The sequence below is a fragment of the Zonotrichia leucophrys genome, chromosome 4A, assembly GCF_028769735.1.
Source record: "Zonotrichia leucophrys gambelii isolate GWCS_2022_RI chromosome 4A, RI_Zleu_2.0, whole genome shotgun sequence".
In the NCBI taxonomy this organism is placed as follows: Eukaryota; Metazoa; Chordata; class Aves; order Passeriformes; family Passerellidae; genus Zonotrichia; species Zonotrichia leucophrys.
Window position 1 is genome coordinate 933,569 of NC_088174.1, and position 135,516 is coordinate 1,069,084.

The 135,516-nt window shown below is 53.1% G+C and overlaps 9 protein-coding genes across 19 annotated transcripts; 4 read left to right on the forward strand and 5 right to left on the reverse strand.

Annotated features, from left to right (window-relative positions):
• The first annotated feature begins 4,263 nt into the window (after window positions 1–4,263).
• On the forward strand, window positions 4,264–10,736 carry LOC135447790 (endothelin receptor type B-like). The gene is made up of 7 exons (XM_064712863.1): window positions 4,264–4,746; window positions 5,656–5,768; window positions 6,244–6,448; window positions 7,440–7,589; window positions 8,200–8,333; window positions 9,516–9,624; window positions 10,244–10,736. The coding sequence occupies exons 1-7, from the start codon at window positions 4,264–4,266 to the stop codon at window positions 10,391–10,393; spliced, it is 1,344 nt and encodes a 447-aa protein (XP_064568933.1). The 3' UTR covers window positions 10,394–10,736.
• Window positions 10,737–11,633: 897 nt separating this feature from the next.
• LOC135447847 (DNA-directed RNA polymerases I and III subunit RPAC2-like) lies at window positions 11,634–15,030 on the reverse strand. 2 transcript variants are annotated; one of them, XM_064712981.1, is made up of 5 exons: window positions 14,929–15,030; window positions 14,124–14,221; window positions 13,136–13,212; window positions 12,717–12,799; window positions 11,634–11,771 (listed from the first exon to the last, which is right to left on the reverse strand). In XM_064712981.1, the coding sequence occupies exons 1-5, from the start codon at window positions 14,962–14,964 to the stop codon at window positions 11,724–11,726; spliced, it is 342 nt and encodes a 113-aa protein (XP_064569051.1). In that variant the 5' UTR covers window positions 14,965–15,030; the 3' UTR covers window positions 11,634–11,723. The 2 variants fall into 2 exon arrangements, with proteins under 2 accessions (XP_064569051.1, XP_064569052.1); XM_064712982.1 differs by lacking the exon at window positions 14,929–15,030 and adding an exon at window positions 14,787–14,912.
• VAMP7 (vesicle associated membrane protein 7) lies at window positions 15,002–30,979 on the forward strand. Of its 3 annotated transcripts, none has more exons than XM_064712978.1 (8): window positions 15,002–15,063; window positions 19,518–19,675; window positions 21,577–21,634; window positions 22,682–22,819; window positions 26,198–26,288; window positions 26,566–26,633; window positions 28,032–28,124; window positions 28,947–30,979. In XM_064712978.1, the coding sequence occupies exons 2-8, from the start codon at window positions 19,530–19,532 to the stop codon at window positions 29,013–29,015; spliced, it is 663 nt and encodes a 220-aa protein (XP_064569048.1). In that variant the 5' UTR covers window positions 15,002–15,063; window positions 19,518–19,529; the 3' UTR covers window positions 29,016–30,979. The 3 variants fall into 3 exon arrangements, with proteins under 3 accessions (XP_064569048.1, XP_064569049.1, XP_064569050.1); XM_064712979.1 differs by having other exon boundaries at window positions 15,018–15,063; window positions 19,515–19,675; XM_064712980.1 differs by lacking the exon at window positions 15,002–15,063 and adding an exon at window positions 16,403–16,449.
• Window positions 30,980–31,972: 993 nt separating this feature from the next.
• LOC135447845 (SLAIN motif-containing protein-like) lies at window positions 31,973–54,832 on the reverse strand. Of its 2 annotated transcripts, XM_064712975.1 has the most exons (9): window positions 54,689–54,832; window positions 50,421–51,084; window positions 41,790–41,923; window positions 38,458–38,607; window positions 35,703–35,843; window positions 34,810–35,127; window positions 33,961–34,098; window positions 33,584–33,881; window positions 31,973–32,979 (listed from the first exon to the last, which is right to left on the reverse strand). In XM_064712975.1, the coding sequence occupies exons 2-9, from the start codon at window positions 51,062–51,064 to the stop codon at window positions 32,913–32,915; spliced, it is 1,890 nt and encodes a 629-aa protein (XP_064569045.1). In that variant the 5' UTR covers window positions 51,065–51,084; window positions 54,689–54,832; the 3' UTR covers window positions 31,973–32,912. The 2 variants fall into 2 exon arrangements, with proteins under 2 accessions (XP_064569045.1, XP_064569047.1); XM_064712977.1 differs by lacking the exon at window positions 38,458–38,607.
• A 1,405-nt stretch (window positions 54,833–56,237) lies between these two features.
• Window positions 56,238–88,451, reverse strand: ZNF185 (zinc finger protein 185 with LIM domain). Of its 5 annotated transcripts, none has more exons than XM_064712973.1 (31): window positions 88,278–88,451; window positions 81,341–81,415; window positions 80,956–81,091; window positions 79,704–79,763; window positions 78,788–78,826; window positions 78,527–78,601; window positions 78,290–78,358; window positions 77,757–77,837; window positions 76,322–76,405; window positions 75,498–75,533; window positions 74,367–74,450; window positions 73,932–74,006; window positions 73,177–73,257; window positions 72,045–72,113; window positions 71,494–71,577; window positions 71,251–71,295; window positions 70,828–70,908; window positions 69,682–69,765; window positions 69,206–69,289; window positions 68,365–68,472; window positions 67,464–67,556; window positions 66,982–67,062; window positions 66,067–66,219; window positions 65,067–65,177; window positions 64,725–64,820; window positions 63,663–63,740; window positions 62,365–62,433; window positions 60,248–60,322; window positions 59,122–59,224; window positions 58,469–58,567; window positions 56,238–57,726 (listed from the first exon to the last, which is right to left on the reverse strand). In XM_064712973.1, the coding sequence occupies exons 2-30, from the start codon at window positions 81,363–81,365 to the stop codon at window positions 58,469–58,471; spliced, it is 2,358 nt and encodes a 785-aa protein (XP_064569043.1). In that variant the 5' UTR covers window positions 81,366–81,415; window positions 88,278–88,451; the 3' UTR covers window positions 56,238–57,726. The 5 variants fall into 5 exon arrangements, with proteins under 5 accessions (XP_064569043.1, XP_064569042.1, XP_064569041.1 ...); XM_064712972.1 differs by having other exon boundaries at window positions 66,067–66,216; window positions 75,498–75,536; XM_064712971.1 differs by having other exon boundaries at window positions 65,067–65,174; window positions 75,498–75,536.
• A 6,123-nt stretch (window positions 88,452–94,574) lies between these two features.
• Window positions 94,575–105,253, reverse strand: NSDHL (NAD(P) dependent steroid dehydrogenase-like). 2 transcript variants are annotated; one of them, XM_064712983.1, is made up of 8 exons: window positions 105,127–105,253; window positions 104,518–104,568; window positions 102,202–102,363; window positions 100,980–101,126; window positions 99,839–99,967; window positions 97,731–97,873; window positions 97,150–97,252; window positions 94,575–96,170 (listed from the first exon to the last, which is right to left on the reverse strand). In XM_064712983.1, exons 2-8 carry the CDS (start codon window positions 104,536–104,538, stop codon window positions 95,835–95,837), a joined length of 1,041 nt encoding a protein of 346 aa, XP_064569053.1. In that variant the 5' UTR covers window positions 104,539–104,568; window positions 105,127–105,253; the 3' UTR covers window positions 94,575–95,834. The 2 variants fall into 2 exon arrangements, with proteins under 2 accessions (XP_064569053.1, XP_064569054.1); XM_064712984.1 differs by lacking the exon at window positions 105,127–105,253 and adding an exon at window positions 105,052–105,096.
• Window positions 105,254–105,451: 198 nt separating this feature from the next.
• Window positions 105,452–109,820, forward strand: CETN2 (centrin 2). Of its 2 annotated transcripts, XR_010440331.1 has the most exons (6): window positions 105,452–105,502; window positions 106,921–107,079; window positions 107,761–107,889; window positions 108,544–108,681; window positions 109,093–109,269; window positions 109,635–109,820. XR_010440331.1 is itself a non-coding variant. In XM_064712987.1 (5 exons), exons 1-5 carry the CDS (start codon window positions 105,455–105,457, stop codon window positions 109,180–109,182), a joined length of 564 nt encoding a protein of 187 aa, XP_064569057.1. In that variant the 5' UTR covers window positions 105,452–105,454; the 3' UTR covers window positions 109,183–109,820. The 2 variants fall into 2 exon arrangements, 1 of the variants encoding a protein (XP_064569057.1); XM_064712987.1 differs by having other exon boundaries at window positions 109,093–109,820.
• A 519-nt stretch (window positions 109,821–110,339) lies between these two features.
• On the reverse strand, window positions 110,340–116,078 carry LOC135447849 (putative glutamine amidotransferase-like class 1 domain-containing protein 3B, mitochondrial). Its single transcript, XM_064712986.1, has 4 exons — window positions 115,891–116,078; window positions 114,157–114,328; window positions 113,201–113,402; window positions 110,340–111,176 (listed from the first exon to the last, which is right to left on the reverse strand). The coding sequence occupies exons 1-4, from the start codon at window positions 115,996–115,998 to the stop codon at window positions 110,984–110,986; spliced, it is 675 nt and encodes a 224-aa protein (XP_064569056.1). The 5' UTR covers window positions 115,999–116,078; the 3' UTR covers window positions 110,340–110,983.
• A 2,981-nt stretch (window positions 116,079–119,059) lies between these two features.
• On the forward strand, window positions 119,060–127,442 carry LOC135447791 (uncharacterized). Its single transcript, XM_064712865.1, has 9 exons — window positions 119,060–119,120; window positions 119,999–120,112; window positions 121,179–122,864; window positions 123,466–123,565; window positions 124,164–124,312; window positions 124,480–124,592; window positions 125,090–125,179; window positions 126,199–126,321; window positions 126,837–127,442. Exons 1-9 carry the CDS (start codon window positions 119,060–119,062, stop codon window positions 127,017–127,019), a joined length of 2,619 nt encoding a protein of 872 aa, XP_064568935.1. The 3' UTR covers window positions 127,020–127,442.
• The last annotated feature ends 8,074 nt before the right edge of the window (window positions 127,443–135,516 follow it).

The window sequence follows — 135,516 nt, forward strand, 5'->3', positions numbered from 1 at the left end:
TTGGCGCAGGGGCTGAGCTGGGGGAGCCCTGGGATGTTCTATAAAACCACCCACGGCAGCAAGGAGCGTTTTCCACAGCTCCAGCCCCTCTCAAACGCCAAGCCCAGCATCCAGAGCAGTGCAGCTCCCCCAGGACATGCCCGGCAGGGGGAAGGAGCCCTGAGGAGCAGCTCCCACATTCCAGGGCAGCAGGAAGGTAATGACTCCCAGGAAAGCTTTGCTCTCCTGTGCATTAACCTGCAGACAAAATGATTCCTTGTGTCTGGGGGAGGTTTTGCAGCCCCCTCTGGGGAAGGTGCTGGAGGCACCACGGTGGCTGGACAAGGTGCAGGATGGGGCAGGAGAGGAGGAATCAGCACACCTGGGCGGGAGCTGCTCCTGCTGCCGGGGCAGGCTGGGCTCGGGGCAGGGAGCCCCGGGGGTGGGATGTGCTGCTGTCACCCCTCTCCCTCCTCTCCTCCACCCACAGAGGTTGTGCTGCAATATTTACCCACAGAAAAGCCGTGCTTGGTGTCTGCAGAGAGGAGTCTGGAGAGGTGGAACTGCTCTGAAGGGAGGGAGAGGAGGAAGAGGAGGATGGAGGGAGAGGCTGCTGGGTGTGAGGATGGAGGTGCTGGGCTCTCCTGGGCTCCCAGGGAAGAGGGATTCCAACCCCACTCATGACACCTTCCAGCCAGAATCAGCTCTGGAGGGTTGAGGTGACAGTTTTCGGTCTGAGTTTCTCTCTGGGAGTCTCCCCCTGATTCCCTGAATCCATGTCAGCATTCCAGTGGCTCCAGCTGCCATCTGGGCTCAGCACAGTTAAAATTCCCCCTGGGATGGGTGAAAGCAGTTCTGGATCTGGGGTTTAACCGTGCTGGTGTTGGTTTCCCATCTGAACAAGGTTCTTGATGCTCCTGTGCCTCAGTTTCCCTCAGCTGAGGAAGGGCTGTGCTTCCAAGCACTCCAAGATGGGATGAGCAAGGAGTAAATGGGCAGCTGGACAGGAGCAAACATTTTTTTTTTTGCCTGAATTTTGGGTTTAATAAGATTTGATGCAGTTTAGGGCGAGCTGGGGAGGAAGTGTTTTCCTCTCCAGTGCTTTGTGGTTGAGTCCTGGAGGGGCTGGGCAGGAGCTGTGTCCTGTGATCCTCCCTCACATGAGCTCCTCTCCAAGCCCCAGGGGTTTTGTGCTTCTGCATTTTTCTTTACCAGAGCTCTGAGTTAAACAGCTGTGGGGGCTGTGGGGGGCTCTGGGCACGTTCCCTGTTCCAGGGGTGCTCTGGCACTTTCTGCCAGTGCCACCTCTGTCCCCCAGACAATGGCTGTGCCATCCAGAGGCTGTCCCTGGGAGCTCTTGAGGACCCCAGGCTGGAATTCTGAGGGGGGTCTGCCTCTCCTGAGAGCTGCAATCCTGTGGGCACGGTGGGGAGCAGAGCTGGGCACACCCCCTGTGGGCACCGGTGCCAGGCATGGCTGGGGGGGACAGCGAGGCTGAAATCCCTGGAACAGCTCAGAGCAGGGATTGTGCCCAGGTTTGTGATCCTGTGGGGCATTTATCAATCTCTTCCTTCCTTTCTTCGCCCTTCCCAGCCCAGCCCAGGCATTCCCACAAATGCTGCCCCTGGGGAGGCACAGCTGTGCCCACAGGAGCTGTGGGCAGTGCTGGGGCTCCTGCCTGGCCTGGCCACTCCTCCAGGGTGGGAGCTGTGCTGGGCCCGGGATTGCCCTGGCCATGGGCAGGGAGAGCCCTGCTGCAGCTGGAGTGCCTTGGCTGTCACTCCCAGTTGTACAGAGCTGGGGTATGGAACAGTTACAGAACTGGGAGCAGCTCCCGGGGTGCAGCGGGTTTGGGATCAGACCCCAGCTCTGCCTGGGGGAGTCAGAGCAGAGCTTGAGCCCCTGCTCTGCTCCCAGTCAGGCTCCCTGGTCCCTGATCCCTGCCTCATTGTTCCCTGGAGCAGGGAAATCCCAGGGACTCTCACAAAGGCTCCAGCCCCCAGTCCAGCCACAGCAATTTCTTCTTCCTCCAGAGCTGGGAAATTTCACAGTTTGACAGAAGTGTTCCTTATTCACTCCAACCAGGAGTCCCTGGATTTATCCCTGTTTCAGGAACAGGCTGGAGTTTGCTCCTTCTCTGGGCTCGTTTCCCAGCCTGGCTCTCCCAGAGCCCCCTCCTCAATACCCCCTGGGATGGAGCCACCCCCAGCTCCTCCCGTGGTTGTGGGGCAGCCCCTGGGCTCCTCCTGCCTGCTCAGAGCTGAGCAGAGCAAAACCACCCTGGGGACATTCCAGGCATGGAGACCTTTCCCTGTGCCAGCAGCCAGGGCTGGAGGGAGCCCAGGGAGAGTCACAGCCCCGGGCAGGGCAGCAGGGGCTGGGGAGGAAGGGCAGGGAGGGGCTGGGCTGCTGCCACATGAGGGCCATGGGTCGGGAGACTCAGCAGTCAGGGTGGGAGCAGAGGGCGGGCTGCTGCACATCAGGCAGCCACATCAGTGGCATGCGCAAAGCCTGCAGCGTTTCCCCAGCAGGGCTGTGCTGAGCCCTCTCTCTGCAGGGGCAGCCCTGGGGCCAGCTGGGCAGGGGGATGTTGGTGAGGATTCAGTTCCCCCCTGGAACGAGCTGGAAATTTCTGCTGGGTTTCTGGAGCCCGAGGTGGGACTGCAGAGCTGCCCAGATGGGCAGGCATTGACAGAGGTGCCCCAAAACTGCAGCCTCAACCTGTCAGGAGCTAAATGGCCCAAAACGAAACCCTTCAGGTCCCTGAGGGGGCAGTCGGGCTCTGCTCCAGGGAACAGGGACAGGAGGAGAGGGAACAGCCCCAGGATGGGCCAGGGCAGGTCGGAGTGGGCACCAGGAGGAATTTCTCCATGGAAAGGGTGGTCAGGCCTTGGCAGGGGCTGCCCAGGGAGGTTTGGAGTGCCCATCCCTGGAGGTGTCCAAGGAACACCTGGACTCAGCTGGTGAGGAGGTGGGGATTGGGCACAGACTGGACTCCGTGATCCTGTGGGGCTTTTCCAATGTCAGTGATTCTGGGGTCTGAAAACCTTTCCTGGGGGCTTTTCCAATGTCAGTGATTCTGGGATTCTCAGTGAGGAGTGGGATGGGCACAGGAGGGATTGGGACTGCCCAAGAGCAGCAATGCAGGAGGTGCAGCCCCTGCTGCCACAGTCCCTGAGCACAGACAGGTGTCCCAGCCCCTGCAGGGCCACGTCACAGGCACAAGGGACAGTTTGTTCTCCTTCCACTTTGTTCTACTGCGCTGTTTAAATTTAGCAGCACAAACCCCACCCTCAGGGTCAGCAGCTCTGACCTGGTGGGATCCAATCTGGCATCGTTTGCTTGCTATGATGATGGAGCTCTCCAGCAACTCATAAATGGAATTGAATCATAAAATAGAATATCCCAGCTTGGAAGGGACCCCCAGGGATCACCCAGCCCAGCCCCTGGCCCTGCAGAGACCCCCAAGAACCCCACCCTGGGCATCCCTGGAGCGCTGTCCAAACCCTCCTGGAGCTCTGGCAGCCTCGGGGCTGTGCCCATTCTGTGGGGAGCCTGGGCAGTGCCAGCACCCTCTAGGGCAGAACCTTTCCTGATCTCCATCCTAACCCTCCCTGGCACAGCTCCAGCTGTTCCCTGGGTCTGTCCCTGCTCACAGAGAGCAGAGATTGGAGTTGCCCCTTGTGAGGAGCTTTCAGACCCCAGTGAGGTCTGACCTCAGCCTCCTCCTCTGCAGGCTGGACAACTTTCCTTCTCTCCAATATCCCATCTCTCTATCCATCCTCTGCGAAACAATTTCTCTCCCTGCACCCTTTCTCCCCTGGCAGATCCCACAGGACCCCCAGGACACCCCTCAAGCACCATGAGCACTCCTGCAGCCCCCAGCCTGGCTGTGCCCTCCTCAGCAGGACCCATCCTCTTCCCCACCGCCCTGGCCATTGTCCTGAGCTGCCTCTCCTTGTTCTTCACAAGAACAAGTGCACGAGGAACGGCGCCAACATGCTCATGGTCCCTGGGCAACCTGCTCTACATCCTCTACAAAGCACTGTAGAGGAAACACTTCCTCCCCAGCTCGCCTTAAACTGAATCAAATCTGTTGTTAAACCCAAATCTGTTGTTAAACACGAATCTTTTGTAAAACCAGTGAGGTCCGACCTCAGCCTCCTTCTCTGCAGGCTGGACAACTCTCCTCTCTCTCTCCATGTTCTGCTAAACAATTTCTCTCCCTGCTCCCTTTCTCCCCTGGCAGATCCCACAGGACCCCCAGGACACCCCTCAAGCACCATGAGCACTCCTGCAGCCCCCAGCCTGGCTGTGCCCTCCTCAGCAGGACCCATCCCCTTCCCTGCCACCCTGGCCATTGTGCTGAGCTGCCTGCTCTCGGGGGCGCACAGCCAGACCCCTGGACCCCTCCAGGAGAGCGCGGTGCCCCTGGGGGAGCTGGGCCGGGAGCAGCCCCAGGGCCTGGTGCATGTTGGGCTGCCAGGGGCCGTGCCCAACGCGTCGGGCGCCGCCGGGAGCCGTCCCTCGGAGGCGCCGCTGCTGCCCGTGTGCGCCCGGCCCGCCGACATCCGCCACGCCTTCAAGTACATCAACACCATCGTGTCCTGCACCATCTTCGTCGTGGGCATCATCGGCAACTCCACGCTGCTGCGCATCATCTACAAGAACAAGTGCATGAGGAACGGCCCCAACGTGCTCATCGCCAGCCTGGCCCTGGGCGACCTGCTCTACATCCTCATCGCGCTGCCCATCAACGTCTACAAGGTGGGCTCTGCCTGGCATGGCAGGCACGGGGCTGCTCTGCATCCCTGGGGGCTGGGAGGGGCTCCTGCACGGGCTGTGCCTGACCCTGCATCCTTGGAAATGTCCAAGGCCAGCCTGGATGGGGCTGGGAGCAACCTGGGGTGGTGGAGGTGTCCCTACCCATGGCAAGGGTGGGGTGGGGTGGGATGGGATGGGATCAATGGGATGGGATGGGATGGGATGGGATGGGATGGGATGGGATGGGATGGGATGGGATGGGATGGGTTTTGAGGTGCCCCAGAAACCCTTCTGGGGCTCCATGGTTTGTGTTGCTGCTGAGGCCCAAGGAGAGCTGGAATGGGTTCTGGTGTAGCCTCAGGAAGGGCTCCAGGGACAAAGGGGGACAGGAGGGTTGTGAACTCAGCCTCAGTCTCCTCTGGAATGAGTGGCCTGGATTTCTCCAGCTGTCAAGACACATCGTCCCCACCTCTGCTTGTCCTGGCTGAGCGTGGGGCCACAGAGCCCATCCTGTGTGCTCAGGGGTCAGAGTCTGCAAAAGGCTCAGGACACACAGCTCTGGAGCTGGCCAGGCTGGATTCTGGCTGTGTCAGAGCTTGACTTTGATTCTCACTTTGAAAACAATCCAAAGCAGCCTTGTGTGGAGTTTAGGACTCAGATCCGTTCAAAACCCCCCAGGCTCTGGAGCCAGGAACTGGTGTCTGGACCATCCTTCATCTCTGTGTCCAGTCAGGGAAATGAAAGTTTCCCAGTGCCAGCAAACCGTGGGAAAGTGCCCCCATTCCCAGTGGTGGGAAGCTCAGGGAGCTCTCCCTGCTCTCTGTGGGCTCCCCACAGCCCTGGGTGCACCCACAGCAAGGAAGCTGGGAGCACATTCCCAAGGCAGCCTGCTAACCTGTGGATCCTCCCCAGCTCCTGGCCAAGGACTGGCCCTTCGGCGTGCAGGTCTGCAAGCTGGTGCCCTTCATCCAGAAAGCCTCTGTGGGCATCACAGTGCTCAGCCTCTGTGCCCTCAGCATTGACAGGTGAGACACAGCAGCCACCCCTGCCTGCTCTGCCCTGCCCTGTCATTTGGTGGGAACCAGAGGCAGAACCAGGAGCTCATTCCCAGGCCAGTGCTCTCATGTGGAGCTGCAACCCAGCAGGAACTCTCTGGTGACAGAGCTGAAATCCTGCTGGGAAGGGCTGAGGGGAGGATCATGGTGTGGGTGGGGTGGTGAGGAAGGGTGGCCAAGGACAGCCCCCATCCCATCCCATCCCATCCCATCCCATCCCATCCCATCCCATCCCATCCCATCCCATCCCATCCCATCCCATCCCATCCCATCCCATCCCATCCCATCCATCCTCTGAGCCTCTGCTGCCCATTCCCACACCTGGGAAGGTTCAGAGGTGGAGGGAAAGGACCTTTGGGGACAATTCTAACCCGCACCTTCTGCTCCCCTCCCTGGCTGCTTTTCTCTCTCCCATCTGCTCCTGTGCCGTTCCCACCCTGGGCAGGTACCGAGCCGTGGCGTCCTGGAGCCGGATCCAGGGCATTGGGATCCCCATGTGGAAGGCTGTGGAGGTGCTGCTGATCTGGGCAGTGGCCATCGTGCTGGCCGTGCCCGAGGCCATCGCCTTCGACATGGTGGAGCTGAGCTACTGGGAGCAGCACCTGTGGGTGTGCATGCTGGCCTCGGAGCAGAAATCCCGCTTCATGAGGGTACCTGTGCATCCCAATCCCAACCCCAACCCCAATCCCGCTTCATGAGGGTACCTGTGCATCCCAATCCCAACCCCAATCCCAACCCCAATCCCGCTTCATGAGGGTACCTGTGCATCCTCATCCTAACCCCAATCCCAATCCTAATCTTGCTTCATGAGGGTACCTGTGCATCCCCATCCCAGTCCCAATCCCAATCCCAGTCCCAATCCCAGTCGAAATCCTGCTTCATGAGGGTACCTGTGCATCCCTATCCCAACCCCAATCCCAACCCCAATCCTGCTTCATGAGGGTACCTCTGCATCTCCATCCCAGTCCCAATCCCAACCCCAACCCCAATCCCAAACCCAGTCCCAATCCCAGTCCAAATCCTGCTTCATGAGGGTACCTGTGCATCCCTATCCCAACCCCAATCCCAATCCCAATACCAATCCCAACCCTGTGACTGTGTTCACAGGGGTCTGAGGATGAGGGAAGAGATGAGGATCTGACTCCATGTTTCAGAAGGCTGATTTATTATTTTATCATATATATTATATTAAAATGATACTAAAAGAATAGAAGAAATTATTTCATCAGAAGGCTAGCTAAGAATAGAAAAAGAAAGGAGTGATAACGAAAGCTTGTGTCTGACCAGAGTCCGAGCCAGCTGACTGTGATTGGCCATTAATTAGAAACAACCACATGAGACCAATCCCAGATGCACCTGTTGCATTCCACAGCAGCAGATAACCATTGTTTACATTTTGTTCCTGAGGCCTGTCAGCTTCTCAGGAGAAAAAATCCCAAGGAAAGGATTTTTCATAAAAGATGTCTGTCTGGCACAATCCCAATCCTGCTTCAAGAGAGTACCTGTGCATCCCCATCCCAACTCCAATCCCTACCCTAATCCTAATTCCAATCCCGCTCCAGGAGGGTACATGTGCACCTCCCAAGTTCCCCTTGCTGCCCTTGCCCCATTTCCAGCTGCCCTCTCTCCCTTTCCCCACAGTTCTACCGGGATGTGAAGGACTGGTGGCTTTTTGGCTTCTATTTCTGCCTACCCTTGGTGTGCACAGGCATCTTTTACACCCTCATGTCCTGTGAGATGCTGAGCAAGAGGAATGGGATGAGGATCGCTCTGAATGACCACATGAAACGGGTGAGAGAGCAGGGAGGAATGCTGGTATCCCAAAGAGGAGGGTGTGCTCTCAGAGGGGGGACACTTCCCATCCCTCTGAAGGACAGGATGAACTGGCAGAGCCTCACAGAGGATCTTGGTACATTGGTGCAGGGATTACACCAGCCTTAAGGATGACCCCAAACCCTTCTGGCTTCATTAGAGCTCTCCTGGTCATTTATCCCAGCCCACACCACACTGGACCAAAGGCTGGATGTGCCAAATCCCAGCCAGGGGGTGCAGGGAAGAGTTCACTGTCCCCTGCCATGCTTTGGGAATGATTCCCTGAGGAGCTCCAGCTGGTTGTCACCTTAGCAGTGTGCTGGGTGGATGGAGGAGGCCCCGTGTCCCAGGGAACACCATCCCAGCAGAGCCACCCAGCAGTGGTGGGGAGGGGTCTGTCCAGGTGGAGCTGTGCTCTCCTGCCCCTTTCTGCAGCCTGGACCCGATGCAGGCTCTAGGAGCAACCTGGGCTGGTGGGAAAAGTCCCTGCCCATGGTGAGACGAGTTTTAAGGTTCCTCCCAATCCAAACCATTCCACGATTTGGGATCTGCTCCCCCGTGCTCATCCTGCCCCTGCCCTGTCTGGCAGCGCCGGGAGGTGGCCAAGACCGTGTTCTGCCTGGTGGTGATCTTTGCTCTCTGCTGGCTGCCCCTGCACCTCAGCCGCATCCTCAAGAAAACCATCTACGACCAGACGGACCCCAACCGCTGCGAGCTGCTCAGGTACGGTGTGGGAACCCGAACATCCCTCTGCTGGCCAGGACAGCCAGGACCCAGCCAGGGGGCTCAGAGACCCTGGCACAGAGCCCAAAACACCTGTGGGTTTGATTATGACCTGTGGAGCAAATTACCAACCTTATATGAGGATCTGCAAGCCACAACAGTTTAGGTAGAATATTAGTGAAGTTATCACGGGGTGGAAAAGTAGATTTTGGGGTTTTTGGTATGGGGGTTCAGAAGGCAAGATGGAGGGAACTGGGTGTGTCCAGCCTTTCTCCTTCTTCTTGGCCTCCATCTTCTGCTGTGATGGTGGCACTCACAGATTGGTTTAGAGTAGAAGCTCACTGTCTAACATAGGTGATAGGTATTGGGAAGTAACTGTAAACATTGTACATGAAGTTTTTAGTATAAAGACATAACACCACCCTGGGGGCAGGTAAAGTGCCTGGAACTGTCCTGCTGGACGGACCTCAGCAGGGCAGGAGAAAGAATTTTATAGATAAGACACAATAAACAACCTTGAGACGGAGAAATGAAGAGCTCTGACTCCTTCTTCGAGCCCAGGCTGGGCAAAGAGACTTTCTAACTCTTCTCAGGGTCACTGTGAGCAGCAAGAGATCCCAACAGTAGAGCCCCAGCAGGGGACACCAGCCTGGGACCCCCCTGGCACCAGCACAGGCCCTGCTGGGTGGGACCAGGCTGGGGGAGCTGCCTTCCACCTCCTGCTTTCAGTAATTCCTTGTCCAGACTGCACCGCCCTCCTGATGGGCACAGAGTGGGCAGGGGGATGTGAGAAGGGTTAAATTACATTTTGGAATGTCTCTGTGAGGCTGAGGTCTCCTGGGCACAGGAACATTCCCAGCAGGGCTGAGGGCTTTGGTGTCTGTCTCCGTCCCTTTCCACCCACCAGCCAAAATCCAACCCAGGCCAGGGGCTGCTGCTGTGCTGGGGTTTGGGAACATCAGGAGCACCAGGAGAAATCACAGCTCCTGCTCTTGGCATCCTCAGGGAATGCTCCATGCAAGGAAAAGTGTTTTTTTCTCAGGGAAGGATGGATTTGTGCTCAGCTCTGCTATCAGTCACTGCTCCTCCACAGGAGCAGGATCCTGGACCAGGCAGTTTGAAAATTCCCTCTGTTCTCCATGAGCTTCTGACACATCTGTTCTCTCCCCTTTCCCATCTCAGCTTCCTCCTGGTGATGGATTATTTTGGGATCAACATGGCCTCCCTCAACTCCTGCATCAACCCCGTGGCTCTGTACTTTGTCAGCCGGAAATTCAAGAACTGCTTCCAGGTAGGAATGACCCAGGGGCACAAGCTGATCTTATTCCTTATCCCAAATTTTCCCTGTTAGATCCCTCTCTTCTCCAAGTACACCAGACCTCAGTGCCCTGCTGGGGGAGGCTTTTGCCAGAGCAGGATTTAGGACAAGCCAAAAATTCCCTGTCACTCTGGAACAGGAACATCCTAAAAAACCATCATGGGGCTGGGGCTGCTGCAGACTTTGAACCCAGGATTTTGGGAGATAATTGTCAGGAATAGTGAAGCCTGAGACAGAATGGGAAGGAGATTGGGATGGGATGGGATGGGATGGGATGGGATGGGATGGGATGGGATGGGATGGGATGGGATGGGAGTTGAGCCCACCTGTTGGGATGGAAGCTAAGCATCACCTGTAATTTCTATCCCCTAATGATAAGAACACACAAAAAATGCCCCAAATTTCAGTATCCTCATTTCCCACCCTCACCAGCTGTATCCTGTACCCACTCCCAGCAGAACTGCAGGACAGCAAGGCTCAGCAATTCCCAGCCTGGCTCTGTGCAGGGACACCTGCTGGCACATTCTGGGAACATTCCCTCCTCTTTCCCCATATCCCACACGTGTGACCTCTCCCCCTTGTGTCTCCCCAGTCCTGCCTGTGCTGCTGGTGCCAGAGGCCGGCCCTGAGCATCACCCCCACGGATGAGAAGGGCTCTGTTGGCAAGTGGAAAGCCACGGGGCAGGAGCTGGGGCTGGACCGGAGCAGCTCCCGCCTGAGCAACAAGTACAGCTCCTCCTAAAGCCGTGTCACTGTCCAGGACAAGGCACAGGGACAGCAGGGCCCCTCCGATCCTCCCCCGGGCTCTCCCTGGCTGGGCCTGGATCTGCTTTGCCGTCGTGTCCTCACCCAGCTGGAAGGAGCTGGAGCACTCCCCAGGACCTGCTCCAAGCCCTGACCCCAGAGGTCCCCTCAGGAGAGGGAAGGGCATTCACATCCTCACAGGATTTTTCATTTCCTCCCAGGAAAACCAAGGGACTTCTGGCCATTGCCTCTGGGTGGAACATGGGGTTGGGGGATGCACGTGGGAAGGGAAGGAACATTGGGGTGGTCACTCTGTGGGGTGAGGAGGAGAGGGAGAGTGACAATTCCCAGCTGTAAAAGCCAAGCAAAGCCTGGATAAATCCCTGTGAGGCACAGAGATGTCCTTGTGGTCATGTGGAGGTGGGAAAGGCAGTGGAGAAGGTCCAGTCTCAGCTGGAAGAGCCACTAGAGCCAAGTAAAATGTGGGAAAGGGCTCTCTTGAATTGATTATTGGCAATAATTCATCCCCCAGGTGATCTGCCAGCGATTCTCAAGGCCAGGTTGGGCGGGGCTTGGAGCACCCTGGGATAGGGGAAGGAGTCCCTGCCCATGGCAGGGGTGGGAGAAGAGGGAGTGGAGGTCCCTCCCAACACAAACCAGTCTGTGACTGCCATCCATGTGATTCCATGTGACTGAGAATCCATGTGATCCCTTTCCAACGTTCTTGCCAAAACATCCAGAAAAACTACATCAAAAAGTTATATTTATCAGGTTTTTGATGATTCTTTGCTGGTTTTCCCACATCTCTCTCTTTTCCTTCTTTGCCCCTCCTACCTTGTCATAGAAAAAAATGGAGAGAGGAAAAGGGGAGAAGAGACGAGACTTGCAATTAAAACATTCTCCAGGTGTTGGGGTGGGCTTTTAGCTTAACTTTCACTGAAATGTAAATGTTTTACAAATAAATCATAAAAGACAAATGGGTTTCAAGGAAAACAGAGACTGAGGAATATCAAGACCAGTCCATTTTCCCAATGGGCTGAAATGGAGCAGAAATTTTCCCAAATTTCCCAATGTCTGGGAAACTTTCCCAAATTTAGAAAATTTTCCCAAATTTCCCGATCTGTGGAGCAGTCTGTCTCCACGTTCTATGACTTTCCATCCCTGTGCTGAGCAGAACACATCATGAGCTCTACAGCATCTAAATGAATAAACTTTATTATTAAAGAAAATACATTTTGCAGCAAAGTAATAAAAAACACAACAACAAAAAAAACCTCGTTTGGACACAGGGAATTCAACAGAGATTACATCCATGCCATTCCCAAAGGCTACTGCATCTCCTCCTCCTTCTGTGCCCTGAACTCCTTCATGCTCCTCTGAAACAGAAGCAAAGCACAAATGTCACCAATGTGTCCCTGGGGTGGCACAGAGCCACCACCCTGCTGTGCTGGGACTGCTCTGGCCAGAGCTGGAAAAGCTGGGAAGCTCTGACAGAATTCCAGTGCTTTTGGAAGTGCCTGAGCTTTACAGTCACTCAAGGGAAAGGGAGCCAGGCCATGCCATGGATCAGGCAGAGCCTGGCCAAAAAATCTCCCAGGCTCTCCTGCCAAAGGTGTCTCCAACACAGGAGTCAGCCTCCCACGCTGGGATCAAGGGACAGAACTGACCCTGAGATCTCCAGGAACGGCCCAAGGGACAGAACTGACCTGGAATGGCCCAAGGGATGGAACTGACCCTGAGCTCCCCAGGAATGGCCCAAGGGACAGAACTGACCTGGAATGGCCCAAGGGACAGAACTGACCTGGAGCTCTCCAGGAATGGCCCAAGGGACAGAACTGACCTGGAATGGCCCAAGGGATGGAACTGACCCTGAGCTCCCCAGGAATGTCCTGAGGGATGGAACTGACCCTGAGCTCCCCAGGAATGGCCCAAGGGACAGAACTGACCCTGAGCTCCCCAGGAATGTCCCAAGGGATGGAACTGACCCTGAGCTCCCCAGGAATGTCCCAAGGGATGGAACTGATCTGGAGCTCCCCAGGAATGGCCCAAGGGACAGAACTGACCCTGAGCTCCCCAGGGATGTCCCGAGGGATGGAACTGACCTGGAGCTCCCCAGGAATGGCCCAAGGGACAGAACTGACCCTGAGCTCCCCAGGAATGGCCCAAGGGACAGAACTGACCCTGAGCTCCCCAGGAATGGCCCAAGGGACAGAACTGACCTGGAGCTCCCCAGGAATGACCCAAGGGACAGAACTGACCCTGAGCTCCCCAGGAATGGCCCAAGGGACAGAACAGACCTGAGCTCCCCAGGAATGTCTCACCTCAAAGGTGTTGAGCACGTGTTGGCAAACACCCATCAGGTCATTCAGCCCTTTCCGGAATGGCTCCACAGCAGGAAGGGCCCCTTTGGGAAAAGATGGGAAAAGATGGATTAGGGACATGGGAGGTGGCTGGGGGCAGTCCTTACCTCCCCAGGGGTGTGCCCCCTGCCCAGCCCCACAGCTTGGGGTGCCAGGGCTGCTCCCAGCCGGCCCAGGTGCCTGGAGCCAGGAATGCTGCTTCCCACTGCAGCTGGAGCAGAATTCTGGGAGCAGCCTCTGAGGCTCAGCACTGCAGTGCCTGGCAGAGGGCAGGGAGAAAGGGCTTTCCTTTATCTGACAGACTCCTGGGAAGCTGGCATGAGCAGGGAGAATTCAATGAGAACAGGGCCCCAGCAATAGAGGGACAGCTCCAGGCTCACCTCTGGTCTGGATCCTGAAGTTGATCTTGCTTTCTGAGGGGTGTGTGATGCAGTAGCCACAGAACTCCACGTCAGGGCTGCAGGAGGGCAGGCAGAGAGGGAGCAGTGAGACCCAGGCCAGTCCTCAGCAAATCCCAGGGGAGCCAGAGGCTCAGGGCATGCCAGGCCTGCTGGGGCTCTGGATATTTCCAGAATGACTTAGGGGAGGAATGTGCTGAGGGGAAACTCCCTGTGTGACCTTGTTCCCTCACACTCATCTCTCCCTGAGCTGAGCTGGAGCTCTGCAGGGCAAAGACAGGGCTGGCACCACAGCCAGAGCAGTGCCAGCTCTGCAGATCCAAACACAGGATCTTGGATGTCTGCAATTCTCTCTGTAACCAAACCTGCTGCTGCCCTGCTGCTGCCAGAGGCTGAGTGGTCCAGGGCACTGGAGGAGCTCCCAAAATGTTGCAGGGCCTCTCCCTCCAGCTGAGTTGAGTGCTGGAGCTTTGCCCCCAGCTTTGGCCAGCAGCTTCTTTTTGTGTTGTCACAGTGATTTATCAAAGGGATCTTAAAGGCCACCCATGGGCAGGGACACCTTCCACTGCCCCAGGGTGGTCCAAGCCCTGTCCAGCCTGGCCAGGGACAGTTCCAGGGATGGGAAATCCACAGTCTCTCTAGGCAGTTACTGCTCCAGCTGCTCAGGAGGGACTGAAAGCCCTGGGCTGGGCTTAACTTGTGTTCCTGGGCAGGGGAGGGTGTGGGGGCAGGCTCAGGAGAGGCTGGTCAGGCCATTTAAGGGCTGTTGGTGCTCTCAGAGTCCTGACACAGCCCAAGGAAAAGGAGGAGCAGCAGGTGGGAGCAGGGCTCTGTGTGTGACAGAAAGGCTGGAAGGGTGTGCACTGAGGGGATTTGGGATGGTTTGCCTCATCCCAGGGACAGCTGAGGTGTGGGTCAGGGAGGAGAAGGCCAGGGCAGGGCACGGGGGTCCCTCAGAGCCCCCACTCACTTCTTCATGACCATGTAGCGCAGGGAGTTGCCCAGGGTGTGATCCTCGTCGTGCAGCACGAACGTGACGCAGTTCCCGTCCGTCCCATCCGCCTGGATCTGTCACCAGAGGGAGAGGAGAGGAGCTGTTACCTCCCCGAGACCGGGGACACCTGAAGGGTGAGGGTCAGCTCTGTGCTCGGCTTCCCAGAGTAGCTGGAAGGGCTGTGGGTCTCGCTGGGCCACCTCTGGTCTGCTGTGGGGCCAAAACACTTTCAGAGAGGAGGGAAAGCTCCAAAATCCCACCTAGCTTTAAACCACGTTAGTCCTGCCCGCCAGCTGCTGCTGTTCACCACAGAAGGACAGGGTGTCCCTTGGAGCCACCCTGACATGATTTGTCCTGATGCTGAAGCCACCCCACCACACGAGAAGGTGCCCTACCACTAAGCCAGGGTTGGGAATGAAACAATCAGGGAATCAAGGAATCATTTGGGCTGAAAAAGCCCTGCAAGAGTACCAAGTCCAACCATCCCCCAGCACCGCCAAGGCCACACAATCCATGTCCCCAAGTGCCACATCCACACGGCTTTTAATCCCTCCAGGGATGGGCACTCTACCATCGCCCTGGGCAGCTGTGCCAGGCCGGACAGCCCTGTCCATGCAGGAATGTCCCCTCATATCAAACCTGACCCTCCCTGGCACAACGCGAGGCTGCTTTTCCTCGGGAGAGGGCCCGGCCCCCGCTCCACCTCAGGGAAGGGACCAAGCGGAGCCCCCCGATCCCGACCCCGGTCCCGATCCCAGCCCGGCTCCCGGTGCCCCCTCACGGTTTCCAGCACGGGCCCGCTGCCGCTGCCGGCCATGGTGGTTCCGGGCTCCCGGCGGCCCCGCGGCCGGAAACGCGTCGGGGCCGGGCCGGGCCGGGCGGGGCCGAGCGGGGCCGGCGGGGCCCGGGAGCGCCGGTGAGCGCGGGGGGCCGGGGCGGCCCGGAGCCGGGCCGGGCTGGGCCGGGCCGTGCCGTGCCGTGCTGGGCTGGGCCGGGCCGGGCCGGGCCGGGGGTTCGGGTGCGGGGGTTCCGGCCGAGCACAGCCCCGGCCCCGCGGGCCTCAGGCGCTGCCGGCGGGAGGAGGCCGCGCTCGGCACCGGGAGCGGGGCACGGGCACGGGGTCACGGCGGGTGACCGGGGAGTACCGGGGTGTGACTGGCGTGTCACGGGACAGCGGCGGGCCTGGTACTGATGTGCTATTGGTGTGGTACTGGGGTGTTACTGGCATGTTATTGGTGTGGTACAGGCCTCTTACCGGGGGCGTTACCGGCACGTTACTGGGATGTTATTGGTGTATTACTGGCCTGTTACTGGGGTGTTACATCGCTGTGTTACTGGTGGGTTATTGCCGTGTTACTGGGATGTTACTGGTGGGTTATTGCCGTGTTCTTGGGATATTATTAATGCTACTGATATGTTATTTGTGTATTAGTGGCCTGTTACTGGGGGTGTTACCGCCATCTTACTGGGGTGTTATATCTCACTGTTACTGGGGTATTACTGGGCTGTTAAATCTCTGTGTTACTGGGGTGTTACTGCCGTGTTACCAGCCTGTTACCGGGGCTGTTACCAGCACGTTGTTGGGATGTTATTGGTGTGTTACTGGCCTGTTACTGGGGTATTATTAGTGTGTTACTTGCTTGTTACTGCAGTGTTACCCGTGTATTACTGGCGTGTTATTGAGGTGTTACTGGTGTGTCTATCTGGGGGTGGACGGCGTTGCAGATGTAGCACTGCATGGGTTAATTAGTTAATTAATTAATTAACCAATCACAGGTGTGCTGGCAGGGGGTGCAGGGAGGCTGGAGGGAGTCGGGCCCTGCTCCCATGGAACAGCCACAGCATGACAGGATGTGGCTGTGCCAGGCAGGGTCAGGTGGGATACTGGGGACATTCTGGCCTGGACAGGGCTGTCCGGCCTGGCACAGCTGCCCGGGGCAGTGGTGGAGTGCCCGTCCCTGGAGGGATTTCAAAGCCGTGTGGATGTGGCACTTGGGGACAGGAGTTGGGGTGGCCTTGGCAGTGCTGGGGGATGGTTGGACTTGGTGCTCTTGCAGGGCTTTTCCAACCTCAACAATTCCGTAATTCCATGCTTTGGGCTGCATGTGTTCCCTTTTTAGAGAGCTGCTTACTCAATCACCGTGGTATTGTGTGTCCTTACTCCCCTGCAATGCTGCCTCCAGGAAAGGTGATGGGGCTGGAGGAGCACGGGGATTAAATTCCTTGATGATTTTTTTTCCCTAGTGATGCACTGAGGGCACCTGAAGTAAATTCTGTGTGCAGATAGGAGGCTGAACTTGGGGTAAGTTGGAGCACAAATGTTGCAATTCTCAGTTTCAAAATGAACAGGAGAGCCGCAGGACTTCACGGTGCAATATTCTGTAATGAAATAATGATTTTTCCAGCTGCCCAGCAGAGGTTAAAGGGAAGCTCGGGCTGCTTTCTGCTGAGCTCACCCTGCTCAAACGATCTCTTTATTGCAGCAGTTTGCAACTCGCTGGGTTGCAACACCTCCCCTTGTTCCCTTGTTCTGTGCTTGAACGGCGGCGTGGTGCCCTTTGCTTTCTGGTAAGAGGATTTCTGCAAGTGCAGGCAGGGACCTCCCACGGCTCACTGGCACTAAGCTGGGGCTGGCCAGAAGAGTGGCTGGAAAACAATAAATCGTCCTTACAGGAGTTCTAAACATCATGCTGGGACTGAGCCTGTGTTTCTGATGTTCCTTAAGAGGGTTTTCTGTGCCTTTTTTCTGTGCCCTTGTATTGGGAGGGAATTGTTCCCTGGGAGGGTGAGCAGGCCTGGCACAGGTGCCCAGAGCAGCTGTGGGTGCCCCTGGATCCCTGGCAGTGCCCAAGGCCAGGCTGGACAGGGCTTGGAGCAGCTTGGGACAGTGGGAGTTGTTCTTTGCCATGGCAGGGATCTTCCATGGCACCCTTTGAGGTCCCTTCCAACCCAAACCCTCCTGTGTTTCTAGGATCCCCCAGTTCAGTCCCCAGAGGCAGCAGCTTGTGCATCATTCAGGGTCTTTTTGGAAGGTTTGGTCTTGGCTGCTTCCAGCTGTGTAATGTTGTAAGTTTAGATAGGAAAAATCTCTGCAGAGGGGATGATTTGAAGGGATTTCATTCCTGACTGCTGTAACTGCTGAGGAAGGACCTTCTGTGGCAGTGTAACAGATTTGTGTCACTAACAGCAGTAACACACGGCTGGTACGGGCTGCTCAGGGAGGGAAATGCTCCTGGTTAATCTCTTCTGCTTCATGTAACCCCTTGTGCTCAGAGCTGGGGCTGGTGTTCCTGCCAGGCACAGAGCTCCTGTGCCCTGAGCACGATGAGGGCTGGGAATTCGGGGAGTCAGGGCTGTGAACTCGGGGGGATGAGGGTGTGAGCCCAGGGAGGGAGCGCCGGGAACTCAGGGAATTGAGGACTGTGGGTCCCACAGTGCCAGTGAGTGCCACCTCACTGCTGCTGCTGCTGAGGTGTCACCTCAGGTTCCACCAATATCCACTGTTAAAAGAGCAGGATTTGCAGGAATTGTCTAAACACTTCCCAATCCTCAGCTGGGGCTGCATTTGTTCTGCTGAGGGCACTGAGGGGTCTGTGTGGGCTCTGTACCCTGAGTGTCAGTGTCCTTGCAGGGTTTGGGGTGTGTTTTCTGCTACAGCTGCTCTTTCCTTTGGCTCCTGGGTGGCTGCAGGAGCCACAGTGGTTTCCTGGTGCTGGACACTCAGCTGATTGCTCAAGAGGTGTTTGTGATTCCAGGCTGTGCCCTGGTGTTGCTCCGTGGGCCTGGGGCAGCCCAAAGCCTCTGTGTCCAGTGGCTCTGCAGGGACAGGAGGCTGCAGTGAACTCCCTGGGCTGAGTTACCTCACAATCTTATTTAAGACAGGAGCATTTCGACCTGAAAATGAGCCAAAGTGGAGATCACTCAGAGCTGAAACATAAAGGAGTAAGCAATTCCTTGGAAGCTTCCTGCAGGAGCCAGCATCTCTGCCTGAAGAGCAGCCAAGGCAGAAACCTGACCCTGCAAGTTTATGAGGACGAAAGAAAACTAAACCTTGGATAAATCACATGAAATGCTGCTCACAGCAGAGGGAAGGGCAAATCCCACAGCCAGAGCAGCTGGGGCTGCTCCTGGATCCCTGGAGGTGCCCAAGGCCAGGCTGGATGAGGCCTGGAGCAGCCTGGGACAGTGGAGGTGTCCCTGCCATGGGGGTGATCATGAGGTCCCTTCCAGCCCCAGCCATTCCATGGTTCTGTTCCCCTTGGCAGCGCTCCCAGGTGGTTGTGTGGAGTCTGTCCTGTGAGTAAATCCATGCCTTTATCCTTTTCCCCTCCAGTGCTGGGCTCAGACTGTGGGAGAAGCTCTGGTTGGTGCTGGCCAAGCCTGGATCTGTGGGCTCAGCCTGCCCAGGTGAGCCCTGCTGGGTTGGATCTCCCTTCAGGGCCTTGTTAATCCAGAAGAGATCCCTGATTCTCACCAGGCATTTCCAGGGGGATGGGAAATGTGGCTCCAGAAGCTCAGGCAGCCCTGCTGCTCTGTGGCTGTTCCCAGAGAGCTCTCCTGGGCCTTAGGAGAGCTCTGTGATCGTGCACAGAACAGAGCAGGTCATAAGCAGCGCCTAAGTACAAAGTGAAAAATGAGATTTTTGGGTTTTGCAGGGTCCAAAGTCGTCCTAAGTCCTTGCTGAGCAGAAAAGAGGCTTATGGATGTGCAGGATGAGCAGGGCAGCTGTGCCAGCTGGGCTCTGCCATGTGCTCCATGTGTTAGATCTGGCTCTGGCCCTAGATTAATGTGCTGATACTTGAGCTGATTAAGAGTGTCCCTTTCTCTGGCAGCAGGGATGTTTTTCCAGCTCTGGAGACTCAGGGAATCCCACAATGGTGTGGGTTGGAATGGAGCTTGAAGGTCCTCCAGTTCCAACTCCCAGCACCTTCTGCTACCTCAGGTGGCTCCAAGCCCATGTCCAGCCTGGCCTTGGGCACTGCCAGGGATCCAGGGGCAGCCACAGCTGCTCTGGCTGTGGGATTTGCCCTTCCCTCTGCTGTGAGCAGCATTTCACGTGACTTTTCCAAAGTTTAGTTTGCTTTCATCCTCACAAACTTGTAGGGTCTGGTTTCTGCCTTGGTTTCTCTTCAGACAGCGTTGCTGGCTCCACAGCTTCTCTGGACAACCTCAGCTTTGGTACACTCACAGGGCACAGAGGTGATAAAAACCCCTTTTTCTAGAGGCATTTGTATCATTGGGAGCAGAGCTAAAAGGGGAAATGAGAGAACTTTGTGGTGTCATGGTTGGGTCCTGCCCATGCCCCGCTCCCTGTGCCAGGGGACACTGTGCAGGTGCCCCAGTGCTGATGTCCCTGTTTGTCCCCAGCAGGACAGAGCAGCCATGGCCATCCTGTTTGCAGTGGTGGCGAGGGGCACCACCATCCTGGCCAAGCACGCCTGGTGTGGGGGCAACTTCCTGGAGGTCACCGAGCAGATCCTGGCCAAAATCCCATCTGAGAACAACAAACTGACCTATTCCCATGGCAGGTGAGTGACCCCTCCTTGGCTCTGGGGATGCATGAGGGCCGGGACAAACTGGGTGTGTTTGGGGGTTTTTCTGTGATTCTGCATCCAAATTCCCGTTTGATGGAATGTGCCACCAGCTCAGTAGCTGTTCTGTCCCCCAGAACTCTGCAGCATAACCAGGATTTGAGTTCAGCTCCAGCAGCAGCACAAAGCAGTTGATACAAAATCAAATTTTCCATTGTTATACAATCCAAAGTGAGCTGGAGGGTGCCCTGCTTTGGAATCTTTGGAGTTTGGCTTCTGGAAGCTTCCCCTGGATTTTCTGAGGCTTGAACGTGGCTTTAGGTGAAACTGTCACCCTTCCTGGGATGCCTGTGGATCCTGTGCTCACAGGTCACATCTTGAGCTGCCCCCAATCCAGTCTGCAGGACAGAGGGGTCATTCCCAGGATTTTCCCAGCTCTCTGAACCCTTGGTCAGTGTTGGTAGGACAGGGAGGAGATGCTTCATCACCTGTGACTTCCTGCACGTGGGAAGTGGGTGAGTCAATAGGAACAAACTAGAACAACTGTGGAAAAAAACAGATTTAGAGGTGTTGGAGCCCATTCCAGCTCTTTTTTTTTGGAATTGGCAGCATGGCTGGATCCTCTCTGGTGCCCAAGCTGTGTCAGAGCTGTTCTGAGGATGCAGAACTGGGCTGGGCTTCCCACATGCTCAGGAGCACAGCCAGTGCCTGTGGGAGATGTTTTGGGGGCAGTGCCTGCTCTGGAGTCTGACACACCTTGGGTGCTGCAGCTCTTCTCTCATGCTGGAATTTTAAGGATAAATTTGAATATTTTAAGTTATTCCTTTAAAATAACTTTGCCTTGAGTGCTGTTCAGCCAAGTGGAAAGCTGAGTCTCAGGAGTGCTGTGGTGCATTTTGGGCAGAATGTGGGAGCTGTGAAGCTCAAAGAGCACTTGGAGCTGTTCCTCTGTCTGGAGCCTCCCAGGGATGCTCTGCATCCCAGCCTGTGGGCTGAAAAACTCCTTGGGTTCTGTTCAAGATATTCATCCTGCTCTGAAACAGGAAAAACTTGAGTTTCTTTGAACTTTGAACTCCTTAAATTCATTTCATGAATTCTTTTTTTTTTAAGGACTTTTGTGTCTTTTGTATAAATCTCCAAGGAAAAGCCGCCCTCTTGTGACCGTGTTCACAGGGGTTTTCGGACTGGGGAAGAGATGAGGATCTGACTCCAGGTTTCAGAAGGCTGATTTATTATTTTATGATATATATTACATTAAAACTATACTAAAAGAATAGAAGAAAAGCTTTCATCAGAAGGCTGGCTAAGAAAAGAATAGGAAAGAAGAATAACAAAGGTTTGTGGCTCAGGCTCTCTGTCCAAGCCAGCTGACTGTGATTGGCCATTAATTAGAAACAACCACATGAGACCAATCCCAGATGCACCTGTTGCATTCCACAGCAGCAGATAACCATTGTTTACATTTTGTTCCTGAGGCCTGTCAGCTTCTCAGGAGGAAAAATCCCAAGGAAAGGATTTTTCATGAAAGCTGTCTGTGACACCCTCTGGCATCAGGAGTTCTTGGGTTTCTCTCTCTCTGCTCTTGGCCTCTCTGAGGAGTCTACAGGGTGGTACCAGACAAGTTTCACCTCACTCTTTCCAGGAGAGTTGTGGATGTGCAAGGATTTTTGAACTTTTTTATAGGAGCAGACCTTCAGGGCAGAGACCTCTGCCCCAGCCTCATTTCCCTGGACATTTACCTTGGACATAATTATCTGTCCCAGCTCCATAGTATAACTGGGATTTTCTCTTGCCAGCCCTCAAAGGCCCCACAGGCAGCAGTGGCTTCTGGAAAATGAAATTCTGGAAATGTGGCAGCTTCCAGTGACATTTTGTTTGTTCCTTTCCATTCCCTGCAGTTACCTGTTCCATTACATCTGCCAGGACAGGATCATTTACCTGTGCATCACAGATGATGTGAGTACTGGGGGCTATAGGCCTGGGAAATTGGGGAATTTTGGTTTTGGTGTGGCAGTTATTAGTGAGGGCTGCTCTGAGGTGCCTTTTCTCCCACTGGAGGTGCTGTAGCCTCAGTTACAGCTTTGAGCTCAGCCCGGAGCTGGATCAGAGTTGTGGGATGGATTGGGTTGGGAGTGACCTTCAGAATCATCCATTCCATGGCAGGGAGCTTCCAGTCCTGTGGGTTGGGAGTTGTGGGGTGAAGTTCTTGGCTGTGCCCAGTTTGTCTCAGTGCAGTGGGTTGGTTGTTGCAGTGTGATGCCATTTCCTGCTTCACCTATGCCAACCCCCCAGGTGTGCCAACCTCTCCTTTGCCCTCCTGCTGAGGGCTGTCTGTCAAGCTTAACATTCCAGCAGGGGCGTCGTCTGGTTGGTGCAGTTCAAATGATGCCCCTCAGCTCTGGGGTCATTGGCCTAGCCAAGTGTCACTTGTCCCCTGAACCTTCCCCTCCTCCCACCTGGTTGGTGTCTCACCTATCCCTTCCCTCCTCCTCCCCCCGAGCTTAAAAAGACACTGAGACCATGTGGCCGGGATTCTGTGTGTAGCTGTTACAAGATCCAGAGGTCTGGCATCCTGGAATAAAACTCTGGATTAAACTCTATGACAGAATCCTCTCCTTTTCCTCTTCACCTAGCTTAAGGACTTTCACCAGAGGTAAACCTGAGTTCTTCTAGCCTGGACTTGTTCCAGTGCCTAGCTGCAACATCCAGCCAGCCACAGGTGCCTTTGTGGTGAAATACCACAGCTGCCACCTCTGGTCAGCAGCAAGGGTCAGACGAGCCCAGGCACGTTCCACCTGGGCTATGGGATATTATTCCATAGTTGGTGGTGCAAAGACCACTCCAGATGCCAGTGGAACTTGCCTGGTGCTCCTGTATTTCTGCAGGAAATGCTCCCACTGCGTGCAGGATGGAGCTGGCCCAGCCCTGGGGCTGCCAGAGCTGGAGTGCAGCCCCAGCCCTGCAGCTGCTGTTGCTGACTGTGTGTGTGCTCTCTGCTGGCAGGACTTTGAGCGCTCCCGAGCCTTCACGTTCCTGAACGAGATCAAGAAGCGCTTCCAGACCACGTACGGCTCGCGGGCACAGACCGCCCTGCCCTACGCCATGAACAGCGAGTTCTCCTCTGTGCTGGCTGCACAGCTGGTGAGGCCCTGAGCTCCTGCCAGCCCAGCCTCCCCACAGAGCCCCCTCGGCTGGGCTTGGGGGTGTCTTGGCTTGGAAAGCCAGGTGAATGCTAAGGAGGGCAGGAGCCTCCCCTGACATGGAAAATGTAAACCCCCCCACCCTCCAAATTGCTATAAATTTTAAATTAAGGAGCTCTCAGGCAAAAATATGGGAGCAGGAATAACACTTCTTTAATAGGGAAGAAAATAAAAGGATAAAATAAACAATGCAGTAGACTAAAACAATATTGGCAGAGTCAGAACACAATCTGATGTGATGGTGTTCACAGGGGTCTGAGGATGAGGGAAGAGATGAGGATCTGACTCCGTGTTTCAGAAGGCTGATTTATTATTTTATGATATACATTATATTAAAACTATACTAAAAGAATAGAAGAAAGGATTTCATCAGAAGGCTGGCTAAGAATAGAAAAAGAAAGAATGATAACAAAAGCTTGTGTCTGGGACAGAGAGTCTGAGCCAGCTGACTGTGATTGGCCATTAATTAGAAACAACCACATGAGACCAATCACAGATGCACCTGTTGCATTCCACAGCAGCAGATAACCATTGTTTGCATTTTGTTCTTGAAGTTTCTCAGGAGAAAAAATCTTAAAGAAAAGATTTTTCAAAAAATATCATAGCTACATTCTGACACCCTGTGGGTCAGGGTGTTGGCAGCAGTCCCATTGGAATTGTGGCTCAGCCCTCCTGCAGTGTCAGGGCTGGTTCTGCTGGAGCAGGATCCTGTAGAGAAGGATGGATTCTTCCTCTGAAGATCCAGGGGAAGGAGAGGCAGCTGCTGTTCCTCTGGGGAATCCAGTGGAGAAGCTGTGCTGGTGTTCCTTGATCTCAGATTATACCTGGGTAGGAATGCTTGGCTCCTCCCTCTGGGCTCACATCTCCCAGTGGGATGCTGTAGTTCTCATCAGCCATGCAGGGACATTCAATAGCTGTTGTCAGCAGGTGTCTCCCCAGCTGAGGAAGAGATAAGGAAAACTGCCCACTGAACAGAAGCCAACTTCCATGCAGATGGCAAATAGATACAATTTGCTTGGCAATCCAGGACAGGGGGGTTTGAGGTGTCCCTTGGATATAAGATGAGGTGTCTGGGAATGGTGGCTTTAGGGCTGTGGTCTGTGTCCCCAGGCCCTCAGAGCCCTGCTGGGGCTGTTCTCCAGGGAGGGCTTGGCTCTGTTGCTGTTTACCCCATGGCAGGGCCAGGTCTGGGGGTGCCACAGCTGCAGGATGAGGGGCCCTTGGTGGGCACAGCTGAACCCTCCCCAGTGCAGGAGTTGTGGAGCAGTCCCAGCTGTGCCAGTTGTGTGGTGGCTGCAGGGTGAGGCCAGGGCTCTGAGGGAGGATTTGCACCTGTGCTGCTCCTGCCTGAGCTTTGCACTGGGGTTTGGGGCTGTGCAGGTGGTTTGGAGCAGGGAGAGTCACAGGAGGCTCATTCCTTGCCTTCCACAGCAGGGGGAGAGCAAGGAATGGCAATGCCAGTGCATAATGAGCAGGATTAACTTCCTGTGCCTGAGGAGGGAGCTTTTCCTCCAGGCTTTGCTGTGTGGGGACTGAAACTACCCAAAGTGCTGACTCAGCACTTTATAAGCTCTTCAGGGCTGGAATAAGCTGGAATTGCCTTATCAGAAAAGCCAGGCTGTCTTTGGAGCCATGGGGCTGATATTCCTCTAAAATCCCAACCTTTCCATCCCCCTGAGCACAGGAGGAGCTCCTGCCTGAGCTTTTCCACATTGCTGGGACCCAGGATCAGCTGAGGGGAGCTCAGTGCTGGCAGAGCCCTTCCCTCCCTGATCCCATGGGGTGTGAGGGCTGACATTCCCTGCTGGGATGTTCTCCTGTGTGTTCCTGTGGGAGGCAGAGATCCAGCCCCAGCTCCGGTGCAGCACTCACATAATCCTGGAGAGGGAGGCCGTGCTTCCAGTATAACCAGTGCCATGCTTCCAGTATAACCAGTGCCCAGCTTTGACTGTGGCCAGCCTGAAACCTCCTGGGAATCTCCCCTGAGGAGGTGGAGGAGGAGGAGCTGCTGGATGTGGTGCTGTCACCACGAGTTGTGGCTGCCCAGGTGGGGGTGGCAGTGTCAGACTGGCTCCCTGTGCTGTCAGAAATGGAACTCCTAACCAGAAAAAAGTCAGGATTTCAGCAGCTACGTGGGTGATCATGGAGCAGAGCTCAGTTCTGTGAACAGTGACTGAAATCCCTGCAGGAATAGCAGAGCTCAGTTCTGTGAACAGTGACTGAAATCCCTGCAGGAATAGCAGAGCTCAGTTCTGTGAACAGTGACTGAAATCCCTGCAGGGATAGCAGAGCTCAGTTCCCTGATGCTGACTGGCCCTGACTGATCCTGCAGGCACTCAGGCTCCTTTAGCCTCGTGTTGGCTCGTGCTGCTCCCACCCACCCTGAGCTGTGCAGTCACCAGGGGACCCCTGGGATCCCCAGACTGGGGGGACAGGCTGAGAGAAGGGAATGGAGGGGGAGGGATGGCAGGAATGGTGCTCAGGACAAACACCAGAGGGGCTGGCAGCAGCAGGGCTGGCAGGGAGGGCTCAGCTGTACCCAGGAGGTGACAGGGGGATCCTCTGGGACATGGGAGGGCTCCTGGCTCTCCATTCCTTTGGGGAGAGCAGTCAGGCCGCTCAGACTGGCCACCTTCAACATCTGATGTGCTGTTCCCAAACTGTTGGCTTCTTGAGGCTCCTGTTTTCCTTGGCTCCTGGTTTTTGAGGCTCCTGTTTTCCCTGGCTCCTGTTTTCCCTGGCTCCTTGTTTTTGAGGCTCCTGTTTTCCCTGCCTGTTCTTGTAGGAATGTGCCCCCTGTTGACGGAGTGACCAAATTACTCTTTGTCTGCTTAAAAAGGCAAAAAGCCCAAAAGTTTCTCTCCTCAATTTAGTAAAAAGACATCTCATAAGATCTTTAAGACTTCACCTCAGAACTAGAGCTACCCAATTGGACAGAAGCCAAGAGGTCCTCCTCAGTAATTCACTAAAAAAAAAAGAAAACAAAAGAAATCATCGCTTTTATAGAGTGTTTTAGCAAGAGTACAAACCTCTTACCCCTAACTTTTTTCTCTATAAGAAAAACTTGTTTATTTTGCCTTTTGTTATTTTGCCTTTTGATATTTTGTTATTTTGCCTTTTATTACACTTCATTAAACTATTTATTATCTTTGTTATTTTGCCTTTCATTTAACCTTTTTCTGTTTCCAACACAACCTCAAAACCCATCCTTCTCATTTTATACCATTCCAAGTGGCAGAGCTATCTCAAGTGTAACAAATTCCTCTCAGAGCTCGTAAGACCTTGCTCAAGGAGTACAACTTGATGTTCTCTGTTGCAGAAATACCACTCAGAGAGCAAGGGCCCAGACCAGGTGGCAGAGACACAAGCCCAGATCGATGAACTCAAAGGGATCATGGTGCGGAACATAGGTACTGCTGCCCTGGGAAATGCTCTGCTCCTGCTCTCAGTTGGGGTTTGGCTGCTGCCAGCTCTGCCCACTCAAAACAGAGGGTGAGATGTGGAACTGAGCAGAATTCAGCCCCAAAGTGCAGCCTGTGTGATGTCAGGCTGTTCCCTAAGGCCCTGGGTATCCCAGGAGGGCTGGAAGCTGCAGCCAGGAGCTCTGGCTTGGGTTTGGCTGTTGGGAGCAGCTTTTTGCCCTGGGATTTCACCTTTAGAGCTGAATTTTTTGTCTCTTTTCTCCAGACCTTGTGGCACAAAGAGGAGAGAAGCTGGAGCTGCTGATTGATAAAACAGAGAATCTCGTGGATTCGGTGAGTCTGGGGAAGTGCTGGAAGGGGGGAAGCTGTGTCACTGCACCAGAGGGGTGGGGACAGCTCCTGGAGACACCTAAAGGACACAGAGGAATCGAGGCCTGCAGGGAATCCTTTCCCCTCCAAGCTGCTTCCCAGTTTGGGAAAGCTCCAGCTCCCCCTGCTCCCTGTGCCACGGCCAGCCAAGGGTGACACATCCCTGTCCTCATCCCTTGTGCCCAAGGTGGGGACAATCCTCTGGTTATCTGCAGTGATAGGAGAGATAAAATCACAATTTACACTTCCCTGGCAGCTGGCTGCAAATAAACTGGAAAATGAGCATCTGTGGAGCTGTTCTGGTACCAGCGGGGAAAGTGTGGCTGATTTAAAATTAAAAAAGCTGAGTTGTTGCATCTAAATAATCTTTAAAGACACTGGAGCTTCTTGGAGTGTTTCTGAGGAAATGAAGACTAAAAAAACCCCAAATTAATGTAATTATAAAGCACAGTTATCTAGCAAAGTGCTGTGCACTCTGGAAGCTTTTTGTGTTTCCTTTGGGAATCCCTGGCCCTGGCTCAGCATCCTCCTCTGCAGCTTCCTGGCTTGGTGCCCAGCTCTGGTGGCATCCAATCCTCAGGCTGGGAGAGTGCCAGGAGCTCCTGTGTGTGGCTGTGGGGATCCAAACATCCCTGAGCTGTCCCAGAGCCCTCCTGCTTTGGAGGGCAGCAGAGCAGGGAGCAGTCCTGGAGCTCCCAGGTGTTCAAAGCTCAGGTAAAGCTTTAGGGAAAGGGACTGGAATTCTTCAGCAGCTGGGCTGAGCTCATGGAGGAGCTGGCCCAAGGAGTGCAGGCTTTTGGAAAGCTCAGGGAGATGGAGGGGTGGAACATCCTTCAGTGGGAATGTCCCACAGCCCAGGAGGAGGCATCCCTGGAGATCCAGGGCTGGTGTTCCCCACCTTGGGAATGGGCTCCAAGGCAGAGCTGCAGCTCCCAGGATGGGGTTCCTGCCTGCTGCAGCCTCAGGAGGGTGGTTTGTGGGAAAAGCTGGCACTGCCCAGTGGGATGAGCTGCTGGAGTGGCTGCTCCCAGGGGCAGGTGCATCCTGAGCTGGGTGGGAATGGCTGCACTGACCCAGCCTGGGGACTTGGGGTCATTTGGTGCCCAAACCCTGTTTTGAATGTGTGGAATTGCAGGGTACAGAGAGGACACTTGGGATGGGACAAACTTTCCATGACAGGTGCCCAGAGCAGCTGTGGCTGCCCCTGGATCCCTGGCAGTGCCCCAGGCCAGGTTGGACACTGGGGCTGGAGCAGCCTGGGACAGTGGGAGGTGTCCCTGCCATGGCTGGGGTGGCACTGGATGAGCTTTAGATCCCTTCCAGCCCAATCCATGCTGGGATTTTCCTTGTTTTCCCTTGCAGTCAGTCACTTTCAAAACCACCAGCAGGAACTTGGCCCGAGCCATGTGTATGAAGAACCTCAAGCTCACCATCGTCATCATCATCGTGTCCATTGTGAGTGTGGGGCCTGGAGCTGCTGTGCCAGGCTGAGCCCCTGCAAATCCAAACCCCTGGCACTGTCCTGGCATCTGTGTGTGCCCAGCTCTGCCTGGGAGGGCAGAACCAGGGCAGGGCCTCCTGAATGAGGAGGGTGAAGGGCCTGGGCAGTCAGAACTGCAGGGAGTGCCTGGGGGGCTCAGCATGGAGGAGGCTCAGGGGGAACCTTCTGGCTCTATAAGCACCTGGAAGTGCTTGTGATGGGGTGGGATCGGCCTCTTCTCCCAGGCAAGTGGGGAAATGGGCTCAGGTTGGGGGGGGTTCAGGTTGGATATTAGGAAAAATTCCTTCCCTGCCAGCCCAGGGCAGTGCTGGGGCCACCATGGAGGGGTTCAGAACACGAGTGGATGTGGCACTTGGTGACATGTTTTAGTGGATGTGAGGGGATTTGATCAAAGGTTGGACTCGATGATTGTGGAGGTCTTTTCCCACCTTTGTGACCCTCTGAGAGGAGATGGGGGCACCTGTCCAGGAGCTGCCCCTGCTTGCCCCAGGAGCAGCTGAGGTGCCCTGCTTGAGCTGGGGGTGGGATCTTGTTCTGTGACTCTGCAGTGGCTTTTTTGGTGTGACAGTTCCCCTCCAGCTGTGAGGATTGTGGATGGAGCAGCTGCAGGGTCAGGGTGGGAAGCACTTTGTCACCTCCATGGGGACTTCTCAGCTGCAGGGGTGTGGAGGGACAGGAGGGTGTTAGACAGGTTCTTCAAGGCTTTGACCATCAGAGGTTTCCAGGTGATGCTGTGGCAGTCAGTGACTGCTGGGAATCCCTCATTCCCTCCCCAGGTGATCCTGTACATCATCCTGTCAGCTGTGTGTGGCGGGCTGGCCTGGCCCAGCTGTGTGCAGAAGTAACTGGAGCTGGAGCTGCTCACCAGGAGATGAGGCAGAGTGTGAAGAAGGAACCTCCGGAGTGACTCCTGCCTGTCACCACTGCCACCCTGCACCTCCCATCCCTCCAGGACTTCAGACTGTTTGCCTTATCACCCAGACAGACCCAGCTGGTCGCTGCTCTGCAGCTGTGACCTCAAGAGTGGGCTGGGTTAATTACTTGAAAGGATTTTTGTGTTCCTTTTGCTGTCCCAATGCCACCCCTGCCTGGGAGGGTCCTGTGCATGCTGGCCCCGTGTCCCTGTGGCTTGCCCTGGCTGGGGACAGGAGTGGCTGCAGCTCTGCCCCTGGGATGGAGCTGCCCCACAGAGGAGGTTCAGGGTGGGCTGAGCCAAACTAACGGGGACAGGAGGGTTTGGGGTCCCACAGAGCCTCTCCTGCACATCTGGCCACAGCTGGTGGCTCCCAGTGCTGCACCATGGGGAGGTCACGGTGTCACCCTGGCGGGAACCAAAGGGCTCTGGGCTTTGTGCACTCACAGGTGGAGGTGCTGCTGCTGGGGACACCTCCCTGTTCTGCAGTGATCCTGCAGGCAGGAGGGTGTGGGGTCACCTCAGGGTGTGCAATGGCTGCCTCTTCATCCTCACTTCTTCCTCATCTCCCCCTGGGCTGGAGGCTGAACAGACACAGCAACGGGGCTGGTTGTACACGGTTCAGGATCTGCTTCCTCACAGATGATTTCTCCTGCTCTTCTTTGGAGGCTGGACTGCAATGAGAATAATTCTGGCCCTGGCTACGGTGAATTTGGGGCCAAGGTGGTTTGCTGAGGTGCCAGGGAGCTGCTGCTTGTGCTTCTCCTGGAAGGTGTGCACTGAAACTGGAGGACAGATGAGTGGTGGAGTTGGTGGTTGGTGACTTTCCCCAAGGTCTGAGGGAGAAAGGCTCTGCCAGAGGATGAACGTTCTCCTGTGGGAGGATTTCAAACCAAACCCAAGGCTGGTAACCAAATGCAGGCTCAGGGCTGCTGTTTCTGTGCCAGCTGCACATCTCCATCCCAAGGCAGGCCTGGCTGAGGAGCTGGAGCTGCTGGGGCCTGGGAAAGGGCTGGGGGCACCTCTGTCCTGGAGCTGAGGGGCTCCTATCCCAGGGAAAAATGGAAACACTTCAGGGTGAAGGAATCTGCTTTTGGCCCAGGGAAGGCGAGGGATGGAAGGGGAGGCTTCTTGTGGTGCCTGAGCTGGAGCATGGAGTCGGTGCCATGGTGACACTGGCACGGTGGGGAGGTGGCTCTGCTGCTCCTTCCTTGTGGCACTGGCCATGGAGCTTCCCAGCAGGGCCCAGGTACAGTTACAGTCTCCAAGGAACGGTGCCTCCTTTGGATTTGTCTCTGCTAGGCTGAAGTTTCACCAGGGGTGGTTGGATCTTGATATCCACAAAGTGCCAGTGGCCACTGGCACCTGCTTCTTTCTGTTCTGAATGTGAAGTTGGAGCCCCCTCCCTGCAGCTCCTGCTCCTGCAGCCCCAGGTCCAGCTGTGCATGTTTTAGGGATTGTGTTGTACCATGTTCATTTGGATGATTTGTCTTCTGGACAAACAATTTTTAAAGAAAATCCTTCCTTTCCTTCTCGAGGATGCACTGAGGCATTAGTGTAAAAAACCATTACCTTGATTTCAATAAAATTCCTGTACAGAAAGCAGAGTTCCATGGTTCTGTGGAACACCTCCCTTAGGAATGCTCTGTGCTGATGCAGGGGGGTTTGGAAGCAGGATCATGCTTGGGGATGAGGGAGGTGGATTTCCTCTTGGACTTGCAGAAGTTGTTGGGAGTTGTTGATTGTTACCTCAGTTTGAGGCAAAGCTGCATTTTCATGGAATCAGCCAGGGCTTGGGATGATGGAGAATACTGGGAGCTGCACTGAGATCACTTGGTGTGGGAGCAGCTCAGAAAAATGAAAGGATAAAATTAAATTAACAGCTCCTGAGTGTGATGGTTCTGTCAGAGCTGTGTTTGTTCCCTCCTGAAGTGGGACAGCCTCCCCCAGGTGCCTGTCAGCAGCAGGTTTGTACTGGAAACACCTGGAAATCCAAACAAAATTCCAAACAAAATCCAACCTCAGCACCTTCCTGCTGCTCTGCTCTGCCTGGAACTGCATCCAGGTCTGCATCTCCACAGCAGCCAGGCTTTTCTGGAAAACATGGCAACAATCCCACCTGCCTGAGTGGCTTTAACTGGGATGCAGCCTTCAACCAGTTAATATCTGACTCAGGAAGTTTCTGCTCTTCACCTACTGTCACATGTCCATGGAAGAGCAGCAGGGCTTGACTCAGGCAGTGCCTGGAAAATCCCCTTTGGAACACGGGGCACAGAAAAGGCAACAGGAGAAGGGCCCAGTAACAGAAATCAGACAGATGTTGCTGCTCTTTTACCTTTCTGTGCCCTGGGAAGTCAGTGTGAGCAGGGTCCAGCTGTACCAGGTTTCAGAAAAGTGTTCTGGATGGGGGGAGAGCCTCAGCAGGGCAGTGCTGGCACCCCATGGAGCTTTATCAGGGTGGGAGGGACCCAGGGACAGAGCAGCAGCTCCAGCTGAGCCTCCCGGGCCCCCTCTCTGCCCTGTGAGTGCTGCTGTGCCAGGCCTGGCCTGGCAGGGGCTGGGTGGTGGCACAGGAACCCTCCTGGGCCCCTCACAGCACTGGGACACAACTGCCCCTTCCTCTTTTCCTGGATCACAAGAGATCCCTGCGGGGCAGAGCTTCCCCTGTGCTGCTTCCTGCCTGTGCTTCTGCCCAGGCCACGTGTGGAGGTTTCAGAAATGGCACACACTGAGGGCCTTGTCCTGATCTCTGAGGAATTAAAGGTAAATCTCACTCCTTGCACCCTACCAGGCTTTATTGGAGCCCTGTTTATCCTTGCAGAGCTCTTTTCTGTCAGGAGAGGCCTCGTTTGTGGCACAGAACTCACTGTTGGAATAAAGCAGATCTAGTTCAGCACCATAACATTTTATTAAACTACACTATCAAAGTCACATTGATGGCAGGGAGAACATTGCTATCAGTGCATATTTCCTGGACTAAGACTGTATTTGTAGCATCCAGCACTTGCTGAGGAAAAGGACACTGGAACAGAATCCTTAAGAGACAGTAGAAAACTTCTACAAAAGGGCAGTTGGGAACCAGCTGAGATCTCCAACACTTCAAGACAAAGTTGTGAGGGAAGGGGATTTTTAAAAATTTACTCTTAAGTGGTGTTGAGCTGACTCAGCTGAGGTAAGGTGCTGGTGCCCAGCAGTTTTTAACTGGCATCCCTGTCCCTGCCTGTTCACACCCCACACAAATATTGTGTACTGCTCCTCAGTGACCTGTGCTGACACCTGGATACAACAGCTCAGTGTTCTACAGTTATAAAAACCTGCTGCAGCTCTAGACCAAACAATAAAAAGTAGCAGAAATACATTCTATACAGGAGTAAAAAAAAAACCAACAAACCAAACCCAGTTGAATTCCAGACAAATATTAGAGTACATCAGGTTGGGTTTAAAAAGTCTCAAATCTAACACCTATGTCACTATTTCTACTCCCCACGAGCTCTGCCACAGCACCAGCTCAGAGCTGCTTCTGGCACTGAGGACACCCCAGCTGTGCAGCATCCCTGGGAGGGCATGGTGACACACCTTCCCCAGGGCTGCAGCTGGGCTGTGCATGAAATAAGGCTTTTCCAGTCTTCCTGGGAAGACTCAGGGTTGAGTGAAGGGTGGGAGCTGTGTGTCCCAGCCCCGGCTCCTGGCAGGGCAGAGGGAGGTGGGAGCTGTGGAGAGCACAGGATGAGGGATATGTACAGCAGTCTGCAGGGACAGGGGCTGAGGGCCTCTCCCAGTGAGGTCATGCCCAGCCAGCTGGGATCTGCTCCAGAGGTGTTCTGGGCTCTCAGTAGCACCCATCCTTCCAGGAGTCGTCCTCGGGGGCCTGGGGGGTCTGTGCTGCCTGGAGGAACCTGGGGGGACAAAGCAACACATCAGGGACAGCTCCAGGAAAAGCCCTGTAGGTTTGGGTTACCAACATCCCCCTGCCATGGGTGCAGTGCTGCTGGCACACCCTGAGCATCAGCAAACACCAACTTGAGGCACTTTAAGAAATTCAGTGGCTGTTACTGGATGCTTAAACACTGATATCTGCCACATTAACACTGTTGTGACTTCAGCCCATCACTGAGTCCAAGAGAAATATTTTTCCATGCAAATACAACTGAACACATGGAAAATAATCAGTATGTAGAGTGCTGATATAAATTAGGAGATTAAAATTCCCTTTTCCATGTTTTTAAAGATTTCAATGTAAGGAGCCACGGATTACTGCAAGGCTCTAATGGGACATTAAAGGTCAACAAGCACTGGTTGCTCATTAGTCTGGTATCAGTCATACCATAATAACTCTGAATCAATTTAATTTCCCTCAATAATGAATTGTAGCATAATAGCTCTTAAAAAACCAGCAACAAGAACAAAAACTCTAAGTGTTGTTACACCACTCCCCATGCTCTGCTTTCACCCATGAACTGCACGGCCTGGAGTTCCCAAAGAGCTCTGCACCCCTCTCACCTCCTGGCCGGGGGCGGTGCCTTTCCCTTGGGCACGGCCAGCCCTGCCACGCCCGGCCGCGCTTTCAGGGCAGAGCCTTTGGCCACAGTGACCACGCTGGAGCTTCTGGAAGTGCAACTGCTGCTGGGAGAGCCCGTGTGGAGCTGTGCCTTGCGCACTGGGGGGGCGGGAGCCGTGTAGCTGCAGGGCTTCCCCACCTGCCGGCCGGGCAGCAGGGAGCCGGCTGCCTTGGGCTGGCGCCCCGTGAGCGGGGACTGCGCGGCCCCCGAGGAATACCTGAGCTTGCTGGGAGTCAGACCTGCAGGGACACAAGAGCACCTCTGAGGGCTGGCCAAAGGCAGCAGGGAGAGCAGGGGTGTGGGAGGGGAGGCACTGACCTGCTGACCGCTGCTGAGTCCTGGGGATGCGGCTGCTGGGCACCTGCAGCTCGGACTCCAGGCTGCGGCTGCTGCGCACGGCCTCGAGCGCGCGCAGGCTGCTGCGGGCCAGGTTGGGCATGCTGTGCCTCAGCTCCTCTGAAACAAGCTCAGCCTCAGCCCCCTGCTGCTGCTGCTCTGAGGCTCTGCAGAAACCCATGCACCTCAAAGCACAGCAGTCTGTACCTAGCTCTTAGCCTCCAGTAAATAGCAGTGATTTTGAGACCACAGGATGAGGAGGAGACCTTCAAGATCATCCCATCAACCCAGCACCACCATGATCACCCCTAAGCCACATCCAGAGATGGTGACTCCACCACCTCCCAGGGCAACTCATTCCAAGGCCTGACCACTTCTGTAGGGTTTCTAACACCTAACCTGAACCTCCCCTGGTGCAACTTGAGGCATCTCCTCTTGTCCTTTCACTTGGGAAAGAGCAGAAGAGAACAACCCCAACCCAGCTGCACCATCCTGTCAGGAGCTGTAGAGAGCAGTGCTGTCTCCTCTGAGCCTGCTCCTCCCCAGCCTGCACAACTGCAGCTCCCTCAGCCACTCCTGGTGCTCCGGCCCCATTCCAGTCCCTCAATGTCCGTTTTGAAGTGAGGAGCTCAGAACTGCACACAGCACTCGAGGTACGCCCAGCAGAGGGGGCAATGCCTGCCCTGGTGCCGTGGCCATCCTGCTGTCGATCCAGCCCCTGTGTCCCTGTGCCCCTCACAGCCAGCACGGCCAGCTCCCTGCCCTGCCCGGAGCCCTGCAGGGGGACCCGTGTGTGCCAGAAGCCCCGTCCCCGGCTCCGCTCGCGCTCACCTTCGCTGTTGGCGTACTTGAGGCGCTCCTGCATGGGGCTCTGCACCGCCCTGCGCGGGGCGCGCAGCCGCGAGGCCGCGGCCCGGCCCAGCTCGGCGCCCGAGGAGGGCGATTGGCAGCGCGGGGAGCTCAGCGGGGACGGCGAGTAGCGGTGGGCGCTGCGCAGGGACAGCGAGCAGTCGCAGTCGTCCTCGTCCTCCAGGCTGTAGGTGTCGAATTCCTGGTCGCTGTAGGTGCCGCGGCGCAGCGAGTGCAGGGAGGCGCTGGAGCTGCGGCGGGACACGGAGGCGGAGCTGGAGGCGCAGTCCTGCCGCAGGCCTGGGGACACGGGGGACACTGGGGACACGGGCACCACCAACCCCAACAACACACCCCCAGCTCCAAAGCAATGCTTTGGTAGTGATTTGTTTCACTCTGGAAGGAGAGTCAGGTTAACACCTGTCCTACCGGGAATCCATCAGCAGGAACAGCATCACCTGCACCAGCACTGCTTAATTACAGCACTGCTTAATTCCAGCCCAGTTACCATTCAGGGGACCTGCAGTGCTCCCTAATCCCACCCGAGACTGGACATTGCCAAGATCCAGCAGGTTAAGTAGGTACAGGAGTCCAATCTACAGGAATGGGGGTCTCATTCAGAGGTTAAACCTTTTAGTTTAATTCATTCTGCACCCACCAACATTTCAAAGGTGGAAACAAAGATTTCAAGTCTGCCTCCCGTGAAAACACACCTGCCTGGGTGGCACCTGGGTTATTTACAGCTTCTCACCAGATTATGCCTTTATTGAAGTTTTCCTGCCTGACAATATAGAAGCAACTTAAAAACAAACACCAAACTCAAATAAAACCCTGCAAAAAAGCCCACCCACCCAAACCAACCAACCAAAGCTTACTCTCTTCCTGCAGCCGTGCCATGACCTGGACATCAGTGAGGTCCTGCAGTTTGTAGCCCATGGAGATGGAGTCGTCCGAGGTGCTGAGCTCGCTGTCCACCGAGGACTGGGAGCTCAGGGCCGAGTGCATGCTCAGGTACCCTGGGGAGAGGGACACAAACCCAGTCACACACTCCCAAAGCCACCAGCAGCAGCAGGATCTATCCCAGGAATGCAGCAGTGCAGCTGGGAGCTGCAGGTCCAGCTGTGAGAAACAAGAACTGATGAATTCCAACGCTCAGTTTTTAACCTGCAGTTTTCAGGTGCTTTTCAAAGCAGGAATGTGAGGCTGACTGGCAGGAAACAGCTTGGTCAGTGCTCGTGTAAGAAATTCATTTTACACCTGAGCTTCACACCTGTGTTTCCCATGTCAGCACTCAGTTCTCTTCCAAGCTGGTTGAAGAAATCATGTTGGGAACCTGCTGCTTTTCCTGCCTGCTGCATTTGAGCACAGCTGGAAAGGGCTGTTGGAGATTTTTTCAGGGATGGCCTAGAAGGCAGCTGTGAGGAGCAGGTTCTCACAGCCTGCTTCTGTGAACAGCAGAGGTTCTCAGGTTATTTTTAACTACAGGTAAAAGTGACAAACATGAAGGCCTTGAGAGCCTTGCACATCAGAGTTCTCAGGCAGCTTTCTCATAACAAGTGGATGTTCCATCTTTGGCTGTTTTGGGAAAGCGAGAATAATTTTGAGAACCCAAATCTTGGTATTGGAAACATAAGGAGGGGTTGGTGTGTTATCTCTGGCCTATTGTGAGCTCAGATTTTGCAATATGCATGAACTTGATTAACACTGTTATAAAAGGTGACTGATTGATCAATAAAGTGGAGTCGATGCTGACCAACGCAAGGTGGGTCGTCTCCCCTCCAACTTCAATAAAGGGCTGCTCAGCTTTGCTGGCAAATGCTTTATTTGCACATCAGGAGGTGCCCTGCCTTCAAATCTTCTCAGAACATGGCAGGAAAGCTGTGAGCTTCAGGATGCTGCAATAATACAGTGACACAAGCGTGGCTGTACCTTAAAGGTGCATCTGGGTGCGTGCTGCACAAATACACACTCCAGGTCAGGATATTACACTATAAAATCCCATTTCTTTCCTCTGGTGCCAGGAAAAGAGTTGAAATAAATCCATCCTGAGCTGGGCTTGCACCTGTAGGATGTGATGGAATGAACAAGCACAGGTTTCCTGCTGTAATTAACAGCACATTCAACACTGATTAAAAATCCAGCTGGACCTCGAGACCAGCTTTCTAAAAGGCAAAACTCCCAATCCAACTTTGTTTAGTTTGGCTGCTGCATTTCAGATTGAAGGTCTAGTTAAAAATAGCCAAGGAGGGGAAAAATCTGCTCCTTCTTCCATCAGTAAAGCTGAGCTGCTGATGGTTTTCAAACAGAAACCACATCTGGGCTTTGTCAAAGGGGCTGGTTTGGTTTTCAAGGGAAGTCAGTTAAACATTTTCCATTTGAAGGGTAGAAAAGCTGGTTTTTCTTGGAAATAAAATAAGATTTGGGTCAGTCAGGTTGACAGGAAACTTTAAACTCATCTTAGCACCTGCCCAAGGCACAGGGAAGAGGCACCTGAGATGAAGTGAACTCCTCATGCTCTGAAAGGACAGAGCCTGTCCTGGCCCAGCACATCTGCAGAAGCCACTTTGGTTTTACTCATCAGCAGCTGCTTCTGGTGAAAAGGTGCTCAGTGAACCTGGATTGCCCCCAGCCTCATATGAAAAACAAGAAATTGCCTTAGAGATGTTTCCCTGCAGAACACAGCTGGCAAAAATCCTCAGTCCTACCTGCATCCTTTTGTTTGCAAAACAGAGATAAGTGTTAATTTCTATTTATAGCAGAAAATCAGCCCTCAAAAATAAACCTGCACCTGTGAAAACAGCCACAGGCAACCCTTCTTCTTTTTTCAGAGGGAAAAAATGTTCATTTAACATCAAGTTTGGAGGCAGACACTGTTAAACATGCTGTGTGTTTTGAAACATGCAAAGTAGGGTTTAGCAATTTCCACACCAAACAACCAAATAAGGACGAGTCCTTTGATAGCAGAGCCAAGAGGCAAAGCCTCTGTGCAGGGAACAGCAGGAACTGCACCAAGGATGACAAATGGAGCTCCTGGAGGGTGTTCCTGCCTCCTCAGGCACAGGGGGGCTGCAGCCACAGCATTTTGGAGGAGCTGCATTATCAGGCTGCAACAGGAGTCAGGGCTGAGCTGCCTCTGAGGTCGGGAATCTTCTCCACACACAATTAAGGCTGAAGGAAAACTTGTGGTATTTTGTTTTAGCTTCCCACTCAGGCAATTGAAGGCTTTACCAGCTTTTTGTTCCCTGCATTAATCAATATTCCCAAGAGAAACCTTCCCCAGAAAACTGAATCCAAGTGACTCTATAAAGATCACATCTATACTCTACAACTTTATTCCAGAGCAATATATTTTTGCCCCAACAGCTGCTTTCTATTTTAAGCCACTTAAAATTAGTACAATTTATAAATATATATGTATATAGAGAGAAAGTAGAGAAACCCAAACCAAGAAATAACTACAGGACATTTAGAATGCAAGGAGGTTTTCTCCCACACAAATGAAACCTGGGTGAGGAAGGGAGCAAACAAAAAGGGGAAAACACCACGAGTGGCCACGAGAACTTTTCCCTGTGCCAATCCCTACCCCTCCTTGCATTTTAAAGAGCCCAGTGCTGCAGTGCCATGCCATACCTGAGCTGCCACAGGTTAGTAGTGCTTTGTTAGTCGATTTGAGGTGCCCAGGAGAGTTTAGTGCATTGCTACAGGAGCCTGCCTCGGAATTCAGGTTATGTGCGCTGGGAGATGCCAGGGGGCTGCAATACAGGTTTTTCCATCTACTGGCTAGAAGGAAAAATACAAAAAAGCCACAAAGGTTAGCAAATTATTTTGGAAACAGAGAGCAAGATCAAGAACAGGATTCAATTCTGCAGCAGAGGTATTTGCTGCTCCCTGCCATGCTGCAGGGAGCACAGCAGTGCCCAGTCCCCACTCGTGTCCTTTAACTGCCTTTGTCCCCTGTGAAGAACTCCCAGAGGAACTCCTGACAAACCTGCCTTTGAAAAATTCATACATTTCACAAAGTTCCAGTGCTGGATGGATGACTAGTTCCACCAATGTCTGCCACCTCTACACCCCCTTGTCACAGGGGGTCACAGACACATTTTATGAAAAATCCTTTCCTTGGGATTTTTCCTCCTGAGAAGCTGGGAGGCCTCAGGAACAAAATGCAAACAATGGTTATCTGCTGCTGTGGAATGCAACAGGTGCATCTGGGATTGGTCTCATGTGGTTGTTTCTAATTAATGGCCAATCACAGTCAGCTGGCTTGCACAGAGAGTCCGAGCCACAAACCTTTGTTATCATTCTTTATTTTGCTATTCTTAGCCAGCCTTCTGATGAAACCTTTTCTTCTATTCTTTCAGTATAGTTTTAATATAATATATATGATAAAATAATAAATCAGCCTTCTGAAACATGGAGTCAGATCCTCATCCCTTCCCTCACCCTCAGACCCCTGTGAGCACCATCACACCCCCTCATTTTAGGGAGCTCACTGAACTTCATGTTACAAGTGTGTTATTCTGAATTTCTGTGATGGAACCAAGACAGTGTTAAACCACAGAAATGATGCCAATCCAATAAAATAAAATAAATAAAACCCAACTCTTTGAATTAAACTCCTTCAGCTCACACACACTCACGTGTTCACAAATGAATCAAAATAAGGCAGGTGGCAAAGCCAAGTGCCCCCATCCTTACTGGAGGTGGAAATGAGCAGCTACAACACTGAGGAAATTACTCACACCATGATCTGGAGATACTCAAGGTGCTGCTCAACTGCACACAGAACTCAGTTCTCCCTACTGTGAGAGTATCAGCTAAGAATATAATGAAGATTCATCATATTAAGTTTTCTTTTTTTATTTCTCCCACAAATATTACCAGGTCAGACTAAGTACAACAGAAGCCTGATACATTTCAGAGAGAAGAGGTAATCAAAGAGATTTCATTCAAATTTCTAAGCACAGATGGTTTATGAAAGCAAATGAAGTTTGTTCTCAAAGCCTATTCAGTTATCTCCAATCAGGAATGCCAAGGTTAAACCCAAGAGCAGCCTGAGATCTCAAGCAGTGCCAAACACTGTTAGAATGAAAACTAAAATAACCCAAACCAACCCCCAAAGCAGCAACCTCAGACTCCAAAGCACAGGGCTGGAATTGTTGGTTAAAGTGAAATCAGAATTTCTGCATTCCCATGGAGACAAACCCTGAGACAGCAACGTGGGGACCCAGCTGGGGCTGGATTCCAGAGCTCAGGGACATCCCTGAGCTTCCAAACAGTGATTCTGTCAGAAGGGTCACTCTCCACACACAGCTTCTGTGTCTGAACGTTCCTGAGTGCAGCTGGACAGAGGAGAGTGCAGCCCATGCCTGCAATAATCCTGCACCCATGTCTGCCACAAACCTGCACCCATGCCTGCCATAAACCTGCACCCATGCCTGCCACAAACCTGCACCCATGTCTGCCATAAACCTGCACCCATGTCTGCCATAATCCTGCACCCATGTCTGCAACAAACCTGCACCCATGTCTGCAACAAACCTGCACCCATGCCTGCCATAATCCTGCACCCATGTCTGCAATAAACCTGCACCCATGTCTGCAATAATCCTGCACCCATGTCTGCAATAAACCTGCACCCATGTCTGCAACAAACCTGCACCCATGTCTGCAACAAACCTGCACCCATGTCTGCAACAAACCTGCACCCATGCCTGCAACAAACCTGCACCCATGCCTGCAACAAACCTGCACCCATGCCTGCAACAAACCTGCACCCGTGCCTGCAACAAACCTGCACCATGTCTGCCATAATCCTGCACCATGTCTGCCACAAACCTGCACCCATGTCTGCCATAAACCTGCACCCATGCCTGCAACAAACCTGCACCCATGCCTGCAACAAACCTGCACCCATGCCTGCAACAAACCTGCACCCATGCCTGCAATAAACCTGCACCCATGCCTGCAACAAACCTGCACCCATGCCTGCAATAATCCTGCACCCATGCCTGCAACAAACCTGCACCCATGTCTGCCATAATCCTGCACCCATGCCTGCAATAAACCTGCACCCATGTCTGCCATAAACCTGCACCCATGTCTGCAACAAACCTGCACCCATGCCTGCAACAAACCTGCACCCATGCCTGCAATAAGCCTGCAGCTGCAGCAGTCCTGGCCAGGGGAGCTGCATGAGAGGGAGTCCAGAGAAGGTAAAAGACAATTCCTGATTCCTGCCCAGCCCCTCAGGGTCCAGGCTGTCAGGAGCTCAGTGTCCAGCCCATTTTACACAAACCTGGGGCCATTTGGGCTGACACAGGCAGGACATGCCCCAGGTGCACTGCAGGTGATGCAGGACAGAGGTAGAGCAGAATAAATTCATTTTTGTCCTGTGAACTGCATCTGTTGTGGGAGCTGTCCCACCATTGAAAACCCAGAAAAGCAAAGCCCCAAAGCCAAGCCCCTGCCTGTGATCAGAGATGTCCCCACTGCACACAACATTCCAGGTTTTTATTTCAGGCAGATGAAATCAGGGATTTCCCCTCAGGATTAACACAGCCCACAGCTGGAAATGCTTTTAGGGGATGATAAACTGGAGGAAAAACTTGATTTCCAAGTGACACCATTTCTTCAAGTTTAATATTTCATTGTTGTAAGCTTTGAGCAGCAGCAATTTCTTCAGCCAGGTAAGAGCAGCAGGAATATCCAGTAGGATATCCAGAGGAGGAACCATCACCACCAGGAACACTCAGCACCAGAAAGAAGCTGCAAGAACAGTTTGCCATGGTTCCCACTCCCCAGCAGCACATTTGTTCCTCCACACATTTCTTACATTTAAAAATGTTTAAATATTAACAGAACTTAAAAATTCAAGAGCCTGCCAACACTAAGCTCAATTTTCCTGCTCAGAATGAGCTTTGCAAGGGAGCCCAGAGCAGCAGAGGCTGCAGCTGCCCTACCTTGGTCCAGCCTGTTGATGAGGGTTCTGCAGGCAGCCTCAATCTCGGGGCTGGGGTTATCCAGCACCTGCCGGCACCACTTCAGAGGAGAGGCTGTCTTCTCATCCATGGATTTCCTTGGAGACACATAGAGCCTTTGCAAGCATTCAAAGGAGAAGGAAGAAATGCTGGTTAATTCACAGCACACAGCTACCAAAGTGCCATTTGCTAGAGCGTAGCCATGAGGAACCAAATTACAAAATGTAGTTACCCGAATTTAAAAATCACCCAAATTTAAAAATTCCCCAAATTACCAATTACCAGTTACCCAAATTAAAAAATTCAGGTTTAAATAGCATATTATGACTCAGAAAGAAAATTTACTGCCACAAAAGTAAAATCAATGGCTTCACAGAGAAACCCACAGGTTCTGCAAGGCAGGGTACAATCCTAGGCTGTTGCAACAATTGTTGGAATGCTCACCTGTCTCTCCCTCCACTCCCCTCTTCCAAAACCCCTCTCAGAGGCAGTGAGGGTGTGAGGTGCTCCTAATTTGAGCTGCAGGGTGATCTCCTTCCAGGAGTTGTGGTTTTGGTTTAAAACCCTCTGGATGTGCCCTCCCAGCCAGCCCAGGTGCATTCCCAGATTCTCCTTCTCTGGAGGGTTCAGACATTCCCAGACAGGCAGAAGTGTGGCTGTGCTTTATCCTCCCTGCAATGTCAGATCAATTCTCCTCCACATCTCTGACACCTCCACTGCTCTGCATGGACACCCAGGATCAGCCTTATGGACAGACATTTATTCATCCTAAACTCCTGGATTATTTACAAGGGATTGGGTGGAAAGCAGCATCTTCACCAGATTTCCCAAGCAGAACATTCCTCTGAGGAATGGTCAAATCTGGAAGAGCCTTTGCTATAAAAGCAACTCAAGTATTTTATTTACACATCCCACATTTGTATTTTTAAAAGCAAAAAGCACTTCCCTGGTTTTTAAATGTTTTTGCTGTTCAGCAACACATTCAAAACTTGTAAGGGGAAAAAAATCAGAGCTCTGTACCTCCAAAAGGGAAGCTGTTTTTAATTCTTGCAGATCACTTGGAGAATATCTTTATGCAGAGGGCAGTGAGAGTTCAACACAGATCTGGAGCCTGATGGTCCTCAGGGTCCCAGGCAGCCCAAATCCTTCTGGGATTCTGTGATTTGTGCACATCAGGTTTGGCCCTCAGGTTCCCCCTGTCCTGAGGAGCTGCTGGCACAGCCTTCACCCCCAGCAGCAGCTCCAGGAGCTCTCCCATGCACACAATGCCACAGCTGCTGCTTTCCCAGCAGCACCTCCCTCTGCTGTGCTCCCTCAGCCCAGGAACTGCTCCCAGCTGACACAGAACACACCCAGAGCCACACCTGAGCATTTACGGTGTTCCCAAAGGTGGCATCACTGATGGATCCAGAGGATTTCACCTTCCTCAGGCCAAATTCCAGTCTTTAAGCACAAACAACCCTGGGGGTGGAGTTAAGATTTCACCAGGTGTCTGCCTGTGCTTCAGCTGCCTCCTCCTCTCTCTCCCAGCCTCTGCCACTCCTGCACCAAGGTGCACAGAGCATTTTGTCCCATTACTCACTCTCTCACAGCCAGCTCAGATCCAACCCATAGAACACTGATTTCCACAACAAAACTGCTGTAAATCAGCAGGAATGTCAGTCATTATCCCACTCCTTCCTGAAAACCTAGGATTAAAATAGGAGAAACACTGTGGGACTCTCAGCTGTCAGGTGTCCTGGCTGTAACACCAACACCTGGCCAAGATAGAACAGATATTTAAATGGAATATTTAAAATATTGTACAGGTCTGCCTGACCCACTGCCCTGGCTCTTGTCCTGACCCTGACCTAATCCTGATCCAGGCAGGGGTAACAGAAAATGCAGAAAGCAAACATGGCAGTTTTTGGGGTTATGAAATGGAGCACCACTGCATGCAACAGCTCTCAAACACTGTTTGTTCCCTGCAGAGGACATTATTCCCTATTTTTGACACACCACTCCTGCCTCTGGCCAGAGCCACCTTTTCCAGAGAATAAACTCAGCCCCTTCAGTCACAACTCACACTGAAGCTCTTCCCCACCAAGGTTTACACAAACCCAAATGCAAATAAAAAAATCCAAAGGCTAATTTGTTATTGATAAAATAAACACTGAGGAATGAATGCAAATATTGCTGAGTCTCCAAAGGTACCTCTCAGGGCAGATCCCCCCAGCCAACCCTGCTGCATTTGTGCATGGATAAATGAGCATTACAAGCACTCAAATCCAATCAAAGCCAGGAAGCAAAGTGCTCCCTCTCCCTGGATTTACTGCACAGCTCAGACCACAAAAGGAGCAGTAAAACCATCAGACAAAAAAGAGGCCAACAGCCTCCTCAGGGCAGGCCAGGCTGCTCTGCTCACACTCCAGGGTCAGGGAGAGAATCCTGCCCTGCTCCCAGCCCAGCTGGGCATGGCAACCCTGGTTTGCCTGGCAGAGCCTTTCCCACGTGGAGCAAAGCTCTGGAATCCTCTGGGCTCTGCCAGAGAACTCTGATTTTTCCTGCTGACAAATCCATTGGCAAGAGAAACTCTCACAATTTCCCCAAACCCAATTAAGTGAACACAGCTCAATTCTTCAGAGCACTGAGATTCAACTTAATTTAAACCAAAAGGAATTCTGGTTTGATTTCACAGCACCAGGGTTCCCACATTCCTTCTGCAGGAGCTTTGGGAAGGGCTCAGCACCCTGATTCCTCCAAAGGTGCTGGCACAGCACTAAGCTAAAACCACCAACCCCTCAAATATGTCAATGTGAGTATTTCTCTGGACATATTAAGAGCCAGAAGTCACCTTTTCCTATGCTCAGCAAAGTCCAGTAACCACTGTCATCCACCAGAGGCTGACCTAACCCAGCCTCACATCCAGCGAGCTAAAACCTTGGGAAAAGGGGGGTGTGAAAAGCTAAAAAACTCCTGGCTTTGTTTAAAAACACCCAGAATTTTTCTTTCTGGTACTTTCAGCCTCCAGGCTGTTGGATTTGCCAGGTGAACACTGAATCCCAGAAGCAGCCCAGAGGCAGAGCCCTGCTCAGGACCAAGGCCCAGCCTGCAGTCTGCTCCTCAGCTCAGCACTCTGGGTGTTCTCTCTAAACGTCTCTGAATGGTTTCTTTTGTCAAACTGCAAATGGAAATTGGTTATTTAGATACTTACAAGGCCTCATGCAAAATGCACAAAGTAAACATTTGGGCAAATATTCCCAGTTTGATGTATTGGGGGTTTGTTGTATAAATTATTAAGTACAAATGAGATTTTATTCAGCTTCTGAGAGGAAACCCTTCAATAATAAAGATTCTTTACTTTCTGCTTACTAATGTTTGTGTTTACCCTGGAAAACAGAGTATCTTGTGACAAACATCTCTGGTAAGGACCCAGTGCCACAAGGATTTTGCTTTCATTAAGTTGTAGCCATTCACAAATAAATTTGTGATACACTCTGCACTTTATTCTGACATAACCCAGAGCAGTAAAACCAAGGAATATTCCAGAAATATTACTTCCCTTATGGAATCAATGTCACAGAAGGATTTACAGGAGTTAATGGCCACTATTGCTGGATTTTGAAATTCCTGCAGTAAAAAAAACCCAAACCCCAAGAATGCAGGAAACACAACAATTTTCTCAACTTGCACAATGCATGGAGAAAAAGCATCCTCACACTGAAAAACTGACCAGAGCAGCTCTAAGAGTGAAATCCTGGGAATTTTAGCTCCTGCTCACACAGAGGATCTGCAGCAGAAATGTATCAATTGTAAGAGCAGAATTGAGGCTGCAGAAGGCTCTAGAAGCAGTGCATTAGGAAATGAAACTGAGCACGAAGCAAAGGCCTTTCTGAAGACACAGCCTGGGTTATTCTCCATCTTCCAAAGCACTTGGCACCAGTGGCTGCAGCAGCTCCAAAAACGGCAGTGACTGCACTGATCTGCAGACCTGAGAGTTACACACAACACTGCAAGGAGAAGGAGAACTCAAACAGCTGAAAGGGCTTAGAACAATCCAGGTGTATGAGATACAGCTCCTTCAAGTGCTGAAAGGCAGCTGAATTCCTCTCCAACCATGGATTTCAAACAGGCAATACATTCATTTTCCTTTCCTTTGCATATCAGACTTCAGAGAGTTGATTTTCAGATTTAGTACTCTGCTTATGCTGTGCTAATCTCAAATCTAAACACTCCTGCTGAACAGAAATCCTAACACAGACAAGACTGGAGTAGAAAGCCACAGTGAAACAATAATATCCAGGTTCTGAAATGACAGAAATGTAAAAGGAAAAAATGGGGAAAATCCTGTGGAGAACTCTCCGCACAAAAACATTCTGCTGTCAGCCCAAGGAGAGGATTGAGCTTTATTCCTAAGAAACTGCAGAGAGATGAAAAAATGACACTGCAAAGACACTTCCTCATGTCTATTTAGGGACTAATCCTGCTGAACAAAACACCAAAACATCAGTTCTCAAGTCAGAGCAGCTCCAAAGTTAAATTAATCTCCTGACCCAGCCAGCAGCCCACAGTGATGACAAGGCAGCTGGGGTGCAGCTGTGAATGAACACACAGAGACAGACGGACACACAGAGACAGACGGACACACAGAGACAGACGGACACACGGAGACAGACGGACACACGGAGACAGACGGACACACAGAGACAGACGGACACACACAGACAGACGGACACACAGACAGACGGACACACAGACAGACGGACACACAGACAGACGGACACACGGAGACAGACGGACACACAGACAGACGGACACACACAGACAGACGGACACACACAGACAGACGGACACACAGAGACCCCTCTGGCACTGAGGATCTCCCTGCCCAGCCCTCGTTTCACAGGGGTGTGAGGAGCAGGAGGCACAGCCTGGAGCACTCCCAGCCTCAGCCAGGCTCTGTCCCATCGCTCTGCAGGCTCTGCCCCCAGGGCCGGGCTGGGCCCGCTCCCACAGAGCTGCACTGTGGGCTCTGAGGCAGCTCCTGCACCCAGGGATGTCCCAGCAGGGCAGGTGCACCCAGCACAAGGAACACTCACCTCAAACAGGAAAGGTTTGGAGAAGTCACTTGTGCATTATTTAATGCAACAGGGATAAAACCACCTGATAAAATGATCAGTCTGAGAGAACAGGACCTTGCAAATCGCTGTTTCTAAGTTGTGTAGATCTTGTCAGCAGCAGCCTGTGGCCAGGAGAGATCCCAGGGAAGCTACAGCACAGCTGTGAAGGGTGTAAATGGATTATAGAGACACTCTGTAAGTAACCTTCTCCCCAGGCTGGAGGCACTGGGAGAATCCCTGGATTTTGTGCAGCATCACATCCTCACTTGGATATGAAACTTTCCCTCACTTCCCCAGAATTTCTCTCCCTATCTCTGCAATGATTTCCTCCAGTACACAGAATTAAAGACTCAAACATGAATGTAGAAGAAGGTGACTGGGCACAGAGCTAAGGCTGAGAGCTGCACACCCAGGCAAGTCCTGCAGTGGCATTTCTGAGAGCACAGCACACTCCTGCAAACACCAATGCAAGGGCCCCACTTGCTGTGCTGAGCACGGATCCAGGCAGAGACAGCTCAGCACTGAGGAGAAGACAGCATGACCCAGTTTCAGCTGAGAGAGAGACTTTGGGAATGAGAGCAGCAACTCAGGGATTCACCTGAGTGCCAGGGATTCCTTCCTGTCCTCAGCCCATGGAAAAACCCCAGCATGACAAACACTGGGGAACACAACCAGTGTCAGGCTATCAGCAGCAGATCTGTTTGTTCCCTGGGTAAGGGGCAACTTGGATAAAACCTTCCCAAAACAGCTCAGGAGCTGCTCAGTGCCAGAGCCCAGCTCCATGGCACTGCTCTCCAGCATATTTACAATTTTGAGCAGCTATTTGAGAAAGGCAGCTGAGGGAGCAGCCAAGGCCAGGCAGGCCAGGGCAGAGTTACAGCAGCTGGGAGTGGGCTCTGCCTCGGGTTTCACACAGCTCCAAACACACCCTCAGAGCTGCTGAACCAGGAGAGCTGCACACACACTGCTGACAATGCCAGCTGAAGAAAGAGAACAATTCCAAAACAGAGAAGGGACTGAGACTCCATCTGCACAGCAAGAAACCCTCTGACAGTCCATCCTCCTTCCAGGGAAGAAGGATGTACAGTATTTTAAAAAGGATTGCAAATACACAATCCTGCCTTGGGTTTCACACAGCTCCAAGACACAACCTCAGAGCTCACACACACTGCTGACACTTCCAGGTGAATAAAGAGAACAATTTCAAAATATAGAAGGGAACAAGACTCCACCTGCACCTGCAGAGAACAGCAAGAAGGATGTACAATATGTTAAAAAGGACAGCAAATACACAATCCTGCCTTGGGTTTCACAGAGCTCCAAAACACAACCTCAGAGCTGCTGAACCAGGGCAGCTGCACAGACACTTCTGACACTTCCAGGTGAATAAAGAGAAAAATTTCAAAACAGAGAATGGACTGAGACTCCACCTACACAGCAAGAAACCCTCTGACAGTCCATCCTCCTTCCAGGGAAGAAGGATGTACAATATTTTTAAGAGGATTGCAAATACACAATCCTGCCTTGGGTTTCACAGAGCTCCAAAACACAACCTCAGAGCTGCTGAACCAGGAGAGCTGCAAACACATTTCTGACACTTCCAGCTGAAGAAAGAGAACAATTTCAAAACAGAGAAGGGACTGAGACTCCACCTGCACAGCAAGAAACCCTCTGACAGTCCATCCTCCTTCCAGGGAAGAAGGATGGACAATATTTTAAAAAGGATTGCAAATACACAGTACACTCAGCTATTCCCTCTGGATTTGCTCAATCCAGGCAGCACTAAATTTCCCCATCAGCAAAACCACCTTGTTAGAGCTGATCCTAAATTCACAGAGAATTAAAGGAATTTGTTGGGTTTCCTTGTTTGCTTTAAGAAAACCCTCCCTCCCCTGCAAGCAGTTTACTGGTTCTTGCTGTGGGAAAGCACAAACACCTGCAGGGGCTGAGTGTGGGATGTGTTTATGGAGACAGTTTGGGATATGTGGCAGTGAGCACAGGCACTATTGATTGTACACAGGATTCATTCCCCACTTTCAGAACGAGCTCCAGAACAAGAAGCCACCACTAAAAGCAGCTTCCTGTTTCAGCAGGTTTGTTTGACAAGGGGAAAAGGGAACAGATGGAAGTGATGCAGCACAATCAAAGATAATTTATGGAAACAGCACTTGCACAAGTGCCCTGGATCACCACCCTTACCCAGCTCCTCAGGGGCCTCTTTGTCACAGGTTACCCTGTTCCAGCCAGATCTGGCATAAAACAGAGCTGACAAAGCACAAGGATCCTGCAAGGAGCAGAGTGAAGGGTACCTGGGGAAGAAGGGCCTCACAGAGCTCCTGAGCACAGAATCTCTCCTGATTCACTGGGCAGCATCCCCTGCCTGGGTAAATCTCAGCCTCTGAGACTCAACAGAATTTGAAGACTCTCCCCTGTCACAGGCTCTATAAATGTGAATATAAACCTGGCTGCTCCCATTAGCATGGAAATAATAAAGCCAGTCTTCCATATGTAACCTGTTAAATATATTCACTTATTTATTTATAAAAAATCTAGTCAAAATGCTATTTAGGTATATTGAAGAGTTCCAGTGATCAGGTTTTAAAAGTACACTTGCAAAGAAAAAAAAATCCTGTTTTAAATGTAACCTCAAATTCAGGCTGGAGCTGATGCCATGACCTCATTGAGCTCCACTCCATTAACAAAAACTTCACCTTCCCTTCTAACAGCTAATGAATGTTTGGAGCTGAAGGTTTGGTCTGTGTTCAGCAGCCCTGTCCTTGCTGCCAGATTAATCTGGCTACACAAATTTGAAACCCAATTTGCAGAGCCCTAAGGCTCTTCCTTCCTTGCAAATTAACAACTCTGGGTAAAACCTCAAGTCCCAGCTATTGCAGGAGCTGGAATCAGCCTTAAATTTTACATTCCCCTTGCCCTTCCAAAGGTTGTTAATGTACTGATTCATAAAACAAGTTCTAAACAAGGCTGGTGGTGGAGGGGAGAGTCCCAGAGAGTCGGGTCAGTTCAGGATTACATCATTGATCTGGTTCAGTTCATGTCTCTGAACAAAAGAGGTGCTTAACTGGCAAGAAACAGCCTCCAGGAGCTGGGAATGGTTTGTCTCCTCAGGTCCTAGCAAAAGCCACCAATTCCAGATGGTCTAAGGATTCTTATTGACAAAATTGTTATTAAAATATGGTATTTGACAGTTGTGTACAAGGTTTAAAAGCTGCATTATTCATTCATCTGCACGTGCTATATATAACTAAACTTACAGGGAAAGGAAGCTGCAGCAGTGGCTGGAAGGAAGGGGGAAAAACCAGCACCTACAGGTAAACTTATTTTCTAAAACATAATAGTCTGGCCCAATGGACATAAAAATAAGAACAGTCACTAATGAGAATTGCATTCTTGCTGCTACAAATCCAAGTCCTGTACAGGAATCAGTTTATAGCCTTAAAGGAACTGCTCACCTAACCACAGCACACCCCTCTCCCCCAGGCCTGGGGGTACCTACCAGCAATCCTCCTCTTCGGGGCCATTTTCCAGTTCTAACACTTTGACTTCATCCAGATCCGCGTGACTGGGGAGCCCCTCTAGGTCTGCACCCTTCTCAGTGGGGTTCTGTTGATGGATGGCAGCTGGGGGGTGGATCCCTGCCATGAGCAGGCTGCCCAGCAGCTCGGCGCTGTCACTCGCGTCCACAGGCGAGGGACACCGGCCATTGCTGTGGCTCTGCCCATTGGGAGACACCTCCTCGGGGGCACTGTTGTATTGCACTGGGGCATCCAGGGCTCTTCTGAACTTGTTCTCCCCTTCCTCCTGCCTCATCTTGCTCAGCTGGCTGTGCAGATCCGCCATCAGCTGCAGCTCCTGCTGCTCGGCCATGGCGTTGATGCTGTTGTTGATCTCCATCCCGTTGAGGCCGGGCTCGCGGTTCTCCACCCCGGGCACGTTTGTCCCCAGCAGGCTCCTGCTCCTGCCGTGCTGATTGTCCAGCTCCAGCCTGCGCACCAGCTCGCGCAGCTTGCGCACCTCGGGGCCCACCGGCTCCTCGGGGGGCTCCGGGCCCATGGCCGAGTGCTGGGGGGCGTCCCTGCCCAGGGCCGGCTCCAGCGCGGGCTCCTGCGGGATCAGCGGGGCGTTCCCGGGCACCACCATCCTCCAGGGCACCGTCTCCGCTGCAAGGCACCAAACACAGCACAGCCACCAGATTTAGGAAAGAGGAATTAAAATTCTGGCTTTTCTAATTACACTGAGCACCAAACACAGCACAGCCACGAGATTTAGGCAATGGAATTCACACTGAAAATTCTGGCGTTTCTAATTACACTGAGCACCAAACACAGCACAGCCACCAGAGATTTAGGCAAACTGAATTAGACACTGAAAATTCTGGCTTTTCTGATTACATTGGGGTGCACCAAACACAGCACAGAGCCACAAGAGATTTAGGCAATGGAATCAGACACCAAAAATTCTGGCTTTTCTAACTACGCTGAGGTGCACCAAACACAGCACAGCCATGAGAGATTTAGGCAAGTGGAATTCACACCGAAAATTCTGGCTTTTCTAATTACACTGGGATGCACCAAACAGCACAGCCACCAGAGATTTAGGCAATGGAATTCACACTGAAAATTCTGGCTTTTCTAATTACACTGAGGTGCACCAAACACAGCACAGCCATGAGAGATTTAGGCAAACTGAATTAGACACTGAAAATTCTGGCTTTTCTCATTACACTGGGATGCACCAAACACAGCACAGCCATGAGAGATTTAGGCAAATGGAATTCACACTGAAAATTCTGGTTTTTCTAATTACACTGGGGTGCACCAAACACAGCACAGCCACGAGAGATTTAGGAAAGAGGAATTAAAATTCTGGCTTTTCTAATTACACTGCAAGGCACCAAACACAGCACAGCCACGAGAGATTTAGGCAAATGGAATTCACACTGAAAATTCTGGCTTTTCTAATTACACTGGGGTGCACCAAACACAGCACAGCCACGAGAGATTTAGGCAATGGAATTAACATTGAAAATTCTGGCTTTTCTAATTCCACTGAGCACCAAACACAGCACAGCCACCAGAGATTTAGGCAATGGAATTAGACACCAAAAATTCTGGCTTTTCTAATTACACTGCAAGGCACCAAACACAGCACAGAGCCACGAGAGATTTAGGCAATGGAATTAACATTGAAAATTCTGGCTTTTCTAATTACTCTGGGGTGCACCAAACACAGCACAGCCACCAGAGATTTAGGAAAGAGGAATTAAAATTCTGGCTTTTCTAATTACACTGGGATGCACCAAACACAGCACAGCCACGAGAGATTTAGGCAATGGAATTCACACTGAAAATTCTGGCTTTTCTAACTACACTGGGGTGGAAAGTGTCTGAATTTCATCCAAACCCAACAAGAATGACTGAAATTAGGGTGGAACGTTGCAAAGCCCACAAATTCCTCTTTCTGAACTGCACCTGTTCTGCTACCAATGAGTTTAATAGAAGGAAGCTGATTTAATCCCCCACAATAGTTTAGTTTCCATGTGTTTACCAACAAAACACTTGATGGAGCAAAGTCAGGAAACATCATTAACAAGGTGCTGACGTCAGACAACAACAGTGTCAAGAAAATGGTGAAAACATCCTTTGTTCATTACCAGGCTTATCCTGGAAAAGCAGAAAAAACTTGGAAAAAATTCTGTATCACCTTATGCCAAAGTAACAACAGGAACTGCAGTTACTGTGGTATATGAAAATAAGCTTAAATAATGATTTTACTGCTGTATTTTCCTGTTAAAATTGAAAAGAGAGTGGTGTAAACAAGGAAAAAGAAAAAAATCCTCCAACTTAAGATTACACATTCCACTAAGCCAAAAAACCATAAAGTGCATTTCACACTGGTTTTACAACATGGGCAAACACTGCTTTTCCCCTCCACTTGATTTACGTGAGTTCTCAGTTTCACTGGGCACATTCATTTCCAATCTGACTGTTCACTGAAAACCCCCAATACTGAAAATCCCTTAAGTAACGGTCCACAGAGCAGTAAAACAAAAAAAAAGGTTAAAAAAAGGTTAAAAGTAGAAAAAAAAAGGTTCAAAGTCAGATATCCTCTCTGTTTTGCAGAAGGAGGGCAAACTGACTGAGAGAAGAGGGAATGAGTCAACACAGCCAATTCAAAGTTGAAAAATTGATGCACTTGTTACAACTGCAATCAAACCCTGACTTTTTGTGGCTGTGGATGTTCTTCCTCCTCTCTCTGCTGCCTGAAAATGTCATCTGTTTTTAAGTGACAGCAGGAAAAGGAAACCACAAAAACTCAGTGTCACACAAAGCAAGGTTACAAACAGACACCTCATAGGTACCTCAGCATCTCTCTATTATTTAGGCACTTGTAACAGCAACAGCTGGGTACATTTCTTTTAAAATACATTTTGTTTTGTTGGGGTTTTTATACTTGATTTTTATTATTATTTTGGTCCTCTATCTGCAAGATGTAAATTTTCAACTTCCACTCCATTTAATAAAAAAATACAAACAGCCCTTAGAAAGAGCTGGGAGTGAACACAGAACACTTTCCACCCATATTCCAAACCTGTGCCTGCAAGCAGCACTGCTGAAGGCATTTTGGCTTAGGGAAATTTACTGTGGAGTTACCAAGCAATCCCATTCCCACCCATGTGCCAGCTTCAAAAAGCTCCTCACGTGGATTCCCACTCCTCCAAAGCCACAGGATCCCCTCGGGTGTGATTTCCAAGGAGATCTCCGAGGAAGGGGCAGTGTGATTCCCAGAGATATCCCAAAGCTCAGCAGCTCTGAGGATGGAGCGTTCCAGGAGTTCCACTGTCCAAGCGAAACAGTGGCTCAAGGAGGGAATTAAGGAGATGGGTTACCCAAAAAATCCGTTTCCTTCCAAAGGTGAGGAGTTGCAAAAAAACCTCACGTAAGGGAAAAAACACACGTTGAGGGGGAAGAGCAGCTGAAGAGCGTTCAGTCTTTCCCCACAACCACTAAGCCTAAAAACCACCCAAAAAACAAACCCCAGCAAAGACATGCGGGGGAAGAGATACAAACCTGTGAAAGTTAATTTCATCGTGTAACGGGGGGAGGAGATAAAACACGTTTGGAAGAAGGCAAAAAGGCGGCAGCCGTGAGCGGGTCGGAGACAATAATTCGGAGTTTGCCGAGCAGACATCCGGGTGTCTCACCGAGGGTAACGGTCCCCTCACCCCGCGGCTGCCAGGCCGGGGCTCGGAGGGCTCCAGGGGCTGGGAAGGGACTGTGGAGGGGCTGCCATGGGGTTTAGGGGGTCTTAGGGGAATGATGGCCATGGGGCTTATGGGGGGTGCAGGCTCTGGGGAGGCTTCGGGGGCTCTGAGAACCAGGGGGAGGCTGTGAGGGGGCTCTGATGGCCGTGGGACTGCGCGGGGGGCTCTGGGGGGCAGTGATGGCCGTGGGGCTGGAAGAGCTGGAGGGGAGGCTGTGAGGGGGCCATGGGGCTGTGATGGCCATGAGCGCTGTGAGAGGGCTCTGAGGCCGGGGGGTTGTGATGGCCGGGGGGCTGTGGGAGCTCCGTGCAGCTCCGAGAGCCGGGGGGTGAGGCAAGGGACGGGCTGAGGCTCTGGGGAGGGCTCTGAGCGCGCTCCCATGGCCGCGATGGGGGAGCGCGCTGTGCGGCACCGGCGGACGCGACCCCCGCGGGGGGCACGGGCGCGGCCGGTCCGCACCGAGCGCGAGCGCGGCGGGCACCTCCCCCCTCGGACGGTACCTGGATGGATGGATGGACAGACGGCCGGACAGGCGGATGGCGGTCGGTCGGAGGGCGGGCGCCCGCCCGGTCGGTGCCGGTGCCGCCTTTCTCCGGCGGCTCAGCCCGGCCCGCGAACGGCGGGAGGCGCCGCCCCCGCCCCTGTGTGGGGAACGGGGGATGGGGGCGCTGCGCCTGCGCGGGGCCGCCTCAGGCGGCGGCGGGCGGGGGGCGGCACCGGGAGCGAGTGCGGGCAGCCCCGGTGAGGGGAACGGGAGTGAGGGGAGAGGGCGGGCCAGGGCAAGGGGGGAATGGCGGTGAGAAGGGGAAAAAGGGGATGGGTGAGGGGAAAGCGGGGAGTGATGATGGGAATGAGGTGAGCGGAGTGAGGGGGATACGGACGTGAGTGAGGAGGAAAAGGGATGGATGAGGGAAATGGGGGTTAATGAGGGGGAAAGGGTTAAAAGGGGGGAAAGGGAGTGAGAGGGAAAGGGGTAAGTAATGGCAGAAAGGGGGTAAGTGAGGGAAAGGGGCAAGTGAGGGGAAAAGGGGAGTGAGGGTGAAAGGGAAATGGAGCAGGTGAGGGAGGAAAGGGGGTGTGTGAGGGAAAAGGGGTGAGAGGAGGAAAAGGGGATGAATGAGGAGAATATGGAGTAATGATGGTGGGAAGGAGGTGAGTGAGGAGGAAGAGGAGTTGGGATCAATGAGGGGAAAAGGTTTAAAAGGGGGAAAAGGCAGTGAGAGTGAATGGGGTGAGTGAGGGGCTATGAGAGTGAGGGGGAGGAAAGGGATGGAGGCAAAAAAATGAAGTGAGGGAAGAGGGGAAGGCAGAGGGGAAGAGGAGCAAATGAGGGGGAAAGGGCTGAATAGGGAAGGGATGAGTGAAGGGGGAAAGGGTCTCTCCCTGTGCATGTGATCCAGAAAAATGCATAAAATACAGCTTAGCTGGGATCCCCCAAAGCTTTGGTGCGTGTAATGTCTCTTCAGGACAGTTTTATCAAGGAACAATAAAACTAGCAGCATTCTTTGACATCCTCCTCCCAGATGTGCCTGGTGGACCCACACACAGCCTCTGGCACCTCCTGATAAGAAGCGTTGGATGTTTGGCAGTCACCAAGGCCATGTGCTATGAGCAGAATCTCGTTTTTGTACCACTTGGCCTGAACACCACATCCAGCACTGACACTGCTCAAGGTCTGTCCTGGTGTCAGCTGGGCTAGTGTTAATTTTAATTTTGTCACTCTGTTAATTTTCAGATGCTCTGGAGATGTTTGGTCTGTGCAGAAGATGGGATTTCCAAAAGCAGAGGTGCCTGTGCCACCATGGGAGCTGTAGTGCCGGCATGGGTTTGCCTCCACCTCTGCTCAGTCTCCACCAGCACATTTCATGCCCTTTATTTATTTCATTTCATGTGAAATAATCTGGTCAAGATTTGTCCCCACAAGCAGCAGAATCCCAAGAGAAGTAAGATCTTTTTGTTAAAGAAAATGCACCTCATCCATCATGTAGGAAAAATCTGTGTGCAGATGACCCCTCTCCACAAATACCAGGAAGATTCACCTCTTTGAATAATTCATTTGTTTTTTATTCATGGGGTCAGCAATTCTTCAAAGCTCAGACCAATACAAATTATAAAGCATAACATTTTTATAATAGCTGCAGGTTCCCTTTAGGTGATACATGTCTTTAAGGGGGAAAATCCCCTCCTGTCAAGGAGTTGTGCAGAGCCAGAAAGTCCCTTCTTAACCTCTTTTTCTTCCTGCTGAGCCCCTTTCCCAGCTCCCTCAGCTGCTCTCAAACAAACAAAAATTCACATGGGGGATCAGGGTTCCTTTTCCCCAGGTAATCACAGGATTTTAGGGGAAGTTTGGTTTTCAGCAGTTCTTGGCTGTGAGGATGGGGAAGCCCTGGTTGCCCAGAGCAGCTGTGGCTGCCCCTGGAGCCCTGGAAGCGTCCAAGGCCAGGCTGGACGGAGCTTGGGGCAACCTGGGACAGTGGAATGTGTCCCAGGCATCAACTTTAAAATAGATGAACTTCAACTCCTTCCAGCCCAAAGCATTCTGGGGTTCTGTAGTTCCACGATTCCTAATGTTTCCCATGAGGAAACAGTAAGTCTTGAGGAAACAATAAGTCTGGACACTTTTAGGACACTTGAGCTTCAGGTTTCAGTATTCAGCATTCCCAACCTCTCAGCTCTAAGTTAAGGGCTAAAATGATACAATTCTGATTTTACTGAGTGCAGCATCTGCTGGAAGTTCAATGTTATTGAGCATCTGGGCTGTGAGTAACCTACAGCAATGAGAGGTTTGGGCAAAGCCCTGGTGAGGGGGAAAGTGGGATTTCAGCTGAGCAGAGCTCTTTGTCAGGAGAGGGAGTGGAGATGCCCTGCTGTGGCACAGGACACCTGCCCTCAGAGCCCAGGGAAGGACACTGTTATCTCCCCAAGCAGGCAGCAGCCACAAGTGCTGCTGCAGCATCCTCAGGGAAGAGGCAGGAAGGGGAATTAAAGCTGACACACCATTAGAATAGGGTTTGCAAGTGCTCCTGGAATCCCGGAGAAAGCAAATGGAAATCAGGCAGAAGCTATTTCTAGGCTGAATTTGGGGGTGAAAGATGCAGAAATAGGCTTTTGCTAAGGACTAAATTCAAACCCTCCCAAGAATCCACATTTAGTGTTTAAGGCTCCCAGTGTCTGTGCCAGCTCGCACAGCCTGGCTGCACAGGGGAAAGGAATACAAATATCATCAGGAGAGATCGTGGCAATTAGCTGGGATAAACCTGAGGAGCTGATTCCGGGAGCACTCGGGATCTTCATGCAGCTAAAGCCAGGCTGGGAGGGGCTCAGCACCTCTGGAAAACCTTATCTCTGAGGAGGAGGCTGCCTTATCTCGTTCCCATCACTTCTGTCTGGTGCAGGTGACAGCATCAACCAGCAGGTGCTGAACTCCTCCACGGCCACGGGGCAGCGAGAGGGAGGAGAGCTCGAGGGAAGCGGGAGCTGTGCAATCTCAGCCGGTCAGAGCTGCGGAATTCCCGGGCGTTCCCAGCTCCGCAGGGCCCTGCAAGCACACAAAGAGCGGCTGGGCACGGGCTGATCCCGCCGGGAACGCGGCCCTGGAGGGCGGCGGGGCACCTGAGCAGTCACATCCCGTCAGCAGGTACGGGGAGCAGCGAGGCAGGAGCCCCGTTCCCCGCTCCTCCTCCTGATCTGTGCCGGGAGGCACCGGGAGCACACGAGGTCTCCCAGCCCCACACGGCAGCTCTGGTCGCTGCCATGGCACCTCCTGCTCCTTCCAGATAGTCTGACAACACCAAACCGTGTCCAACCCGCTCCTGTCGATGTGTTGGAATGTACAACTCTACCCGAAGGTTTTCCCCGCAAAGGATCTTTGCTAAAGGAGGAGCTGTGTCCCTGTCAGGGGAGTGTCACAGCTCCGAGCCGCCCGCAGTCCCCGCGCGGGGTCAGCCCAGGACACAGCGAGGAACCTTTAGCTGCGTTCCGTGGGGACGCTCCACCTCTGAGGGGCATTTCTGTCATCACTCCAGCCAGCTCTGCCTGTCAGCCCCGGGAAGCCACCGCAGCCTGTTTGTCACCGACATTCTGGCTCCAACCACCACCCCCGGGACAGCGCGAGTGAGTTCCCAGCTAATGCTGCAGCAAGGTCACTGCTTCCCACGGAACAGCCCACGAGGATCCCTGCCTGGCCACCCTGGCAAGGCGAGGGTTAAATGCCCTTCCCCAGTGAACCCTGAGCTCTCACCCCGGGGCGTGCTCTCTGGAAAGGGGCCCCGGAAACGCACCTAGAAGAGCTTCTCGTAGCACTTGTCACAGTGCACAATGTCCCGGTGGATGAATATTTTATCCAGGAGATCTCCCATTGCTTTGTGGCAAATTCCACACTGCCAAAGGGAAAACAAGGAGGTTGGGCAATGGGCAAAACCCCACGCAGGAACAGCAGAAGGGAGGGGACAGAGGGTCTGCACAATTTATTAAAAGGTGAGGATGCAACCTTTGAGGCTGCATTTTCCTACAACAGCCAAATGTCCCTGCAGGTCTGTTCCTCCCACACTCCCCATCCCTCCTCCTCCCACCCTCCCCACGTCCCCACACACTTTCCTTGGAAACCCTGCAGGGTTTGAGGATTCAGCCACCTCCACTGGAGCACAAAGAGCACAAAGCAGCGAGTCTGCCCCAAGGACAGCGGGACAAGGACATGAGGGTGTTCTGAGGATGCTGCCAATAATAAAGAATTCTCCTTGTTCTAACATTTATTCAAGGACCTGACAACCTCCCGGGGACACCTGTGACTGCCTGACTGTTTTTGTCCCAGTGTGAGGTAAGGATTTGGCACACCCCATGTGTATCCCTCTGAAAGGCTGGGGATGGGACTTTCAGGAAGATCCCTGCTCCCAGCCCTGCCATTCCCAGCAGGCAGGCAGGCTCTGGGGCTTACCCTGAAGCAGTACTCGTGGCAGTGGATGTTCAGGTGCTCGATGATGATCTTGGGGCAGTCTCGGATCTCCCGGCTGCAGTAGCTGCACAGGGGCTCGCTGGACCTGGCAAGAACAGGGCAGGGGATGCTTCTGGGATGCTCTGTGCCAGCACTGGTGCCAGGGGTTCATCCCAGGCATCAGCACTGCTGTCCATGAGCAGCCTGCCCCCACAGGAGTGACAGAACAGGGACTGTGCTGTCCCAGGGGTGCCCCACAGCAGGGCAGGGATCAGGTGTTCTGGGGAGTCGGAATCTCTCAATCTCAATCTCTCAGAAATGGGGAAAGAGAGAAGGGAAATGTGGCTGGAAATAGGGATAAAAAGAAGGCTGCATCCTCCAAAAATTGAGAGATCCCAGGGAATGCCCCATGGCCTCTCCCTTTATTGGAATGAAGCCAAAGGACTCCTCTGTCAACTTTTTAGGACGTCAGCCTCTGGTGTTTGTGGGTTCATTTTCCTGACAGTGGGGCAGTGGGGCAGAACAGATCTCAGAATCCTACAGTTGTGGAATCATGGAATGGTTTGGATTGGAAGGAACCTTAAAGCTCACCCAGTTTCACCCCCTGCCATGGGCAGGGACACCTTCCACTATCCCAGGGGGCTCCAAGCCCTGTCCAGTCTGGCCTTGGGCACTGCCAGGGATCCAGGGGCAGCCCCAGCTTCTCTGAGCACCCTGTGCCAGGGCCTGCCCACCCTCCCAAAGGAGAATTTCTTCCCAATATCCCATCTAACCCTTCCTTCAGTCAGTGAGAAGGCATTCCCTTTTGCCCTGTCCCTCCAGGCCCTTGGAAATAATCCCTTTCCATTTTTCTTGCAGGCTCCCTTCAGGCACTGGAAGGCCACAATTAGGTTACCACAAAGCCTCTCAGCTCCAGGCTGCACAACCCCAGTTCTCTCAGCCTTTCCTCACAGGAGAGGTGCTCCATCCCTCTGTCACCTTGGTGGCCGTGGTGTCCATGTCACTGTATTTCCATTTACTGTGCTGCTGTTCCACAAACACACCCCAGTGTTCTCAAAAAGCAAACCTTACAATCATTTCTGATTGAGAATTTGATGAACCTGCCCAGGGCAGCCCCACCCTGTCCTACCTGTGCAGGGGAGCACTGGACAGGTAACTGTGGTGGCTGTAGCTGCTTCTCTCCAGGTCACTCAGATCCACAAGGCTGCCACCGGGGAAGGAAGGAGGCAAATATCAGCACTTGGCAGTGATATGTGGGAAGAGAATTTCAGATAGAATCGTAATCCAATGGCTTGGAATATCCTGGCTACCTGTTCCTTGGGGAGAAGGTCCTCCAAGTGCCCTCCCAGAGAGGACAAAACTCCCCTGGTCTCACAAGGGCCCTCATGTTTGCATCTGGCCCCTACAAATAGCAGCTTTTCAGTGCCAAAACTCCAAATCCTGCACTATTGTGCAGGAAAAGGCACGGAGCACATCCCTGGTTCACCCCTCATCCAGCTGAGTGTTCCCTTCCCTCTCTGCCTGAGTTTCCTGCATCTTTGCCTTATCTATGATCAGCTTTGCTGAGCTCTGGGACAGGCTGGAGGTGTGGGAGTGTAACCAGCTCCCCCAGGGATGCCAGCAGAGCGCTGAGGGAGGAAAATGCCTGCAGGGAGCCTCAAACTGGTGTGAACTGGTGCCACATCCCTGTGAGGGATGTGCATGGGGCCAAACCCTGCTCTTGTCACCTGGGGCCAGTCTGGAGCAGCTTCACTTGAGCACTGAAGACTTAAGCTTGAAAATGGTACAATTTAACTTTTTAAACTCATATAATGAAGTTTTTTCCAGTGAGAGCCCTCACCCTCCACATTCTCCTCATGCCTTCCAGTCATTTTTTACAGGTGCATGGTGAAGCCTCCCAGTGCCAAACCTGCAGTGTGATGTTTTCACCCACCTCAGAGACCAAGCCACCCCAGGAGGAGCTGGCCTGTCCCCTGGGAGCAGTGGGGACACTGCTGGCACCAGCACAGCGGGAGGAGAGGGCAGGACCCACAGAGCAGAACCTCCCCTCCGAGTAACCCCCGGGCTGGTCAGCTCCAGCTGCTCCCTCCGGTGGGATGTGCGGGGCGGCACAGCCAGTGCTCTGCACAACGGTGTGACACCTGGTGTGACACCTGGCTGTGACACCTGGGTGTGACACCTGGGTGTGACACCTGGCAGCGACACACGGCTGTGACACATGGCTGTGACACACAGCAGTGACACCTGGGTGTGACACTGGGCAGTGACACCTGGCTGTGACACCTGGCAGTGACACCGGGCTGTCACACACGGCAGTGACACATGGCTGTGACACCTGGCAGTGACACACAGCAGTGACACCTGGGTGTGACACCTGGCTGTGACACCGGGCAGTCACACCTGGCAGTGACACCGGGCAGAGACACCTGGCAGTGACACACAGCAGTGACACCTGGGTGTGACACCAGGCTGTGACACCCAGCAGTGACACCGGGCTGTGACACATGGGTGTGACACATGGCAGAGACACCTGGCAGTGACACACAGCAGTGACACCTGGGTGTGACACCAGGCTGTGACACCGGGCAGTGACACACGGCTGTGACACCTGGCAGTGATACATGGGTGTGACACCGGGCAGTCACACCTGGCAGTGACACCGGACTGTGACACCTGGCAGTGACACCCGGCAGTCACACCTAGCAGTGATACCCAGCAGTGACACCGGGCTGTGACACCGGGCAGTCACACCTGGCAGTGACACCGGGCAGTGACACACGGCTGTGACACTGGGCAGTGACACCTGGGTGTGACACATGGCAGTCACACACCGCAGTGACACATGGGTGTGACACCTGGCAGTGACACCTGGCAGTGACACCTGGCAGTGACACCTGGCAGTGACACATGGGTGTGACACATGGCAGAGACACCTGGCAGTGACACACAGCAGTGACACCTGGGTGTGACACCAGGCTGTGACACCGGGCAGTGACACCCGGCAGTGACACCGGGCAGTGACACCGGGCAGTGACACACGGGTGTGACACCCGGCTGTGACACCGGGCAGTGACACCCGGCAGTGACACCGGGCAGTGACACACGGGTGTGACACATGGCAGTGACACCCGGCAGTGACACCGGGCAGTGACACCTGGCAGTGACACCTGGCAGTGACACCCGGCAGTGACACCGGGCAGTGACACCGGGCAGTGACTGTCCCCAGCTGTCCCCAGCGCTCCCTACCTGCCGTGGCGCGGCGAGGCTGCAAAGCCGCCGGTGTTCACGTACTCCTTGACAAAGAGGATCCCTCTGCTGGGAAGACGGGAAGCATTTGCATGAGAAAAGCGCGGCCGGGGCTGGGCTGTGTGCCCCGGACACGGAACGCGTGCGGGGAGGCTCGCAGCGAGCAGGATGCTGTTGTTCTGCAATAAATCCTGCGTGTCGAGCGTTGTTGCTAAATACCAACTCCTCTAATTACCCCACCAAAACAAATCGAGTTAATTGGAAAGAATGGGATGGATAATGTAACCCTTTCATCCCGTTATGGGTTTGAGGGATAAGTCTTTCGCAGCTCCCGTCAGGATTAGGCACACAATGGGCACAATGGGCACGGGAGAGCTCCCGGGTGCCGCCGAGCCCTGTGGCACAGCGCTGCTCCCGGGGCTGCTCTGCCTCTGCAATAGCTCCAGTGTTTCCAGCCAGGGTAAACTGCTGCTGCTTGTTGGGGATATTTTTATCTCCCTTGCATATTCCTCCTTTTTCCCATCCCAGCTCCAGAATTCCCCCCTGATGCAGCTCTGTGCAGGCCGAGGGGAGCCCTGTGCCCCCCACCCTCAGCCTGCAGCCCTGACAGGGATTAATCAGCCTTTTTCCATGGTGCATTTCCACTGCTGCCTAAAAGCTGGGATTAATCCTCCCTTCTTACACTAAGACCTGTCATGGCTAAGGAAAGAAATCTCTTTTTTTCCCTTAAACTGAGCATGGGCTCTTTCTACATCATGGAATCATTAATGTCGAAAAAGACCTTTAACATCATCAAATACAACCATCAAATAGTGCCACCATCATGGTCACCACCAAACCCTGTTCCCAAGTGTCACATCCACACATTTTCTGGACACTTCCACCACCAGCCTCCACTTCCCCTGGCCCAGCCTGGGGCCATTCCCTCTGCTCCTGTCCTTGTTCCCTGGGAACAGAGCCTGATCCCTCTGGCTGTCCCCTCCTGTCAGGAGTTTGCAGAGCCACAAGGGCTCCCTGAGCCTCCTTTGCTCCAGGCTGAGCCCCTTCCCAGCTCCCTCAGACATTCCTGGGGCTCCAATCCCCTTCCCCAGCTCCTGGATATGCTCCAGCCCCTCAGGGTCTGCCTTGTCCCCTGGATTCCAAGTGGGACCTCAGCAGTGCCCAGCAGGGGGACAATCACTGCCCTGACCCTGCTGGGCACAGTGGGTGGCACCAGCCAGGTGCCAACGCTGCAATTCCTCCCAGGCAGGATGGCCCCACCCTGCAGTGAGGGGATTGTGCCCTCCTCAATTGTTTACCCGGCAGAGCTGGAGTCAGGCTGGTACCCAGAGCTGTGGTGGGAGCTGCAGAGCCTCTCACTGGAGCTGGAGAGGAGCCTGTGGAGAGAGGGAAAACTCTGTGAGCCATGGCAGGATCCAAACTGGCCACCAGGAGAGCGGCTGCCACTGCTGGGAGGGCAGATGGACAGCACAGCCCTTGGCCAGACCTTGTCATGGACCAAACCAACCCCTTTCTCCTTCTACAGCTGCCGCAGGACAGAGATCCTGTCCTGGAGAAGGGATTTGGGGATGTCTCACTTGTAGGGTGAGGCAGAAGATCTCATTGGATCTTCCAATGAGGATGGGCTGAGTGAGTGGAGCCTGACTGGGAGCAGCCAGGGGGAGAAAGGGCACAGGAGGAACTGCAGGAGATGGGAACCTTCCCAGGGCCAATGGGACTGTCCCCAGCTCAGTAATTTGAAGGAAGAATGCAACAAAACTGTGGAAAACAGCTCTGCCCATCCCCTCAGCAATGAGACTGGAGTGAGGCTGAGCCAATCCAAGGATCTTGTGCCTCCCCTTCACCCCCACAACCCCTCCTTGTGACAGATCCCTCTGCCTGGCACTGGGGGCTGCATGGAGCACCTGACAGCACATGGGTGGGCTGGCACTGCCAGGAGGGACTGCCAGGAGGGGCCCAGGATGATGGGATTCCATACTGGATACCTCCTGCCCCTTCCAACAGCCTGGTTCTGGGAGCAGTTCTGGCATTTAACCATTGACATTCTGGGGACAGTGGCCCTCTCTCTTTGCTGTGATCTCTGTTTTCCTGTAGCAAAGGCCAGTTCCTGGCCAGGAACCAGCTCCCCATTCTCCTGTCCCTCTCTTCTGGCCTCCCACACAGTGAAAAATCTCCAGGGATTTTTCTGGATGTATCTCAGACACTCTGCTAGGCAGCTTTAGCTAGGAATGCTTTAAGAGCTGGTCTGATCACACATCCACTCCCTGGAAACCAATCCTCCCTCTCTCAGCTCTTGGCTCTGCCTGCTGGCTCCAATGTCATAAATTCCTGGGGAATTTCCCTCGTGACTCCCCATTTACCTGGAGCTGTTAGAGTTTAAGCTGTCCATGTAGAACGGCACCCTGTGGCTTCTCTGGGACATGGACATGGTGGGATCTCTGGGAAAGGAGTCATGGCTGGGGAGAGGAAGGGCAACAGTCTCAAGCTCAGTTTGGGCACCTGAGGGATCCTCACAGAGGGTGGGATCAGGGCTGGAATCTCCCTGCTGGGCACTGACCCCTCCCAGGGCACATCCCACCCCTGCTGACAGCCAGGGAATGAGCAATGGATCAGGACAGGGGGACACTGAGGACAAACGGACACTGAGGGGAGTGGCAGGGGGAGGTCCCTGGCTGGGGAAGGGATCCCAGCCCTGCACTCACCGTCCTGCAGGGGGGCTGAAGTCCCCGAGCCCCCTGGCACTGTCATACCAGCTGCTCCTGGGGCTGCTGCTCCCAGAATAAACATTCCCTTTGGGATCTGGGCTGGGCCTGCTGGGCGACACAAAGCCCTGAGCACACAGGCAGGCAGTGGGAATCTCTGAGTCCCCACACTGGGCTCAGTCACTGCCAGGTTCTGGCACAGTGGGAATCTCTGGATCTCACACTGGGCTCACACTCACTGCCAGGTTCTGGCACAGAGGGAATCTCTGGGTCCCCACACTGGGCTCAGTCACTGCCAGGTTCTGGCACAGAGGGAATCTCTGGGTCCCCACACTGGGCTCAGTCACTGCCAGGTTCTGGCACAGTGGGAATCTCTGGATCTCACACTGGGCTCACACTCACTGCCAGGTTCTGGCACAGTGGGAATCTCTGGATCTCACACTGGGCTCACACTCACTGCCAGGTTCTGGCACAGTGGGAATCTCTGGGTCCCCACACTGGGCTCAGTCACTGCCAGGTTCTGGCACAGTGGGAATCTCTGGATCCCACACTGGGCTCACACTCACTGCCAGGTTCTGGCACTGCCAAGCCCTGGCACAGTGTGCAATCCTCGTCCCTGAAAGTGCCAGAAAATGTGTGGATGTGGCACTTGAGGCTATGGCTTGGTGGTGACCATGGGACACAGCTGATGACCACAGAGGCCTCTCCCAGCCATGAGGACTCCATGGTTCCATCATGCACTCCCCCATGCTCTGCCCCTGTGCCAGGTCTGTGCTCCACAGGGACAGCAGGCTTCAAGCCCAACACCTGAGCAAAGCCAAAGCATTCCCAAACGGATTGTCTGGAGGAGCTGTGGCTGCTCCATCCCTGGAAGTGTCCAAGGCCAGGCTGGATGGGGCTTGGAGCAGCCTGGGACAGTGGAAAGTGTCCCATGCCAGCAGCTTTCCCTGTCTCTGCATCCTAAACCCTTCACCCCCAAACTCCCTCCCCAAACCCTCACCTCCTGGTGCTGAACGCCTGGCTGTCCACATAGCCTGGGATCCTGTGGCTGGGCACGGAGCCCCCGAAGGATTGGCGCTCCTGGAACAGGGGCACGGGGGGCTGGGGCTCGTGGGCACTGCCAACACCCTCCTGAGAGCTGAATTCTGACCTGCTGGAGAATGAAAACCAGTCTGACCATAAAGCCAAGGAGAGCTCCCACTGGTGTTCAGGGTGTGCTGAGGGTGGATCCTGCCCATTCCTAAGGGAACAGGGAGAAATGGGGCACCGTGGTGTTAACAGAACCACAGGATCAGGGGATTCCAGAATGGTTTGGGTTAAAAGGGACATTAAATCCCACCCAGTGCCACCCCTGCCATGGCAGGGACACCTCCCACTGTCCCAGGGTGTCCCAATGTCCAGCCTGGCCTTGGGCACTGCCAGGGATCCAGGGTGGGCACCTGTGCCAGGGCCTGCCCACCCTGCCAGGGAACAATTCCCAATTCCCAATCTCCCATCCATCCCTGCCCTCTGGCAGTGGGAGCCATTCCCTGTGTCCTGTCCCTCCATCCTTGTCCCCAGTCCCTCTGCAGCTCTCCTGGAGCCCCTTCAGGCCCTGGCAGGGCTCTGAGCTCTCCCTGGAGCTGCTCCTGTCCAGGTGAGCACCCCCAGCTCTCCCAGCCCAGCTCCAGAGGGGCTCTGTGGCCTCCTTTGGGCTCTCTCCAGCAGCTCCAGGTCCTTCTGATGTTGAATGCAACAATTCCTGTGGGAGGTCCCTGCAGGGCTGTGCTCCTTCCACAGGGAAAGGTGGCACTGGCAGAGCCTGCATTGGTTCCTGAATCCCCTAGGCCAGGAAATGAGCATTTGGATGCCTTGGGCAGGCCAGGAAGGAGAGCTGGAGGTGTGTGAGGGATGTCCTGGTGCCCTGGCTCTGTACCTGTCCCTGCGGGGCTCAGACTCGGTTGCACGTGGAATCTCTGGAGCTGGGATGCTGCTTCCTCCAGGAACAGAGCTGGACCTGCCAAGACATGAGACCTTTATGGGCTGTGCAAGCACCCTGAGCACAGAATTCCTGTGGGATGGAGATGCAGCCCCTGGAGGATCTCCTGCCTCAAGGGAAAAATAAAAACTGCAATATCCCTGCATGGAAATGTGCCAGATAGAATCATGGAATCACAGAATTGTTTAGGTTGGAAAAGCCCTCCAAGATCATCAAATCCAACCACCCAGCACTAACCCAAGTCCTCAAATAACCCAAAGTGATGTGAAAAAAAAAAAAAAAACAGATGGAAAATCCAGACCTCTAAAGAAGCAGGGCTGAAAGGAAGGACCCCAACCACAGCACCTTTAGTGCCTCCTCCAGAGCCCCCTGCAGCAAATTCCTCCCACCAGGAAAGGCAGCCCCATTATCACTCTTGCCTTCTTGCAGTGCTCTCCTCACTCTGCACACAGGATGACAGTGCCAGCTCCCTGTCCCTGCTCCCAGCAGTGTCCTGGGAGTGCAGCTCAGACCTGGGGAGAAGAACACTCTGCTCACCCTCTGACCCCAGGTGTTCTCACTGACACACCTGGGAGGGAGCCCAGTTTAACCGAGAGCCTCAGTTCTTCCAGTTTAGGTGGAAAATATGGACAAAAGAAAGGAAATCAACCCATAAAGTCCTCCCATGTGGACACCCAGCCCTGACTGGGGAAGTTCAAAACCAGACCCAGCATTACTATGGAGCTCAATGCCAAATTTTATTGCTTATTGTCTCTCCCTAGACACCCTCTGCTCCCAAATCCCAAGTCTAGGAAGGCACTCCTGGCAGTCCAGCTGGACAGGGTTTGAAGGCTCTAGCTAAGAAGGATCTTTTCTCCCAGGTTTTCCTATAAAACCATGGTAAAAGGTTCATCCAATAGAAGCAGCACTAGAATCAGGCATCGGCAGGCCCCAAGTTGCACTAGAGGAGGTTTAGGCTGGATATTGGGGAAAATTTCTTCATGGAAAGGGTTGTAAACTTCCATTTCTTCATGGAAAGGGATGTCATTTTAATTTCTTCATGGAAAGGGTTGTAATTTCCATTTCTTCATGGAAAGGGATGTCATTTCCTGGAAATGTTCAGGAAATGTGTGGGTGTGTCATGGAGGCCATGGGTTAGTGCTGAATGTGGTGATGGTGCTGGCTGATGCTTGGCCTTGATCTGAGAGGTCTTTTCCAACCTTAACAATTCCATGACTCTGTGAGGAGGAGAACCTGGGAGGGTATTTATCAGCAGGGGGGAGATGCCCAAGGAATGACCCCTCATCCCACAGAAGGCAGGGGGAATATCCCATTCCTTACCCAGCCCTGCTGGGCTCAGTGGCATCCTTCAGCCTGGGGGGCTCTGGGGGGCTCTCATGGCCAGGAGCTCCTTGGCCCCTCTCAGCGAGGCTGACTGAGTCCAGAAACCTAAACCAGAGATCCAGGGTTGGGAAAATCCATGCTGGGATGGGCAGAAACCCATTCCCTGGAGAGGAGCAGGAGCCAGTTTGGCCAGAGCTATTCCAAACATTCCAGATCACCAACCCTAGACATCCCAGATCACCAACCCCAAACATCCCAGATCACCAAGGCTAGATACCCCAGATCACCAACCCCAGACATCCCAAACCACCAACCCCAGACACCCAGGTCACCAACCCCAGACATCCTGGATCACCAACCCCAAACACCCCAGATCACCAAGGCTAGACAACCCAGATCACCAACCCCAGATATCCCAAATCACCAACCCCATACTCCCGGATCACCCACCCCAAACATTCCAGATGACCAACCCCAAACATCCCAAATCACCAACCCCCAACACCCCAGATCACCAACCCCAAACATCCCAAATCACCAACCCCAGACACCCCAGATCACCAGCCCCAAACACCCCAGATCACCAAGGCTACACATCTCAGATCACCAACCCCAAAGATCCCAGATCAATAACCCCAGCCACCCCAAATCACCAACCCCAGACACTGCAAATCACCAATCCCAAACATCCCAAATCACCAACCCCAACATCCCAAATCACCAACCCCAAACATCCCAGATCACCAACCCCAAACATCCCAGATCACCAACCCCAAACATCCCAGATCACCAACTCCAGACATCCCAGATCCCCAACCCCAGTCCCCCCAGTCCTCACCTTGTCTCATCCCAGTAGGGCTGGTGGTGGGATGGACCCTCAGGATTTGTGGAGCTGCTCCTCTCCTCATAGCCCAGGACAGAGCTGGAAAGCAGAGCAGCACCCATCACATCCCTAAAAACTGGCACCTGGCACTGCTCTGCTCACCAGGCCAGCATTGTGCCAGGTGAAAGGTAGCACTGGGCACTGGGGTTTTCTCTAGGACAGCCCATGTGCCCATGCTCCAGCTGCTGCTGCAGCATCCTGCATTATCAGGGAATTGAAAGGGAGTGACTGAACCCCACTGAGAGCACAAGAGGAAGAAAAATCTGGACTGCTCAAAGGAGATATAACACAAAGCTCTTGGTTTATTTAAACCTCAGTTTCCATCCTTGGGAAAAAAGCAGGAGAAGGAGCCTCTTTCTGTGCCTGCCCATTCAGCTTTCCCTTAATGCTCAGGATTGTTCCTACACCCACTAAACTCACCCTAGTCTTACCTTTTAAAGGAATACTCTGTGTTCTCAATGTGCACAGGGGTTCTCTCAGTGGGATGAAAAGGGACATCAGGCTGCAAGGATGACCTGGCAAAAAACCAGGGAATTCAGAGCTTCCAAAATTTCCAGGGGATTTGTATGGAACAGCAACACTGCACTTTGTATCAGCCCAGGAAACAGGAAAGTATTGTCTCAGAGAACTGATTTTCCCTCAGAAAAACCCATTTTCAATCCTATCCAAGAGGAGGAGAGGCTGGTGGTGGAACTGAGGTGGTTACTGGGATTAAATTCCTACACATCTCCCTACAGGAATTTCCTGTCCTGTCCCAGGATGAAGCACCTGGACAAAGCACAACAGGAGTCACTTTGGGGAGGACATTCCTTCATCACCAGCAGCAGCTCCAGGCCGTGGGATCCTCTTCTCCTCAGCTCAGGGGGATGAATTCATTTCACAGAATCCAGGAATCATGGAAAGGTTTGGCTTGGAAGGACCTTAAAGCTCACCCAGTCCCACTCTCTGCCATGGGCTGGGACACCTTCCACTATCCCAGGGTGCTCCAAGCCCAACCTGGCACTGAAACCTGCTCACCTCAATGCCTTTGTGGGGCCAATACAGGGAAATGAATCCCAAAGTAATGGACAAGGGAGGGAAGCAGCAACAGCAGCAATTCCTCCCTGACCATGCACCCCTGGCAATGTCAGGGGAGCAAAGACTCTCAAATCCTGTGGGATGGAGGCACTAAAGGCAGTGCTAAAGCTGCTGGATCTGCTCCCAGCATCCCAGGGGTGGAAAACCCCTCTGGGATCATCGAGTCCAACCTGTGCCCCACCCACAGAGCACTGAGTGCCACCTCCAGTCCTTCCCTGGACACCTCCAGGGATGGGGACTCCAGACCTCCCTGGGCATTCTCTGCCAAGCCCTGACCACCCTTTCCAGAGGAAATTCCCCTGAATTCCCAGTCTGCTTCTCTGGGAAGAAGTTGTGTCACAGTGAACAGGAAGATGCTGCTCCCACTGTTTGCCCACACAGGATTTTCCTTTCCCAGTTGCTTTGTTGCCCAGTTTGGATTCTAACTTGGACAAGTTGCTTATTCCCAGCCCAGGTGCCCCTGGAAGCAGAGGGTGCCATTCCCAGGCCCTGTGTCACACCTGGTGTCCCCCTGGGAGGGCTCAGAGGGACGGAGCAGCTCCGGAGCATCCCCAGGAGAGTGCCAGGAACCAGAGCTGGACCTGAGGGAGAAGAGGGTTGGGTGGTCCAGCAGGAAGCTCAGCAAGAGGAGAACACCAAGAAGAAAAAATACCCACCACCAGGCTTTCCTGGCTCCAGTGGAGCATCTTTCCCTCCCTCCTGCTTAGCCCTGGGAATTTCCTGAAGGGCTGAGCCCCACATCCAACACACTCATCCTCATGTGAGGAAAGCAGCTGGAAGAGCCAGGGCCCTTTGAGCTGCTGGGTCAGGCCCACCCTCCTCTGCAAGGGCTGCTCCCAGAGCTCATCCACAGGGCAGTCCCAGGGCAGGAGAACCTCCCCTCAGCTCTAAAATGAAGGAGAAAAACTGAATTTTCCACTTACTCTGGTGGGTAAAGCCCATTCTTGGCTTCTGTGTGCTCAGCAAAACTGGAAAAGAGAGACACAGCTTGAGGAATGTTCTGCAGTGACTTTCCCCTGATTTCCTGGAGGAGAGACCAGTTCTACAAAGCCCATGTGGAATCTGTTTTCCACCAGTAAATATCCATTCCAGGATTCCAGGGAGCTCCAGAACAGCAGTTTATGGATTGTGCAGTGCCCAAGTCAGGGATCCCACAGTGACTCTACCTTCCATTTGTGGGAGCCCTGGTGGCTTTGGGGGCCCCTTCATCCCATGGGAACCTCTCAGGCTTTTCCTTCAGAGCTTTGTCACTAGAAAAACAGGAAAATTCCAGTGAAAATGAGACTTGTCAGCATTTGTAATGTATCATCCTAAAGAAATCTGCTGATATTTGGTTTGGGAATGAAATAGGGTTAAATCTCTCCATCAGGATGGGCAGGGCTGCATTCCTGGGGTTAAATCTCTGCATCAGTGGGTTTGACTGCGGGTCATGGATGATGGAACCATGGCCCAAGAGCAGCAGGCAGCAAGGACCAGCACAGCCCTGGGAGGAGGGACAGCCCCAGGGAATGGCAGCAGAGGCAAAGGGAGCAGCAAAATAAAGGGAAATGCAGGGAGGGGAGAACCCCAGAGCAGAGAGGGAAGGGAGGGGATCTCTGCCAGGCTCAGCTTTGCCAGCAGATGCTGCTCTGGGAGTGCAGCCCAGCCCGGGCTGGGGGACACCAGGAGCAGGAGCTGCTGCTCCCCAGCAAACCCAGCTCAGCAGCACAGTCCTTACCCATCTCCAGCCTGGGACACCGTTTCCAAGGAGAATTTCCCACTCAGGGCCTGCCTGTCCTCACCATTCCTGCAGGGAAAACAGCAGGAGCGTGAGGCAGGGGGAGCCAGAGGAGCTGCACAGAAAGGGCTGCAGGTCTGGATCCCAATTGCCAGCATTCACACCCTGGCTTCCATCTGGGAATGTTTCCTTCCAGATGCTTCTGCCCCTTCCCTGGAGTTCCCTGTGTGGTGTTTGCTGGTCTGTGCAGCTCCATGAACACATGGACATGGATGGATGGACAGCTGGACAGGTGGGATGGGCACATGGACATGATGGATGGACAGGTGGACATGGATGGATGGACATGGAGGATGGACAGAGAAAGATGGACATGAATGGATGGACAAGTGCGTTTGAGATGGATGGAGATGGATGGGTGGACAGGTGGACAGGGATGGACGGACATGGATGGATGGACAGGTGGGATGGAAAGATGGACATTGATGGATGGACAGGTGTGTTGGGTGTGTTGGAGATGGATGGACACAGATGGATGGACAGATGGACATGGATGGATGGACAGGTGGACAAAGATGGATGGACAAGGAGGATGGACAGGTATGTTGGGTGTGTTGGAGATGGATGGAGATGGATGGACAGATGGACATGGACGGATGGACATGGATGGATGAACAGATGGACACATGGGATGGATGGACAGGTAGACATGGATGGACAGGTGGACATGGATGGATAGGTGGACATGGATGGATGGATGGATGGACATGGGTGAATGGGCATGTGGGATGGATCAACAGGTGGACAGGCGGGATGGATGGACAGGTGGGATGGATGGACAGGTGGACGGGTGGAATGGACTATGTGGATGGATGGACATGGGTGAATGGACATGTGGGATGGATGGACAGGTGGACAGGCGGGATGGATGGACAGGTGGCCATGGTGGACATGGATGGACAGGGGGACATGGATGAATGGACATGTGGGATGGATGGACATGTGGACAGGTGGGATGGATGGATGGACAGGTGGCCATGTCCTGGAGGATTTTGTGTCTCCAGGGAATCCCCCCAGGCAGAGCCAAATTCCCCACCCTGCCCTCGGGATCCTGCAGGGCCTCCAGACCCACCTGATTTCAGCAGAAGTGGAGATTGTCCCCAGGGTGTCACTCAGGGATGGGGATGTTTGGCTCCTGCTGCCTGGTTTGGGGCTGCAGGAGAGGACAAAGGACAAAATTGTCATTCCTGATCAAACCAGCTCCAGCTGCAGCAAATCCACCCTGCACTGGAGTGTTCCTTATGGGAATGAATCATCACTCTTCTCAATCCATTCACTGGCAAGTCATCTCCTCCAAAGCAAATTTAAATTAAAAGCACAGATTTTGCCAGGAATTTCCACTTTCTACAGAAAAAGCACCAGGACAAGGGCAGCAGACAAAGTGCTGATTGCAGTGAGAACTATTCCACCTTTTTTATACACCAGGCATGGATTCAGTCAAAAACCTTGGAAAACAGCTAAAAATTATTCCCTTACACCTGTTTGGCAGGAAAAGGTTCAGCTGGATGGGGCTTGGAGCAACCTGGGACAGTGGAAGGTGTCCCTGCCCCTAGGGGTGGGAATGGATGGGCTTTAAAGTCTTTGCAACCCAAACCAGCCCAGGATTCTACATTTGGGTTTTTTCCTTTTGGGTTTTGAGCCCTTCCATCAGGATATTGTCAGATCCTGCCATGGGTTTCAGCCATAAAACCTTTATCAAGAGCTGTCTGCATCCAGGAAAGGCTTCCCATGGAAAGATGGATTTGGTTCCTCCCCTTTCCCAGAGTGGAGCCCACAGAGGTCTCTGACCTTCTGTGCCACCCATCCTGGCTGTGCTGGAGCTCCTACCTGGAGGGAGAGGCTGCTGCTGCCTTTGGCTCATCCCAGGAAGACCCAGGGCTGGTTTTTCTTAGCCCATTAGCACTGACAAAAAAGAAAAAAAGAGAACAAAATGATAAATCAACAAAACATTATTCCAGATGAATTGTAGGAGCTTCTCCCATGCTCAAATGCTGCTTTGTGCCCACAGCTCCGGTGCTGCTCCCTGAGCAGTGTCCCTGTGCTCTGTGGCACTGCTGTCACTCACATCTGCCTTTCTGCTCAGGTTTAGAAACTGATTTTCCCCATTTATCCCAGCTGGAGCTGTTTCTATCCCCAGTGTTTCCTGGGAGGTTTCCTCTGCAAGCTCCCCATTTTTGGTTGTGTTTGGACAGCTGATAAAAGCAGTTGTCCCCAGAGCTGGCAAAGGCTGGAACAAGAGATGCCACCCTGAGCAATGAGTACCTGCTGCTCTCCGGAGCAACCCTGGATGAACCCGGCACGGTCGGACTCCTCCTCTGCTGTCCTTCCTCCTCTTCTATCTCGATTCTTTCCACAGAGAGAAAGAGACAAATGGCACATCATTCCCTCTTTTCTGTAGCTTTCCAGGCAGTTTATCCCTGTTTTTCCCTGTTTCCTGAGCAGGTTTTTGCTGCTGCTCCCTGTGCTCCCGCAGAGCACCCCAAGGGGCAGAATGCAGCCAGGCCAGGGGGATTTTTCCACATCAGCTGAGTTCTTGGATTCCAGAGTGTGGGAATTGGAAAAACAGAAACTTCAGAGACACTGAAGGGTTTGACCTGCAGCCTTGGGAGAAGCTTGGATTGATGTAAAAATACAATACACAGAACAGCTATAAACTTATGTTTTTATAGTTGTAAGTGAGAATATGCCTTAAGTAAGTGAGAAACTGCATTGGTAAGATGGTGAAGGGTTTATAGTGTAGGGGTGTAATTGTACAGAGTAAGCTAAGAATTTAGATGTTATAACAGAAGCATATGTGGGCATGTGAGACAGAAGCCATTAGACAAAATTATCTGCAGTGCAGCAAAATTAAATAAAAATGGGAAGTTAGAAAAGCAAACTAACCCTTGTAACATCTGTTCATTAGATTAGAAAGTTCTGTATTGTCTTGTAACAAGGAACTTGTGGCTACTCTTGAGCTATGACTGACTTTTTTAAAGTCTCCCAGCCTCTGAGAATGATGTTTATCTGAGCAGTAAGTTGTTCTTAGCTCAAAAACAGTCCCATCCCCACATTACCAACAGTGGCAGTGATACCAGAGGGAGCCCTGGGCACGTTTCCTGTCCCACAGACAGCTCCAGGAGGGAGATGCTGAGGAGCATTGTCCTGGCTGCCTGCAGCAGGGAGGCTGTGCCTGAGTCTCCCCATTTCAGGCTGTCCGTAACCCAAAGCACCATCAGGATTGCATTCCCGTTTTTTCCAACACTGTTTATCCCAAAAAAGCAGTGAGATCCAACCCCCAGCATCCTTTTTCAAGGGTTTGTTCTTCCTCTGCTGTGAAACTGCTGGGATCTGCTGTCCCAGCCTGGTACAAGCACCCAGCCCCAGCAGTGCTCCCCGAGGTGCAGCACCTACCTCTTGGCAAACAGGGGTGGGAATTCCTGGGTTGGGCTGCTGTGGAGGAAGGGTTAAGGAGCAGTTAAAGGATTGGAAGGAAAGACGCTCCCTGGGCAGGGGCAGAGCCCCCCAAACCCTGCCCCAGCTGTGCAAGGTCCTGTCACACCTCTGGGCAAAGCTGGCCCCAACCAGGGGTGTGACACCAATGAAATAATGCAACAAAACTGCAGAGAGCAGCTGAAGGACTGAGCCTGAAAATGGGAATTAGGGACTCCCCTGGATTTTCTTTTCTGGAAGTTTCATCCCTCTCAATAAGGAATACTTGGAGGATTTCCCAGTGCTGCAGAATCCTGCAGATACCATGGAATCATGGAAAGGTTTGGGCTGGAAGGACCTTCAAGATTTTCCAGCCCCATCCCTGCCATGGCAGGGACACCTCCCACTGTCCCAGGGTGTCCCAATGTCCAGCCTGGCCTTGGGCACTGCCAGGGATCCAGGGTGGGCACCCTGTGCCAGGGCCTGCCCACCCTGCCAGGGAACAATTCCCAATTCCCAATATCCCATCCATCCCTGCCCTCTGGCACTGGGAGCCATTCCCTGTGTCCTGTCCCTCCATCCTTGTCCCCAGTCCCTCTGCAGCTCTCCTGGAGCCCCTTCAGGCCCTGGAAGAGCACCTGGACCCTTCCCTTCTCCAGGTGAACATTCCCAGCTCTTCCCTTGTACGGAAGGAGCTCCAGCCCTTGGAGCCCTTGTGGCCTGTGCTTGGCTGCTGTGTTGGAGAGGCTCCCTCATCTCCAGCTGCCCTTCCCTGGCTCCTGTTCCCCTCCCAGCCCTGCACTCACCCGTTGCTCTTCTTGGCAGCGGACAGGACGTAGGCGCGCTCGCGGCCGGCTGAGCGCCGCAGGACGCTGTTGGCAGCCTCGGTCCTGGAGGGGGACAGGGCAGGGCAGGGCTCAGAGCCTGCTCACGCTGCTGCTCCCTGCCTGGAGCCTTGGAGGGGCAGGGAGCAACCACTGCAGGCTGGGCTAACCCTGAGCGAGCTCCTGCGCTCTGGGGAGCAGATTTCATGGAATCGTGGAATGGTTAAGGCTGGAAATAATCATCCAATCATCCTTTAAAGTCACGCAGTCCGACCATGAGCCAGCACCACCACCATGGTCGCCACAACCCACATCCTCAAGTGCCACAGCCATAGGTTTTTTGAACACTGCCAGGGATGGGGACTCCACCACTGCCCTGGGCAGCTGTGCCAGGCCTGGACCATCCATTGCAGACATGGATTGTTGCAATACTTGATTCTATGGACAGACAAACGGACATGGGTTCTGTGCCTGACACTCCATGGAGTGTCTGCACTGATCTGGGTACTACCACGTGTACCAAGGGAGAAGGGATCACTGGCAGGGATCCAGGGGCAGCCACAGCTGCTCTGGGCACCCTGTGCCAGGGTCTGCCCACCCTCACAGGGAACAATTCCATCCCAATATCCCATCCATCCCTGCCCTCTGGCAGTGGGGAGTCAGAAATTCCCTGTGTCCTGTCCCTCCATCCCTTATCCAAAGTTCCCCTCCAGCTCTTTAGTGGTTGGACCCCAGGGGACAATGACCAAGTTTTCCTTCATACAAGATTTGTGCCTGAGGAAAAGGGGCATCAGAAACTCCATCAAGAGCAACGAGGCTGAAGCCAGAGAGACCAGACCTGTTCCTGTGCCTGTCCTGTGCCCCTGGATCCCTGGCAGTGCCCAAGCCCAGGCTGTACAAGGCTGGGAGCAGCCTGGGACAGTGGGAGGGGTCCCTGCCCATGGCAGGGGTGGCAGTGGATGAGCTTTGAGGTCTCTTCCACCCAAACCATCCCGGGATGATTCTCTGCTCCTATTCCTGGTAGGAAGGACAGCCCAGCCTGGAGCTGCCCTGGGTGCCAGTCCTGGAGTGATCCCAGCTCTGGCACACCCGCAGTGTGGGGAGCTGGGCTCCTCCCTCCTGCCTGTTTGTGCCTCTCCATCTTCCCCGTGGCCACCAGGCAGCCCAGGGATGCCAGAGCCCTCCCAGCTGCCTGGGTAACTGGGCTGTGCTGTCAGGCTGCATCACGTCAGGATTTAATTACGTTTTGTTGGGAGCGCGGTGGCCCGTGGGCAGAGCGGGGCTCGGAGCAGGGAGAGCTGGGATTATCCTTGGATTGCACCCGGCCCTGAGCTGTGCCTGGGTCCACCAACCCTCCAGGATGGAACAGAGCTTGTCACTGTCCCTGCAGGAACACGGGGGCACCTCCAGGCCTCACCTCTTCTTGTGCTCATCCGGAGAGAAAGGCACATCCTCCTCCTCCCCATCCACGGATTTCTGCCGGACGTTGTACGGAGCTCTGGGAGGGAGGGAAGGGAGAGCCAGGGTCAGGAATTGCTGCTGGGGCTGGGGCAGAGGCAGCATGAGCCAAACAGAAGTGAATCCAAGGCATTGAGTCAGACACCTGTATTTTCCATAGGGGTGCACAGGTCCCTGAAGGACTTTTGTCCCTAGCCCAGAGGCCCCAACCCCATTTTGGATCAGAGCCACGCTCTGGGACACAAAAACCAGGGCAGGAAATGCCCAGAGTGCTGCCCTGCCTTTCTCCAGGCTTCAGGAAAGCTCCAAACCCAGTTCCCAGGCTGCACCCTCCATTCCTGCCTGCTGTCAGTTCAAGCAGCACCTCCTGGCCCACAAAGAAATGCCCTGGGAACCACTGGCATTTCCAGTGGAAGCTCTGGAAGCTCCAGGGCCATTCCTGGGGCTCCCACTGAGCAGGGACAGGAGGAGCTGCTCCCTTTGCCCACTCACAGTTTCTTGTAGTCCTCCGTGGTCATCCTGTATCCGGAGGGGGAGCGGCTCTGTCCCTTCAGGGCAGTGCTGGGGGGACACAAAGCACATCTGGCAATGTGACCTTCCCATCCCTCCCCATCCCCTTCCCCAGGGGAGCTCCACAGGGAGGGGAACAACAGCAGAGCCCCAGATATCCCACTCTGTTTGCAGGGAATGCTGCTGAATGGAGGGAGGGCACAGGGGACACCCTCGTACTTTTTCTGTGCTGGGCTGGCAGCTGAAGGATCCGGCGTGGAGGAGCTTTTATCGATGGTCCTGGTGAACACCCCCCTGCGGAGGGAAGGGACATCTCACATAAAATGGGAAATGTTTGGAGCCAAGTTCAAAGCAGCAGTGAAACAACAGGGCTGGCTCCTGGCCCTGAGCACTGGGATGCTCCCAGCTGATGGAACATTTTCTGCTCCTGGTCCAGCTCTCCTCCCCCTGCAGCCCAGATCTCTCCCACTCCATACCCACCTGATGAGGTATCCAGACTGGGGCTTGGGGGCAGAGGACCTGTGCAAAGAACAGACATCAGGGAGTAAAAAACACGGGGAAAACAACAGCAGCAGCACCAGGATTGAAGGGGAAAGTCCACGTGGATGTCAAACCAAAAACCCAGCTAAGCAGGCCTGGAGGGATCCCACAGCTGGATTGACTCTGGAGGGATGTTTTGACAAGAATAATCATCAGAACAAGCTCTCTTAAGGATTTTTTTTATAGGGAAAATGAATTTTAGAGTGAGCCAATTAATATTAGCCATGCTGGCAGTGTTCTCTGGCCCAGGCTGGTGGCACAGGAGGGGGAATCAGCTGTGATGCAGATCCTGATTATTTTATCACAGCTGCACCCCAACTCCTCTGGGGTGCATTCCCAGGAGGGAGCACACTGTGGCTCCTCACCAGCAGTGGGGAGAGCAGCCACAGGGAAAGGGAAGCAGGGAAGTGCTCAGGGGAGAGGGCAGAGCTCTCACACAGGGCCAGGCCCTTCCCAAGAGTTTGGTATTTCAGGATATTCCTCCAAGCTCCTGAGTTCCTGCAGACCCCTCGTGCTCTGAAGGGACCTCAGCCCCTGCCAGGGCTCCCCCTGCCCTGAGGAGCCCCTGCCTGGAGCACTGAGGGGCTGCACCAGCAGAGCCATTGATGTCCCAGCCAAGCCTTGTGCCATCAGTGGCTCAAAGGCTCCGTTCCCCTGAATTAAAGTCATTCCTGCATCTTGCTGCACCTCTGGGGAGCCACTCCCTGCCCTCTCCAAGGTGAGCCATCCCTGTGAGCAGGGCTGTGTCCAGAGCTGTGCTGGCAGCAGCAGGTGAGGGGGGCACGCAGTGAGGGTTTGCACTGAGCCCTGCAGGCAGCAGAGCAGGGAATGGATGGGAATGGGGCCCTGGAATTACCTGTCCTGCTGGGGAGCAGCGGGTTTGGGGGCTGGGGGTGCCCCAGCAGCCTGGCCAGACCTGAGGGAACAGCAAACACAAGGATGTGGTTAACTGACTGCTGAGCATGGGTTTGGAGAGAGGGGAAGGGAAGAGGGGCTTGGAACTGGGTCTGCTCCCAGGTAAAGAGGAGCTGGAGCAGACTGGTGTTCCCTGGCACAGGGCCCTGTGGGACAGCCAGGGAACTGTCTGATCTCCTGCCTCTCCCATCCCAAACTCCCTGCAGGCCTGCCCTGGGTTTGTCACTCCAGAGCACAATCTGGCTTCACAAAACTTCGGAGCTCTCCTGAGCCTCCCAATCTGTCTGTGCTGCTGAATCCCAGCTCCAGCAGAAGACACTTGTCAGAGCTTCTCCCCACCCTGCATTTATCAGAAATAAAGAGGAGCAGCAACTCCTCTGGCAGTTCTCAGGATCTTTCTGGGTCACTGGGACCCTGAGATTGCTAAAAGTCTCTTTTCCCAGCCTGAGCACTTGAAGAAGGAGTCAGAGATCTTAATTTTTCAGTCTCAAGGTTGTTTTTTGTATGTTATCTATAATAAATTTTCTCCTGCCCTGCCGAGGTCCGTCCAGCAGGACAGTTCCAGGCACTCTGCCTGCCCCCAGGGCAGTGTTATGGCTTTATACTAAAAACTACGTGTACAATGTTTACAGTAACTTCCCAATACCTATCACCTATGTTAAACTGTGAGCTTCTACTCTAAACCAATCTGTGAGTGCCAACATCACAGCAGAAGATGGAGGCCAAGAAGAAGAAGGAGAAAGGCTGGGCACGCTCAGTTCCCTCCATCTTGCCTCCTGAACCCCCATACCAAAACCCCAAAATCTACTTTTCCACCCCATGATAACTTCACTGTTATTCTACCTAAACTGTTGTGGCTTTGCTGATCTTCATCTAAGGTTGGTAATTTGCTCCATGGGTCATGATGAAACCCACAGGTGTTTTGGGCTCTGTGCCAGGGTCTCTGAGCCCCCTGGCAGGGGTCCTGGACAGCCAGAGGGATGTTCTGGGTTCCCACAGGCAGTGGCAGTACCTGGCACCAGGGGCACCCCAAAACCACCCCAAAACCTGTCCCAGCACATCCTGTGCAGCCTGGGGAGCCCAGAGCTCCAGACAATGCCCTTGGGCACAGGGTGGGATCAATGGGGTTTGGATCAATGACCCAACTCAGGGAGTTCTGATGGGGAAAGGGAAGGGGAAGGAAATGCTCTTACCGGGGGCTGCTCTTCTCCTCGTCCGAGTCAGAGTTGTGGTGCTGGATCCAGCTCTTGTCGCCCCGCAGGGTGGTGCGGACCTTCATCTGCCGGATGATCCTGCGGCGATCCTCGTCCGTGGGCGGGATCGGCCCTCCTGGAGAGCAGGACAGGGAGGGAAGCGCTCACAGCACCCCGGGGCAGGTGGCATCCAGCCCAGCATGCAGCCCTCCCCTCCCTGGTGGGTGGAAGATGGAGACGTGGCCATGCAGAGCTCGGGATCAGCATCTCGCTGGGTCACAGAGTCTCACTGGAACACCTCCCTGTGTCCTGTCCCTGCAGGGACATTCCAGCAGCTCCAGCTGGCCAGCAGAAACAGAGGAAAACCAGCAGAGGAAGGAATTACCTTTAGTGACACCCAGGGACATCATGGTCTCAGCAGCACCTTCCCCTTCTGCCCCTGCTCACAGCCAGCAAGGCCCTGGAAGATATGGGAAAGGGGATAAGCAAAATATCAGCTGTGGTATAAAAACCTGGCAGGCAAGGGGAGAGGAGAGCACAGGCACAGAGCCACAGCCGTGGTGGCACAGCCGGAGCGTGGGGAGGCTCTGGCCTTGCACCAGAGCTGGGATTCCTCCCCATCCATGAACCTGCAGAATCAGAGACAGGGAAAATCAGATCCAGCCATGCCAGAGGTGTTTTTCCAGATCTGGGAGAAAAGTGGTGAAGGAGACCTTGCAAAAGTGCCCAGCTGGTCCAGACCTTCTGGAGCCCACAGAACCCCAAGGATCCTGGAGTTCCCTTGGGATTTGTGTCAGGTGAGATGAGAGGCACCCAGGTTAATTCAGCACCTGGCTGTGTTTGTCAGAAATGGTTCTGTTCTGTCTGCACTCCTAGATTTTCCTGGAAGCTGCAGGACCACCTTTTGTTTTTGGAGGAGAAAATCCCACATTGAATCCCAGAATGTTTTGGGTTGGATGGGACCTTAAATCTCCTCCAGTTCCAAACCCTTCCATGGCAGGGACACCTTCCAGCTTTTACCACCCGCAGTGTTCCCTTGCCAAAACTCTCTCCTGGGTTCTGGAATGACTCTGCCAGTCAGAAATAAGAAGGCCCAGCCCTCTTTGGGAGAATCTCAGAGGAGGTTGTTGTTCCCTGCTGGTGGGCCTGTCCCTGCAGTATTCCTGGGAAGCCACATGCCCAGGAGGAACGCAGGGTGCTGATCTCATGGCATTGGGCTTGGCACAGCCTCCTCCCCCGGCTTGTCTCAGCCAGGGATCTGCCCACTGCTCATCCCCTGCTCTTCCCATCGGGATCATGAACAATTCCCCAGGGCTCCTCTCCCTCTGCAAGCGTTCCCAAGCATCACACCCACCCCTGTGCCATCCAAATATGCAACAGGCAGCTGATATTCCAGAATTCCTTCTGGTATTTGGAATAGCCTGTGATTTATAGCCCAGCTCATGTCCCTGGTACATTTAATCCCTTATTTTGTGTGCTGGATAAATGCAACTGGTGCTCAGCTTTGGATACCAGCCCCTGGGATGGGGCACTGGGATGTCCCAGGCAGCAGGAGATCCATAAAAATGGTTCATTCCCACTTACAAAGCATCCAACATGAGCCACCCAGCACAGGAGATAAATGTCTTCTCTGCACAGGAGCAAAATCCCAGCAAACTGTGTCCCCAGACTGCACACTGCAAACAGAGCTGCTGCTTAAACCCGTGCTAAGTAACACAGAATCCCATTTCCAAAGGCATGGAACACCACCCAGACAGCACTCACAGGTCTGGAACACCACCAGGACAACACTCACAGCCCATTCCCACCTCTGGGAAGCCCTGGGGCTCATGGGCAGCTTTGCTGAGAGCCACAGATCCCCTGGTTTGGGACCAAGCCTGGCTGCAGTGTCCCACTGAGGACACTCTGAAGCTCCTCATCCCGTGAGGAAGCCATTCCAAACTATTTAATGAGGAAAGCAATTCCAGACCATTTAATGAGGAGAGGGGCTGGAACCTTGTTTGGATGTCAATGTTCAGGGGCTCTGGGGCAGAATCCAGTTCAAGGGCAGAGCCCAGCCCAGCTCTCCCTGGGGTCCCTGCCCTGCCCCAGCTCTTTCCATGCCCCGGAGTTTGGGAGCAGCTCCAGCGCCCCAAACTCCTCTCCCATCCTCGGCAGGGAGTGTTCCCTATGGATCACAGCCCCTGGATGAGCCAGGGGGCACCTCTAGCTGTACCCGAGGCTGTGGGGCTGTCCTGCCCCTGCCCAGCCATCCTGTCCCATCCTGTCCCTCAGGAGTGCAGGCACAGCCACACCAACTCTTCCCCAATAAATCTTCCAAGTGCCTGAAATCAGCAGCGCAGTCCTTAATTGGAAAGGATCTGCTTTCCACGGAAAGCACTTGAACAGCTCTAATTACCCTGCAGGAGATGGAATACTCGCTGTTCTTTCAAAGCTGATAGCAGCTCCTCTTCCCTGCTTTCCACCCTCCTTTGGGATGGCTCAGCTGGGATTGTGAAAAGTTAAAAACAAGAGTTCAGCCTGCAGTTTGTGGGCACCTGGGTAATGGCCCCTTTGAGACTAACAGCACCTTGTGTGCCTTGGGGATGAGCTGGATCCAGCTCTGGGGACTGAAGGAACACCCTGATGTCTCTACAGGACATGAAACAACACGAGTGCACACACTGCTGCTCTCAAGGTGAACAAAAGGGCAGTTTATTTCCTGACTCTAACATTTATAGTTTTCTAATAGTGATAGTGGATTGGAGGGTGACAGTGCCACCTCTCCAATGACACTGGACAAACTAACAGTCTATCAAATTTCTCTTCTTCTATAAAAGAATGCAAAACAATGAGTTGTTTACAGAAAGTGTGTGAGAAAGTTCATTACAAGAATGTAAACATCAGAAGGCTTAGAAAATCTTAAAAAGTCTGGGTGACACCCTGGGAACAGTGAATGGAGCTGCTTTGATCCCATAAATCCAGCTCTCCTGGAAGCACTGGGTACCCTGAGACCCCTGAAGTGTCCCTGCAGCCAGGCCCAGCTTCCAGCAGTCCTGCTCCCCGTGTTTGGCTTCCTGGCCCTGGGATGGGATGCCCCAAGCCCCACCTCACTCTCCCATGCTGATCCCTGCTCCTTTTGGGACAGGAACCATCCCAGCCCTCTTTGGGACAGGAACCCCCAGGCCCCTCTGCTCCCCTCCCTGTCCCTGCGAGGCCTCGGTGGCACTGGAAAGGCCCTGAAGGGCCCTTCCAGCCTCAGTGGCTCTGGGAATCCTGGAGAAGGGGTGAAACTCTGTGTTCCTCACACAACTTGTGCCCTCACCAGGGTTATTTCCCTCAGCCCAAACCGACGGGGCATCACTGATGGTCCCAGCTCTGAAGTGATCCCGTCCTGCCCACGGTGATCCCAGCTCTGTGGGGACCCAGTCCCACCCGAGGTGGCCCAGCAGCAGCTCCAGGCCCTGCTCCCACCAGCTGAGGCCGTGCTGGAGCTCTCCAAGGATCCCTGCCGTGCTCCCCCTGGCCCTGGTGCCAGCACAGCCTCATTTCCCCAGGCCTGGGCGCTGATGGAGGCCTTGGCCGCTGAGCCGGAGGCTGCGAGCAGCACCCAGGGCAGTCACGCGGAAAAACCTCCTGCTCTGGGGATAATTGATGCCTGCTCTGACCTTCACAGGCCTCCAATTAAAATGTATTTAAAGCCTGCAAGAGGTTTGAACCTCCTTCCTTTGAGCCTCCTCGAGCCTGCTGAGAGATTTGGCCTCCAGGCCCAGCTCCAGGCCAGGTTCCCGCTCCATGGGCAAGGGGGGATCTTGTGCTGCTTTTTTATTTTCCTTTTTTTATATTTTTAAGGTTGGGATTAAATGTTTGAGATGGTATTTTTTGTTTGGACTTAGATGTTTATTAACTTTTATTTATATTACTTTATTTATTATTTATTTATATATTTATTATTTATTTATATATTTATGATCATGTTACTTTATTATTTATTTATATTACTTTATTTGTGTTGATTTATTTATATTATTTCATATATACTATATTTTTATTACTTTTATATATACTATTTAATTACTTTTCTATATATATACTACATTTATATACATAAATATACTATATTTATAGGTTCTGAGTTTTATAGTATTTTACTAACAAACTAAAAATATTGAGTTGTATTTTTATTTCTATAAGGCTTTTTAAGGATAAACTGTCTAATTGAGAAATTACACTACAATTATTTTTATTTTTAACTTAATAGTAATGTGGGGTTTTTATCTAATTACACAATACTACTTAAACTCATGAAGAAGAAGGTGAAGAAGGACTAGCTACTGCTTTAAAACTTCTAATTTGCTATATATATATATATATAAAATTATATTTTTATATTCTAAAGTATTAAGTTTTCTACTATGTGATATTACACACTTTTAGTAAAATTTATAATCTCAATTTTATGATTAAATTTTAGAAGCCATCTCCACAGCCTCAGGTCAATGCAGTGTTCTCCTGGGGGTCAGTGCCTGGCAGACAGAAATTCTGAAATTCTCAGCATCCGGGGTTCCAACACCAATCTGGTGGCCCTCAGCAGCTGGAGCCCGACTTTTGGACACCCCCGGGAAGGAGAGCAGGGGGAGGAGGCTTTTCCTTTTCCTTTTCCTTTGGCACGGGTTACCTGGCCCAGCAGGCAGGTCCAGCCCCCTGCACTGCCTCCCGAGAGGGCGCAGACTCGAATTTCCGTGCACCAGCCGAGCCCACAATGCAAGCCCTGTCCCTGCTCTGCCCTGATGTCACCCGACACCTGATGGCTGAGAAGGGACAGCAGGAGCTGGAAGGAACCCTGCACACCTTAACCCTGCCAGATCCACCTCGACCCCTTCCAGACCCATCCCAGCCCCTGCTGGAGCAGCCCCTGGGCCGGTGGTTGTGCCATTTTTAAGGCATTAATTTAAAACTGGATTTAGTTCACCCCTGAGCTCAGACTTGAAGCCCATCCTGTTCCTGGGGGAGGGATGGACACTCCTGTCCTGCTGTCTGCTCCTGGGGACACCAGGGACAATGGGAACTGCACCTCAGGCTGCACTGGGAACTCACAGCCTGCAGCTGAGGCTCCCAGAGCACCTCCTGCACCCAGGGGCTCTGTTTGGAGGGGGAGGTTCTGAGGGAGCCTCTGAAGGCCCAGACCCAGCCTGAGGCCCTGGCACAGGGTGCCCAGAGCAGCTGGGGCTGCCCCTGCATCCCTGGCAGTGCCCCAGGCCAGGCCGGACATTGGAGCAGCCTGGGATGGTGAGAGGTGTCCCTGCCATGGCAGGGGTGGCACTGGGTGGGTTCCAAGGTCCCTCCCAACCCAGCCCAGTCTGGGATTCCAGGTTTTGGACAATGCTCAGCTGCTCTGAAGGACCAGCTTTTTATTGCTGCCTTTCCCTTTTTCCAGCCAGTGACTGTTTAACACTTATGCTGTTCCATAAACATTGGGGATATTTAAGAAGCACCAGGAGATTTCTGAAGTCAAACTGTAAACAATCAGGAATTCAATAATTGAAACAGCCCGGGCAACCTTCAATCAAACATTAAATCCACCCTTCTGGGATTGTGCAACACAACAGCTCATGCCTGCCTGGTCCATGAGCCAGAAGCATTCCCAATCCCAGAGTCCCTGAGGCTGGAGAAGAGCTCTGGGATCACCAAATCCAACCTGTGCCCCATCCCCACCTCCAGGGATGGGCACTCCAGACCTCCCTGGGCACCCTTTCCATGGGGAAATTCCTGTGGTGTCCATGCTGCAGCTCTGTCCTGATCCCCCTGTGGCTGCAGCAGAGCCTGGGGGCTCTGTGGGAGCTCTGAGGAGCCTCATCCCAGCACCACATTCCCTTGGGACCTTCCCTCCATCACCCGAGCACAGTGAAGGTCTCTTTTCCCCCAAACTTGGGAAAAAGGGATGGAAACCTGCAGGTGCAGGGGGGGATCCTGCCCAGACCTCACAATGTGTGAAAAGCTGCAAATGCCCAGTTAGAATTTCCTTTCATTCACTCACAACCACACATCCCACAAAACCATCAGGTCCTGCTGAAGCTGGCACAGCCTGGAGCTGCTGAAGGCAGGGAAGGGTGGCACGAATTTCCTGAGCCCTGCCCGTGCAGGACCACCCTGGCACAGCTCTCCCCTGCTCCTGCCAGAAATTCCCGGGTCATTTTCACCGTCCTGGGTGTGCAGTTTCATTGCTCTAATTACATGGAATTAATTCCTAATTGCTCTGCTAATTTCTGGGTTTGAAAGGAAGGATGTGCAGGACGTTTGCCACACCCACACATCGCTGACCTTGAGCCTTGATGTTCAAAGATGAAAGGAAAAAGGAAGGAAAATGGGTTTTGTGTCAGAGGTGGAGCTTTGTGTTTGTGTCACCGACCCACAGGCAGAGCAGGACAAAAGCTCCTTGAAGCCACACGACGTCACACAGACACCACAAAGTTTTGCCGAGAAAACACAACTTTTTGTTGTAAAAGAAAGCCAAAATCTGCCACTTGTGGAAGTTGGGACTTCCACTTAAGTCCTGGTACATTTTTTTGGGAAGAAATGTACTGAGTCATTGGCTGGATGAATAAAATAAACTGAGTTTATAATAAAAGAAATAAAATATCCTAAAGAAAACCTCCAGGTCCAGCTGAGGAGGAAAGACATCCCTGCCCAGGTGAGCACAGCTCATCCTCCTCTGTGGGGTCTGAGCAGGGCTGGCACGGGGAAATGGGGATGACATTCCCTGCATGAAGCAAGGGCAGAGGGAGGTGCTCTGCCCTCCGTGCCAGCTCTGCCACTCCTTCCCAGGGCGCTGATTTCACTGATTCGGGCAGAAACAAAACAAGGCAGAGCAGCAGAGAAGCACAAATCTCTGCCTGCAGCCCCTGTGTCCCCCGGGAGCCCTGGCAGGGAGGCAGGAGGAGCTGGAGCTCCCCAAAGCTCTGCGGAGGCTCTCGGGGTCACAGGATTGAATCCCCCGGAGTTTTCCCGACCCTGCCCACACCCAGACCTGTCCCGGGGCGGAAATCCAGGGGGAAAAGGGCTTTGGGAGCATGTGGAGCCGTGGGCAGCGAGGGAATTTGAGATCAGACAGGTGCAACAAAGCCCCGGGGAGAGCCAAACCTCAGCCCCAGCCCGTCCCTGCAGGAGCCCCATCCATCCATCCCTGCAGGGGCACGCTTTGATCCGAGACACCCCCGAACAGCTCCAGCTCCACGGGGCAGGAGGGTTTGGGTGTCCGGGGTGTCCCTGGCAGGGCAGGGCAGCGCAGCCCTCTGTTGTCCCCCCCTGACCAGCCCCGTTCCCAGCCCCGTTCCCATTCCCACCTGCGGTTCCCGGCTCGGAGCTGTCCCCGTCCCTGTCCCGGCGGGCCTGGCACGGCTGTGGCACACCTGAGCCCCCACCTGCCGGGAGGGCCGGCCCCGGGAAGCCAAGCCTTGTTTTGAGGAGGAGACTTGGGTGTGTTTGGCCCTGCAGGGGAATCAAACAGGTTTCTCCGTTCGGCGGCACGGGCTCCCCTCCCTGCAGGCTCCGCTCCGCATTCCTGGCATTCCCCAGCCAATGCCACGGTCCCCGGCCCTGTGGGCCCTGGCACAGCCCCGGGCAGCCCCCCAGCTCTCACCCCATAGAATTTCTGCTCGGGGAGAGCTCTGCCCCAGACAGGGGGAGCGGGACCCCCGATGCTGCTCGGGGCCGCTTGGGAGCAGTGGTGCCCGGGCAGCATCAGGGAGCAGCGGGGCTGTAATTAGCCCTCGACACTGATTGTCTCCTTGGAACTCATTACCGAGGCCCACAGGTGTGATAATCCCACAGGAAATTGCCGGGCATTCCGCTCGTCCTCATTTGATTTCCCTTTCTAATTGCTCCGGTCACCGCACGGTCCCCAGGGCCGGCCGTGGGCACAGCCTGGCACAGACAGAGCCTGGGACTCCCCTTCTGCCCATCCCCAGAGCCTGGAAGTGGGGCTGGGGCTTTGGAGCTGTCCTGAGGAGTCAGGGCTTCAGCCTGGCACTGCCACAGCGTGGAAAGAACCAGAGAATCCCACAAAGGTTTGGGTTGGAAGGGATCTTAAAGCCCACCCAGTGCCACCCCTGTCGTGGCAGGGACACCTCCCACTGTCCCAGGGTGTCCCAGTGTCCAGCCTGGCCTTGGGCACTGCCAGGGATCCAGGGTGGGCACCTGTGCCAGGGCCTGCCCACCCTGCCAGGGAACAATTCCCAATTCCCCATCCATCCCTGCCCTCTGGCACTGGGAGCCATTCCCTGTGTCCTGTCCCTCCATCCTTGTCCCCAGCCCCTCTGCAGCTCTCCTGGAGCCCCTTCAGGCCCTGGCAGGGCTCTGAGCTCTCCCTGGAGCTGCTCCTGTCCAGGTGAGCACCCCCAGCTCTCCCAGCCCAGCTCCAGAGGGGCTCCAGGCCCTGGGAGCAGCTCCATGGCCTCCTCCAGCCCTGGAGGTGATGAAGCCCCAACCAAGCCCCCACCAGGATCCTCTGACCCCAATTCAATCACAGGTAATGCCGGGCTTGTAGCAGCTGGAAGGGAAAGCTCCTGTTGTGGGATGATGGGCAAATATCCCATCCCATCCCACTCCATCCCCATCCCCATCCCATCCCCATCCCATCCCATCCCATCCCATCCCATCCATCCCCCCATCCATCCCATCCCATCCCATCCCATCCATCCTCCCATCCCATCCCATCCCATCCATCCCATCCCATCCCCATCCCATTGGGATGTGCTGGAACAGGGCCGATGGCCCAGCCCTGGCTCCCAGCAGCACAGTGAGGATGACATCAGGGATTTTCAGGCATTACGGCGTTCCTGCAGCCCCAGATCTTGCCCTGGGATCTGCTGGGGCTCAGCAGCAGCCGGGCTCAGCTGAGCCGGGCTCGGTGGCTGCGCTGATCCCGGCTCAGATAACCGGGGCTGCTCCCAGGGCCGCGCCCTGAGCTCCCTCCCGGCGGGGCGGGCTCGGGGTCCGGCTCAGGGAACCGGAATGGTTCAAAGCGGGCTGGAAAACACAGCCCGGACCCTTCCTGGGCAGCATCCCCTGCTCCAGGGCTGCAGCTGACAGAGCAGCTTTATTCTCGGTAGGCCCTGAGTCACGGCAGCGTTTGCTGAAGGTTTGTCCCGGCTCTCCCTGAAACAGCCGTGAGTAACAGCCCAGCCCAGCCCAGCCCAGCCCGGCCAGCCCTGCAGGTACACCGGGTCCACAGGCACCACACGGACACCCAGGCTCTGCTTTTCCCGGTGGGAACACACTGTTCCATGCTGAATGCTCAAAAACCAGGCAAAAATAAAAGGTATTTGTGATGAACACCTCAAAATCAAACACTGAGAGGATGAGGAGCTCCCAGAGCAGCACCCAGGGGTCACTGCTGGCTCAGGAGATGCATCCCCACAGTGTGGGCAGCAGCAAAGGGATTGGGGTTCTGCCCCTCAGTGAGACCCCACCTGCAGAGCTGCCCCAGCACAGCCAGGACCTGGAGCTGCTCAGAGAGCCCAGAGGAAGCTCCAGGATGGGCAGAGGATGGAGCAGCTCAGCTGGGAGGAAAGGCTGGGAGAGCTGGGACTGTTCACCTGGAGAGGGGAAGCTTTGGGGTGAGCTCAGTGTGGCCTTGCAGGGCCTGAAAGAGCTGACAGCTTCTGCCAGAGGCTCAGGGATGGGCTCTGGATTTCTGCTAGGGAGCTGCTCACAGTGGGACTTCAACACTGCCAAATTCAGTCTGGTCTCCCTGGCAGGAGCAGCACAGGAGCCCTGCACGCCTCTGGAGGAAACCTGAGCGTGCTGAAGTCAGCAACACAGAAAGTCCTTTGTACTCACCCGACCTGAGCGGAATCCAAGAAGGGAATTTTTCCATTTTCCCACTGAATCTGATTAAAACCAAGAGGATCTGGCTTGAACCCCCACCCTGCAGGCCTGGCCCCCTCCTCAGCCACGAGCCAAGGCTCAGGTAAAGCTGTGCCTGAGCCCAGAGTAGGAGCAAGGTCCTGAATCCCCCCAGCTTCTCCAGGGACACACACACACTCCAGCAGCATGGGAGAGCAAGAAAACAGAGGCTTTTCCCCAGTTTCAGTTAAAAACATTGTTACCAAGTAAATTTCAGCCTGGAATATCTGACTTCACCAGGAAATGGATTTCCATGGGATCTGCTCTCCCAGGAAAAGCACAAGGACCCCTTCTCATGAGGATGTCCCACAGCTGGCACTGACTGATCCTTGTTCTGCAGCTGTAACCCCACAGCTCATTCCTGCAGGAGCAGGGGTGTCTGCAGGGAACCTGCTCCACCCTGGAAATGCAGGCAGCCAATTCCATGGCAAGGGGGTTTTACCAAATCCTTCCTATGGCAAAGGTGAGTCCTGCCCAGAGAGCCTCAGAGCCCAGCCTGCGTTTGAACAGCCACGGCCACATCCTGTAACATTTTCTGGTATGTGTTTTCTGGTGGTGAGGAATCCACCAAGCCCACTCCAGAGCCCAGGGCTGCCCTGGAACATTTCCTGCACTCTGTGCAGCCCCTCCCTGGTGCTGAGGAGGAGGGCAGGGCTGAACCCCACAGTGCCCAGGGCTTTGCAGAGGTGCCACCAGCCCCAAGCCCAGCCGTGATGAGTCGCAGGGTGTAAAACCACTACACCCATGTGTTACAAGGGAATCCAACTGGTTTTTCATGAGGTGTCACTGCAGAGCTCTGCCAGAACGCCAGGCCTCACCTTCCTAATAGCAGGTGGCAGCAGGGCATTGTGTGTCCCAAGGATTCCCTGCAGGAATACAGCAACCTGCCCGTGCTCAGGGACACACCTGCAGCCTCCTGGGGCTCAGGAGTGCCAGCACAACACAAAGTGGTGCTGTCAGCAGAGCTGGGGCACGGCAGAGGCAGCGCTGTGGCGGGGACACCGCGGTGCCACCACAACACCCAAAGCCGCTGTGGCGCAAGCAGGAGATGCTGATTTATCCTCAGCAGCTCGGCCAGCTCCCTGCCGGCTCTGAGGCAAACAAGCTGCTCTTCCCCCTGCCCTGACAGGGCAGGGTTGCACCACTCACCCTGTGGGCCTGGCACCGGCCCGGGGCTTGCACAAGCACAGCGAAACTCGGAGAGAATTCTCCCGGGAAGCAGAGCCAGCCCAGCCTGCCCCGGCTGGGGCTGTGGGAATGTCCTGTGCTCCCTGCCACCAGCACACAGCGGTAACTGGGTGTACTGGGATAGAAAACACCCCTTCCACAGCTCCCCAAAACGCTGAGCTGGAGCCCTGCAGCATGGTTGGATCCTGTGTCTGGGATCCCCCAGTGCCTGCAGGGTGCACATGGCACACTGCCCCCAAACCTCCCTGAATCACGGAATGCTGTGGCTTGGAAGGGAGCTCAAAGCCCCTCCTGTTCCACCCCATGGGCAGGGACACCTTCCACTGTCCCAGCTTGCTCCCAGCCCTGTCCAGCCCGGCCCTGGACACCTCCTGCACACCCTGCAGTGCCCCCTGAGCCTTTTTGCTCCCTGGACATGCAGGGTGATTTCTGACCTGCTTTCATCCATTTTTCCTCTTACCTATTTCTGGTAATTACACTCAAGCCACCTTTTCCCCTCTCTGGAGGTGTGTCTGGACCAGGGCTTCCCCCATTTTCCAAAGGCAGCACTGAAAGGAATTCCTTGGTCAAACCTCCTCAGCAAGTTCCCTCTGCAATCCCTGTGAGAGGGGAATGGAGGTTTTGGTCACCTTAACTCCACCTAGAAAAGCACTTGTAATCCCCTTTCCCTTCCCTCCCTCTCCCTTCTCCAGGATAAGCAACAGAAGATCTCTCCTTATCTCTCCCAGAGCCAAAACCAATCTCGGGTCAGCAAAATGAGGAGCTGCAGAAGGAAAAGCCAGGGAAGCAGAGAGAGGGAGATAAGGAGTTTGATGAGAGTGCTCCAGGGAACTCTTTGAAGTCGTGGGGAGCTCCTGTTGAGTGTTCTGACAGGGACAGACTGCACCTGCATTTGATCCTGCATGTTTGGAAGGAAAGTTTGATAATGGCAATTTTGCTTCACAGCCTCTGCTTGCTGACACACACAGAATAGAGACTGAAGCCATAAAAATCCCTGAATGGTTTGGGTGGGAATGGACCTCAAAGCCCACCCAGTGCCACCCCTGCCATGGCAGGGACACCTCCCACTGTCCCAGGGTGTCCCAGTGTCCAGCCTGGCCTTGGGCACTGCCAGGGATCCAGGGGCAGCCCCAGCTGCTCTGGGCACCTGTGCCAGGGCCTGCCCACCCTGCCAGGGAACAATTCCCAATTCCCCACCCAACCCTTCCCTGTGTCCTGTCCCTCCCTCCCTTGTGAATTGTCTCTCTCCATGTTTCCAGTTAATTCCTGCAGGCACTGCAAAGCCACACTGAGGTCACCCCAAAGCTTCTCCTCTCCAGGCTGCTCCATCCCAATTCCCTCAGCCTTTCCTCCCAGCACAGCTGCTCCATCCCCCTGAGCATCCTGGTGCCTCCTCTGGACTCGCTCCAGCAGCTCCACACCCTCCCAGTGCTGAAGAGGTGGCACAAAAACACATCCAGGCAGGGCACAACAGTGAGATCTCATCACTGCCCCAAAATCCAGGACAGGATTTCTGCCTGTTAGAGCTGGAAAACAAGAGGAGGAGGCTGGAGCAGGGCTGGAGAGGCTGTGGATGGAGCAAAGCTCTGCTGTGTTGTGGCCAGGGATGGAGGCACAGCCAGGCTCCAGCACTCCCTGCTTACCTGGGCTTGGGAAACAGCAGTGCTCAGAGCCAGAGGAACCTGGCAGCTCCCTGACTGCACTGGGAGAGCTGCCAGCCCAGGTGTGCACAGCCTGCCCTGGGTGCCACCTGAGTGCTGCCCCTCAACCCAGGTGTGCACAGCCCTCGGTGCCACCTTGTCACTGTCCCCAGCCAGGTGTGCACAGCCCTGGGTGCCCCCTGAGCACTGTCCCTCAACCCAGGTGTGCCCAGCTTGCCCTGGGTGCCACCTTGTCACTGTACCCAGCCAGGTGTGCCCAGCCTGCCCTGGGTGCTGCTCCCCAGCCCAGCAAAGCTCTGGGTCCCTCCCTGGGAGAGGGAACCCCTCTCTGAACCTCTCTCTGGCCCAGCTGAGCTTCCAGGGCCCTCAGCACCCCTGCCAGGACAGGGAGAGCAGTGACCCTGCCCTGCCCTGTGTCCAAGCACAGCCACAGCATTTCTGGGGTGGATTGGAGCTGCCGGGCTGGGAAAGGCCCCCTAGAGGCTGAAGGTGATGGGTGGGCAATGAATTTGTAAAGAATTTTTAGTTTGGTAGAAAGCTCCTGATTCTAATAGGGTGAATTCTAACATCTGTATTGTCTCACCCTTCACATGAAAATGGAATAAAAGTTTTTAAAATGCCTCTCAGCTGCCCCATCTCTAAGTCAGAAAAGGGCATAATCCAAGAGGGATGTAGTGATTTACCTCTGGTTTGGCTTTGGGGAATCCTGGATCCTCCCCCTTCCACCAGACCCCATTGCCCAGCAGGGTGAGGGCAGCTGCCCCAAGTACCTGGACAGGGATTGCTGCAGACCAAGGTTGGTAAAACCAGCTGTTCACCAGCAAATCAAAATTCCCAGGAAAAAAAGCCCAGTGTGGGTTTTCCTCCCCAGAAAACAGCCAGAAGTTCAAATAAAACCCATTTAATCAGACATTCAATCAGACTATAGCAGCACATTGAGGTTAAGGAGATTGTGGCTGCCCCTGGATCCCTGGAAGTGTCCAGGCCAGGTTGGATGGGGCTTGGGGCAGCCTGGGACAGTGCAAGGTGTCCCTGGGGGAGGAATGGGATGAGCTTTAAGGTCCCTCCCAACCCAAACCATCCTGGGATTCCACAACTCTGTGACTGAAGCATTTCCCATCCTTCTGACATTTGAAACACCAGAACTGCCAGGGATCCAGGAATTTGCACAGGGCAAAACTCCAGCTCAAACCTAAAGCCCTCATTTAAAACCAAACCAGAACTGAAGTGCTTAGAAAGATTAGAGGGCAAAGAACATTTAACATACAAATCTAAGGAAATAGCTTGGGGACTGTTGCTTTGTATCCATTTCCTTGTGGAAAAAAGGTTTTTTCATGGACTAAGTGGTCAGAGCACCAAAAATCCCCGTGAGCAGCACTGGCAGGGCAGAGAGGAGCAGCTTGGGGCTGCAGATGTGCAGAACAGTGCTGGGGCTGCTCAAAGGCAGCTCCCAAAGATCCCTGCCCAAAAGGGAATCATTTACATCCTGTTTGTGCTGAGAGTGGGATCTGCCCTCTCAGAGATGGGACACAAAGCTGCAGTGTCAGCTCTGTGTGATTTACTTGGCTTCTTCTGGAACAGAAATAAATCCTGCATGGACAAAGGAATGAAGCCACAAGTGAACACACTCCTTGTGGCTTCCTTCTGCTGCCTCAGGGAGAAGCCAAACCACCCCCTGATCATGGAGGGAAAACCAGAAGAGCTGCAATGATTTAGGAATGGTGGCAGAAGTCCTTTCTGGCACTGGGCTCTCTTGTGGAGAGCAAAGCCAAAGCACAGAGGGGAGCCAGCCCCAGGAAGTGTTTGTGCCCCAGCTCTGGGAAGGGGTGGCTGCTGTCACCAGAGCAACAAAACACGGGACAAGGGTGGAGGGAAGGGAGCAGGAATGCTGGTGTGCCTGCTCAGGATTGAAGAGGGCACAGCAGGGTGTTTATTCACAGCCCAGAGAGTTCAGCAGCAGTTTCCAAACAAGAAGTCACATCCAAGAAACAAACTGTCAGCACAGCTCCCACATGGAATGACGAGGAGGAGGAGGAGGAGCAGAGACTTCAGAAAACTCCTCTTTGCTGGGAACTGCTGCCCTGTGCTCCATGTTGAGCTGTCAGAAATGATGGCAGACAGGCTGGAGAGGCTCCAGGCAGGGAGTCAGGCCCTGGCCCGGCGCAGGCTGGGGTAGCTCTGCACAGTCCTGGCGATGGCCTCGTCCAGGCTGACCACGGGGCTGTAGCCCATGGCCCTCTTGGCCCTCTCACAGCTGTAGTAGTGGAAGGTGCCAGCCAGGGCCACCCTCATGGGAGTGAAGGTGGCCTTGATGGTCACCAGGGGCCTGAGCAGGGCCAGCAGCAGGGCCAGCAGCAGGGCCAGGTAATAGGCCAGCCAGTAGGGAATGTGGTACTTGGGAGGGTCGTAGTCCAGGCCGGTCAGGATGCGGGACATGAAGGTCCAGAAGGGAATGGGTTCATCGTTGGTGATGTGAAAGGCCTGGAAGAGAGGAGAGGAGAAGCCAGGGGTTAAAATCGTGGTGGATTGTCACAGACATCTTTTCATTAAAATCCTTTCGTTAGGATTTTTCCTGCTGAAGCTGAGAAGTTTCAGCAGCAAAGTGTAAACAATGGATATCTGCTGCTGTGGAATGCAACAGGTGCATCCGTGCTTGGTCTCCTGTGGATGTTTGGATTTACTGACCACTCACTGCAGAGCTGGGTCTCACTCTCTGCTGAGACACAGACCTTTGTTATTCATTCCTTTTCTATTCTTAGCTTAGCCAGCACTCTGAGAACTTTTCCTTCTATTTCTTTGTAGTATAGATATAATGTAATACATATCTATCATAAAATAATAAATCAAGCCTTCTGAACATGAGGTCAGCATTCTCGTCTCTCTCTCACCCTGAAGACCCTTGTGACCACTGTCACAGTGGATTTCCCAGGTCTGGCTCTGTGCTGGCCCCTCTCCTGCTCATGTGAGGACATGACAGCCCTGACCTGGGCCAGAGCAAACACCATCCTGACAAACTGCTTTGCACTGCCCACCTCTGAGTGAAGGGGGGAATCTCTGCTCTTCCAAGGAAACCAGCTGCTTCCAGCACTCCAGAGGCCAGGATTCCTCATAAATGTCAACCAAACTGGCTGCCACAGCACAGAGCAGACAGGCTAAAACACCCCAGTGTGCTCAGAGCACAGCAGGACCAGGGAAAGCTGGAACAGTTCCTCCTGTTCTGAACTGTGTCCCAAAAGCTGCTGTGTTTCCATGTGTGCCTCCTGGCCGGCCCCAGTTCTGCCTGGATTGCCCTTCCCAAGGAGTTTTAGAGCAGGAAATTCCAGGATATCCATGCAGCTCAGCCCAGCTGGCTGCACCCAATGCTCCCCACAGATGGAAAACCTGGAGCTGCTGGCCTGCAGGATGATGTGCAGGGCCCTGAAATCAGCATGGGGATCCCTTCCCTCCCCTCCCTTCTCACCTTCCCACACAGGGGGGAGCCTTTGTGCAGCTTTTCTGCAGCCAGGATGTGCCCATGCACCACGTTCTCCACGTAGGTGAAATCCACCAGGTTCTTTCCATCCCTGCACACAGAAAAGGAATTTAACCCCAGGGCAAGCTGGGCTGAGAATCTGCTTGAGGCAAAAAGGACATCCAGCAGGATAAATTCATCCCAAGCTTCCTCTTCTCTTCTCTCTGGTGCTGCAATTTCAGGCCATACTTTTAGTGTTTCATATTTAATAAGGATTTTAATTGCCAGAACCTCAAAGACCACAAGTGGTATAAATTAACAGCAAGTAATCTGAGCTGTCTCATATTAATGGCACTGCTCTTTAACAGCTCAATCCATACCAGCTTTTCTCATGGATATTCCTCTGGCATGATGGACACTCACCATGGCAGGGAGTGAGCCCCTGACATAGGATTTTTAAGGGAAAAAAACCTGGAAAGTGAAAAATAACAGAAACAACACAACTGATTTCCTTTTGTTCCCTTCCAAAAGGGCTTTGTAGAGCCAGCAGTGACTTTGCCCCAGCTCTGAAATGCCTGGGCCTTGCTCACCCAATGATGAACTTCATTTTGCCACTCCGAGCTGCCTGGATGAGGATGGGAACCAGCTGAGGGTCCCTGGGACCAAAGATTCCATGGGGACGGATTGCAGTGGTGAGGAAATTGTTGTCTGGGTCGTTTGCACTGAGCACCTCCTGCAGGGAAACAGGAGAAGGAAATCAGCAAGGAAAGCAGAGCTCAGCAATGCATCCCACTGTGGAGCCTTAACTTCTTTTCTGCCAGGGTTGGGATTAAATGTGGGAGATGGTATTTCTTGTTGGGACTCAGATATTTATTTATGTTACAATCTCAAAAAGCCTGAGTTCTACAGCACTTCTTTCTAACAAACTAAAAATGGAGCCCCAGCTTTCTCTCTACAAGGCCTTTTAAGGATAAACTGTCCAGTTAAGAAATGACACCTCAATTATTGTTATTTTTAACCCAATAACCAACCACCTGTGCCCTGCAATGGGGACTTTTTTATCCAATTACACAAAACCACCCAAACCCATGGAGAAGGAAGTGGAGAAGGAGGTGGAGAAGGAGGTGGAGAAGGAGGAGGAAAAGAAGGTGGAAAAGAAGGTGGAGGAGAAGTGGAAAAGAAGGTGGAAAAGAAGGTGGAGGAGAAGGTGGAAAAGAAGGTGGAGGAGTGGAAAGAAGGTGGAAAGAAGGTGGAAAGAAGGTGGAAAAGAAGGTGGAAAAGAAGGTGGAAAAGGAGAGCCTCTGCTCTAAAACCTCCATCTTGTTTTATATATATTGCTATATTCTAAACCCTTAAACCCTAAGTTTCCCACCCTGTGATATCACACACTTCTATCCAGACTCCACACCCACAATCCCAGCTCGGTCATTCTATTCTGGAAGCTTCTCCACAGCCTCAGGTCAATGCAGAGTTCTCCTGGCAGCACAGAAAGTGTGAAATTCTCAGCACCCAGGGTCCCAACATCCCACAATCATCACTGAAAGGGCTGGGGGCTCCCCATCTCCTTGGGAAGAACCAGTGGAAGAATTATTATCTCCTCCTGTCTTTCCAGGTGATCCTTCCTTTGTTCCCATCTCTTTGCCCAGTTTTCCTTGATAAGAAAACCAGACACAAACCAGATTTTATGGTTGAGCACTTAATGAATTGCCAAGGGAAGGGAACACCTCAGAAGCCAGAGGAGCTCTCCAAGCTCCTCCATTCCAGGAATCCTGTGCAGGAGCTGGAGCAGAGGACACTCAGGAGTTCCATTTCTGTCCCTCCCAGCTGGATCTGCCTCAGGAGGGGGTGATCCCACCTCCCTGGAGCTCCAGCAGCACATTCAGCAGCTCTGGAGCAGATTTCATTCCCTTGGGAGTTCCTAAACAACGTGTTTTCATTTCCAGCAGCTGCTGGGATTTCTATGGAGGAGGCACAGACAAAATCCTTTGCGTTTCCCCCAAAACAAAGCCACAATCAGCAGCACTGGGGCTGCCCCTGATTGCTGCTCCTCAGCTTCCCCTTTATCAGTTACTGCAAAGTGCTGGGGAAGGAACAGATGTTTGCACAATTTAAATTAATGAAGCTCTTGTGGAGGAAATTCCTTCCAGCCTCTCACACTGTCAGCATCAGCATGGAAGGGACTCTCAATTCTTCTGGCACAAAAAGCTGAGTGCAAGCCATGGAAAAAGGATCCAGGAAAGGTCTGCTGCCTTTGATTGAAAACATTGTTATCCCACATTCAAACCACAGATGCTGCAGCAGTAAGAGCATGAGAAGAGCAGATATTGGTGCTGTGCTAGTCCAAAGCAGTGAACTCTCAGATGTTTTTTACCATGAATATTTTCAGTAATGGCCTGTGCCCCTCAGCTCAGGCCATGTCCCCACCTCCTCTCCTCCTCACTCAGTGCCTTTTTCACATTCCCAATTCCAAATTCAGGCTGCAAATCAGGAAAAGCAGCAGAGAGGACAAAAACCTCCCCTGAGTGCTGTGAAACCAAAGCTGTGGCAGAGAACTGGGATTCTCCTGTGGCTCCTCCATGGCAGTGACACCCCTGGCAGCTCTGGAAGTGTCACACAGCATTTCATGCCACAGCTTAATTTTGTTCTCTTTTTATTAAGTGAATACACCCAAAATAACAATTTCACCATTGGCAAATACCTTCTCCTGCAGGATCTTGGTCTCTGTGTAGTAATCAATGGGTTTTTGTGCATAGGGCAGATCTTCTGAGCCATTTTTTATGTCTGTGCCCTCAAAAACCACACTGGCACTGCTGGTTAACACCAATTTCTGCAAGAGATAGGGGAGAAAAGAGTTGTTTAAAGCCTAAAATAAAAAGGTCATTATTTACAAAGGCTGAGTAAAGACAATAATGATAATAATGATAATAATGATAATATTTAACCAACTGATCCTACAGAAAATAACCTGAGTCTAACAGAAGATGCATAGAAAATGCAGGTGAGAGAATTCCCCCTTTTTAATTCATTCTGTCCCATTATTTAATGCTACCTAAAGGAGATGAAAACATTCCAACAAACCCCCAAAGCAATCAGTGCAGGGGAAACATCTCCAGGAAAATCAGAGGCTTGGAACACTTAACACACCCCCAGTGTTTTAAAGAAAGATTTGCCCATCTTGGCAGTAGCAGATCACAGTGGATTTAACAAAAAAAAAGAAACCCTGGATGTTTTTGTTTGGTGACTTAAATGAAATTAAAATAAATGAAATTAATATAATGAATAAAATTAAAATAAATGAAATAAATTAATTTAAATGAAAACTCATGGGATATCAAGGTAATTTAGGGAGAAAATTCAGTCTCCAATTCCAGGCTGGCTTCCTCAGGCTCTTCCTTTTGTGGGCAATTGACTTTCTAAACCAAAAGGCACTGAGATTATGGCACAAGTGAGTTCCTTCTCATTCCATGGTGAGGAATTCAGGGAGGGAATTGATGCCATGAATATTCCCCTGCTGGAAAAGCCATCTCTGGGCTGTCCCCTTAGGGGAGCAGGAAAGAAGCCACTTGTGAGGTGTTGTTGTCCCAGGGTGACTCTCCCAGGCCAGATTTTAATGGAAGCTTTTCCATTCCAATCACAATGTGGTTTTCTGTGGCAAACAGGGACTGAGTTTACACTAAGCAGGAGACCCAGAGTCTTTTCCCCTGGTTTTCATGGGCCAAGTGGGAATTCAGTATCACAGAGCCCTTTGTCCCCTCTCAGACAAGGCTGACCCTGGCCTGTGCTGCCAATGTCACAAAGTCCACCAGCCCCTCCTGCTCTCAGGGCTTTTCCAGCTTTACCTGCACTCCAGCTTCTTTGCAGGCTTCAATGACTGCCTTGGTTCCCATAAAATTCACCTTGTAGAACAGCTCCCTGTTGTCACTGGAAGGGGCTGGTGAGGCACAGTGGAACACCACAGACACCCCTTGCAGGGCTGGCAGCAGAGCCTGCAGGAAACATGAGGGAGAAGGGAATGGAGCAACAGCCATCAGGAAAAAACAACAGCAGGGAAATAAACCAGCTCTTTTGTCATGGAAACAGCTGCATTTCCAGTCATGTTCCTCCATAAAGGTGGGCAGCTGGATGGGATTGGCATCCAGGATCTCCACAATGTCCTGTGCTCAGCACACACCACATCCTCTCTTCTTCCCAGAGAAATCCTGGCAGCTTCCCCAGAGCTGGAGGCTGGCCAGGCTGCACTCCCTGCAATCCCCAGGTGCAGGCACAAGGCTCAGGACTCCCTGGAGTTGGGTCCCTGAGGAAGCAGCAGGTTTAAAGCTCCCCATGGCACTGGCTGAGTGCAGGTGACTGTCCCAAAGTCACCTCTCACATGGATCACACAGGTCTTGGCCAAGGCTCCCTCTCATCCTGCCCTGGCTGTTGGGAATATGAGCTGTGCCACTCTCATGGAGCTGAGAAGGGCTGGGAGAGCCCCCTGCAATTAGCCCAGGGGCTGTAATTACCCTGCAAATCTCAGCTCACATTAATGTCATGTAAAATCTCAGCTAACAGTAATGCAAGGCACCAGGCACAAAGCAGTCCTGTGTCACTGACACGTTTTATGAAAAATCCTTTCCTTAGGATTTTTCCTCCTGAGAAGCTGAGAGGCCTCAGGAACAAAATGCAAACATTGATTATCTGCTGCTGTGGAATGCAACAGGTGCATCTGGGATTGGTCTCATGTGGTTGTTTCTAATTAATGGCCAATCACAGTCAGCTGGCTCAGACTCTCTGTCCCAGACACAAACCTTTGCTTTCATTCTTTCCTTCTGATGAAATCCTTTCTTCTATTATTTTAGTATAGTTTTAATATAATATATATAATGAAATAATAAATCAGCCTTCTGAAACATGGAGTCAGATCCTCATCCCTTCCCTCATCCTCAGACCCCTGTGAACACCATCACAGTCCTGCTCTTTCCAGCTGGCAGCAGAATCCAGACATCAGACACCAGATGTGTTTCCTTCAGAGGCTTCCAAGGAAAAGTGCAAGGCCTGCACGTGCCCCTGTTCCTTGCTCACCTCCTTGTCACACAGGTCTCCCAGGAAGAAGGTCACCTGCTCACTCTGGAAGCTCTGCTGGATGTCAAAGACGTTGACGCTGTAGCCCTTGGCCAGCAGCTGCTCCACCATGTGCTGCCCCAGGAACCCCGAGCCGCCGATGACGGTGCAGCTCCTGCCAGCCTGCAGGGACAGGGACAGGGACAGGTCAGGACAGGGAGAACCTCCCTGACACACAGAGCAACCAGCCTGAGCTTCCCTGGGGCTCAGTGAGCTGCAGTTCTGCTCAGCAGCTCCACCAGAGGAATCTGAACTCAGGCATCAAAGCTCTGTGCTGTCCCAGGGAGTTGTGAGTGCAGGCACTCTGGTTTTGGGGTTCTGGAAGGACTCTGCCTCCTGCTCACAACCAAGAGGAGAGAAGGAAAAGAAGATTGGCCCCCATGAACTGTGCTTGGATAGCAAAGCAAACAGAATGTGAAGGGAGCCTGCAAGATGGAGAGAGATGGTTTACAAGAGCACGGAGAGGCAGGACACAGGGAATGGCTCCCACTGCCAGGGGCAGGGATGGATGGGAGATTGGGAATTGGGAATTGTTCCCTGGCAGGGTGGGCAGGCCCTGGCACAGGTGCCCAGAGAACCTGGGGCTACCCCTGGATCCCTGGCAGTGCCCAAGGCCAGGCTGGACATTGGGACACCCTGGGACAGTGGGAGGTGTCCCTGCCATGACAGGGGTGGCTTTGGAGGAGTTTTATGTCCCTCCCACCCCAGAGCATCCTGGGACTGATTCTGGGATTTGCCTCAGCCTCCTGCCACAGCTACCTCAGAGCATAAAACCATCACCATGATCAGACCCTGTGACACTCAGGGCCAAGAAAGCAGCCAGGTAAAGGCAGGGGCTGGCCTTTTGGGCCATCAGTCCTCCCTTTCTTTTTCTTTAAGCTTTGTTAATCAGTGATTGGAGTCACTAATTAACAGAATTCAGTCTGGCCACTCATCTGACTGGACTGAGCCCAAGGACCTCACTGACAGCACAGAACATCCAGGCCCTGAGTCCCAGGGAGCTGTTACACAAAGAATGCTCTGTGCTGCCTGGAGAGAGTTTTACTCCTGGTTGTAACACAACCCCCACCTCTGCACAGAGCTCTGAGGGAGCCACACAAAGACAGGGATTGTTCACAACTCTTGGAAGGCCACATCCTCAAATAAAGGTTCTGCTGCCAAGTGTTGGGTGATCCACAAGAGAAATGTGAGGAGCTCCCTGAGTTACATCAAAGCTGCAGCAGGTATTTGGGATGGGCCTTGCAGAGGAGAGTCTGGTCAGGGTCTGGAGCTCCTGTGAGGGGCAGCTGGGGAAGGACTGAGGCTGGAGAGAGATCTGGGCAGGGGCTCAGCCAGGAGCAAAGGAGGCTCAGGGGGCCCTTGTGGCTCTGCACAACTCCTGCCAGGAGGGGACAGCCTGGAGGGTCTGGCTGTGCTCCAGGAACAGGGACAGGAGCAGAGGGAACGGCCCCAAGGGGAGCTCAGGGTGGCATTGGGGACATTCCTGCACTGAAAGAGGGGCCCAGCCCTGGCACAGCTGTCCAGGGAGGTTTGGAGTCCCCAGCCCTGGAAGTGTTCAGCCAATGAACAGATGTGGTTTGGAGAAGATGAGGGGATTCAGTCAGAGGGGGAACAGCTGCTGAGGGGACAGAAACTGTTTCAGCTTCTCCTCAAAGGCAGCCACTCCCTCCCACAGACATTTCCCTTCTCCCTGCACCCCTTCCCATGAGGTCCCTTCCACCCCACACCGTTTTGGCATTCCCTGATTGCCGGGCACTCTCCAGGAGCCAAGAGCACCCAAACTGCTCTGAGATGTGCCTGAAGTGAAGTTTTACTGCAGCAGAATGCTGCCCTCTGCCTCTGAGCCCCAGAGCACTGCAGAGGCTGCAAAGGAATCCCAGACTGGTTTGGCTCGGGAGGGATTTTAGAGCTCATTTTATTCCACCTTCCACAGGGACACTTTCACTACCCCAGGGTGCTCCAAGCCCCATCCAACCTGGCCTTGGACACTTCCAGGGATCCAGGGACAGCCACAATATATATAATTTTATTATAAACTCTCTATAATTTGATATTGCACAGCATAATATTTATGGCAAGCCAAGCTACGTGTCTATATTGATTTTAAGGTATGAATTCAACCTACCCAAATTAAATCTTGGAAAATCATGTTTTCTCCCCAGAATTATCATTAATGCAGGATCAGCCTCATGTCTTCCCTAGTGATGTGCAGAATATTTATGAATTTGTTTCTGCAAGACAAAACTTCCCCAAGCACCATTCGAGGCCCCAACTCACCGATCTGAGGCGTGTGGCCATGGCTTGGGTGAGGCACTGTCCACCAGAATCCTTGAAAAAAGGGAGAATAGTTTTTATTCCCAATAAAATAACACATCTCTAGTTCCAGAAATCAAGCTTTGGAACCATTATGCTGAAGAAGGATGAAGAGAGGGAGTCAATGCTCCCTGTTCTTCCAAACTAAATCAACAACTACAGGTGCTGGCCTGGCTCTTTGGTGCTGATTTTTCAGAAATCCCATTTGAATTTCCAAGGAAAAAGCCGAGCAGAGGTGGGATCGGTGCCTGTCCAGGTGGAGCACCGAGCTGGTTTAAAGCAGGGGCACAGGGTGACCCCCATCTTCCACCCCCTGTCCCTCAGCACCTCATACTTCTCCAGAATGCACTTTACGAAATGCAGCAGCTCCAGTTCCCCCTCAGCGCTTTCAGCCCCATCCCAGAGCCCCCCATCCTCCTCCTCCCCTCGGCCTTTAGGGTCTCACCACAGCCCCCAGCACCTGCTCCGCTGCTCCCGGCACGTTAACACAGCCCTCACCTCCTTCCCCGCAGCCCCCAGGGTCCTCCTCACGGATCCGGGCCCTGTCCCGCACCCCCAGCCCGTTCCCCGCACCTCTCCCGGCTGCCGGACCCTCCCGGATCCCTCTCGCCGCCGCCGCCCTCAGGGAGCCCTGGCCACGCCCCCTGACTGCCCTCCACCAATCAGCGCCACGCTTCCGATCAGACCACGCCTCCCTCAGCCTGGTCCCTCCTCTTTCCCTGGGGCGAGCATCGCGCCAGCCCGCTCCCGCTCGCTGATTGGTCTAACTCCCCTTCACTCCGGCCAATCGCGTTGAAGGAAGGAGGAGATTCTCCCACGAGCTCATTCACCTTTGGCTGCGCCGTTACGCCAGCCAATAGGAGCGCACGTTGCCATAGCAGCGGCGTGGGGGCGACAGCCAATGGGAGGGCGCGATATTGAGGCTGCCGGGCGTGAAGCCGGCGGGATGGTGAGGGCGGGGAGCGGCCGTGAGGGGCTCGGCAGCGGTCAGGGGGCGGCGAAGGCGCTGAAGGGGCTGGGAGGGCACTGAGGGGGGCTGAGGAGACTCAGAAGCTGGGAGAGGGCTCCAGAACTGTGACAGGTGTCAGGGGCTGTGATGGGGGCTCAGGGGCAGTGGGGGCTCAGGGGCAGTGAGAAGGTTCAGGGGCTGTGATGGGGCTCAGGGGTTTTGAGGGGGCTCAGGAGCACTGAGGGGGCTCAGGGGCAGTGATGAGGGCTCAGAAGCTGTGGTTGGGGCTCAGAGGCTGTGAGGGGGCTCAGGGTTTTTGAAAGGGGCTCCAGGGCTGTGATGGGGGCTCGGGGGCCATGATGGGGGCTCTGGGGCAGTGATAGGGGCTCAGGGGCCATGATGGGGCTTAGGGTTTGTGGAGGGGTCTCAGGAGCACTGAGGGGGCTCAGGGACTGTGTTGGGGGCTCAGGGGCTGTGACAGGGGATCAGGGGTCAGGGACGGGGCTCAGGGGCCATTATGGGAGCTCAGGGGCAGTGATGGGGGCTCAGGGGCTGTGATGGGGCTCAGGGACAGTGAGGGGGGCTCAGGGGCTGTGATGGGGCTCAGGGTTTGTGAAGAGGGCTCAGGGACACTGAAGGGAGCTCAGGGGCCATGATGGGGCTCCGGTGCAGTGACAAGGTTCCGGGTTTTGTTGGGGGCTCAGGGGTTGTGATGGGGATTCAAGGGCTATGATGCGGCTTAGGGTTTGTGGAGGGGTCTCAGGAGCACTGAGGGGGCTCAGGGGCCATGGTGGGGCTCAGGGGCCGTGAGGGGGCTCAGGGGCACTGAAGGGGGGCTCAGGGGCCATGATGAGGGCTCAGGGTGCTATGACGGGGCTCAGGGTTTGTGGAGGGGTCTCAGGAGCATGAGGGGGTTCTGGGGCAGTGACAGAGCTCAGGGATTTGCTGGGGGCTCAGGGGCTGTGAGGGGGGCTCAGGGGCCATGATGGGGCTTAGGGTTTGTGGAGGGGTCTCAGGAGCACTGAGGGGGCTCAGGGGCTGTGACAGGGGCTCAGGGGCCATTATGGGAGCTCAGGGGCAGTGATGAGGGTTCAGGGTTTTGATGGGGGCTCAGGAGCACTGAGGGGGCTCAGGGGCCATGGTGGGGCTCAGGGTTTTCACGAGGACTCAGGGGCTGTGAGGGGGGCTCTGAGGTTGTGAGGGGGCTTAGGGGCTGTGAGGAGGCTCAGGGACTGTGGTTGGGGCTCAGGGGGCATGAGGGGGCTCCGGGGCTGTGAGAGGGCTCAGAGGCCCGGATGGGGGCTCAGGGGCACTGAAGGGGTTCTGGGGCAGTGACAGGGCTCAGGTTTTGCGGGGGCTCCGGGGCAGTGCCAGGGCTGAGTCCCCGTTCCCCCCCGACCCCGCTGTCCCGTGCCGAGGCCTGCGGCTTTAAGAAGCCGTCGCTGGCGGCCGCGGCGCAGAGGAAGAAGGCGAATTTCAAGCTGGAGCTGCCGGAGGAGCAGCAGCGGGAGATCCGCGACGCCTTCGAGCTCTTCGACACCGACGGCAGCGGCAGCATCGATGTCAAGGAGCTGAAGGTCGGGGTTTCCCTGGGGCTGGAGGTCACTGAGGTTATAAGGGAACAGGGCCATAAATGCTCAAATAACCTCAAAAAGCACAGGAGTTTCCTGGGTTTCCCCCTCCTCCCTCCAGCACAACACCTGGTGGGCAAAAGGCACGGTTTTCTCTTTAATTGCAGCTCTTTTCTGCTCTTATGCAGTGTGTTTAGGGCTAGGCTGCCCAAAATTCATGTATAATTCTGTGCTTTGTGTCTCAACTCCTTCTCTGTGCATAAAACATCAAAGAAAGGTTTGTGCCCATTAAAAAAGGGGTGGTGGAGGGAGTTCCCCTCTTGTTGAGAATTTTATGCTTTGTTATTATTTATTGTTATTGTTGTTGTTGCTATTATCTGGCCCATTATCAAAGGAATAAAATGTTTTCCCAACAAGATTTTTATCACCAGAATGAAAAATAAACTTATTTAAATTCCCTGTGGTTGATCAGTTAAAGATGGTGATAGTGTGTGTAGGAAATTCCTGGATTAGCTGAGGCACAATTCCAGAACAGGAATGTTTCTATCTCTGTTTTCTGCATCCTGATGTGAGTGCAGAGCAGCCTCACTCTCAGCCTGCCCCTGGGAGAATTTTGGACACTTTTTCTCCCTCTCTGTGGTTTTGGTGACAATTTTGTAGGTTTTGTAACTTATTTTGTCCTTCCAGGTGGCCATGAGGGCCCTGGGGTTTGAACCTAAGAAAGAAGAGATCAAGAAAATGATCTCAGACATCGATAAGGAAGGGACAGGAAAAATCAGCTTCAGTGACTTCCTGGCAGTGATGTCACAGAGAATGGTATGGATGTTTCACAGCTCCAAACAAAGGGAATTTTGAAGGTGGATCAGGAGCCTTTATCTCCTTTTGGGTTTACAGGGAGATTGAAGCTCTATATTTTAATATTTATTCTAAAATATTTTATATTTTAACCTTAACAAATGTATAAAAGTTGGGGTAATCCCCATCCTGGATTCTCTCATTTTTCTGGGAAAAATTAAAATCCTGATATCATTAGCAGGTTTCTTTAACAAGCAGAGGTGAATTTTGTGTTGAAAAAAGGGAAAACAAGTTTTTCTCACAGAGGGAAACCAGCTCAGGCCTGCAGGAGGCTTTTGGAGGGTTGATGTCTGGCATGGGGGTGTTCTCTTTCCTTGAATTCTAATTTACAGATTAAATCTCTGGTTTGAAAAATCTTTTCAAAATCCAGATATTTAATAGCAGGGGACCCTGATAGTGAAATCCCAAAGATATCTGGCTGGCAAGGACAGAAAATGATCCCTGAAATTCTGGAATTCTGGTTGTGTCTCTGAATTTTATGTGTAATCCCTGCTGGTTGAGCTCCTTTATTTGTCCCCAAGGGTTTCTCAGTCTATCACATCTTTTATAACTTTGAGCGTCACCTACAACACAACCACTCCTGTTTTACCTTAAACTTGTTCTTTCTTCCTTAAGGCTGAAAAAGATTCCAAAGAGGAGATTCTCAAAGCTTTCAAACTCTTTGATGATGATGAGACTGGAAAAATCTCTTTCCAAAACCTCAAACGTGTGGCCAAAGTGCTGGGGGAGAACCTCACTGATGAAGAGCTGCAGGTTTGGACCTGGTGCTTTTGGGGTCTTTGTGCTGGAGCTGGGAGGAAAATCCAGCACTGGTGGGAAGGGAGGAATTCCTGGAATCTGTGGGGTTTGAGCTTGAGGATGGGTTGAGCCCACATGGATGTAGGACTGGGATCATCCATTGCAGCTCTGTGCAGTAGCAGAGATGTGAAAGGACTCACTCTGCTCCAGGCACTTGGTTTCCCCCAGGACTTTCCCTATAACATTTCCTGCTCAGATTTCTCTATAAATACCCCCAGCAAAACAGATTTCAGGAAATATTTTGTCTGAGCTTGAGCCAACACTGTCCCCTCCAGCACAGCTAAAGAGGGGCTGGAATTCTGCATGAATGAATCCAGTGATTCCCAGGAAAGCCCAGAGCTGAGGCTGACCCCAAATCTCTTGCAGGAGATGATTGATGAGGCAGATCGGGATGGGGACGGGCAAGTGAGCGAGCAGGAGTTCCTGAGGATCATGAAGAAGACTGGCCTGTACTGAACCCAGTGGGATTTGTGTGCATTCCTTAGGGAATGGGAGCCTCATTTTGTGGTGTCTTGATTTCTTTGGAGGCAGCAGAAAATACAGGTCAGTTCTGTGGGAAGTTTTTTGTGTAAAAAAATTTTAATTTTAAAGGTGTTTGGGACCAGTTTGCACCGCTCTGTTTACAAGCAGCAACGTGGTTGCTGGTTATGATGTTTACACTGCTTTGAATACACAAATCACATTTTTGGGACCAAATTTAGATCCTTTTCTGACTAAAAAAATGGGTCCAAACAATTCAGTTTGGTAAAGAGATGACTCAGAATCAGTGTCAATCTATTGCTCAGTGTAAATCTACTTTGGGTTTATGTCTTGGTTTGGGCCTTACAGTGAACTCTTTTCATGACATATTTGCAGGAACCATCTTTTTAGAACCTGTTTTATGGGATTATCCCTTCCCCCTTTTCTAGGGCATTTATTAAACTCAAAATAAAAATAAACTGCTGCAATTTACCTTGTGTTCAGTTCACATGGCTAAGGAAATCTTTGCAGAAGGAAATTCCCAGTGCTGCTGCTGAGGGCTCTGTGCTTGCAGGAATGCTCAGAGGCTGCAGATGGGATTGGATTTCAAATAAAATCTTATTTTTAAGCCATCAGAGTTGTGGAAAGAGTTTTGATCCCCACTTTGCCAAAAAAAGACATGGCCAGGCTGGAGAGGATCCAGAGGCCACAGAGATGATCCAAAGCCTGGGAAGTTCCCATGTGAGGAAAGGCTGAGAGAGCTGAGCCTTGGAAAAACTGGGGTTTAGGGGAGATCTTGTCACCATGTTTGGTATGTGAAGGGTGGCTACAAAGGAGAAGGAAACTCCCTTTTTATGAGGAAACATGGAAAGGACGAGGGATAATCTGTACAGGACACTCCTGAGGAGATTCTGAATGGGCACCATGGGGCAATTTTTCACCATGAGAAAATCAGCTGTTGGAAGTGGTGGATTCCCTGAGTTTGGGCACTTTGGGATCCATCAGGACAGGCTGCTGGACATCTTCTCTAGAGAGCATTTTTATCAAGAAAGGCTGGACCAGGTGAGCCTTGAGACCCTTCCAACCTGGAATTCTCTGCTCCTGTTAATGCAGGAGAAGAATTTCACCTTTTCCCACCAGAGCTGGCTGTGACATGGGCTGGTCCTGCTCTCACCAGTGTCACATTCCTGCTCCAGTCTGGCTTCTGACAAATCCCAGCAAAACATGGGAAGGGGGCTGGTGCTGGGGATTTCTTCCTGTATCATCTTCCCAACTGACCCAGAGGGAGAGGCAGACACAGAAGCAGAGTTCAGAATTCAGTAGAAGCATCAGGTTTTATTTGGTAGCAGAGCTGGTTCCTTCCTTTGGCCACAATTCACTGCCTGAGGGAGGGGTTGGGGAGCAGCTGACCCTGAGCCCTGGGGGAGCCTGTGGCAGGGATAGGTGGGATTTTGGGATGGAATTCCTCCCTGGGCCCAGAGAAGCTGTGGCTGCCCCTGGATCCCTGGAAGTGTCCAAGGCCAGATGGAGCAGCCTGGGCCAGTGGAAGGGGTCCCTGCCCATGGGAGGAGCCTGGCACAGGATGAGCTTTGAGGTCCCTCCCATGCCACGATCCCACGGCAGCTCCATCCCAGCTCCTGCCAGGGAGCGACGTGTCCTTGGCAGAGCACGCCACCTCCAGGATTGTCCCTCCTCAGCAGCCACCAGAGCTCTGGGGCAGAGCCAGAGTGTCCCTTCAGCTGTTGTTGTGACAGGGAAGGACAGGCTCCGCGGGGAGGGGCTGGGTGCCTGCGGGAGCTCAGGCCAGCCGCAGCACCTCCCTGACCATGCTGCCGATGCCGTCGTGCACCTGGTGGATGGGGGCGTTGCACATGAAGGCGCTGGTGCTCACCAGGCGGTTCCTGGCGTCCACGTGGGCCTCGGTGACCTGGCTGTTGACGTGTCTGCAGCCCAGCTCCTTCATGGCCTCGGCAGTCTTGGCATAAGGCCACCTGCGGGGGAACGGGGAAGGAAAACATGCAGTGGGGTGTAGGCGCATTGGGGGTAGCACGGTCGGGACGGACGGAGACGAGAGATCTCTGCAGCCAGGGCTGGAACTTGGGGTTTATTGCAAAGGGCCTGGGGGCAGGGCCCTGCTGGGAGCTGCCAAACACAGCTCAGAGCAGCAAAGAGAGGAGAGGGGGAGAGAGGGTGAGAGAGTAAGGGAGGCAAGAGAGTGAGGTTCCCATTACAATACCATAAATCTTCTTCTGTGTTGAATATTCTAATTCTCACTCACCAATCTAGTACAAGATACAAATCCTATAGGATTTCCATACAGCCTATAAGAATCACTACATCACCACACTGTGTTACATTTTAAACCCTAAAACTCCTCTTTGGGCCCTTCTGCCAAGCTGGTAGGGTCTGCTCTGACCCTTGGGCCTGTCTGCAAGCAGAGGGTGTTGTTTCATCAAAAGGGGATTGCCTTTAGTTGGCCATGCCATTGTTTTCCAGTTGTTCAGTAACTGAGGGATCTCAAAGCTTGCTTTCATTTCAATCTCGCTTATAGTTTCCATATTCTCAAAATCTTTTGCCAGACAATCATATTTATAAGGCTTTCCTGTTTCATCTTCCCCAGCAGTGGGGAATCTCCTTTATTGTAAATCAGAGGCTACTCTCCAGAAGGGGAGAGAGAATGATGCATCTGACCTCATCATCAGAAGGCTAATGAATTAATTTATTATACTATACTATATACATTTCATCTAAATTGAATCTGCCCTGCACTCACTCTTGCTCACAACTGCTCACACTGCACTCATCTCTGATTCTCCTGTCACAGTCCCCCCCACACACACCTGGCCCTGCTAGGCCAAAGAACCAAACATCCTCACTTTGGGTAAACAATCTCTACATTGCATTCTGCTTTAGCACAACACGGGCACAGCAAGCGAGATAAGAATTGTGTTTTCCTTCTTCTCTGCTTGTCTCACAGCTCCTCTCTGTTCAGGGGGCACGTGAAGACCACACTCCTTCACTCTGTGCCTGGGGAAGGGCCAGAGGGAAGATTCTGTGGTCACTGCACAAAACCTGCTCAGCAGGATCCAAATCTCCTGCTTGAGGAGTTTCTCCAGGACTATACAACAGGAAAACCTTCTGTTCAAATGAGTTAAACATCTGAAGTAAGGCCAAAATGAGACCTGAAGTTCCACTTTGGATGTTCCACTACCTAATTCTGCACACTCCAGTGCTCATGTTAATAGGAGCCTGGGAAGATTTGGGTGAAAAGGGACCTCAAAGTCCACCCAGTGCCACCCCTGCCATGCCCAGGAACACCTCCCACTGTCCCAGGCTGCTCCAAGCCCTGTCCAGCCTGGCCTTGGGCACTGCCAGGGGTGGAGCAGCCACAGCTTCCCTGGGCAGCAATTAGATTTAGGTTTGGGTTGGGTCTTTTTCCACCAGCTTCCTCCAAGTTAGTGAAAAAACTCCTTCCTAGCAAAAGCCATCAACATTCCTTGCCTGCCCTTGGGAGAATCCAGTCACAGCTTCCCTGTGGGACTGAAGACAGTTTCACTCCCTCCTTCTCTTCCCACCCCAAGCCTTGGGTAACCATCCTGTTCCTGCCTTGGATGTGCTCACCTTGGAGTCAGCAAAGGCTTTTCCTACCCTGGGTCTGTGAGACATCATGATTAATTTACAATAATAAATTACATTTAAATTAATTTAAAATAAAGTGTCTTATTTAAAGCTATCAGAGTTGTGGAAACAAGTCACAAAAATGCAAACAGATCCAGGTGTTACATCATTCCTTCTGCTGTGCTGAGAAATGATAAAATCAGTCTTCCAGAGTTTCTACTTTTCCCTGTTCAGTCCCCAAAAGGGCTGGAGGTGCTGAAGGCCTCACTGGAGGCAGCAGAGCTGAGTTCTCAGCAATAGCATTCAGCTCCTTGTGAGCTTCCACCCCCTGGCCAGGATCCCTGGGGACTTTGGGGGGACCCTGGTGTGAGTGTCCCCAGCCCCCCTGGTCACTCACTGCTCACACTCCGTGTCATGGCCCACGGTGACCTCACAGCCCGGGAAGATTTTGGCTGCCAGCACGGGGGAGATGCAGCACAGCCCGATGGGTTTGTGGGCAGCATGGAATGCCCTCAGCACAGCCTCCACCTCTTTGGAGACGCTGCAGTTCTTGCCCTGCGTGGCCCAAGTGCTCAGGTTTTTTGCCACCCCGAAGCCACCTGAGGGAAGAGAAGCAGTTTAGCTGGAGATTATATCCAGGGCAGGATTTTTGCCAGGTGTGGCATGGTGGAATGCTCAGGTGGATGGGATGGTTGGCAGCATTTGTCCAGTGTCACAGACATCTTTTATGAAAAATCCTTTCCTTAGGATTTTTTTCTCCTGAGAAGCTGAGAGGCCTCAGGAGCAAAATGTAACCAATGGTTATCTGCTGCTGTGGAATGGAACAGGCCAACTGTGACCGTGTTCACAGGGGTCTGAGGATAAGGGGAGAGACGAAGATCTGACTCCGTGTTTCAGAAGGCTGATTTATTATTTTATGATATATATTGTATTAAAACTATACTAAAAGAATAGAAGAAAGGATTTCATCTGAAGGCTGGCTAAGAATAGAAAAAGAAAGAACAATAACAAAAGCTTGTGTCTGGGACAGAGAGTCCGAGCCAGCTGTGATTGGCCATTAATTAGAAACAACCACATGAGACCAATCCCAGATGCACCTGTTGCATTCCACAGCAGCAGATAACCATTGTTTACATTTTGTTCCTGAGGCCTCCAGCTTCTCAGGAGAAAAAATCCTAAGGAAAGGATTTTTCATAAAAGATGTCTGTGACAGTCCAGAATCAAGACAAGAACTAAAATTGGCTCTCCTTCCAAGCCCTGCTCCAGCCTGTCCCTCTCCATCCCACAGCTCCCACACCCTTCCAGACCTGTGGGATGTCCAAGCTGTGGCAGGCAGACCCCACACAGCCCTACCTGGGATGATGAGGGCGTCCAGCCCCTTGACATCCAGCGTGGCCAGGTCCTTGATGTTGCCTCTGGCTATCCTGGCGCTTTCCACCAGGACATTGCGCTGCTCCGCCGTGGGCTGCCCCTTCACGTGGTCCACCACGTGCATCTGGGGGGTGTTGGGAGCATAAACCTCAGCCTGGAGTGAGGGGAGAGGGCTGTTATCCTTCAGCAGTGATGGAGAAATGTGGAAAAGCACAGGCAGTGAGTGGGAATGCTGAGGGGCTTTCTTGGGAAAGAGCTGGCGTGGAGGAAGGACAGAAGAAAACTTTCAGTATTTAAGAACTGCTTATCTGGGGGGCTGAAGTGTCCATCCATATCCCAATAAATGCCTCTTGCAGGGTGACCACCCAGAGAGCTGCTGTCCCACCCCATCTCCTACAGGACTTGGAGTTTCCTCTCCCTACCAACTTTCCCAAAGCCAGAGTGTTTTTCTGGAAAATCCTTTCCCTTCCTTTAGCACTTTCAAGCTCATATGCAGAAATTAGGAGTGGAGGGTGGTGAACAGATTTTGGGACTGGCCCATCTGTGCAGCTCTGGGCCCCAAAATTTAAGCAGGATTTAAGGAACACCAAGGTGTCCCGAGGAGGGCAGGGCTGGAAGGAATGTCCTGCGAGGAGCAGCCGAGGACTTTGTCATTATCTAGGTGGGAGACAAAGAAGCTGAGAGGCAACCTCATGGCAGCTTCCCGTGGAGAGGGAGGTGCTGAGCTCTGCTCCCTTGCAGCTGAAATATTCCATTCTACGCCGACCTTAGAAAAGGAGGGATTGAAATGACGCCCGAGTTTCCTCCACTAGAGGCCCCTGGCGATCCAGGGATGAGCGAGGGACGGGCTCCGAGCCTGCTGGGCTGGGAGATGGCAGGAGGGAAGCACTGCAGCAGCTCCAGGAGAGGAATTGGCAAAATTACACACGTCTAGCCAAGTCTCATCCTGGAGCCAACAGCGAGGGCAGGGTTGGAATAATCTGGGATTGGGGGGCCTGGCACGGGAAGGTCACCCCTGTGCCTCTGTGTTCCACACAGCAATTCCCATTCCCGGGGAACAGCTCCGACCAGACCGGTGGGTGGTTCACAGCTGAGTGAGATGTCCCGGAGGCTTTCCCTCCCTCCTTCCCCAGTCTCACGGAGCGGCTCTCCCGACTTTTAGAGCAGCTGCACCTCTTTTACCACTCAGGTTTAACTCACGAACGAACCCCTGTCTGTTCTGTCATCCCTGGAAGTGTCCCAGGCCAGGCTGGACGGGCTTTTGAGCAGCCTGGGACAGTGGAAGGTGTCCCTGCCCATGGCAGGGGATGGGAATGGATGAGCTTCCTTCCCAACCCAAACCATTCTGGGATTCTCTGATTCTGTTTTCACTCCCACTCTTTGAATATTTTAAAAAGATGAATTTCAAACAGCCCAAACTGTCTTTAAAACAGAAATAGCAGGAGAGAAAGAGGATGTGAAGCCAGAAGCGAAGAGAGAAGGCATTCAGGAAAATCTGAATGGGGGATTTGGAAAATCTGAATTGGGGATTTGGATGCAGAGCTCCACACCAATCCCTGTGTACAGCACAGCTGCGCAGGGAGCTCTCCACACTCGCAGTGACTCCAGGCACCGCTGTTTGGCTCTTGGGGAGTTTGTCTCAGAGAAAAGGAGGGAAGAAATGAGGAGCAGAGCCGGGACAAGGAGCCCGGGCAGCACCGTGCCGGTGCCTCTTACCTGAGCCCCCTCCCGGCTGAGATGCACCAGCACCGCGGACGCCTCGTGGATCTCGCTGCCGTCGAACACGCCGCAGCCCGCCAGCAGCACGGCCACCCGCTTGGCCATGGTCCCCGGCAGCAGCGGAGTCCCCGGAGAGCCCCTGTGGCCGCTGTGAGCTCTGCTCGCTGCCCCAGCCCTTTATAGCCACAGAGCAGGTGGGGCCCCGAGGGCTGGGCTCCGTTTCTTACTGGCAGGGAGGTTTTATTTCCAGTTCCACAGGCAGGGCATATAAATATTATTTGTTTCCTCAACTGGCTGCTGCCTTACAGATCTTCCTCCCAGCACGTTGTCTGCAGAGCAGCCCCAGCTGACATGCCCTGCTCAACAGAGCAGCTGTGTTTTTCCTCCTCTGCTGTTGATTTTCCATTCTAGTTCAGACTGAAGCACCAAAACCTTTGCACAGGAGATGGTATCAAAGGGAGCCAGGATTTCAGCCAGTGCATCCCCCTCTCTGACCCATTCTTTGAACCCTGCACTGCATAGGCTGCTCCAGACTTTTAACACCAATATTTCCTTTTTGGATCCTGAATGTTCCTTCCCTCTGATCCCATCTCTCAGAAGTGGATATTTTACACTTTGCTGCAGTTGTTTGCTGGCTTTTGCGCTCTGAGTTTAGAAAAGTTGGAAGGGAACTCACAATGTCCAACTCCTGGCCCTGCACAGGCACCCCAACCTCTCACCCTGTGCCTGAGAGCATTGTCCAAGCACTTCTTCATCTCTGGAATAAGGGGATTCTTCATCAACAGCACCATCTCTCCATTTATTTCATTCCAGGGAGGTGACACTGGGAATTGTTGGAGCCCTGAGCTCTGGAGGGGCTCCTGGAACCAGATTCAGTGTCTGGAGCTCTTTCCTGCCACTCTGGCTCTGCTCTCATGGAGATGATCCTGTACCTCTCTATTTCAGCCTGGCCCTGGTGAAATAACTGTGCCCTGTGGAGGCTGAGAGAACAAAAACCTCCCAGAACATGGCTGCAGGGTGTTTTTCAGGGGTTATTTATAAGACATGTTCCTTGGGGCTCTGTCATTTCTGGGAGAGACATGAAGCACATCCTGTGGGTAATGAACTCGTGGCTTGGCAAGGTGTTCAGTCAGGGCAGGCCTGAGGAGGAGGCTCACTGCTGCTGCTTGGGACTTCATTTATGGCATGTTTCTCCCAAAATGAGGCATTTCAGGCACCCAGCTGCTACCTGAACAAGCAGGAACAAGAAATGTGTGACAGAGGCCTTGCAGTCCCACTAACCCAACCCAGACTGTGCCTCTCAGTTACTTTTATTGCCCAGGGCAGGAATTAAATTGAGATATGCATAAAAAACACCCAAAGCCTTTCCCCTGTTTTTGTTTTGCTATCTAAGGAATCCTAACTATGGTTTAGGGGTGTATTATTTCCTCTTGCATGAAAAAACAACCGAGGGATGTTGCAACCTGAACAGGTAATTTCTCCTTCCTGCAGCTGCTTTGCGAGCAGTCCTGCTAGCCATGGAACAAAAGTAGCCAGAGGCTGAGGATTCCCGCAGCCTGCCTGCTGCAAACCACATCAGCCACCCCTGCCTGGTGTAAACTGGCTGGGCTGGTTCCCCTCACTGGGGGAATTGGTGCAACTGGACCAGCCAGGCTTGTTTCCTCCCCTTGGGAAAACATCTGTCACAACAGACATGTCAGCCCTAAAGATGTCTCTGCAAGGGAGAGATGAATGATAAATGACATTTCTCAGCTGGGTTATTCCAGCCTGGATGGCCTTGGCTGTGCACGTTTGTTGTGGGCTTTGGTATTAACAAGTGGCTTTAATCTGCATCAAGGTTCTAGTGAGGAGGGGTGGGAAGGGACTCTATTCCTCCAGGGTGGGCACAGTTAGAGATACCAGGAAAGTTTGGGGGCAGTGAAGGGGACCCAGCTGGATCCTGCTCCTCCTCAGGGCAGGAGGAGCAGGCTCCTGATGAGCAGAGGGCCTGATGCTCTGGGGTTCTTCTGGATGCTGTCCCAGCTCCAACACCCCTTGGATGATCCCATAGGCCTGACTGTGAGCTCAGTCAGTGCTGCTCCCAGCCCCATTCCCAGCAGCTTTCCTGTCCTCCTGCCCTGGCTGTGGAACAGGATTTATGGGGAATCACCGAGCAGGATCTGCTGAGGGGAACATCAGAGCTGGCTGCTGGAGGAGCTCTGCAGAGCCATCCCTGGGCAGCCCCAGAGTGTCAGTGCAAAGCTCTGCATGCTGTTCTGCACCTTCTACCTTGTCAGGAGAGTGGGAACAGTCCCTACACTGCTCCATCCCCACAAACAACACAACAGAGGAACCAAGCTCTGTCAGCTTTCACAGAATAGTCCTCTGACAATTCCCACCCGAGCCATGACTCAACACGATCCCCAGGCCAGTGCTTTCTGCAGCCTCCCCTCCATCCACAAACACCTTTGTGCCCTGACCACGCATCCCCCATGAGGAGCAGCAGGAAGCTGCCCACAGGTCCTTCATGTCCCCTTTGGGACACAATCCTGGCAGTGCCGGACACTCACTGCTGACCTGGAAAGCCAGCAAGGCTGGAGGAGCTGGATGTGGAGCGGCAGATGGACAGAAGTCACCTTTAAGGGAATGGCACTGAGTCTGCCCTGGGTTTGCCCAGCTCAGGGGGCTGGTGCCAGGCATTCAGAGCTGAGACAGGGACAAACAGCAGGCCCATGGCCAGTGTGAGCAGAAACAAGTGGTCCCCAAGGAGCTGCTGGGCTTGCAGAGGGCTTGTTTGCTCCATCAAGGTGGATGCTTGCAAAAACTTTCATTTTAACCAGTGTCATTTCCTCACTGGCAGGAGCAAAAAAAGGCAGCAACTGCAATAAACCCTCAGCCTTATTTTTCAAGTGTCTTTTTGAACAAGGGTTAATCAACAGTAAAATTAAGAGGCCCCTGGAGGGAGCTACCAGCAGCCCACGCTGACTCACAGCCCCAAATTTACTGCAGCCAGAAGTTCATTTGCATTTCCTCCCGCATGCAGAGAGCAGCAGGAACAGAAGAGGTTTGTAGGGAAAAGGGGTGGAGAGCAGGGAGGACCGGCGGCAGCGGCGATGGTTTGGTTATAAAGAGCATGGGAGGAAAGAGAGGCAGCACTCAGCCCTCGGCCGGGGCTGGGCGCGCAGGGATGGGCGACAGCGGGGCTGAGTCACTGCATTCCTGCATCGGGCTCCTGGGCATTTCCGCAGGTAGGGACCGCTCCTGGCATCCTGGCACGGGACACGGGCTCGGGACGAGCTTTCCGGGACACCCTCCTTTTCCGAGGGGGCTCAGGAGGCTGTTTATCCGCAGGCTTCTCTGCCTGGGGTGAGCTTTTCTATCCAGAGATCCCTGCGCCTGCTTTGGCGGCCAACAAAATATTTGTGTTGGCTTCCAAGGGCTGGCCTGAAGTTTTGTACTTGTTCCACACTGGGAGGGAAGCAAATCCAAACTTTTTTATAGTCACTGTAGTAAATCATCTCGGTTTGGATGCAGCTTCCTCCCCTTTCCTTTTCCAATCCTTCTCCCCACAGCTCTGTTTTCTGTGTTCACTCCCTTTCACTTGCTCCTCCTTTGTGTTCCATCTTCCTGGATTTTTTCAACTGGTTTTCCATCACTACAAGGCTGGAGGGATCTGCTGCAGGGTGTGTTATCTGTCTGCTTTTTGTATAACTGGAATAATGGATTTTTACCTTTATCTGGCATCAGGGGATATGACTCTTTCATCCAGGATGGTTTGGGTTGGAAGGGACCTTAAAGATGATCCATTCCATCTTCTGCCATGGGCAGGGACACCTTATCCTGCACCCAGCTGCTCCAAGCCCCAATATCCAACCTGTGGGATGGGGCACCACAACCTCTCTGGGCAACCTCAAGTGACTAATTCCAAACTTTTTCAAACCAAGCAGGCAGAAAGAAGTGAGACCTTGGGCACAAACCGAGCCACACTCCTCCAGCTCCTTAGGCTTTCCTATTTGTAGATCTTGCACTGTTATTTCCCCTCTGTTCCCTGCTCTGTCTGCCCTGATTCTCCCATGTTTTTGGGCCAGGTTTACAAGCTCAGTGTGTTTCCCCCCGTGTCCCACAGGCTCTCTCCTGCTGGCCGTGCATTTCTACAGCTCCGCGCGAGCGGCGCCGCTGATCCCCAGCACGGCTCTGGGGGTCCTGCTGCTCCTTGTGTCAGCTCTCCTGGCCTATGCAGGTAAGACCTGGGGCTGGCCAGCCCCAAACCTCCCTCCCACAGCTGTGCACACCCAGCTCTGCTCTGCCCACAGGATACAAACCATGGCAGCCCCGCTGGGCCACCCATCCCTTCTCCCAGAGGAGTGCATTGTCCAGAGCAGCTGTGGCTGCCCTGGATCCCTGGAAGTGCCCAAGGCCAGGTTGGATGAGGCTTGGAGGACCTGGGATGGTGGAAGGTGTCCCTGCCCATGGGATGAGCTTTGAGGTCTCTCCCAACCAAAACCATTCCATGGCTCTGTGTCAGCACAGCAAATTTTCCCTCTATAGGCGAGAGAAGAAATCAATGTTTGTTTTAAACAAATGCTCTACCAGGATCTCAGAGTTTTAACACACTGAATACACGTTTATCTCCCAGGCTTTCTGAGAGTGCTTTCAGCAGGCATGGATTGAAATGTCCATGGGTAAGTGCCAAGAGACAGTGACTCTACTTATCTGAGAGAAGAAAATCACTGCCTAGGACAAAACCCACTCTTTCTAGAATGAATTTTGAATCATTTATTCTTTGTAGCTCATAGCAACATGAAATCACAGAATCATCAAATCACAGAATTGTTCAGGTTGGAAAAGACCTTGAAGATTGTCAAATCCAACCAGCACCACCACCATGGTCACCACTAAGCCTTGTCCTCAGGTGCCACATCCATGTGTCTTTCAACACTTCCAGGGATGGGGACTCCACCATTGCCCTGGGCAGCTGTGCCAGGGCTGGACAACTTTTTCCATTAGAAATTTTCCCTGATCCTCAATCTAAACCTCCCCTGGCACAACTTGAGCCCATTTCCTCTTGTTCCCTGGGAGAAGTGCCTGACCCCTCACTACAAACTCCTTCCATGAAATTGAAGAGTGGGATAAGAGTGGGGTAAAAGTGGGATAAGAGTGGCCTCCTTTTCTGCAGGACAATCCACCATCAGGCAGGACCTGTGCTGATCCTTGCCCCTTAGTGATCCTGCTCCCCACCTTTCCTAACCTCTGCCTCCCACACCCTGCTGTCTGAAACCACAGCCCTGTCTCCGTTTGTTCCGCAGGGATCCGGAGGAGCCTCAGGAACGCCTCGCTGCTGGTGGCGCTGTGCCTGACCCTGTCAGCCCTCTGGAGTGGCTATGGAGTGATCCTCATCCTGGCAGGGCAGGGAGCGCTGCCCGGCCCGGGCGATGCCCGCGATGCCCTGGTGCCAGGCCTGGCCACCTTCACCCTGGCCCTGCTGCTGCTGGCCGTAGTGGGCTTCCTCTGCGGGGAGCCTCTGCTGGGCCTGGTGGCCGCTGCCATGTCCCTGGCCAGCGCCCATGAGGTGGCCCTGCACTGCAGCTCCTCGCTCGGGCCCTCGGCCGTGGCCTGCGCTCACCTCAGTGTCTGCTTGCTCGGGGGCTACTTTGCCCTGGGGAGGATCCTGCGCCTCCTGACCAGAGGGAGCTTTGCCCTCCCTGGCACGGAGCTCACCGAGAAGAAGGCCCAGGAGCAGGGCCGGGGCAGCGCGGGCAGCACCAACCCCTTCACAGCCCCCGGGCTGCTGCTGAACATGCTGTCAGCCAGTGTCTTCTGCTGCAGGCTCCTGGGCGTCACCCACAGGCTCTTCCTGGGCCACGTGCCCTGGCTGTGGGCAGCTGGCACCTACCAGATTGGCATCTGTGTGCTGTCCTACCGTGCAATGGACGCTCTCATGGCCACGGCCTTTGGCTTCACTTCCATCCTCAAATTTGCTGCAGGTTACTGCCTCCTGTACCCCGCCTGGCAGCCACAGGAGCCGTCTCTCCCAACCCCATTCCTGGTGGTTTTCTCCATTCTTTTTGCTGTCTTGGCTCTTTTTCTCTCCCTTCAGAGCCCTGTGGATGGCCTGTACTTGCTGGTTTTTGTCGCCTACTGCATTGCCTTGGCTTGCAGCCCCAGGGGTTTTTTTGCAGGTGGCCCCCAAGGTGTGGCTGTGGCCATTTTTGTGTCCTCGGCCTCGGTGGCTCTGATTCACCTGTACAATGTGAGGGCCAGGGCCAAGATCCCAACAGGGAAGGGGGCTGTGAAGGCCCTCCTTGCTCGCAGCAGCCTCCTGAAGCTCCGGGAGGGGCCAGACCTCCACGCTCCCTACCTGGGCTATTCCAAGTATGCCGATGCAGAGGTCCTTGCCTATGCCTGCAGTGTGCTGGCTTCTTTTGCTCTAACAGCCTCAGGAGACCCCCAGGCTCCTCTTGCCACCGTGGTCATTCCATGGGTGGTGGTAGCTGGTGGGATCCTGAAGCTCCTGGGTGGGTCAGTGGCCTTTGCCCGGGGTAAAACTTTGGAGAGCAGTGCCTTCATCCTCTACTCTGTCATGTGGATCATCTGGGGCCTGACAAGGTACAGTGGCCTCTGTGGCACTGCCAGAAGCTTCCACACAGCCGTGGGCATCATTTCCTTCATGCTCTTCAACAGCTTCATTGTCTTCTGCTCGCTCTTCTTAAACATGGCCTGGTTCTTCTACTCCCTCACGTTCATGCTCATCGCCGTCAGCTTCCTGCTGGATGCCATCCATGCTCTTCCCACTGGATACGACGTCGCTGCCACCCTCATCTTTGGGCTGGTCAGCTTTTACTGCTTCCTGGCTGCCCTGGCCAGCAGCACCTTTGAGGGCTGCTGCTTGCCCATGGGGAGGCCCATGGTGCAGCTCAGTGGTGTCGGGGCAGGAACCACCAAGTGCCTTCACCTCCCTGCCAGGAAAGCTTCCTCAGTCAAGAGAATCGCAGGTAAGGGGAAAAGAGAGGGCAGGATGTGGGGATGGAGGGGAAATTCTGGGAGGTTTTGTAGCAGAACACTCTTAAAAGAACATTTTCCCAATCAGGGAATCACAGAATGGTTTGAGTGGGAAAGGAGCTTAAAGCCTATCTTGTTGCATGAGCAGGGACACTAGACACTAGACACTAGTTCTACTAGACCAGGTTGTTCCAAGCCCCATCCAATCTGGCCTTAATGTGGAAACCTGGATAATGTGGGGATGTTTTGGTGAAGTGGGCCAAGTTACAGGAGTCATGAGCTGAGTAGAGCAGCGTGTCTCCTGCTGTGTCTGCTGCATAATTTCTCTGTGTCCTCATCTGCTCTGAGACCCAGCAATGCTCCAGGCTGGGGCTGCTACCCAAAGCATTGCATAGAGAGAGCAGAGCCAATGCTTGGTCCTTGCTCTCTCCATTCTGGCCCAGAACTCCCCTGAATGCCAGATATCCCCTTGGGAAAATGCACTGCCAGAGCTGGGACAAGAGAGGAGAGGAGCACACTGTGTGACAGTTCTGCCGTGGGAATTGCACCCCTCCCCTGTCACTCAAGGCTCGTGCCCTGTTTCTGTGCCCACAGATATCCTGAGGAACGGTGGCACCTGTGGCATCCCCACGGACACCGTGTACGTGCTGGTGGCCGCCTGCAGCCGGCCTGACGCCGTGGAGAAAGCTCACCGGTGAGTCCTGGCACCTGGGCTGGCCTCAGGAACCTTCCAGAGCCCAGAGCTGCTCTGCGTGCTGGCTGCAGCACCCACTGAGAGCAAGGCAGCTCAGCCTTGGTGGGAACAGCTAGGGGGAAAGAAGATCCATGTGAGGAAAGGAGGGAGTTGAGCTGTGGTTGTGTTCTGGGACACTGAAGGCTGATGGAGCTGGGTAACTTGGACACCACAAGAAACCCAAACCACTTCTGGCAAATGGGGCAGGGGGTTATTGTTCTTACTTGGAGGTACATGTTGCCACAACAAAACCCCTCTGGTGTAAACTGGAGCCCCTCATATTGGTGGGGTTTCCTCAGAATTTGGGCTGTTGGGACCTCTACCCATCAGCACATAAGAAGTTAAAGCCTTGATTTGGAAATAGACATTCCTGGTTGGGAGTAGACATTAATGTTCCTTCCCATACAGTCCGTGGTTGAACAGTCCTACTTCTACTCCAGACTGGTGAGCTGGGGCAGAGCCTGCACACCTTCTCTGAGCTCTAGACCTCTCCAGCAGTTTCCTTTCCTTGAATTTAAATCCTCATCTTCCAGCCTCACCTTTTCTTCCCTCCTTCCAGGTCCAAGCGCCAGGCTCAGGATCGCCCCATGTCCCTCTGGATTTCCAGCCTGAAGCAGCTGGAACCTGCCAAGCACTTGTTCACTCCCCTCCTCTGGGACTTCATGGAGGCTGCCTGGCCATCTCCCATTAGCTTGGTCATTCCCAGAGGTGAGGAAATGCTGTTAAGTCCAAGCTCTCTGGTGAGCTTTGGGTTTGAAAATCCCAAAACTGTGAAGCCCTGCAACACCACATGTTCCATAGGGATATTCCCATTACAATCACCATGTTTGGGCTGATGTAAACCTCTAAGTGCTGAGTGACTCTGCTTGGTGCAGGTGAATGGGTGGATTTCCTGGGAATGAAGGACTCTGCCAAGTACGTTGGGACCCCTCAGAGTGTGGCCATCCGCATTCCCGACTGCTCTGTCACCACACACCTCATCGACCTGGTGAGTCCCAGCACCTCAGCCCCGTGACCTGAGCCCTTCTCTGAGAGGGGCTGGGGCCTGCAGGCAGCTGGGAGGGATCTTATGGCAGCAAAGAGGGGAAAAGGAGCAACCACCAGGTCAGGAAATCAGGAGAATGCCCTTAACAGACGCAGTTTAATTTCCAATATAGAACACTGTTGGAAGCAGAGACTTCTCTGAGGCCAGAATAACTTCAGAAGGTGTAGAAAGTGGCCATGGGAGCTGTGATACCCTGAGTGTTCTAGGTCTAGGCAAGTGCTATTGCTGGAAAGCAAGATGTCATTTCATGGCCATCATCACTAAACCCAAATTTGTCAGTGCAGTTTGGTGGGACTGTGGTTGCCTGCAAAAAAGGTGCCTCACCTGGGTGAGCCACACTGAGCTCTCTTCAGAGTCACAGATGGAGTTCAGAGCTTGAGTCACCTCTTTTATCCCCAAAGTCCTGCTCAGAGCTTTGACCCCTGTTTTTCCATCACCAGGTTGGCCCCATTGTGGTCACATCAGCCAACCCAACAGGAGAGGCTGACACGACCCACCACAACCAAGTGTATGCCAAGCTGGGAGATAAGGTAACCAAGAGATGGGGATGGAAAAGTGCAACCACTTTGTTTCCAGAAGGCAAATCAATAGATGGTATCAGGAATCTGGGAAAGCCTCTAACTCAAAAAATCTCATGGATGCTCCTCATGCTGGTGTCAAAGAGAAATTAAATTTTAAAGCACAGGTGTTGGTGTGAAACCAAAACTCTTCTGCTTTACACAGTGTAGTTACGGCTTGGCAACGTGAGTGGGTTCATATTCCAACACGGGATGATGGGAGCAATGAAAAAATTCATTCTTGCTTACAGGAAAGCAAATCCTGGTGCCTGGATGTGCCAGGGTTCCAGCTAGCATTGGGCTGTGGGAGCTCAGGGATTCCCATCTAAGGCTGGTCTAAAACTGGTCCCAAGCTCCAAAATATTGCTGGCTGTTAGAGCTTTCATGGCAGTACCATGGTCATGGCCTTTCATTGTTTAGGTGGGAGATCAGGAAAGGTTCTGCCCCAGAGGGTGCTGGCACTGCCCAGGCTCCCCAGGGAATGGGCACAGCCCCGAGGCTGCCAGAGCTCCAGGAGCCTTTGGAAGGGTGGAATTGTTGGGGTTTGTCCTGTGCAGGGCCAGGAGTTGGATTGATGGTGCCTATGGATCCTTCCAACTCTGGATGAGTCCATGATTCCAAGATTTCACTGCTGAATTCTGGGGATTTTACGTTTTGTGTCATCATGGCAGCTTTAAACAAGAGGTGGTGCAAATCTGCCACCTCTAACTCCTCAAAAATCAAAACTTCATACACATTCTCTTTGTGGATGGGTGTTCTCCAGAGCTCCTCAGCTGCTGTAAACCTGCCTGTGCTGTGCTGTAATGCTGACCTGCACCCTGCAGAGCCCTCCCTGTCCTTGCTTTGAGGTTCATTCCCTCCAAATCTAGCACTGGTGTCACTGCAGCAGGGCAGGAAGGAGCAGCATTGCCTTTGATGAGAATTATTTACTGTTGGGAGGGAAAACTCTCCCTTTCCAAGGGAAATTTGATGAGGAAATCTGCTGGTTTTAGGTGGATGCAGTTCTTTGTGCTGGGCCTTCTCCAGAGAACATTGCCTCCACCGTGGTGGACTGCACCAAGATCGACAGTGGGAGCATTGGATTCTTCCGAGTCGGCATCATCCCCAAGTCTCAGGTGAAATTCAGCTGGGTTTCATTTCCATTCCCTTTCTCCATTCAATGAGTTTCAGCCTGGGGCTTCCTAATTCAGTAAGGAGACCAAGAAGGCAGTGATAGCACAAGGAGTTGTCCCAGGCTGGTGTGAGGGACAAGAGCAGAGCTCCATGCTTCTGTCCTGATCCTGCTCTGGAGCACCTCTGTGGAGCTGGGGAATGGGCAAGGTGGGGCTGATTCATCCATGGCTCTGAGATCCAGGGTCACAGACTTCTATGGAGCAGGCTCTCCATGTTCACCCATCCCAGAGATATTATTTGTGTCATCCCAAAACCGAGCTAGACACTTGAAAGAGAAGATCTTGAGGAAGATGTCCTTGCCCAGGGGGGAGAAGATCTTGTGGAAGGTGTCCTTGCCCCCTTAAGAGTCACTTCCAACCTGTTATTTTATGTTCTTTGATTATTTCAACAGCTGGAGAAGAAATCAGTGCTCTCCCCTAATTCCTAACCTACTCCCTGCTGTGTCTACTCATTCCAGGTGCTGCAGATCCTGGAGCAGGTGCAGAAGAAACACCTGGTGGTCCCTAGCAGTGGCCCTTGCCCCAGGAAGGGCTGGGAGGAGCTCCAGAGTCGTGGCCACGCTGTGCCCAACGGGGTGGGCAGAGCTGCCGTGGTGGAGCCGGACCCTGATCCCGATCCCGAGCAGCACACCCGCTTCTGACCGCCACAGCTCCGTGCTCAGTGGGACACCAGCTGCTGGAAAATGCCATTTTGGCCAAACCGGGCAATGGGAGAGGCTCCCCAGCTGCAGGGGTGCCTCATCCATCTTCCTATGGACCCTGCTCAAATATCCCAGTGTGGTGCTGCCTGGCACAGCCCAGGCACCCAGCAGGAACACCTTCCCTTGGGGACACTGCCAGCTTTCCCTGGAGATCAGCCACGGCCAAAGCAAGCTTTCCTTTGGTGACAGCTGGCCCAGAGTGACAGAGCTTCATCCCTGGCACTGGGAGGGAATTCCATGGATTTGGGGCATGGAGTGAGGCCAAGCAGTGCAGAATTACCTGGTGGGGGAAAAACACTGCATGAAACTTGAATCACACAGAATCCTTTGGGTGGGAAAAGTCTCCAGTCCTTGAGTCCAGCCACCCTCCAGCACTGCCAGTGCCACCATTGACCCGTGTCCCCAAGTGCCACTCCACGTGGGGAAGGAGGAGGGGAGATGTGTCCAGGTGCTGTGCTGGTGGATCCAATGGGCTTGGCAGAGTCCGGGCTGGGAGCTGGGGGTGTCTCCTGCTGTGTCCTCTCCACAAGGGAGGTCATCGTGTTTGACCCCTCTTGGGAGGTCTTTCCTCTGTTGGGAGAACTCAACACTCCAAAGAAATGCCCTGACCTGAGGTGCCATTTCTGTATTTCACACTCCGTGTCAGGGTGGAATTCCCATCTGGATGACTCCAATATTATATCCTTAAAGGTGCTGCAGCTTTAGGGAAGAGCCTCCCTTCCCGTGTTAGGAATTTCAGGAGGGCAATCTCCATGTGTTTGAGGATGCCAGGAGCTGGTCTCTTGCCTTACAGCCCAACTCTTCCCATCTCATGGCACGTTTCCTCCAGAGTGCAAATTCCATAGGATCAGAGGAAGGAATTCCACTCCAGGCAGTCACTTGTCTTCTCCAGCTTCTCTGCAAGTTCCTGAAATGCAGGGAAGGAGCTGGAGATGGCTCACCCCTGACCTTACTGGCATCACTGGGACAGGGTGGGATGGCTCCTGGAGGGCAGCAGTGGGAGGATGTGGACTTTTTAGGAAGGACAGGCAGTGTGGAGTGGTGGCTGCTGAGCAGGAGGAGTTGGGAAGGAGTCTCAAACCTTCGTGAGGAGTTTTCCTTGGCAAACACTGCAGTTATGGCTTGTTTCATCTCCAAAAACTGCTGGTCTTATTCTTACCTGACTCAGGTGCAAGGTGCTGATCAAACCCCAGCTGAAACCAATCCATTGATCATTGATTTCACCTGAAGCTGTGCTGGAATTTGAGGATTAAAGTGGTGCAGTCAGAGGAGATCAACCTCGATGAACTCTGGCAAAATGGGGTCTCCTCAACTTGTCCTCACAGAGCTGGCTCTCTTCCTGCAGAGTAAATTCCAGAGAATTAAGTGTGTTCAATAATTTTGCTGATCTACTTCCTGTATCTCCTTGGAGTTTATTAAAACTGGTTTTTAGAAAGCAATAAAATATTTTCAATAAACAGATCTCACACAGGGCTGTGCAATCATGAAAGAACCTTGTGGGGCAATGGGTTCTAGGTGTTGATGTTCCTGACCATGCAGGATCCAAGCAGGATGTCAGGAGGAAATCCAATTGTGACACTTCCAGGGTGGGGAGAAGGAGGGAGGGAGAAGACAACTCCTCCCAGCAGCTCCTGGTACCAGCTCAAAAATGCCAAGGCTGAATTTCACCCCTTGATCACTAGAAAAACACCATAAACACCAAAATATGAGGGAATGTGATAAGGAGTGGAAATTTGAAGAGGTGCTGAAGCATCACAAAGCCTTTTGTTTAGGGAAAACTGCCCTGGCTTAAATATACCGGAGGTGCTGCTGTCCTGTGCTGCAAATAACGATTTTTTTAGTGTGGCACAAATTAAAAGTGGCTCAAGAAACTGTGTTCTTCACTTGATGCTTTGCCTGGATCCATTTTTCCTCTTTGCCTCCATATTTTTTTTGTTTTTATTCACAGAAAATGTTCGTTTCAGTCTCGGGACACTGTGGGAAGCATTTCTCACTTTGCTGAAGTGAGACAAGGAGAGGTTTCATTTCAGTCATGATCTTACCCCACCCACAGCTCCCCTGTGTACCAGCAAGCCAGAAAGGAACAGCTTAGGGAAAAGGGGATTTAAGTGGGATCTTTCACTTAAATCAAGGCAAAAAATATTTCTACTATTTCAACAGTTTCCCAGCATTTAAGGGGAAGCAAAACATTTTTGAAGAGAAGTGGAGAGATGAAAAAAGTTTCTGTTTTAAGTGGCAAATCCAGTCAGAAAGGGCTGAGATAAACATTTGAATATTGGGATACATGTGCTGAAAAATCACAGATCAGGTGTATTTTGGGCTATCAACAGGAGTATTTTCATCAGTACAACTGGAGGTTATGGTCAAAGAAGGTTGTCCAGGCTCCTCAAGGGAGAGCCTCACGGAGTCCTTCTGTCCTGCTCAAGGGGAAAGAGCTGCTCCCATGCTCTGGACAAGAGGGACAGGAGGGGGTGTGAGGTCCTCAGGTCTCCACCACAGGAGGAGGGAAACCAGAAGAGGCTCCTCTGAAACCAATTTTGGTTGCATTGTCAATGTCTCGGAGATCTTTAGGCCTGAAAGGTCACCCTGGGAGACAAAACAACCTCATGAATGGGGCTCTTTGTGAACCAGCCAACTCTGCAATCCCACTGGGGCTGGAAACAGCCCGGGAAGAAGGGCTGTCCCACCTTCCTTCTGCCCTTTGTGGAGTCTAGACATCCGTGTCAATGGAAAAAAGCTTAAATAAGGATGTAAAAGAAGTGTATTTTCCAGTGGCAGGAAAAAGCCAGCTCACCCTTCGAGAATAGAGCGGTGCCGTGGGGACAGGAACTGACTCAGTGCCATGGCCAGGACGTGCCGTGGGGTGGGTGCGCCCTGCTCGGGGTGGGCAGAGCTCTGCCGAGGGGAAGGGCATCCTCCCAACCACGGCTGGGGCCACACCAGCCCAGCAGAACCCTTGGGACACGGGCAGGAATGTCCCTTGGCCACTTACAACCTGCAGGAACTGGGAGCTCGGGGAGATGGGAACATTAGATGGTGCTGGAGGTGACCTTGGAGATCTTCTCCAACCTTATCAATTCTATGGTTTTGTGACTCTTCTGTTATGTTCCCAAACATACATAGAATTAACCCCAGAACTAACCCCCCAAAAAACCCAAACAAAAATACAAAACATGATGATAAATCATCAACCAATCACCCACCAAATTCTACGTTCTTGTAGCTTATATAAAGCATGACACTGAAGATGTCAAGATGGCTGCCACACACACCCAAGGACAAAAGTCTTAGTCCTAACCTTACTGTTAGTTTTGCTAGGTATACCTGAAGAGTCAAAGTCTGCCTGTGCCCTGGGATGGGGTGTGGGGTGGAGGAAAAGCTTGGTTGGGTCATCTTTAGTCCAAGCCAAGCCCAGTGATTTTGGCAGGGTTGAGGGCACAGCTTCTGCGAACACGGCCTGCAGTGGGTTCTTGTCACGCTCACCTCGCTGCGTTCTTCCTGCTGCTCCTCCCTTTCCCAGCAGCAGCCCGGGGTTATTCCTGCAAAATCACCAGATAATCAGCTCTGTCAACAACAGAGAAACACCAGGGTTCAAAATGCTGGGGCAGGTTTTCAGCTGGGATTTGCCACCTGAGAGGCTGAGCTAAGCACCCTGGTCTGGGGCCATCCTGGGATCCCCTCATTCCTGCCAGAGCGAATGCTGGATTTAGAGATGGCTGGGTGACAGCAATAGGGCCCTGAACCAAAGCAAAAATTAACTGTTAAACCCCAGAATCCCAGACTGTCTGAGGCTCAAAGCTCATCTCATTCCACCCCTTGCCATGGCAGGGACACTTTCCCCTGTCCCAGGTTCCTCCAAGCCCCAGTGTCCAACCTGGCCCTGGACACTTTGTCCTTTGCTGTGCATCTCCCTCGCTGTGACTCTTGGTGCTCCTGGAGCTGCCTGCTGTGGAACAGCAGAGAGAACTTATCTCCCTAGGGAATAGATGGATTATGTAGAAAATCTTGCAGGAAAAACCAGCCTTCTGGAAATCCAGTTTTTGAGACTTAACAACAATTAATGGGATTAATTAAATCCAGTCGTGACTCCATCATGTTATTCCTTTCTGCTTCCCCTCTGATTTGAAGCTTTCCATCCCCTCTTCCTGCAGGGCACTGCCAACTGGGGCTGAGGGAGGAAAGGGTCTGTGGGAGCTGCATCCCTGGGCAGACCCTGGTGGGTTTATGGGATCACTGGATTCCCCTGCTCCATTCCCATGGATTCTACCCCTCTCCCCCTCCTTCCCAACCCTACCATTGCTCCAGGCCCTCCTTCCCTTGCAAAACCAACTGAGTCCTAACTGGAAGCACAGGATTCTCTTGTGGGAATTAGAAATGGCAAAGTGAGGAATGAGGAAAGGATAAGGAAAGAGCAGACATGGAAGCTCACTGCTGTTTTGGAAGTCAAAAAAGAAACCGAGTCCAGGTGGTTGGACTGATGCTCCCAATGCCAGCAGATCCAGGGGATAATAGAGCAGGCAGGGCAGGAGGTCCTGTGGGGCTGGATGGGGAGGTCTGCCCTGAACGTCCAGTTCAGCAGCTCCAATAAATACCTTGAGTGAAAATCTCGTGTTAAAGGGTCAGCATTGTCAGTTCTTGTGAGAACTTTTCATTCCTTCCTGGAAAACACACAGAGATCTCACTCATGTTGTTATCTTGTTCTAGATAGCAAAACCCAGGAATTTCAGCAAATTCTTCTGCTCTGGCCACGAGATGGATGTCAGGGTTGGGACAGTTGTCCCAAGAGAGAGAGGTTCATCTGTCCCAGCAGCTGTGGAACAGTCACTGAGGTCCCTCCAAGGCCCAGGCACCTCTGAGGAGCCTCAGGTTCTCACATCCTGCTGCAGAAGAAGATTCTCTGACCATCTCTCTGCCTTGGCTCTGTGCAGTTCTCAGGGTCCCATCCCAAATTTAGAGACATGACTGGCATTCCTTGTTCACCCAGGTGATCACCTCCTCATGGGGATTCCCCATGTGAGCACCTCCATTCTCATACCCCACTTTTCATGTGCCCCACCCGGCAGGAAGTAACGCAGGCCTTCTGTGAGGTGTTTTTGTTCCTTTTGCGAGGAGTTTCAGTAAATGCCCAGCCCCAAATGCCTTCCCTGACACAGCACCAATTCCTGAAGCGCTGCAGCCCCTTCCTCCTTTGGTCTCCCACGCATCTCTGCTGGTTTACACCACACAGCTGTTGTCTTATCTGCTGAATCAACCTGGATTCAGTTGATCATTCCCACTGCTGTGGGTTCCAGCATGACTCAGTGAAAACTCCCAAAGGACCAGGATATGTCCTGGTTTCCTTTCAGGAGTTCTTTAGAACCCGGAGGGTGGGTGGGTATCAGCAGCACTGACCCTGCCCCAACCACCCTCACCTTATCTCCTCAAAATTCCCAAAAGTCCCCAAACCACCTCTGGCATCCTGTGCCTGCAGCCTTCCCAAGGTCCCTGTTGTCCCACACTGGGTTATCAGATCCTGCATGACCCAAGGGGTCCCACAGACCCCTCTCCCCCTCCTTCCCAACCCTACCATCGCTCCAGGCCCTCCTTCCCTTGCAAAACCAACCAACTCCTAATTGGAAGCGCAGGATTCTCTTGTGGGAATTAGAAATGGCAAAGGAAGTGAGGAATGAGGAAGGGATAAGGAAGGAGCAGACATGGAAGCTCACTGCTGTTTTGGAAGTGAAGAAGAAACCAAGTCCAGATGTTTGGACTGATGGTTACCAACCCCAACAAGTCCATGGCTCCATGGCTGCTGGGATGTGGGGCACTGTGACCGTGTTCACAGGGTTCTTGGATAAGGGAAGAGACGAGGATCTGACTCCATGTTTCAGAAGGCTGATTTATTATTTTATTACATATATTACATTAAAACTATACTAAAAGAACAGAAGAAAAGGTTTCATTAGAAGGCTGGCTAAGAATAGAATAGGAAAGAGTAACAAAGGTTTGTGGCTCAGCTCTCTGTCCATGCCAGCTGACTGTGATTGGCCATTAATTACAAACATCCAACATGGGCCAATCCCAGATGCACCTGTTGCATTCCACAGCAGCAGATAACCATTGTTTACGTTTTGTTCCTGAGGCTTCTCAGCTTCTCAGGAGGAAAAATCCTAAGGAAAGGATTCTCCATAAAAGATGTCTGCGACAGGGTACAGGCTCCTTGGCCACAGGAACAGCTGAGCAGGGCTTCCCACAGACATTCAATGGTTATCTTGTTCTCCAGCTCACTTCCAAGGTCTCGCTCAAAGACCTGAGATGGGAGTCAAGGGAAGGTGGAGGCCTTGTCCAGGTCTCCTCATTGCTAAACCTTAACATGGAACAGCAGCTCTGGGGGTTCACATCTGAGCAGCCTGGCCCAGTGGAGCTGTCCCTGCCCATGAGAGCTCAATGAAATGGGCTTTAAGGTCCCTCCCAACCCAAACCAGTCTGGAGATTTGGGATTACTGAAATGGGTTTTGCACAGCTGTGAGTGGGTCCTTTGAGGCTGCCTTGTCTGTGGTGCTACAGATTCTGGAGATTTTTGAACTTTCTGGGCATGCTTTGCCCAGAACAATTCCTCCTGTCTGTTGAGGAAGTGAGTCCCACCAGATCCGTGGTGGAAGAATAAGAGTTGGTTGTGTATCTGTCTTCACAGGTTGTTTTTTCTTCCTACTCTGCAGGAAATTACGTTTAAATGGATAAAATGCAAATTCACAGAGCTGTGTGCTAACTGCTACCAGGAAGATGCATTTTCCTGCCTCATAAAGTGATCTGACAAATAGAGTTCTTTGATCAATCAGTGAAAAAGGCCCAAGAAGAAGGAAGCAGACAGGTATGGGCAGGGCAGAACCCAAACCAGCCCACAACAGCCTTGATGTGGGGCAGCTCTGGGAAGGGCGTCCCCAATTCCTGGCCTAGGAGGGACTTCCTTATTTTTAAAGTAAACCATGAGTTGGTAAAAGCTGCCCTAAGAGAGTCCAGTCACGAGGATGAGCTGGTTCTCTGTGCTGAGACAGAGATGGAAATCCAGTTCTCTGGGAAGCTGAGCTGGCCAAACCCTGCTTTCCTGAGAAAGGAGCCCCCTCCAAGGCACGGGAGTGCCTGAAGGTGCTGCCACCCCCAGGCATTGGTCCCTTGGTCCCAGAACAGGCCTGGCCATGGCCACTCCTCAGTATTCCCTTCACAGTCTCCTGGAGCACACATGGAATGTCCTGCACCACCACTGGCATGGCTGCGATTTAATTCCTTGACAATGCGAACGCTCGGTTTTGTGCCAGCACTTTCCACCAGTGTTTCTTTCATAAAAGAATTTATAAAATAATGCCCTCCCTTTGGGAGGCTACCCAAAGCCTCCTCTCCCATCCCTGCCTCTCCTTCCCTCTCCCTGCACCCACAAAGGGCTGCTCCTCTCTGCCAAATGAAAATGATTTCACAGGAGCTCAGCTCACTTTGGAGCAAACACCAAGATGAGAAGGGGTGGAAATTATTAAAACCATCCACAAGAGAGATTTAGGGACAAATATGACAAGGTTTGCATCCTTTACCCCTAACTCTGGTTGACATTGCTGTTTCCACTGGGAATTGAGCCTTCCCAGTTGGGAATGAGCCTTCCCCAGTGTGCAGCAGAATGGAAAACACAACAAGAGGTGTTAAAGATCAGCAATGGCTCTGATGAAAGGACCTTGTGTTTAGAGAGCCTGACTGAAGGGATTGAGGGCTCCTGTTGTTGATCTAAGGGAGGTGTGTTTGTTTCCCTCTAAACTTGCAGGAACACCGGCAGGCGCTGTGGAGACCTGGGGAATTTACTTTGGAAGAATTGTGGGAATGTGACGATGGGGACCTTGCTCCAGGCCCCAACGTTCTTGGGCTGGGTTTGTGTGTCAGAGCCCCAGCACGGTGCTGCTCACCCCTCTGGGGGATGGGCTCTAAGCCATTTCCCAGCCCAGTTTGTCCTGGGAACTGCTCAGAGCCCACCAACCAATTCCATCATGGATTTGGCTAAAGGGGCAGAACCAACAACCTAATCAAAGAACCCCAGAATTATTTGGGTTGAAATATTTGGGAATTTAAAGAATATCTCCTGCCATGGGCAGAGACACCTTCCACTCTCCCAGGTTGCTCCATGCCCATCTAACCTGGCCTGGGACACTTCGAGAGATGGAGCATCTCCAGTATATCACTGCCTTGAAAAAGTGTTTTTGATAAAATGCTGTGAAATACATTTCCCAATAACATAGATTCTTTGCCATTTGTCTGAGGTTCATCAGCAAACCCAGCAAAGTTTTGCTCCACAACCTCCATGATGTAGGTCAGAAATTCCCAGCTGTATGTGCAAGGCACAAATAACCTGTTCCAGTGGAAGGGATTGGGAAAAGGATTATTGATTGGGTTTGGTCCCTCCTGATCCAAACCATTTTAG

Coding starts and splice junctions, on each gene's coding strand:
- LOC135447791 (XM_064712865.1), top strand. CDS start 119,060: ATGGGCGACAGCGGGGCTGAGTCACTGCATTCCTGCATCGGGCTCCTG. Junction 122,865..123,465: donor CTCAGTCAAGAGAATCGCAG/GTAAGGGGAAAA, acceptor CTGTGCCCACAG/ATATCCTGAGGAACGGTGGC. Junction 123,566..124,163: donor GCCGTGGAGAAAGCTCACCG/GTGAGTCCTGGC, acceptor CCCTCCTTCCAG/GTCCAAGCGCCAGGCTCAGG.
- LOC135447847 (XM_064712981.1), bottom strand. CDS start 14,964: ATGGCCGGCAGCGGCAGCGGGCCCGTGCTGGAAACC. Junction 14,222..14,928: donor GCGGGCCCGTGCTGGAAACC/GTGAGGGGGCAC, acceptor CTCTGGTGACAG/ATCCAGGCGGATGGGACGGA. Junction 11,772..12,716: donor ACGTGCTCAACACCTTTGAG/GTGAGACATTCC, acceptor CTTCTGTTTCAG/AGGAGCATGAAGGAGTTCAG.
- NSDHL (XM_064712983.1), bottom strand. CDS start 104,538: ATGGCCACACGCCTCAGATCG. Junction 97,874..99,838: donor CCAAGATCCTGCAGGAGAAG/GTATTTGCCAAT, acceptor GTTTCCCTGCAG/GAGGTGCTCAGTGCAAACGA. Junction 97,253..97,730: donor AAAATGAAGTTCATCATTGG/GTGAGCAAGGCC, acceptor TTCTGTGTGCAG/GGATGGAAAGAACCTGGTGG.
- CETN2 (XM_064712987.1), top strand. CDS start 105,455: ATGGGAGGGCGCGATATTGAGGCTGCCGGGCGTGAAGCCGGCGGGATG. Junction 107,080..107,760: donor TCGATGTCAAGGAGCTGAAG/GTCGGGGTTTCC, acceptor TTGTCCTTCCAG/GTGGCCATGAGGGCCCTGGG. Junction 107,890..108,543: donor CAGTGATGTCACAGAGAATG/GTATGGATGTTT, acceptor TTCTTCCTTAAG/GCTGAAAAAGATTCCAAAGA.
- VAMP7 (XM_064712978.1), top strand. CDS start 19,530: ATGGCCATCCTGTTTGCAGTGGTGGCGAGGGGCACCACCATCCTGGCC. Junction 22,820..26,197: donor CTGTGCTGGCTGCACAGCTG/GTGAGGCCCTGA, acceptor TCTCTGTTGCAG/AAATACCACTCAGAGAGCAA. Junction 26,289..26,565: donor GATCATGGTGCGGAACATAG/GTACTGCTGCCC, acceptor TCTTTTCTCCAG/ACCTTGTGGCACAAAGAGGA.
- LOC135447845 (XM_064712975.1), bottom strand. CDS start 51,064: ATGGTGGTGCCCGGGAACGCCCCGCTGATCCCGCAGGAGCCCGCGCTG. Junction 35,844..38,457: donor ACTAACCTGTGGCAGCTCAG/GTATGGCATGGC, acceptor CCCTCTCCCCAG/GGTACCTGAGCATGCACTCG. Junction 34,099..34,809: donor CAAGTACGCCAACAGCGAAG/GTGAGCGCGAGC, acceptor AGCTTGTTTCAG/AGGAGCTGAGGCACAGCATG.
- ZNF185 (XM_064712970.1), bottom strand. CDS start 81,365: ATGATGTCCCTGGGTGTCACTAAAG. Junction 74,451..75,497: donor CCACCCCTGTTTGCCAAGAG/GTAGGTGCTGCA, acceptor CTCTGTGGAAAG/AATCGAGATAGAAGAGGAGG. Junction 69,766..70,827: donor CCCTCCCAGGGGGACACCAG/GTGTGACACAGG, acceptor GTTTTTTGCCAG/GTCATCCTTGCAGCCTGATG.
- LOC135447790 (XM_064712863.1), top strand. CDS start 4,264: ATGAGCACTCCTGCAGCCCCCAGCCTGGCTGTGCCCTCCTCAGCAGGA. Junction 6,449..7,439: donor AGAAATCCCGCTTCATGAGG/GTACCTGTGCAT, acceptor CTTTCCCCACAG/TTCTACCGGGATGTGAAGGA. Junction 8,334..9,515: donor AACCGCTGCGAGCTGCTCAG/GTACGGTGTGGG, acceptor TTCCCATCTCAG/CTTCCTCCTGGTGATGGATT.
- LOC135447849 (XM_064712986.1), bottom strand. CDS start 115,998: ATGGCCAAGCGGGTGGCCGTGCTGCTGGCGGGCTGCGGCGTGTTCGAC. Junction 114,329..115,890: donor TCAGCCGGGAGGGGGCTCAG/GTAAGAGGCACC, acceptor CCCTCACTCCAG/GCTGAGGTTTATGCTCCCAA. Junction 113,403..114,156: donor GGACGCCCTCATCATCCCAG/GTAGGGCTGTGT, acceptor CTCTTCCCTCAG/GTGGCTTCGGGGTGGCAAAA.